This window comes from Peromyscus eremicus, chromosome 19 (genome assembly GCF_949786415.1).
Source record: "Peromyscus eremicus chromosome 19, PerEre_H2_v1, whole genome shotgun sequence".
Classification (NCBI taxonomy): domain Eukaryota; kingdom Metazoa; phylum Chordata; class Mammalia; order Rodentia; family Cricetidae; genus Peromyscus; species Peromyscus eremicus.
The window spans coordinates 5,625,085-5,769,263 of record NC_081435.1 but is presented as its reverse complement, the minus strand read 5'-3'; the positions used below and the strand labels follow the sequence as shown (position 1 = coordinate 5,769,263).

The following is a 144,179-nucleotide window of genomic DNA, read 5'->3' as shown; positions in this document are numbered from 1 at the left end:
GGGATATATAGGGCATGTCGTTCTGCAGGGGTATAACTGAATATGCCTGGGCATCTAGGATGTGCAAGCATTCGGATGACACAAAAGTGTGAAAACAATAGCAGGGGGATGTCAAACCTTGTCACAGCTGATGATTAGAGCCGCCATCTTTGGCTCTGCGCCACAAACGCCAATAATAAAACTGGAAGCTGGTCCACTGAGAGCCTGAGGAGAAAGCCAAGACGATCTTGTCAAGTTCCCAGGCACGCAAACTTCCAGGGAGCATCTTAAAGACTGAGCTCCTAAAGGATGATCAAACATCCAAATAATCACGACAAGGATTCTCCAAGGTCTGCCTAGCTAACCCAGGGCTGAGCAAGCCTTCTCCCAGGACACAGGAGCAGTGAACACTCGCACAAACACAGTATGCAGAGTCTGACCAAAGGGACCCAGAGGAAAGTTAACAAGGTTCTGTGCAGGAGGCCGCTGTGGGTGGGAGCCAGCCCTGCATCTCAGCCAGGTCCCCACGCACACACACGCATGCACGCACACACCGCGCTGCACGTGGCCTTGGGGGATGCAGGCCTTGGCACCGGCTGGACCAGTTCAAGTCTACACGTGTATCCAAGTCACCGCAGCCCCGGCAGAACCTTCCTGGCAGGTTCGTTATGCCCTGCAGTACTTTCGGTTGGGTTTTATGGTCTTTTAAAGCCACCGTGAAAGTCAGTGGGCCTGGAATTCAAACTTCTGACATCTTTCCCCTCCATCGGCAGGACTGGAGTGGCCCAACCTGTTTCTTTTTGCAGCAGGAGCCGTAGAGTTTAAGACAAGATAAACGTGATGGGACAATAGCAGAGGAAGCTGTGGTTTATGTCTCCAGGTGGGCTAATTTCCAAATTACACTGGAGAAAACTGCTCAGGATAATTTCACAGATTTCCTCCCCGGTTCGCAGTAGCTGGGCTGGTGCACCTGCAAAGTTTAATTACACGTTTGTTTTTTTTCCCTGCTGCCAAGATATCACGGTAATTGGAGGTTGCTTGTGTTAGCTGGGCTTGTTTCTTGGGGGAACCTAGGAGAAGCAGTTCCATCCTGAGGTTGAATGACGATGACGCAGGACTGTCTAGTGTAATTATGCTGCAGAATTCAGGTGACTTCACTTTATCTCCAATGAAATCACCAGTTCAGCCATATGAAGAGTTTTGATGTTCCGTGACACTCACCTGTGTCTCCCACTGAGTGGATGACATACTCATGTAACTCTTGAAGCTGTGGGTCTGGAAGCATTGGCACTTGGATGTTTTGGTTAATTTAAAGAATTTTTTTTAATGTATGTGTTTTGCTTGTATGCGTGTATGTGTACCACCAGGGTGCTGGTGCACACAGAGGCCAGAACGAGCATGTCCCTCCGATCCCCTGGAACTGGAGCGACAGGAATTTGTGAGCCCCATGTGGATCCTGGAAACCCAAATTGGGCCCTCTGCAAGAGCAGCAAGTGCTCTTAACTGCTGGGCCATTTCTCCAGGCCTTGATTAATTTAATATCGGTAGCTACTATAAATAGCTTATGTGGACAAGTTGAATTCATTTCAACAGACACATTGAAAAGAGTGCCCTTTATGTATCTCGAGAAGTTCTAAGATAAGGAAAGCCCAGGCCCACAGCACCTGCACTCTGGGGAATGTATGTGTGCCTATATAAACACCAGTGTTGGGTGTGTTTCCTGGGACTGGTTTTGAATGTGCCTTAGTCTCTGTGGCGGGTGCTACGATCCCTGAAGAGTATCAGCGTGGATTCCAGTCACACAGAGCACCAAGGACTCATTTTTTCCAACATCAGTTCATTTGCTGGTCATCTTTTATCAGAGGAGATGGGGGGCTGTTTATTTTAGATTCTCTATTATTTGGTTTTCTGCTAATTATGAAAGCTTATCAAAATTATTTTATTATGTATGATCAATAAAAGAATATAATTATAATCACTAAGAACGGGGAAATTTGGTGGGACAAGAACTCTAAACAGAGCCCGTGAAAAATCGCCTGGTTCCGGATGCAGAGTGCAGACAGCCTATCAGGGGCTCTCAGGAAGGGCCCTGGTGACTATGTGGAGGGCCTTTTGGCAGTCACCATGGCTGCCATGACAGTGGAGTTCTGCTGGTATGTAATGGAAAGGAGCCCCAGCAGGATACATGGTGGGATGCTAAGGATAGTCCCAAATGCCAAAGGCCTGATCCTGTATCTTCTGTGACTTTCAAATGCAACCCGATATGAAGGTTTATTGCCAATGGATCCAGCCTGTTTTGTACACAAACACTCTTTCTGCAAGATTTTAAACAGGACTGAGTTTTCCAAAGACTAAACAACAGTCTACATCCAGAGAGAACCTCCGCTGTTTTATGCAAACTTCTCATGCATCATTTGGCAAACTGGTCCACAATAACCCTGGAAACATACTTTGGCACACCGTGTTTGTAACACTCATATTCATGCTGATCCAACAGCTTCTTGCCACCTCGTTACCTCATTTAACATCATTGTGCCCAAACATTATTGTTTTTGTTTGCTTATTTCAAAAATAACTTGATTTCCCTTTATTTCTCATTTGTATTATGAATAGGACAAGATCATTACATTTTATATAATGTGTTTTTGTCTGTGTGGTGTGGGGTGTGTGTGTGTGTGTATGTCTGTGTGTCTGTGTGTTCCACAGTGAACAAGTGGAGGTCAGAAGATAACTGATGGGAATCAGTTCTCTTCTTCTGCCATGTCTCAGGGATTGAACTCAAGGAGACAGGCTCTTTTACCCTTTGGGCCATCATGCCAGCCTAAGACTATGCCCTTTTGTGATGGTAGCATCACTTAAACATAATGTTTTATAACATATAACATAATATTTACCATCCTAGCCATTTTCAGTGAAGGGGTATTAAACACACTTATGTTGCATATCCATCTATTTATAGCCTCTTTTCAGCTCTCCCAACCAGAAACACCTACATCATATATAATGTTTTCCTCCAAATCTAAGTCATATTGGGCTGGCTGTTGACTACTTGGGCATTCCCAGTGCTGTTCTGGTTCTTACACTAACTAGTTTGGCCATCTTGAAGTTTACTCTGGTCAACAAAAATAGAAACTTGTCACATACATCAAGACTTCTTAAATTCTTTTATACTTGTGACCCTTTGTCACATAAGAATTTTTTACATGATCTCAGGATAGACAGGTCTTTAAGACCGGTATAGAAATCAAATGTTTAATAATGATGAGTCATATAGAAATTTACTTTAAAACAAGTCTCTGATATATAAAACTTTACCCATTTGTTAAAGAGGAAAGCAAATTTGCATACTAATGAGATGAATGCTTGTTTTATTTTTACACAAAGAAGTAAATTTTGACTGGGCACTTGATACTGGGAGTCTTGGAGCAGCTTCAGTGTCCTTTGGAGTTGAATGACATTTTGCTATTATAATCACCAATTCTGGGAATTCTGCTTCACATAAATACATAGCATATGCTGGCAGAAGTATGTCTAGTGCTGTTTCAGAATTTGTTAGGGCCATGCCAGAAATTCTGTCCTCATCCCCAGCCAAAATTCATTTAATGATTTTTTTTTTAATGAGCAACTCAAGAGTTTTAAAAAACAAACATTCTAACACAATATAACTGAAGATATATTGCTGTAATAGTTACATGCTGAGGAATGATAGAAAAATTTTCAAATCTTTGATTTCTATAATTTATTGTGTTTTATAGAGACAGAAAATGTTGTGTATATAGTATATAATTTTTGCAATTCTTACAGCAGTCTCAATTCCTAGTTAGGGTGTTTGGGATAGCTTATTGGTGTGGTTTGGTAGGATGGCATGCACAATGAAAAGTGTGCGTGTTGTGTGTGCAGAACCAAGGCTACAGTCACATTGTGTGGTGCAACACAGGTGAGCACACCCCAAAACAGGAGTCATGTGCATTTGATTTTTGAATTATTTTGGTTTTTGTACATTCACCTTTTACTATTGATTCCCTTTCCTTCAGTAGCATGATTGCACATGAAGTCCTTTCTCAAATTAAGAAACTGGTCCAATTTATTTAGTATCTTGGGAGTATACCACCATGACACCACTCCTGGATAAATAATGGTTGGTTTGTTGAAAGATACATTAATGAGAAGGAGCCTGGTGTGGCTGGGAACCAAGCCATGAGGTTTGGCCACATTCCATTTGATGGTTTCTGCATCTGGAAGGACCCAAGCTTTGCACCCAGAGTCAGAGCACCTCACACTGATCAGTTCTGATGGGTTGGTATAGAGGACCTCACACTGATCAGTTCTGATAGGTTGGTTATAGAGCACCTCACACTGATCAGTTCTGATGGGTTGGTATAGAGCACCTCACACTGATCAGTTCTGATGGGTTGGTATAGAGCACCTCACACTGATCAGTTCTGATGGGTTGGTATAGAGGACCTCACACTGATCAGTTCTGATAGGTTGGTTATAGAGCACCTCACATGGATCAGTTCTGATGGGTTGGTTATAGAGCACCTCACACTGATCAGTTCTGATAGGTTGGTTATAGAGCACCTCACATGGATCAGTTCTGATAGGTTGGTATAGAGCACCTCACACTGATCAGTTCTGATGGGTTGGTATAGAGGACCTCACACTGATCAGTTCTGATAGGTTGGTTATAGAGCACCTCACACTGATCAGTTCTGATGGGTTGGTTATAGAGCACCTCACACTGATCAGTTCTGATGGGTTGGTTATAGAGCACCTCACACTGATCAGTTCTGATAGGTTGGTTATAGAGCACCTCACACTGATCAGTTCTGATGGGTTGGTATAGAGCACCTCACACTGATCAGTTCTGATGGGTTGGTTATAGAGGACCTCACACTGATCAGTTCTGATAGGTTGGTTATAGAGCACCTCACACTGATCAGTTCTGATAGGTTGGTATAGAGGACCTCACACTGATCAGTTCTGATAGGTTGGTATAGAGGACCTCACACTGATCAGTTCTGATGGGTTGGTATAGAGGACCTCACACTGATCAGTTCTGATGGGTTGGTATAGAGCACCTCACACTGATCAGTTCTGATAGGTTGGTTATAGAGCACCTCACACTGATCAGTTCTGATAGGTTGGTATAGAGGACCTCACACTGATCAGTTCTGATGGGTTGGTATAGAGCACCTCACACTGATCAGTTCTGATAGGTTGGTTATAGAGCACCTCACACTGATCAGTTCTGATAGGTTGGTATAGAGGACCTCACACTGATCAGTTCTGATGGGTTGGTCATAGAGCACCTCACACTGATCAGTTCTGATAGGTTGGTTATAGAGCACCTCACACTGATCAGTTCTGATGGGTTGGTATAGAGGACCTCACACTGATCAGTTCTGATGGGTTGGTATAGAGGACCTCACACTGATCAGTTCTGATAGGTTGGTATAGAGGACCTCACACTGATCAGTTCTGATAGGTTGGTTATAGAGCACCTCACACTGATCAGTTCTGATGGGTTGGTTATAGAGCACCTCACACTGATCAGTTCTGATAGGTTGGTTATAGAGCACCTCACACTGATCAGTTCTGATGGGTTGGTTATAGAGCACCTCACACTGATCAGTTCTGATAGGTTGGTTATAGAGCACCTCACACTGATCAGTTCTGATAGGTTGGTTATAGAGCACCTCACACTGATCAGTTCTGATAGGTTGGTTATAGAGCACCTCACACTGATCAGTTCTGATAGGTTGGTATAGAGCACCTCACACTGATCAGTTCTGATGGGTTGGTTATAGAGCACCTCACACTGATCAGTTCTGATAGGTTGGTTATAGAGCACCTCACACTGATCAGTTCTGATGGGTTGGTTATAGAGCACCTCACACTGATCAGTTCTGATAGGTTGGTTATAGAGCACCTCACACTGATCAGTTCTGATAGGTTGGTTATAGAGCACCTCACACTGATCAGTTCTGATAGGTTGGTTATAGAGCACCTCACACTGATCAGTTCTGATGGGTTGGTTATAGAGCACCTCACACTGATCAGTTCTGATGGGTTGGTTATAGAGCACCTCACACTGATCAGTTCTGATAGGTTGGTATAGAGGACCTCACACTGATCAGTTCTGATGGGTTGGTCATAGAGCACCTCACACTGATCAGTTCTGATAGGTTGGTATAGAGGACCTCACACTGATCAGTTCTGATGGGTTGGTCATAGAGCACCTCACATGGATCAGTTCTGATGGGCTGTTATATTGCTGACAGTCATCACAAAGTTCAGATACATTAGCATCGCCCCATCTCTGGTCCCAGCAGAGCCCTCCTAAAGCCAACAAAGAGGATTGAGTAAGGGAATGTATAGGTCGGTTGGTAGAATGCTTGTCTTACACACACAAAAACCTCTGAGTCCAGCATTTGAAAGAGGAGAGGATTGGCAGTTCAAGGTTGTCTTGGATCCATAGCAAGCTCCAGGCTTGGGATACATGAGACCCTGACTCAAAAAAAAAAAAAAAGTGCCGGTGGACACCATCTGACCCATGACCCATGTGTTGCTGAGCACCAAGCCTGTGATGGTTAGTTTACTTCCCTTGAATTATCTGAAATGGTTTTCTTACACTGAGAGAAATCTTATTTGTCATCCCATAGCAGTGCAGGCTATGAATAAAAAAATCTTACAACTAGCATGAGGCTGATTAAAAAAAATGGATCTGAATTAATGTCATCGGTACTTTTCATCCTCACTGAACAAATTCACCTGGTTCTGTTTGCTCCTCTGCGGCTTCTCCTAAGGACGTTGATCTGAAATGGGACTGTTGGGCAACATGGACAGTTGTCACACATGAGTCCAAAATGCCTGTAAATAGTCAGATGTGGGCATATTTTAAAACTGCAATTATGCAGTGTTCTTAATTAGTTCTCATCTTTTCTTTATTGTTCTTAGGATTGTGTCACTTTTCCAAAGAGAACCAAAGTGCAGCCAACCTCTACTTCCTGACCCATCTACCCATTCCCTGGCATGGAGTGTCCAGTAAGAAACAGTCCTGACTCCAGCTTACACAATAATGGATGGAGACTCAGTTCTGGTCCTCCAGCTAGTGAGAACACTTTCCCACACTTGATGGTTACTTGGAAATGTATTAGTAAGCCCTTAGAGTCTCTAAACAAAAGCGGAGGGAGTTTAGATGTAATGGCTATGTACCAGCAAAACTATTTTATAATTAGTGGTAACAATAGAAGTGAGGGGTTTGGAAATGTGTGTGTAAATATGTCCTTAGAATGCCTAGAACGAACCCAGAGAGTGACTGGATTAGACGTCTTTGCAGAGAGACGACACTATCTACGACCTGGGCTTTCTTGGGGGAGCAATGGAGTTCTCTTCAGAGTACACAAGGAGGGTGTTCAGCAAAAGAATTATAATGATAGAAAAACTGGAACATTCCAGGACAGATATTGAGTTGTGTTTAGTGTATGACTTGACCATCCTTGGACATTATGGAGTCATAAATCTCTGAAGATTATCTTCATATTAAATTTCTTTATTATTTCAGTCAACTGAAGCATGATTTCTCTGTCCCTAAATTTTGAATTATGGAACTCATAGAATTCTTTAATATTCAAGAAAGAAGGCAACTTGGTTGTCTTCAGAAGATGAGGCTGAAATCTAGAAAGATAATCAGCCTGAAGTCTTAAGTCTCATCAGGAAAGTGCTCAGACAGAGGCCAAGTCCTCTAAGGAGGATCTGCACTGGATTCCGGGAAAGTGCTCAGACAGAGGCCAAGTCCTCTAAGGAGGATCTGCACTGGATTCCGGGAAAGTGCTCAGACAGAGCCCAAGTCCTCTAAGGAGGATCTGCACTGGATTCCGGGAAAGTGCTCAGACAGAGCCCAAGTCCTCTAAGGAGGATCTGCACTGGATTCCGGGAAAGTGCTCAGACAGAACCCAAGTCCTCTAAGGAGGATCTGCACTGGATTCCGGGAAAGTGCTCAGACAGAGCCCAAGTCCTCTAAGGAGGATCTGCACTGGATTCCGGGAAAGTGCTCAGACAGAGCCCAAGTCCTCTAAGGAGGATCTGCACTGGATTCCGGGAAAGTGCTCAGACAGAGCCCAAGTCCTCTAAGGAGGATCTGCACTGGATTCCGGGAAAGTGCTCAGACAGAGCCCAAGTCCTCTAAGGAGGATTTGCACTGGATTCTGAGCCAACCACATATTGTAGAAGAGGCTTGTTACAGTGGCCCTTCGGTTAGGCCTGTCTTCAACCCCACTCCAGCTCGGCATCCTTCTCTGAATATCCCTGCATGCTCAAAACATAAACAGTCTCAGAACACAGCTCTCTCTGTGTCTTCAGTATCTCCTGGACTTGATACAGACAGTGGCCTAACCAGTGCTGCAGAAGACCCCCTCCTAGATCCACAAAGCACCTGCGCGTTATTCCAGTTATTCAGTTCTCCCTGTTTGGAAATTGGTTGTCTTACTTAGAGTGTGATTGACAGCATAATTATGCTGGGTTTTAAAGTCTTTGCTCAATATTGAAGCCAAGGATCTTCAGTGACAACCAAGTTCCAAACCAATTGGTTGTTCAACTGGTGAACTTGCCCTTCACTTCCCATGTGACCTTGGTCTGCGGGTGGCGTAGATGAGCCTTGGTGCCCACTTTAGGTGTCTTTTAACTAACAGGCTGTTGCTGTCTAATTTACTTAGACTCTTGGAGTATGTGCGTTATTGTTATACACTTTATGTGCTGTGTGCCTTTCTATCTAAAATAAATTTCCAGGAGATGGTGTTCTGTTTGAAGGGAGAGGGTGAAGATGGAGTTTTTAAAACGTCTTTCTGACCCTAGGTAAACTTGAAGCTACATGTTCTTTAAGAATAACCCTCACCCTGCTTCCCCCTCAACAATTAATCTAACAGCTCAGTCGCTGTCACTGTCATAAAAATCCAGGCAACGTGTGCCTCCCTCCTCCCATATGAGTCCCAAATGCTTTCTGCAAGAAGAATCTGACAGCCTTGAATAGGAGAGTGTTGCTGAGGGTGGGAGGAAGGCAGAGGAGAGGGAGGAAGTGTTTCTTTTCCCTGACATTTGAGCTGGGAGTTGTCAGGAAGGGAGGGCTCTGAGTGGGCTTTCATTCCATACTTAGTGAGGCTCTGCGCAGAGCAACGCGGGCAGTGAGCTGATCCAGCCTCCTGCAGCACTTCTGTGGAGCGTGGCCACCACCATGGCACGGGGATGGGGCACAGCGTCGGGGATCCGAAGCCAGGGCTAAGTTTCACCCTGCACATTAAAAACAAACCAACAACCACCTTCATATTACATTTGTTAATGTTGTCATGTGCAAGGCGGGGTGCGTGCACAGGCCACGATGCGTGTGGAGAGGTCTGAGGACAGCTGCTGAGAACTGATTCTCTTCTCCACCACGCCTGTTCTGGGGATAGAACTCTGGTTGTGAGACCTGACGGAAGCACCTCCACCCACTGAGCCGCCTTGCCAGCTTCCTCACCCTGCATAAGACCTGGGTCTTTGGTAGCACGTCGCTAATGTGCCTCAGTTCTCATCAAGTCAAGGCTAACAGAACTTCCTCACTGTGCGTTGTGAAGTGTAGTTAAGTAATACGTGGAAAGCGCTTTCTAAACTGTAACCCACCACACAAAACTCAATTCCACGTTAGTATTTGAGGTGTTTTTCGCTCAATCCTGTGTTAAATATTACTTCGGCAATGGAGATGGAGTCGGTTAACAGGCCAAGCGTCTTTAAAAATATTCAGGAGTAACTCCTATCTGTTCCCTCCAATTCAAGTCAAATATTTATACCAAAAATTGAAAAAGAAGAGAAGGTGGGCAGTGGGGGGGGGGAGTGAATGGTTTCTTTTTCACAAGGAAAATATATGTGAATGCAGCTTTAGAATTGTTTATTTTAAAACAGGGTCTCTCGTAGCCCATGCTGCCCTCAAACTCATTATGTTTATGTAGCCAAGGATGACCCCTCCCTCTGCTTTCTAAGTGGCTGGGATTACAGGCGGGCACTCACCTCTATGTCTGGTGTCCTGGTGGTTTTTTCCCCAGAGCTGAATTAGAGCCCAGGGCTTTAAGCATGCTAGTCAAGCGTTCTCCCAGCTAAGCTACATTTCTTTTTCTTATAATATTTTAAGATTAAATACAATATTTTAAGGTGTTTTACTGCATTCTGTCTATGTACTGGTTTTGTGCCTGGCACCCTCAGAGGCCAGAAGTGGGCATCAGGTCCCCGTGGTTGTGAGCTGCCATGTGGGTGTTGGGAATCAAACCTGGGTCGTCTAGAAGGGCAACCATTGCTTTTAACCACACAGACATCTCCCCAACCCCTCAATCCTTAATAGTACCGACCTACAAAGGTCTTTAGCATAAGGCAGCATTGGTGCAGAATGGGGACCAGCAGCGTTTCCTTCCTGTCTTCAGAGCTGGGTACCAAAAGTCTACCAGTAGAGGGTCAGCTACAAATCAGCTGGGAACAGAATGTCAGCCCTGAATGAGCTCGAAATGGATCATGCTAATTTGATCTTTTTTTTTTTTTAACTTGTATTATTCTAGGGTATAATCAGTAGCTGCAAGGTGATGTAAAAGACTGTCTTCACACCCTATCACAGGTTGTTTTGGGTTTGTTCTTTGTTGTTGTTTTAATGTCAAAAGTAAAAAGTATTTAAGTGTGATGACTGAACCAGCCGCCTAAGGTTAGCTTAGCACGTGGGAAGCCACAGAAAGAGACGGATGCAGCCTGAGCCGGTGGGTCCACCACTGTCTGCTACTTAGTCCGTCTTCCACTGTGATGATTTACTTCTTCCTTTTGCCGTACGTGGGCTTTCTTTAACATCACCTTCTGGAATATCGCCACTATGCTTCATTAAGCTCATAGAAAACAAAGTCTCTGTTGCCTGTAGAAGAAAAGGACCTCAAACATTCTAACTTAAAATCCCGCAAATGTTTAAGAAAACAGGCCTTTGATCATCTTGGTTTGGACTGCATAGACAATATTCCTCTGAAAATGTATCATTCTACCGCGGTTTCCTGCTGACAGAGAGGCGGTTCTAGGTGGAAAAGCTGCCTAGGGAGGGCTGGAGAGGCTTTGAAAGGAATTGAAGGGAAATCTCAGGCACCAGCTTCAAAGCTTGTGTCTATTTCTTGTTCTGATCACCAAGTCCCAGGCCTCGTGTTTCTGCATGAAAACAGGCCCTGGAATTCCAGGCTCCCCTCAGACAGGGTCCTCCTCCGGAGCTACAGAGATGAATGTATCCTTACTCTGAAGAAGTCACAAGTAGATGCCACAGCCATTGTTACATAATTTTTATGTAAGTAACTTTTCGCTGAATTGCTAGCACATTGCCTGACGCTCTGAGACATGCCTGGGGTTTCTTATCCCAACATAAGGATTATCAGAAGCCTTGCAATCCCCTGTTCTGGGGGAAAATACTAAAAGTAGACTTGAGTGGCGTTTGCCTGGATGTGTTGGCAATATGATTTATGGCAGATTAGGTAGCTAGTATCAAAGGAAGGATGATGGGGATGTGAATTCCAGGAGGAGGTGAACTTGACCCTCTAAATTATTTCCTCTCATTCCTTCCCTACCAGAGTCTCCTGCGGCCAGGGAAAATGTGTCCTGCTCTTGGGTCAGTGAGCGGCCCCAAGTGGCATTGACCTCCATGCTGATACCTCCACCAGCCTGGGGGTACCAGAGACAATTCTGGAGTAAAAAATAACAATTAGATAATCCCTTCCCTTTCTTCTTTAAGATCCCACTCCCCAGACAGAGTTTTGGGGACCGTAGCCTAAGGTTCTGGGAACCAGCAGAGAAAATGCCTGTTGTGTGGGCTGTGACTTCGGAATGAGACCACAGGGCCTGTAGAGTCAAGTTGAACTTCCAGTGCCAGACTCTGGGTTCTCATGGCACACAGGCTGCTCCACATACTGTTCCAGCAGATGCTCCGTGAACAACCACCCTCCCAGGCTGCAAGTTCAGACTCCCTGTCAAGTTGGAAAAGACTCATGGAGTCCCATCACCACCCTTGATGGGCAGAGACACACTCTCTGTGAATTGTTAACTAGCTCAGAGATCCTGGTGGTGTGGTGGGAGGGGCAAGTTCTAGCAGTTTGTTTGGGGACTGAAAGAGCTTGATGGAACTGGCCGGGTGCCTCTGAGGTGCAGGTGTGAGGCCAGCAGTGTAGGAGGCACAGCCAGGGAAAACACAAGGCGGAAGGCTGGGCAGACATCACTGTCCTTGTGGAACCCAGCCTCCTACCCCCTCCATGCCGGGGTCACAGATAAAGAACCCAGGGGCCTTGGGCAGATCATGAAACTTAGAAAAGTCAAATCCCTGGGCCCAGGAAGTAATTCAATGGTAGGACACATGCCTGGCATGTTTAATACCCAGAAGAGAAGGAGAGGAGGGAGAGAAAATGAGCAGGAGTGGAGGAAGGAGGAGAGGAGGAAGAGGAGGAGAAGAAATAGTAATAGTAGTAGTTAATAATAATAATAATAATAATAATAATAATAATAATAATAATAATAATGGTTTAAAATGCCCAAATCTTGCTTGAAATAGTTTAGAAGAAAACAAGATTTAATTACAGCATTGAAATGGCAAGCCATTGGATTTAATACAGTTCACAAAATGGTTCTTGACCATTATGCATTTGGCTCTGTGTGAGGCACTAGGTATAAAATGAGACAACAGAACAAACCACAGGACTCACACTGGACCGGACACAATGAACAAACCACAGGACTCACACTGGACCAGACAACAGAACAAATCACAGGACTCACACTGGACCAGACACAATGAACAAACCACAGGACTCACACTGGACCAGACACAACAGAACAAACCACAGGACTCACACTGGACCAGACACAATGAACAAACCACAGGACTCACACTGGATCGGACACAACAGAACAAACCACAGGACTCACACTGGACCAGACACAACAGAACAAACCACAGGACTCACACTGGACCAGACACAACAGAACAAACCACAGGACTCACACTGGACTGGACACAACAGAACAAACCACAGGACTCACACTGGACCAGACACAACAGAACAAACCACAGGACTCACACTGGACTGGACACAACAGAACAAACCACAGGACTCACACTGGACCAGACACAGGTATTATCTTGGGTAAGAAATGTAAAGAATACTTGTGAAGAAAAATTTTTTTCTTTTCCTTAAGGGAAACTTAACATCATAAATCCAGAAAGAACATGATCCAAGCATAAGAACGTCTCTGAATGGGTCGTTCCCCAACAATAATAATGAAAAATAGCAATGATGCATGTACTTAGCACAGATTTTTCCCCCTTTCATCTAATGATTTCAAAGATTTTAGCAGACACTTCTGTGTTAATCCTCTGGTACTAATGCTGACTCTCCCATGCTTCTTTAAAAGAACAAAAGAATTGGCATGCGAATATCCACATCCCACAGGGAAGAAAGTTCTGGAGACAATGTGTGCTTACCCTATATGAGAAGCATCCAGCAAATTTAAGGGTCCTATTAATTCATCCAGAAAAGCCAGGTGGGACTCAAAAAAATCAACCCCAGTGCCCACAATTTTGTGCAAGCTACTCAGAAGGGAGGTGGGTGGTGGGTAGGAAGCTATTTTTAATGCACCTTTGGGCATTCTGATGTTTTTTTTTCAGAGCTAGGCCTTGAACTCAGGGCCTTCCACATGCTATGCAAGTATTCTGCCACTAAGCTGCATCCTCAGCTCCCTTAGGCACTCTTGCTGGGCCTTCCATATGCCTCAGAGACTTGAAGTAAGTCCCAGGTACTTTCTGGGCAGGCTTGTTTTCAGAAATAGAAAGAAGTGTGCTGGGGATTTAGCTCTCTGGATAGAGTGCTTGCCATACAACTGTGAGGACCTAAGTTTGGACTCTCAGCACCAATGTAAAAGCCAGGCATGGTGACCTGTGTCTGCATCCCCAGCGGAGTGTGGAGACAGAAGCCCACTAGCCAGCCAGTCTAGCTGAAACTCGATCTCCATGCAGGTCACTTTCTCAAAAACTTAGATAGAGAAACAATTGATGAAAACAACCTGGCCTCCAAACACACCTGCATGGGCAAGAGCAGCTCTGTATGCACGTGCATACCATACACCCCCAGCCACACACACACACACACACACACATACACACACACACACACACACACACACACACACACACACACGAAGGGAAAATCAAGATTTCATTTCCACAGTATGACAGGTAAAGACAATAAGACAGTTTGGTGGCTGACTCCATCCAAGCCCTTTGGTGGATCCCCTCGGGAACATAGCCATATGAAGAGGAAAATTACAAATGCAGGAATTAAAGAGTTTGCAGAATTAAAGTGACCAGGGTCCCTAATTATGTAGCAACCATACCTCCTTAGCATTCTCGCCCACATTCTCCATCTTCAAAATCTCTTTCTCACCGATAATGGGATGCTGCACCTCCTTCCCTTTCCTCTTCTCCTGGTCAGCTGTGATTCAAAGGAAAGTCGGTTGAACTCTTCAGCTTGACTCACGCAGTCCTGTCATCCGGGGAAACAGTCACAAGCAGCTGCTGGCTGTCGGTGCTCTGGGGGGGTCTCCTTGTGCCTGGTTCTCAAGAAGTAGTGTATCATCCATGGCCCTGCAAAATTCCTTTGAATACTCCCTCTCCCTCCACAACTTCTCTGCGGAGGTACAATTATAAAATAATACAGAAGCATTGCCATTGGACATAGAGTAGAGATGAGGACTGGTGATGTAGGTCAGTTGGGGGAATGCTTGCCTAGGGGCTCAAAGCCCTGGATTCCATCTCCAGCATGGCACACAGCGGCTAGGTGGCCAAGACCTGCAATGCCAGCAAAAGACAAGAGGATTACTAGTTCAGGCTTATTCTTAACTGTGTATCAAGTGTGAAGTTAGCCTGGTTTAGACCCAGCCTCAAAAACAGAACAACAAAGACAAGTATTAGAGATGGTTTTGTGAAGCCATCGGGGTCTTCACAGATAATTAAGAACATGTCAACTATTTCAGAAAGTAAAGCATCCAAGGCAGAGTGAGAACACTTGAACAAAGGTTCCTGACATTAGCAGACACAGATGGCCCAGTTCATAAGGTCCCTGCAATGAGACTAGAGCCCAGTCTGGGTGTGTCAGTGGAGTTCCTTGAATTGAGACTAGAAACGTGACTTGAAGGTTACACAGCCAAGAAGTAGCAGTGATTAATTTCAGCAAGGCTGTTGGCTCTGGGTCCCAGTAACTTGCTAGCCCTCTGTCTCTCCTTGTACAGAGAGAAAGATAGACACAGGAGCTCGTGGGCTAATGGGTAACATGAACAAGTTAAGGTCACAGCCTCACACATGCATATAATCTGTTGAGTATTTTCACTATGCCAGGCAAGCTCAGCACCAATACAAAATAACAGCTCAGGCAAAGGACACCAAGGTATCCAGGGCCATCCAAAGACAAGAAGTCGAACAAAGCCGGACGCAATGGGAAGCAGTGCACTCTCCTGGGGAGGGCACTGTTCTGCTCTTTGTGTTTCCTCTGCCCCTGGATCAGTGACAGACATGCTATTGGAACAGGAGAGCATGAAGTGAACGGGACAGATTGGCGTGGATGCAATAGGACAAAGAAGAAAACTTCCAGGTTCCTGGCTTGGAGGCATGTGAAGCAGGGAGTATAGGAGGAGAAGGGGGGACTTAAGTAAGCACCCCATCCCAACCAATTTGTACCTTGGGAGTGACGACCCCCAGTGTGACTCTGTTTAGGTATACAGTCTTTAAGAAAGTAACTATGATAAAATAAGGTCTTGAAGGTAGGACCCTAGTCTGGTAGGGCTGGGGTCTTTGGAACAAGAAAGACAGAAAAACACTAGCGAGCTCTCCACACCCTTTCAACCAGAGAAGAGTCAGCCAGCCCCTATTGGCACTTTTATTTTGGACTTTTAGCCTTCAGAAGGATGAGAAAATAAATGTCTGTCATTTAAGCCATCCGGTCTCAAGTATTTTGTGATGGCAGTTAAAGTGGATAGACACAATGGGAATGACAGTTAATTCACTTATTGATAAAGGCCCACTATGGATTGAAAGCAAGCCATGGGTTAGGCAGGGCTTGGAACTCCTGTGCAGGTTAGAGGCTGAGAAGGACCAGGCAGAGGAGCAAGGGTTGTTTAAAACCTTAGACAGATGAATTATGGTAGCTTTCCTGGAATCTGAGATGCAGCCCCGACCTGGGCTGAAGGTAAAGCAAGAATTAGCATTTCTTAGTTGTAAGCAAGAGGAATTCAAGTCAGGAGCAATTCACAGTACAGGTGTCATGGATCTATAATGGAAGTAGAGAATCACTGAAACCCGAGGTCAGAGTTCTAGAGTGTATCATCTTAAAGGACAGCCTTCAAAAAGTTTCCGACCCAGAATGTCCCCAGCACTGTCAGCTGGAGGCACATCACAGGCAGCATGGCTGGACTCCTTCCTGGCTCCACTGTCCTTCCTTCTCTCTATTCTTAAGAGACAGGCTCAAGTTTCTGGCTGTCCTAGGGACTGGTTGTCCCAGACACCCATTCTTGGCCATGTGACAGACCCTGCCCCATCACCAATGGCTGTGAGCGAGGTGTGGTGTTGACGGGCTCTTTCACAGAAGCATTTCAGGTGGAGAGTAGGACACTAAGATCATTATTTGGGGTTTTAGGCTTGCTTGATTTAAAGGATGTTTAGTTGAAAACACAGGACTTTGGGAAAAATCCAGCAAGTATTTGAAGATGCGGACTACTCAGCTGAGCAGGGAAAGCCATAGAGACAGGTTCAGGGGTGATAGATAAACACCCATCTCCAATTAATGAAGCAAGAAGGGACCACATTTCTAGGATACAAAATTAATACAATACCAAGGCATAGTTTCTGGGAAATTAAAGTCTTTCGGTATGTATTGAAAAGGAAGTCATGCCCCACCCCAATCGGTACAGCACATACTCAGCGCCAAATTCTTAGCACAAAGGAGACTTATTACTCTGGGGGGGGGAAGTAAGGGGGTGAAGAAGAGGCTGCAAAGGCAGCAGCAGCAAGCAAGAAAGAGGAGAGAGAGAGAGAGAGAGAGACAGACAGACAGACAGACAGAGGCAGAGAGGGGGGGTTCTGCAGGAGTGGGTTTTAAGGAGGAAAGGGGAAGTCTGGGCTAGGGTGAGCTGGTAAATCCTGATTGGACATGCTCACCAAATAATGGATGTTGATTGTTGAACCTTGGTGTTTTGTCTCAGGAATGAGTCTGTGCCCAAATAAGGGAGTAGACCTTGGGAGCTAGCTTTAGGAATGGAACAGTTTTTAGCAAGGGAGAAGAAAGGGGGTAAAAGGGAAGACCTGTCTGCAGTGTTTGCCATGCTTGGGCCTGCTAGAGCATCTCCCACAGTCACCACTGTAAATGGTCACACGATTTACACACACACACACACACACACATACACACACACACACACACACTCACGTTTACATCTGCAAAATTTGTCCGTAACCTTTTAGTTCAGTTTTTTTCATCAAAATTCTTAGAGGCAGGTGCACTCAATACCTACAAACCTATGTTATTCCATCTGCAGTTGGCATTCTGTTGAATGGATCAGACATTATTTATTCACTATCCACTTCCAAAATTAGATTCAGTCCAGCGATTCTGAATTAGAAGCTGTGCTTCAACGGCATTCTGGAACATGTCTGAATACGGCCCAGATTCTTAGAAATGAGTTGCTGGGTTGAAAGAGTTACACATTTTGCCCACTGGCTTCACCTGCCTTCCATCCTCTATAACAGTGGTTCTCCACCTTCCTAATGCTGCGATCCTCAAGCTGTGGTGACCCCCAACCATAAAATTATTTTCGTAATTTTGCTACTTCATAACTGTAATTTTACTACTGTTATGAATCATAATGTAAATATCTGATATGCAGGATCAGATGATATGTGATCCCTGTGAAAGGGTCATTTGATCCCCAAAAGGGTCATGACCCACAGGTTGAGAACCACTGCTCTATACGGTGGTACCAATATACACTGCTAGCAATAAAGGATGATGTATAGTTATTACCCCACATCTGGACTGCTTAACTTATTTTGGGTCATGGACTCCTTTAAAATTTTGTGGATCTCTGTTCTAGGAAAATATGCAGATATATCACATACATGCTGCAAATAGTTTCTGTGGGTTTTAACCACCTGGGAGCCTGCCCCCTTGTATGAAATAACTCTGAATACACACGTGTGAATGGGTCTCCATCTTTAACTGCTCACAAGAATCACCTGCAGAGCTTGGACAAGCTCCCCAGGCCAGACCACTACCCAGAGCAGATCCATCAGGCTTCCTAGGATGGAGCTCATGGTCAGCAGCTTCTGCAGTCTGTACATGTGGTTTTAACTCACAACCAGACTCAAAAGCTTCTGTCATAGAGGAGAGGCCTGAGGGAACTAAAGAACTAAGTAGGACCCAGTGCCGTGGCTCAGCAGGTGAATGCCCTTGCTGCTGAGCCCGGCAGCCTGCATTCTAGACAGTCTGCATTCTATCCTTGAGACCTGCATGGTGGAAAAGGAACTGGCCCTACAAGTTCTTCTTTTGACCTCCGTACGTATACCCTGGCGTGCATTCACATGACCCATCCCCCAACACTAAGTAAACACAATTAAAACAATTTTTTTTTTTAAGAATGAAGACAGGGCTGAGGAGATGGCTCAGCAAGTCAGGAACACTGGCTGCTCTTCCAAAGGACCCAGGTTCAATTCCCAGCACTCCCATGGCAGTTCACAACTCTCTGTAACTCCAGTTCCAGGGGCCCCAACACCCTCTTCTGGCCTCCATGAACCCTAGGCACTCATATGGTACACAGACATACATACAAGCAGAACACCCACACACATAAAATAAAATGATAATAAAAATGTAAAAGTAAATCAATAAAAGAGCAAAGGCAATGTGGATCAGCAGAGGAGAAATGAGAAAAAACAAAAAACAAAACTGGTGTTTTAGGGAAGGGCCAACTCAGATTTCGGCATCCTCCCAGCTTCTCCCACACTGGCTGAGCCATGGACGTGGCATGAAAGACACTGTACCATAGTCCTGCCGTGCCAACCCGAGGAGGCTTTGCGCCCTTGACCTTTACCCCATTGTCCCTCCTTTGCTGAGTCATTCTTTTGGGTGTTGTCTCAGCCCATTATCTGCTGCAGTTACAAAATACCTTCAAGAAGATGACTTCAAGGAGAGACATTTATTTTGGCTCATGACCCTGTAGGCTGGGAACCCCACAAACAGGGTGATGGCATGAGCCTACTTCAACTCAGGACAGAGAGCAGAAAGGCAAGCAGGTTGGTACAGAAGGGACACACACACACACACACACACACACACACACAGTGGCCTCACTGTGTAACAACCCAATCTTGGAGAAACTAATGTAGTCCCTGGAGAAAGGTATTAATGTCCCCTCTGGTTCACAGTGCTGGAGAGCAAACATGGGCTCATGTAAGATAAGCACTTACTACCGAGTTACATCCCCAGACCTTATGGCAATCCCTCCGGATGATCAGTCATCAAGGTTCCACCTTCCAACACCATTACAACAACAGTCAGATATCCACCAGTGCTTCAGAGGGGACACATGACACTCACACCAGAGCAGCTATGGGTATCCACCTTCTCCTTGGCCTGTGGTTCTCAAGAATGAAGTGGGGAGCCAACAGCAGTCCCTGGGAATGTGAACCCCCTTGCCCTACCTGGATCTGGCTCCATCAAACACCTGGAGAAGGCCCGGCACTCCCAGTTCCAATCGGCCTCCTGGGCCATTTGGAGGTCCAGGCAAGTGTCAGGATCAGTTGGAACTGCCAGCCATGAGTTGGCCAAGTATGTGGACTTTCTAGCCTTTTTTCTTTGGAGTTCTCTTACACGGGGGAGACGAGTGTCAGGGAAATCCCACAGAGGATGCCGAGTGACTAGACTAGGGCTAAATCCTGGAGAAGTTAGGCTCGGAGTTAAAGAAAAGAAACACGCTAACGTTGGGGACAGGAGAAGACATGTACTACAGGGCTGTTGAAAATCAGGGCTTAGGCAGCCTTGACCCCAGCCCTTCCCACTTCCCTTAAATGATTGACAGGTCACATTGGTTCAGCATGTGGATCTTCTAAGGAAGAGGTTTCATAATTTTCATCCCATTTTCCAGGGGATTCACAGTTCCAATGTGGTTAGTTACCATTGTTGGAAAGGAAATTGCTTTCTGGTTTAATAAATTATATTAGCTTTAGAAGCAGTGTTTCTTGTGGTGGGGTCAGACTGGCATTAAAATTGTCTGTGCTGAGTGTGGCGTGCCCGTCCCTGAGCCACATTCCTGACCTCTGGAGCTGACACCTGAGAATCTGCATTTTCAAACAAGTTCTCCAGGGGAATGGGAGATTCTGATGCTGCCTTAGGCTCCAACTCTAAAAGCCAGCAACGCCGGGGCTGGGGGACAGCTCAGTTGGCAGAGCGCTTGTCTTGCAAGTTCAGTTCCCAGAACCCAAAGAAAAAAGACAGATGAGGTGTAGCCTGCTTATAGCTAATTCTAGCAGTGAAGAGGCAGAACCCCGTGGATACCTGGGATGCCCCAACCGGTCACCTAGCCTACTCTGTGATTTCCTAGCCAGTGAGACACCCCTTTTCAAAAAACAAAGTGAACAGGACCTGATGAATGACACCTAAATCTGACCTCTGGCCTGAGTACACACACACACACACACACACACACACACACACACACACACACACACAGAGAGAGAGAGAGTTCTAAGAAAGCTAAATAAACTATGAATTTAGAATACATATTAGTCACCAAAAACATGGTGCTAAGGTCTAAAAAGCCAATCCCCTAAATGTACCAAACTGGGAGTGACTCCAGGCTCCTCCTTCCTAGTCCCCTCTCTCCACGGTCGTCCCCTTAAATGTTGTCTCCTGTATGTCACCATACGGCTGCAGAAGGAGCCTGGCTTGGATATTGTCTTCAAACCCCAGTAACTCAAAACAGCTTTCCAGGATGGGAGACCTTCAGAGGCACGCTGAAAGAGGATAGCCAGAAGAAAGGCCTAAGAAAAACTATTAATAAACACACCAGCCTACCTAAGCCACATCCTCTCTAGTGCCAGGTGATGTGTGTTTCCTGGAACACGTCCCCTTCCTATGTGCTTGGTACATTTTACCAAAAATCCATCATCATAGTTCGTTTTCTCTCACGGAACCTCACAGAACAGGCCACTGACGAAGGATCGAGGTTTATTTCTTGCAGTTCTAGAAGCTGGGAAGTTTAAGAGCAGTGAGAAGCTTTTAGCTGGTAAGGACGATGCAGAAGCCTGAAGCAGCCCAGGGTGTCTGATGCAAGAGAGGGTAACTGTGCCAGAGAGAACAGGCTTTATGACCAAGCCACTCCCTCCATTACCCATTAAGCCATTAATCCCTGAGTGAATTAACAGGTCCATGAGGGCCAAGCCCTCGTGACCCAGTCCTCTCCTAAAGGTCTCACCTCTCAAGTGTCATTAACATATCACTTTAGGGATTAAGTCTCTAGCACATAAAATTTGGAAGATTCATTCAAACCATAGCATCCACTGATGGCATATTGTGACTTCTGAAAGTTTAAATATTTAATACTTAGAACTTAAACAGTAAACTCTGTGCAGTTGAATCTGTGGGAATATACTGGAATACACACACACACACACACACACACACACACACACACACACACACACCCCGTAAAAAAACAGAAAAAGGATGAAAAGAGACTGGCCTAGAGAATTGTTTAGAAAGTGTGTGTGCTCTGGAGTTGGACTAACTGCCTAGGAAGATGTGGGAGGAGTTATTTAAGCCCTTCAGCTTTCCACTCATGTGTAACACAGGGACCAGCTTCACGTGTATTTGTAAGAAAGAAATCCGTGCTCCAAGCCGAGACCCTCAGCAAACACTCCCTAAGTATGAACCAGAAATCACACACACACACACACACACACACACACACACACACACACACACACCCCTACCCAGGCTAGATTCCTATGGAATTGTTCATTTTATCTTCTAGCCAGAGAAGAATGATAAACCCCAGTCCTGCTTTGTGCTTTTTAACTTCAGGGAAGGGCCGAAAACAGAAATGATAGCAAAGTGGATGCCATCAATACTAGAGGGTCTGGGTCTGTTCGGAGAGTCACATGCGATCCTGGGATGGGTCAGTCAGAAGACAGACTGTAGAAAGAGTAACCGTGAAGAGCTAAGACTCTTCCTCCGTAGTAACGCTGCCCCATCTCTGCACATGTGGCTCACAGGACAGAGAGGCTGGACACAGTGTTTCTGGTTTCCTGCCTCTCTCTCTACTGCAGTCCTCTCTGGCAGGTGTCAAGCATCCCCAGCATCAAGTTGAAGAAATGGAACAAACTCATCCCAGGGCTTCTTTAAATATTCAGATAGACCCACGTGCCCCTGTTGGTTAAATTAAGCTTTTCTAAGAAAAAAGTAAGTCAATTAGTTCAAAATGTGGGTTAGTGCTTCTGGGTATTTAAAAGAGGATTTTTTTTTCTTTTTTAGTTCATTAGAAACACAGCCACAGGGCAGGTACATACCAACTCCTCCTCACATCCTGTGAGGTGCCACCAAACACCTTGATACCAGTTTCTGCTCTCTAGAGCTTCAAATGCCGGACCTTAAATGGGCTCAGAGCTTTGAACGTAACATTAATATTTAGCCCTTTTATTTAATATCTTTTTTTTTTGTTTTTTTTTTTTTTGTTTTTCGAGACAGGGTTTCTCTGTGTAGCTTTGCGCCTTTCCTGGGACTCACTTGGTAGCCCAGGCTGGCCTAGAACTCACAGAGATCCGCCTGCCTCTGCCTCCCGAGTGCTGGGATTAAAGGCGTGCACCACCACCGCCCGGCTATTTAATATCTTTTTATCTTCAGTTTTATTATCAATAGTCACCAAGAGGTGCCTGACAAGGCTACTGCGAAAGTATGTTTCCTTCTTCATTTAGGAATACTTTTTGAACTGTTGTCGAAGAAGCCAGGCCTCTGAGACATCATGGAAAAACACTGTGGAATACACTTTGAACATAAACTTCAGAACCGGTTAGTCCAAAAGGCCTAGACACAATAAACCAAATGAAACTAGATAGAAATAAAACAAGATATTTCTTAAGAAAATGGCCTTCTGGAAGTGATTTCTTGGCCAAAGACTAAGAACATTTTCAAGACTTGCGGTCATTTTTCTTAAGAGGCTGTCCTACCTCGATGATAATGACAAAAAACATGAAAAAATTTATATCAACATATTGTTTTTAATTTTGTTCATTTTGTTTTGATCACCCTAGTTCAATAAGCTATTTGAACATAGCAAATAGCTTCAGAAATAATTTATATACTGAAACCATTATAAAGAACCCCATTACTCAAGAACATTTATTACATGACATTAATGAAATCATTAGCTCTTCTTCCACTTTCATTAGTATTGTGATGAAATGAAAATACATATTACTTAACAGCAGTACTGGCGGATGCTTCAGTGGACTCTGCAGAGGCACAGCTGGAAGATAAGGAAGTGGCACACCTTGTTAATAGTAGGTTTGACTATCTTTACGTTTGAATGCTTTATTGGCCAAGTGACATTTTATTGCCAGGATATTATAACAAAGGGAGACAGCACATTTTCAGATTTCACAAACACACAATTTGCTTATGGAAAACCACACTCCTCTTGTACATTATTCATTTAAAAAACACCCGGGGAAACTGGTAGATATGTACTTAGCTGGAAAGGTCCAGAGCTACAGTCACCTGGTAGTAATTAGAATCTAAACATTCTACTCCTGTCAATCACTGTGTTGAGTTTACTGTGACCTGTTTTTCTGGCACAGAATCAAAGACAAAAATATGCAATATTCTACCTTGCCCCCCAAAGATGCACACAGAAGAGCCCGGGACTTGGTGGTTTTGCAGGCTAATCTGGTTGGGTGAGGGAGCATTCCTTTTGTCTCCAAATTCCTCTAAAACATCAATGTGTCTTTACTTCCAATAAGCTAGGAAAATAGAACCACTGTCTGGCAAAGATTATGCTGTGCTTAGACTGTTTCTACAGTACTTGAAGTCCAGGACCTCAGCCTAGCGGTATCCTGCCTCCCCAAATCCCTAAGTCACAGGCACAGGGGCAGGGAATCGTTTCCTTAAGAGTGAGTGGTGTGTGTGTGTGTGTGTGTGTGTGTGTGTGTGTGTGTGTGTGTGAGAGAGAGAGAGAGAGAGAGAGAGAGAGAGAGAGAGAGAGAGAGAGAGAGAGTAGAAGAGACACTGTGTGTGAGAGTGTGTGGTGGGTCGGAGAGAGATTGTGTGTGTGTGTGTGTGTGTGTGTGAGAGAGAGAGAGAGAGAGAGAGAGAGAGAGAGAGAGAGAGAGAGAGAGAGAGAGAGAGAGAGAGAGATATTATTCTTTGTTTCCTTAGAGGCTGAAAGTGGTCAAGAAGTTTGGTCATGTGCTATGGAACCAGTTTGTCTATGCTAGTGAAGTCTGGAAGACCTGGGCCACATGGTTTAACTTTTTAACTTTTATTTTCAATGTTTCTGCATTGCTGGGGATCAAATTGAGGGCCTCTTGCCTGCCAAGCTGGTGTTCCTTCACTAACTACATACCACAGCCTTGGTTTTTCTTGTGTTTAAAGAAATTTGGAAAAATATTGGAGTTTTAATAGCTAATAAATAGCCTTGTGCAGTTCAGCATGTCTGGCATTCCAGCACTTGGGAGGCTGAGGCAGAAGGATCTTGAGTTTGGGGCCAATCTGAGCTACAGCACGAGTCCCTGTCTCAAAACTCAAAACAACAACAAAAATAAAACAAAACAAAATGAGCCAATGGTTAAATGTTTACTAATGTTTCAGATACCATGTTAAATGCTTGGATGCATACTAACTTATTTAAATTTCAAAACAACCAAATGTTGTGTCCCAGAACATAGAATAAGGAGACTGAGGCATTAAAAAAAAAGCAGCTGGAAGGTAAAATGCACCCCACCACAACCTGGGTTCAGACAGAGGCTTTCAGCGTTCTGCTCCACAGTCTGCAATCAGCATCTCTCTCCCTACACGTGAGCACGTGCACAATTGTTGTGTTTACTATATGGCAGCCATCTTGCTAAAACATTTGGGGAAAATAAATGGGGTTACAGTCACAAGACATATTTTTGTCCTTTCAGAGTTATTTCTCTGCCACTTTGTAGAGTTAGATTACATGAGTTCAAACTTCATCTGAATTCAAAAAACATTACTCAAGATGATCTTCAATTGAATGCAACAGAATTAATAGTGAAATTGAAAAGAAAGACATGTCAAAATAGCTTCGATTTGAATTCATATTTAGCCTCAAAATCACTTTATGAATCCTTAAGTAATCAAATCAAGAGAGCATGGTTTTCTCTTTTGATTTGTTTCTTTAAAGTGATTAACTAAATGCTTTTTCTGGCCTCTGCCCAAGAGCCTACAAAATCCTGTGGGTTTACCAGGGTAAATCCCCTCAACTCACCTCTCACAACACACAGACACCTCCATTCCCTAGCCCTCTCTTTAAAGAGTCCATAACAACTGACTCCACTGGGTTGGGGGAGGTGGTCCCTTCCTCTACTGCTGAAATCATTTTCTACAAAACGTTCCACCAGAGAAAAAAATCTGATGATGGACATATTAACCCAAAGCAGTCACTGAATTCTCTTTAACTCCCAGGAACTGGTGGTGTCTAATCATTCTTCTTTGTCCTGCTTTTGAATTGTAGAATATCATTCATTAGCTTTTTCAAGTTAAAAAATTCCAGTAAATATAGGATTGAACTAAATGCTACCCTGATTGTTCACGTGTTCATTCATTTGTAATAAATGGCTGGAGAGCTCATCCTGCTCTGGGCAGCGTGCTGAGACACTCAGGTATATTGGGTTAGTAGAGGAAGCATGGCACTAAAGGCACTTAGACAGAGTTCCTAGTAGATGAGCCTGAGAAGGCTGGAAGCGATAGCTCAGTCGGAGTGTGAACGTTTTGATGGCTTTTGGAAGAGTTTGCCGGGTGGTTTTCCTAATTGATATTGACAACAAAAATATGAGAATCTGGAATGGGAATCCATGGTTGTTTATAAAGCAGGTGTGTGAGGGGTGCTGGGATGATCTCCTCCCCAAATCACCTTGTCTCTACTTTCTGAGACAGGGAAACAGATACATGAGTGGTCTTTTCTGATGATGTTGGTAGAGACAGCTCATGTGGACAAAGCATCTTGTGGAAGCTGCTCAGATCTTCAGGTGGCTTATGGTGAAGAATCTAAAAGTTGATGGTTGCAGCAAAAGTTCCACACTGAACTGGATTGCTTTTTGTAATACAGAAACCACATCTCTCACACAGTTTAAGTGGTGAGCAGAATAGACTGCACGATGTGAAGGACTTAGAAAACAGAGAGGCTAAACAAATGATATTGTCTCTACAAAAATAATAAGAGGACATTTAAAAAATTTCGATTTCAAATTGAGTATATGTAAAAGATCATTTAATAAACCTGGAACTGAACTCTTTTATGAGTTCAACTGCAATTTTATGTTACTGGATTTTAACAATTAAGCAACCTTTCCTCCTTATCTTTCTTTCATTTGATGGGAGCAGTGGAGAAAGAGCACATATTTCTCGTTGTGTTTGTTTGGTTTTGTTTGGCAGTTCTGCCTGGTAACCATGTTGGTTACTAGCCTGACGAGGTCTTTTCAGTATTTGATGAAGTATCCTTACAGGTATAAAATTTTGGTTGCGGGGAGGAAGCCGATGCGATGCTAGGAGGTGGATAAACAGTCCTGCGACAATCAGACCAATTCATACTTTCCAAGGTGTGTTTTTCATCCCTAGTTTAAGTTCGGGTCCTGCCCGTTGTTCCAAAAACGTCGAGGCAGTTTCTGAAACTGCTGTTTCTCCAAGTCCGTTAAAAAGTGATTCGTGCCTGGGTGGCATTTCCCCCTCTTCAGCCCTGCCATTCCCACCTCCACCGCCTGGCTTTTGCCAGTAGGGACTTGCCCTGGGGGGTATTTTGTCCTGGGAACACAAAACTATTTTCTTTTCTGGAAATACGTTGACGTCAACTGGGAGCTGTTTCTGGTTGCTTTGCTTCCCTGGAGCGTCCAATCCAGCATACTGCCTCCGGCAAACTGCGAGCAATTGGAAGCAGCTCCCCCAGAGGGGAGTGGAGCCGGTGTCTGCGTGGGAGCGGGTTGGGGAGTGGTTGTACCCGGTCTGCTGCAAAAAGGGGAGATCTGGAAAGCTACTCCCTTGTGGGCCCAAGCGTGGAGCTGGAACCCCTGGCAAAGTCTGAGGCGCAGCCCCCCGAGCTAGGGTGAAGGACCCTTGGTTCATGGCAAGTCTAGAGATCAAAGCCACTGGTAGTAAGGTGACTTGCCCCGGACCCAACTGAGGTCTCAGCACCCGAGTAATTCTCAGAGATTACAAAATCTGACAGCATCCCGGGATCAAAGGTCCGCTCTCCAGAAGAGGCGGTGTGCGACTAGCATGTGCAGGCTCATGAGCTGAGCTCCGGGCCATGTGTGTCCGCTTAGCCGCCCACTGCTCCCAGGTCTAGGAAGGTAGTGCATCTCACAACATGTTTCCAGGGGCCAAGACGGCGAACAGAACGCTGTGGCAAATCCGACCACCTCTCTAGTAGGACCTGGGAAAGTAGTCCCTAGAAGTCCAACCCCAAAGACCCTCTCCTCCTCCTCGGATGGATGTAGTTTGTCTGTGATGAGAGGGAGCGTGGGCGTCTGTGCGTCTGTGCGTCTCTCTCTCTCTCTCTCTCTCTCTCTCTCTCTCTCTCTCTCTCTCTCTCTCTCTCTCTCTCTCTCTCTCTCTGTGTGTGTGTGTGTGTGTGTGTGTGTGTGTGTGTTTCCCCGAGGAGCTTGAGGAAACCTGAGAGGCAGGGACTTGTTACAACTTGTTTCACACCTGGCATGGCTTCCCCAGCGCTCTGTGGTGTCCAGGGCTGAGGAGGCTCTCTCAGAGGGCGACGAAAGATGGCCCCTGTCATCTCCCTCTCAGATGCCCACGCTGCCCGGACTGAGCTTTTCTTTCTTCTTACTTAACATTCCTTGTAAATTACAATGTGATGGCTGCTTTCTATTGAGGCACAAAATGATAAACGCCCTGAAAAAAAAAAAAAAAAACAAAACAAGATAGGCAACAGGGAAAGAGGGAACAAATACTTGAGACAGAACTCCCCACAGCCACATTGAGACTTAGAGGCAAATTCCAATGACGAACGCAAGGACCCTGTGAGGCTGCCTCCAGGGAGGCCCGCCCTGGCACATGGGTACACTGCTGAGATCTGGCTCCATTGGTTTTCCATGGCCTTGAGTCTCAGACCTCGCTGGAGAGCCTGGGGACAGTTGGGCATCCTGAGGAGCTGGAGAAAGTTAGGATGCAGCTCATCTCTGGAGACCGCCCTGGCTATTGCCACCAAAGAACAGTTAAGGTCCGGTGGGCACTAGGGCACTGCCCCCCAGGGCCGGGAGAGAACGGGAGGTGGTGACGCGAAGACGTGCCCAGAGCCTGGGCGCGCCAAGGGCGGGGGTTTGGCTGGAAGTGGGACAGTATCTCCTATGGGAAAGCGGGACCCAGCGAGCTCTTTGGCTGTCTTTCCAGTTTCCGAGGTGCCCGCCCCCACGCGCCGGAGGCAGCGCAGCCCCGAGGGCGAATGCAGGGCAGTTGGCAAACTTAAAAGTGAGAGCGCGCTCGAGATCCAAATTGCCGGAATTGTGGCTAGAGCGGGGGCGACCCAAGCCCAACTTCACTTTTTCCAACAGCCGGCTCTCCGGCTTGTCCTTTAGGGATCCGCGCTGCTTTGGTGCCAACCTAGGCATTCCTTGCCCCGGGGTGTTGTGTCATTTTGCTCTGGGGCAGGGAGGACGGCGGCCCGAGTGGGTGGCGAGTGGGTCCCTGGGGTCCCGGAAAGCTGCTCTTCCCACGTCTCCCCTCCCACCAACCCCTCCCAGTGTTTCTCTCTTGCACTTTCCCGGGGCTGGCTAGACCGGCGCGGACTTGCCCCAGACCTTTGGGGAGCGCCCCAGGTCTTTAATGACAGCTTAAAAGTGGCAGTTGGAAAAGTCTAAACAGATGAGGCTGACGAGGGGCGTGTTCCGCTCCTTAGCAAGAGTCGGGATGGGAGCTGGGAGCCGCGCTGCTGGCCCCAGGCCCCCGCGCCTCGCCGCCAGCAAGTAGGTGGGGGAGCCGCCGCTGCCGCCAGCCCCATCCCGCTCCCAAGCCTCGCCCGCTGCGCCCTGGCCGCGGGCGCAGAGAGGGTGCAGGGCCTCGCGGAGCCTCCTCCACCCAGCTCATTAACCTGCCTGCTCCGGGCGGTCCGGGACACCGGCTCCTCGCAGCAGCACCCGCGGCCCGCACACTGCAGCAGCCGCCCGGATCCCCCGGCTCCGGGGGGCAATGAGGGGGCGGTGGAGGGGGCACTGCTCCTCCGGCATTACCTAGAGAAGCGACACCGCCCCGCCCTCCCGCCGGCCCTCCCTCGCGCCCGCCCGGGCCCGCGCGCCGGCTCCGCTGGAGGGTAAGTTGGGAGTGTTTCGCCCCCACCGACAGCTCTCCCTCCCCTTCCTATTTTTTTTTTCCCCCAAAGTTTTCCTAGAAGTGGGGATCGGGCTGGGGGGGAGGACGAAGGTCCCGCTGGGCTCCCTCTTTTACCCTCTCCAGGCCACAGTTACCCCCCACTTCCCCTCCCTGGCATCCCCTCGCCCCTCCCGAGTGGCGCTCGGGAATGACAATTGGAGCGCGGCTCCTTTAAGAGCCCGGCTTTGCCTCCCGGTAGCTGAAGGTCATTAAACACAAAAGCTCTCAGCGCTGCGGTCCAATATAGCGCATGCGCCCTGCCCGAGGACTGGCAGGGAGACGGCAATATGGCGAGAATGCCTGGCAGCGGGGACTGTAACACCAGCGCGGGCGGCAGCGCCGCCGCAGCGGCGGAGAACAATGGGGAGCGGGGCGAGGGCGAGCGCGGGGCCGGGGGCCGCGGACGCCGCCACGGCCGCCCGCACTACTGCAGCGCGGGCGAGGAGGAGGAGGAGGAGGAAGAGGAGGAGGAGGACGAGATCCAGGAGGTGCAGATAACGGGGGACGAGGAGGAGGAGGACGGAGGTGGGGGGCTGGAGGACGAGGAGGAGGAGGAAGAGGAGGAGATGGGGATGGACTGGGAAGAGCCCCTGGAGCCGGAGGACTCGGCCGGGGAGGAGCTGGAGCCCGAGCCGGTCCATATGATCCATATGGACCAGAGCGCCGCGCTGGAGCCCGAGGCGCCGCCGCGTCTGCTAGCTCCCCGGGCCCGCGCCGGGCCGCCGGGGGACAGCGCGGAGCTGGACCCCGACGTGCTGCAGCGCCCCGAGCGGGCCCGGCTGAGCGAGAACACCCGGCTGGCTACCCGCTACGCCGTGCGCATCTTCCGGGAGTACCTGAGCGAAAAGGCTCAGAGCCCGGACTTCGAGACCATGGACAAGGGGGCGCTGTGCCGCGTGCTGCGCTCCTTCTACGCCGAGGCCCGCTCCAAGAGCGGCCAGCTCTACAGCAAGTCCTCGCTCATCAGCATCCGCAGCTCCCTCAACCGCTACCTCAACGAGCCCCCGTACTGTCGCACGCTCGACCTCACCAAGGACCCCGAGCTGCGCAGCGCCAACCTGACGCTAGCCGCAGTCATCCGCAAGCTCGAGGAACAGGGCGCGGGGCCCGTGGTGCAGAAGCAAGCCATCACGCGCGCCGACCTGCGCAAGCTGTACACCTCCAGCGTCTTCAGCACCAACACGCCCTTTGGGCTGCTCAACAAGGTCTGGTTCGAGACCTGCATGTACTTCTGCACGCGCGGCCGCGAGAACCAGCGCGAGCTGGAGGAGGACTCCTTCGGGCTGGCCATGGACGAGGACGGTCGCAAGTTCGTCTACTTCAAGTCGCTCGGGCCTTACCACAAGTCGCGTTCCTCGTCCTGGAGTAAGAAGCGGGCGGAAAGCAGCGACGAAGAGAACTTGCCGCGCATGTACGAGACGGGCACTGAGTTCTGTCCCTATGCCAGCTTTGTCAAGTACCTGTCGAAGCGCAATCCCCTCTGTAAGGCGTTCTTCCAGCGGCCCCGGGACCACTGCAGCGAGGGCGATGTGACCTGGTACGAGAACAAAGCCATAGGCAAGAACTTGCTGGGCACCAGGATGCAGATGCTCTCCAAGGCAGCCAAACTATCCAAGACCTACACTAACCACTGCATCGGCGCGGTGTCCATCGCCACGCTCAACAGCATCGCGGGCATCGGGACCAAGCTAGGTTCCCCGGCCCCGCAGGGCTGCTATACCGAGGCTCTGAACGGGTCAGCTCGTCACCACTCCCACCATCCCCCGACCCATCCTTCCCACCACCACCGCCCCCAGCCGCCCTCACTGGGGAACACGTACATCCTCCCCAAAGACAGCCAGGTCGGGCCCGACGTGAAATCCGAGGCTGCGCCCAAGCGCGCACTGTACGAGTCAGTGTTCGGGTCCGGGGAAATCTGCGGCCCTTCTTCCCCCAAAAGACTTTGTATCCGTCCTTCCTCGGAACCTGTGGATGCGGTGGTGGTGGTTTCCGTGAAACACGACCCCCTGCCTCTTCTTCCAGAAGTCAATGGGCACCGAAGCTCCAATTCTCCCACCATAGTCTCACCTGGTATTGTTTCCCCCACCCAGGTAACCAAACCAACGTCTATGCATGAAATATTTGTTGGTACCGCTTCGGGGCTAACTTCTGTGTTCCTGTCGGTCGGGGTTGGGGTGCGTGGGGATTTTTTGTTTTTAAATAAGTAGTTGTTATACCGCACCGGATTTGATACAGTTCCTAGAAATGTAACTCTTCGTGCTTTGGCGGAAACTCTACCCTAACCTTAAAAGAAGCCAGGGATCCTTAGCTTCCAAGTCTTTGCAGCGAAGTAGCGCTAGAAACCTCGAGGTTGTCAGAACAGAAGGTTTAAGCTCGCTCTTGAAGTGCCTCTCCATGATGCCTGAGTTTTATAAGGCAAGGATTGCTAGGGCGCTGAATAGAGGTAGTTATCTTAAAGAAATTAGAATGAAGTTACTTTTAAAATGCTTCATTACGTACTCGCCACAACTTCTGAAGGTAGAAAAAATGCGCTCCTAAATTACTAAAAAGAAAACATGCCAATTCCACTTCCTGTAGATTGCTTTTTTTGTTGTTAAAGAGAAGGGGCGGAGACTGCCGCGTCAGGCAATGGAGTGCCAGTTTATTCTTTTAACATGCAGCCGTGTAACGTGACCTTTGGGGGTGTCATTCCCATTAGTGTTTGTTAACATTACTCAGATGAGAAAGTGATGTCTGAGCTACGGACATGATATACAGATGATGTGCTGCTGTGACGTGCCAAGCTGGCTGTGGGCACTGAAACAGGTTTATTCATCCCTAGCCCAGTTGAGGCTCACTATCTGGGCCCCAAACAAGGAAGAGAAAGAAAGTGGGGGGAGGCATCACTCCAGAGTAAGTAAACAGCCACACGAGGATCGAACTTGGACAAATCAGTTCACCTGTCTGGACTTTAGGTATGTCGTTAAATCTGAAAGAAACCCAACGAAATTATCAGTGACGGTAGTGACCACGCAGAGACTAGGGCCTGAAGTGTTGGAGGCTCTTTTCCCTGCTGCGTTCCCCGGAGGATCCTGTTCACCAGCACTGTTGAGGTTATGTCCCTGCCCTGGATGCTTCTCCAGAAGGCAGACGTAGGAGGTCTCTTATGGCCCCGTTTTGCTGGCAAGAGCCACAGGAAATTTTTACCATCTTGACCCCTCCCCGCCCCACTCCCCCCATCAGCAGAAATAGGAATTCTGCCCCAAGTCTGGAGAAATAGTGAAGGCCCATCATTACCTCTGTGCTCTTTCTCCAAAGTGGAAATTCCAGTTTGGGACAAGCTGACCCTTTCAGAGGCTTACTAGCTAATGGGCATGCCTCAAGGCTGCCAGGAAGGGCTGTGAATGGCAGTATAAACACCACTGGCTTCTAAACCCACAGAGCCTGCAGGCTGTGTCCTGTGCTTCTCTCTGTATGTGGTTCGTTCTGTCAGGGGTTGTTTAAAAGAATTTTAAGGGTGGAGAGTCGGGTTTGCTTTCTTTGAAAGCAAAGCAAAAATGTTCACAGTCTTCTAATAAATACCCTTAAAATGCCCTGGGTTAGAGGCACACCCGATTAAGAGCTTTAGCACCTAAGAATGTATATTAAATATGTATGTTCGCTGGATAATAATGAAACGTCAGTTCTGGATATCGGTGTCATATAGACGTGCGACTGAAGAGTCCATAACAGTTTTTTTGTTGTTGTTGTTTTTCTCCTTCTTTCTGGACTTTTGTTTTCTGATTGCACTCCCCCACCCCATCATGGTGTTTCACTTACCCTAGTGAGCTAAATCAGCCTATAAAACGTTATACTGACACTTTTATTATTCTCAAGTCATTGTCAGGCAACTCCCAAGTTAAATGTGGATCTGGGTATATTTTGCTTATGTGATTACTAACTGTGGCTGTCCAATAACATTTTAGCTGTTCCACTCTTTTAGCTACAACTACAGAAAAGGCATTCTATTTGCGCTTCTTGGAGGGGGGGTCCTAAAGATCAAGCCCTGTGCATGATGGGCAGGTGCTGTACTATTCATTGAACTCCACCCCCAGCCGTTTGCATGTACTTAATAGTCAACTTGTCAGTTAGAATATAGTAGAAAACATTTCTTTCTTAAGAAGCCAGTGGTCTTAACAGTTTAAAACACATTTGCTTTAAGTAAGAAGATCCACTAAACTTTTAACTTTGGCATATATTAAAATCCCTGTCTTTGCAGATCAATCACGGTCGAGGTTAGTGGTCAGTGGCAACATGAGAGGCATCCATTCTTCCCATCGCCTCAACCCCCTGGAGGTGCCTGGAGACTTGAACTCCAGCTGTGTTTTTTTAATGCCACCCTCCCACATAGCACTGAACCAGGGGTATGCCCTGATGTTTTCCCTAGACATACACACCTGTCATAAAGTTTGATTTAAGTATCAGGCACAATAAGAGGTGGACAGTAGTATCTTCTGATAAAAATGGAACAAGTACAATATCCTACAAGACACCTTACCTGATGCTTATGACTTATTTATTTCTGGAATTTTCCATTTGATATTTTTAGACCATAGTTGACCCTGGAAAGGAGAACTCTGGGTAAAGGATGAATAGTCTCTTTCTGAGGATGTTAACTAGTGTCTTCATCTATGGGGAAGGTAGGAAAATGAATAGGAGTATGGAGTCTGTGAGTTTCAGTGTGGAGTGTCTGTCTGCTTTGGGAGGGCGATGGTAGTGCTATCTGGTAACTCTGATTCTCATCAGTGGTGTTAGTAGTCAGAAGTGCTTTATGTCCCTCCCCCGCCAGTGTCATGATGACCAAGTTTTGGTAGTAATCACTCTTTCCATTTTACTTGGTTATTTATTTCAGTGTCTGGGAACTGAACCCAGGGTTTTGCCTATGTTGAAGACATACTTGCTGTGCTCAGTTTAAAAAATGTTAACACCGCCGGGCGGTGGTGGCGCACGCCTTTAATCCCAGCACTCGGGAGGCAGAGCCAGGCGGATCTCTGTGAGTTCAAGGTCAGCCTGGACTACCAAGTGAGTCCCAGGAAAGGCGCAAAGCTACACAGAGAAACCCTGTCTCGAAAAACCAAAAAAAAAAAAAAAATGTTAACACCATCAAGCATGGTGGCACACACTGTAATCCCATCACTGGGTAGGTTGAGGCTAGCCTGCGCTCTATAGTGCAACCCTACCTCAAAAATAAATTTTAAAAAATATTAAATTGGAAAAATAGGTTTAATACTATATCCTACATCTTTATAGCTATTCTCTTTGCATGAAAATACAGCATTTTACCTATTTCAGTAGATGGTAGAGATTTGTAATCCATTTGTTGTGCTGTGATTGAACACAAGTCTTCAGTATGTTCAGTAGGCCCTAACACTGAGCTGTACCTGGAATTTTATTCTTCATAACCCAAAGGAAGAAGTATTAATAATTTTACGTTCTACTTGCCATAGTTTTTTGTCGATGTGTTTGTAGATTACTTGTGCCTCTAATGCGAAATAAAAATGGGCAAGTTAGTGCACTGTAAAACATGCTTGGGGCTGGAGATGTAGCTCAGTGTTAGAGCTTATAGTTTACATGCACAGAGCCCCAGGCAACACCTCTCTCTCTCTCTCTCTCTCTCTCTCTCTCTCTCTCTCTCTCTCTCTCTCTCTCTCAAGTGTGTATGTGTCCCTCCCCCAAACATCCGGAGTACTTGCAACTTGTGACCAAGGTGTCTGGTTACGCTTGCTTGACCCTAGCCCAGATTCATTCTGGAAATACTTTCAAGGAATTCTGTAAGTAGAAGTTGAGTAGCATAAAGGTTCAGGTGGGGTTCTGTGTGACCTGCCTTACAGTGTTCTTGAGTTGGCTCTTACAATATACAAGCTAGACACAGGAGCAGCCACCTAGTTATCACACACACACACACACACACACACACACACACACACACACACACACATTCACCTTCAGGAAGAAGTCAGAGGCTAACATCACTGTTGCTTTTTTGGGGGTGCAGTGGTGTGGAGAGAAGGTTGTGCCGTGTAGACCAAGCTGGCCTAGAATTGCTGGTCGTCCAGCTTTGCCTCCTAAGTGCGGGATTACAGGCGGCTCCAGGGGCCCTTCTCTCACTCAGGTGCTGTAGTGCTGGAGGAGCTGCAGTGTGCTGCGTATGTATTTGATGGAAAGAATGTGCATTTGCTGTACTGGAACAGTCTCCAAGGCTGTATGATGGGTTGGAAGACGAGGCAGGAGAAATGCCGTGTCCTAAAGGTGAGCGTTCGTGCAGGCGGGAAGGTCAGTGGAGGCAAGGCTGCTTGCACTGACTGCTTGGCAGTACTAGGCTTCCTAGGCTTCCTTGCCTCGCTCACGATGGGTGTTTTCCCGTGTTTTAGTGTTGGTTTGTGGCTACACTCCTTTTCTACAGTAAGAGGTTTGCTCTTTTAGGGAAACTTCAAACTGGCAGAGGAACTACATGTCTGGTGCATAAGTATGTAACTGGTTGTTGTTTTTTTTTCCGTTCAGGGAGTAGTTACTGAGTGTTGACTGTTTCAGCTTTGTGCCAGGAATTTATAAATTGATCAGTTTTCTACTTGGCAAGTCTTGTTGGCAAGATTTCGGCCTCATTTCGTATTAAAACCAGATTAAAATTTTAAAAAGTTAAAAGGAATTGTCTGGGATGGGCTATAAGGCCTCACGTAGCCCAGGCTAGCCTTCAACTCCTAATCCTTCTGTTTCTATTTCCTAAACTCTAAGTTACAGGTGTCAGCTGCCTGGCTGATAAACTCAATGTTTTGCAGCTGTTACTGGAAGAAAGTAATTAGTTTTATATCCTCCTTATGTACTCTTACATATTAATATTACTATCAGTATGGGGGGATATTATTATTTTGTTTTCATTACTACTGGTAAAATAGCATCTCACTGTGTTACACAGGCTGGTCTTCATTTTCCTGTCTCAGCCATTTGAGCAGTTAGAATTATAGGGGCACATCACCACACCCAGAAGTTTATTATTTCAAACGTATATAAATCAACACCAGGGGCCAGTTCGCTGTGCATTGAAGCAGATATATGGAATAGGAAAAGAAGTACCTGCTGAGAAACAAAGGCTTGGGTGTCATCTATGTAAAATTGGAATGTCCAGCCTTTGGGGCTTCTTGAGCCTCGTGGTCATCCACCCAGTTCATGGTTATCCCTCCCAACCTCTAAATCTCATAATACCTTAAGTAAGTTTATGCTGGACTACATTCACAGGTATCCTGGGCCATAGGCTGGATACTCCGGATGTTAAAATTTAAATATTTTTATCACTGATTTGAAATCAGGTACCCCTAGACACCCACTTGTTATGATCAAAGTAGATTTTGGACAGAGAGAAGCTCCATATCCCTTTTGATTTTCTGAGACAGGCCTCATGTAGCCCAAGCTGGCCTTGAGTTCATTCTGAAGCCAAGAGTAAACTTGAGGCTCCTGAGTTGGGATTACAAGGATACACTGCTCCACCCAGTTTATGTGACACTGGGGATCGAACCTACAGCTTGATGCGTTCGAGGCAAGCGCTCTACCAACGGAGCTACATCTCTAGCCTGAGAAACTCTTTTCAGAACTGCTAGTTGGACTGGAGGTCAGTTGGGGTTCTGGAGGCGACGTAGGCCATTCAGAAAGCCACTTGAGTTCTGAAGTTCTTGGTTTCAGGTTATCTTTGGTGTGGTACTGCCATTTCAGAAGGTGACTGATGTTTGAGTTCCTGGGTCTACACTACAGCTCTTAGAGCAGCTGTGGAAGCCAGCACTCCGGTCCGAGCCAGGCTTCTTGTTCCAGTCAGCTGTGTGAGCTCTCTCTCCAGCTATAGTCCACTGCGTTGTGCTGACTGGTGAAGTAGTGGTTTGAAGACTTCTTTGGAGAGTATACCTAAGGGATGGTGCAATTAAATTCATTCTTCCAGACGGAATATTGATTGATATTAATAAACTAAAGTGTATAACACAACAAAACAAAATACAGTTTTAGGTCTTTGAAGTGGCCCACCATGTGGGTGTGTTTGTGTGTGTATATGTGTTTGTGTATGGTGTGTGTGTGTGTGTGTGTGTGTGTGTGTTAGGCCACAGGTTGACTTTGTCTTCCTTGCTTGCTCTCCATCTTAATTTTTGAAATCAGGTCTCTCACTGACCTGAAGTTCATTGATTTGGCTAGCTGGCCCTCCAGTGACGTCTAGGGGTCCTCTTGCGACTCCCTCCTCCCCTCCAGTGCTGATGTAGACACACCTGTCCTGGGCCTGGCTTTTCTGGGGGCTCTGATCCTCATGCTCATGGCACACACTTCTCCAAGCCATCCCTACAGCTGAAGTGCCCCGGTTTTATGTAACACTTTTATGTTCTGTGGTGCTGAATTCACTTCGGTCGTTGTTAACTGAGCGTCTTGCCGTGTGCCGAGACGGTTCTCTGTCTGGTTGCAAACACAGTAGAGATGGGTAGACTCCTCAAGCCTGGCCTCTGGAAACTTCTTTTGGACTTTCATGCTTAGGTAGCTTTCTCTCGGCCTGCTCTTTCCAGAGAGAGGTCAGACTGAGCGGTGTGAAGTGGATTCTGTGTGGTCTGTAAGGACATGAGCAGTGACGCCCTGTGAGATGCCTCAGGACAGCACAGGCCATCACAGACTCCACACAGATCCGTGGAGGGATCTGCTCATGCCCGTGTCTGTCACTGGGTAGGAAAGCTTGCTGCAGTGAGCTACAGAAGGCCAGACCCCATGAGGGGCTCTGAAGGTTTTCAGTAATTCTCCCAGTCCCTCCGACCCACATTCTTGTCAGGCTACCTTTCCATACCTGTCCAACCTGAGAGGGATCTCTCTGTATTTAACAGTTAACTTAGTGACTTTTTTTTCTTCTGTCATAGCTTAAATGTTGCTCAAGTCCTAGGTAATGGCTTTTGTTGTTGTTGTTGTTGTCGTAATTGTAAAAGTTGGAGTGGAGGGTGGCAGCGTTGATTAACCTTGATTAACCCATGGACTGCTTGCAGGCACGTGTCTGTGTTTGCGCGGGGCTGTCCACGTGGTTAGTCCCAGGGGACGGTTCTTTTCCTGGAGACCCTCTACGTTCTGAGGTGTGTAATTTGAGCTCCTACTCTCTGCTGGGCCGTGAGACTTTGGTTGTTTTTAATCCTCTGAGGCACAGGACAGTGAGGATGGTGGCAGTCTCTCCTGGTGAACCCTTTAGAGACACCCCAAGAACTGAGAGAACTTGAGTGACCTTGAAAGGAGAAAAGGAGGACAGGCTAGAAGAGCTGATTCGTTCCTGCTCCCCAAGGCCTTTCAGCTCCACCTCCAGCTCCCAGCCCATTCCCCTGGGATACTGAGCAGGGCTGGTGCTCTTAGAAACCCCCTTTGCGGGGCAAACCTTGTCTGGGAGCCTCACTCACACCAGGAACTGCTGCCTTCCGCTGGCTGGCGGTGACCTCTGGCAGACTTGTTGTGATTGGGTCTGAGAGGAGGGGCGCAAGAATGTGCCACAGGAAGGGGCCGACAGATTTAAGATGGCATATGGGACTGAGAAAACTACGCAGCAGCCTGACCCAGGATGTCACTTCCTTTATGAGGTGTTCAGTTACCAAATTAAGATGTCAGGACAGTTTGGGAAGCTTGTAATTGTCAATTTTTAGTTTTACTTCGTGCCTGTTGTCGAAGTTAATGTAGCTAGTTCGGTGTCTCCCATTTGGTTCTTTCTGGACACACGGAAAGGGAGTCACTATTGATAGCACAGTTCCCCTTTGGAGCCTTTCCGCTCTGTACCAAGCTAGGAGGCTACATTAAAATGTGTATATTTATCTATTTAGCACATTAAATATAATAAACATTTAAAATCTTGTATTATCTGTAGATTTGTCTACCTTATTCTTTTATAAAAATGATCATTGTCTTTACACACTTGCACACAAATAAATTTGGTTGTGTGTGTGTTTGTGACAGGATGTATAATCCCAAGCTGGCCTGGATCTCCCTGCTATGTAGCTCAGAGTAGCCTCAAACTTGTGGCTATTCCTGCCTCAGCTTCCTGAGTGCTGGATACAAGTGTGCATCACCACACCCAGCTTGCATTTGATACTTTAAAAGAACAATCCTTCACTGTGTTGTAGTCTGGGAAGTAATTACTTAGGGCAAGCTTCCTGAACATGATTAATTCCGATACCCTTGCTTGCTCCCGTTTTCAACATGTAGTTTTAAGGGCTGTAATGTAGGCATGTGAACTGTTTCCACGTTCGCAGCTGTCATGGGTCACAGAGTGGACTAGCCAGCCGACCAGATCTCGGCAGGAGGGAAAATGGGTTCTTGTTTCATTGGGCTGTAGGCTGCAGAGACGAACGGGGCTCCACACTGCCGTGTCCTGGTGTAAGTGCTCACAGCCTCTCACTGAGCACTCAGTCAGCAGTGACCTCTCAGTCAGCAGTGACCAGGCCTCCACCAGGCAGCATGGAGACACCGTTCAGGAGCTTGTTGGAAATGCAGTGTATTGGTCAGGCTTCAGGGGGTGTGACAGAATACCTGAGAAAATAAGGGGAGAAGGACCTCCTCAGCCCGTGGTTTCAAGCCCTGGTCTCCATGGTGTGCAAAGCATCCTGGTGAGGAGCATGCCCTAGCGTGCAGTTGCTCACCTCATGGCAGCTGGGAAGCAGAGAAGACGGACAGGAAGGGGTGGGGTAAGAGGTAGCCCCAAGGCCATTTTCCCAGTGACTTACCGGTGCAGCCCTACCTCCTGAAATCCCAGCACCTCTGAAAACCAGGCTAAGCATCTGAAGATAAAGCCTTCAGCTGGTGGAGTTGGGAGGGAGGCAGGCATTTCATATCCAGACCATACAGTGTGGATTGTCACCATGCCGGCCTGGTCAGCGTCTTCAACTCGACAGGAGCCCTAACTGGTTTACGATCACTCGGGGTTTTTCTGAGTACTGAGCTGGTCTCTCATCTGAAGCTCACGGCCCTGAGTCATGGCCCTGCTTCACAGTTTACTGCGGGGACAAGGCTAGTAGATGCTGATTTACCTGGTGACTTTCAGGTAACTAAGCTGGGATTTGAACTCATAGATTTGAATATATGGTCTATTGGTACCAAATTTCTTATCAACTGTTCAAATAAAATAATCTGAAAGAAAAGACAACGGCACATCAAATCCCATCTCAGGCTTAGGGGGTTTCCCTTGACAGCTTGATTTTATATAGCACTAAAGAAATAACTACGTACAAATGTAGAGAATACAAATATTGTTTCCTATGGTCAGCATGCTCACGTAGCCCTGTGGGACCTCAGCCTTTGCTGGATTTGGGGACTGGAACAAACCCTTGAGAGACCAAATCACAGAGTAGTTAGGAACAGTCCCCACAGTTAGACCCTGACCAGCCCTCAGCTCTGCCTCCCACTCCCTGGGGATCATCTCCCTCATTAAGCAAATGGGATGCCCATCAGTATTAAATTAGTTACTGTCTGAAAAGTTCTCTATTAGGTTAGGGATATGTCTCTGTTGGTAGGATGCTTGCTTAGCATGTGTGAAGCCCTGGGTTCAATTCCTAGCAATTAAGTGCGATGGCACATGTTTTATAAACCCAGCACTTGAGAGATGGAGGCAAGAAGATCAGGGGTTCAAAGTCACCGTCAGCCATGTAGTGAGTTCAAGGCCAGTCTGGGCTTGGTCCTTTCCCAAAAACAAAACAAAACACCAAAAGAAAGAAAAAAGGGGGAAAAAAGGAAAGAAAGGAGAAAAGATTGAAGATTGATCTCAAGACAACTGTTCTAGAAAGAGTTACTGTCATTTTGTAAGCCCAAAGTACTACATGTGGTGGGGAAATGCAGCTTTTGAGTGAGCCTGGCTGTTCCAGGGGCTGGGTAGGGGCTGGAATGGTTTCCTCTCTATGGACTGGACAGGGGTCACTGGAGACCGTGGGCCTCCTGGTAGATGGTGGCGTTTTGTTGTAGCCTGTGACTCTCTGGTCCTCTCCGACCTCTGCTCTGTTACCTCACAGAGCCCATCCTTTAGCCAGCTTGATTCCCAAACTCCATGTGGAGATTCACTCTGCACCTTCAGGGCTTGCTCTGAAGGACTTTCCTGTTTCTCTTTATAGGATTGTGGGGGGTTTTAAGGCTGAGGGGGTTAGGGAACCACGGATGGATGTAACCGCTGCCCAAACTCCAATGATTCAGCAACATTGGCTTAGACAAAGGCTTTTCATAAGAGAGAACATTTTATGTTCTTTATGGCTTGGGGCTTAGAGGTTCATCACACTGGGAGTCTTTAATACTTTTTTTTTTACATTTGTGTGTGAGTGTGCCTGTGTGTGTGTGTGTGTGTGTGTGTGTGTGTGTGTGTGTGCAGTTCAGAAGATAACTTGCAGGAATCTGTTCTTTCCTTCTGCCTTGTGGATTCTGAGGCCTGAACTCTAGTTGCTCGGCTTGGCAACAAGTGCCTTTCTTCACGGGTGTTCTTAAAACATGAAAATTGTTAAAGCAATCACTTCCATGAATCTTCTACTTTCAGTACTCTAGAAGTGGGGTTTCTGTTGGTCTAGATCTCACGTTCTATGGCTTGCATTTCTCAAATGCATAAATGGACTACAGTTTTCTAATTGACAATTAGAACTGAAACCACATTCCAAGCCTGGATACAATGTAAACGAGGAAGTTGCAGTTGATGTTTGCGGTGCCCCAGGAGTGTCCTGAATAGACTTCAGGATCAGGGTGATGGGGTTTAATGGAACACTGCCAACCAATTCGTGACCTCTTGTGACTTATGTTTAGTGTGACCAAGTGTGCTTATAAAATAGAAATGATTGATGTGACAGTGCAGGGATTTATTGCCTTCAGTTTGCCCTTCAAAAGTCCGTGAAACTCAGCCAGTGCAGTCCTTGTCGGATACGTTTGTGGGCTTCCAGGTATTAAGTTTTATTAGGAAGATAGCTCATCTAGAATATTAGCGTCTAGTTTTTGCCATCCTTTCTGATAAAACTTATCTTAATAGGTTTTCGATATTTTAGGCATTTTCTTCCATCTTGAACAAAGATCTTATTGTGGGTTTTTTTCTTCCTCTAGGAGAGAGGGAGGGATGGAGGGTTAGAAGGAAGGAGAGAGAGATAAGAGAAATGGAGAGAGAGAGAAAGGGGGGCAGAACATTTATTTTTTTCAGTGGAGTGAGATAGCAATTCAAAAACATGTTGCTGTGGAAACAGACCAAAATAAAAGCCTCGCAGGAACTTTAGAAAACTGACTATGATCATATCATTTTCTCTTCCCACTCCTGGTGTCTGTTCACATGTGAAAATTAATGGCAGGCCATCTATAGAACTGTGGATTTCTCTCTCGGAGACTTTTTCAGACTGCAGATGACAAAGTTTCAGGAATTTTTCTTACGTCTCTGTTGTTTTAATGTTTTTGGTGTGTGTGTATGTGTGTGTGTACATGCACATGTGCCAGTGTGCATGTTACAACACACATGCAGAGGTTGAAGAACAGCCTGTGGGAATCAGTCCGCTCCTCCTACCGTGTGGGCTCTGGCGACTGAACGCAGGTCCTCAGGTCTGGCAGTGAGTGCCTTTGCCACTGAGCTACCTCCCTGGCCTTTTTCAAAGAGTGGAATTGTGAATCCCATCCTGGCCTCGCCGTCTGTTTCTGCTGACATTTTTTTTTTTAAATGAGAGCTATTACTGCAGAATAGAGAAGTAAGTGATGGAGACTCTTACTCAGGAAAGTTCTGAAAAGTTGATTTATTATTTTAACATAGGGTCCCAAGTAGTCCAAGCTAGCCTGGAGTTTCCTATGTAGCAAAGGATAGCCCTGAACTTCCAATCCTCGTGGCTCCACCTCCTAACCACTGGGATTGCAGGCAAGAGCAACACCCAGTTTTATTTAGTGTTAGAGATGGAACTGAGGACTTCATGCTCGCCAGACAGGCACCCTTCCAGCTAAACTACACCCGCGACACCTGGATTAGTTTACAAATGTGTTTGTTGAACATTTACCAGCTTGGTCAGGGTTTCCGTTGCTGTGACAAAGCACCATGACCAAAAAGCAGCCTGAGGAGGAGAGGGTTTACTAGGCTTACACTCTGTATCGCTGCTCATCATCAAAGGAAGTCAGGACAGGAACCCAGAGGCAGGAGCTAATGGAGAGGCCATGGAATGGAGCTTTTTACTGTTTAGCCTGCTACCTTATAAAACCCAGGTCGACCAACCCAGGGATGGCCTCACCACAATGGACTCCCCCATCAGTCACTAATTAAGAAAATGCCTCATAGCAGGATCTTATGGAGATGTTTTCTCAATTAGGCTCTCTCCTTTCAGACAACTCTAGCTTGTATGTCATAAGATCAGTTGACATAAGACCAGGCAGCACACTTACTTTGTGCAAGGGTTGGAGGAGCTTGGAGGAGAAGAATTTAGATGTGCTTAAGAGAAGGCACTGGAGCCACAGTGTGCACTTGGATGAGCCCAGTAGGCTGGTGGGGAGGAAGGCCATGACTGATCACAAGCCCTAGAGTAGAGAGCAAATGGTTGGTTTGTGCTAGTCTCCAAGAAACTCGACTGAAGACGCCTGACAGAGCTGAAAGATTTTGCCCTTAGTTTGTATAGTGTGTGGAAACTCAGGAAAAAAAATAAAATATTTGTAACATCAAGCCTTTTCTTTGCGATAACACTTTAGCTTAGTACAGCCTGGGTGTCCTTTATCCAAGAAGTTTAGGATGAGAAATATTTCCAGTTTCAGATTTTCATTTTGGCATTTTTAGAGTATTTTCATATACATAATAGGATCTCTTGGGGGCATAGGACTCAAATATATACGTGGAATTCCCTTATGTCCCCTATGTTCCTTATACATACAGCCTAGAGCTGATTTCTATAATACTGTTTCACGCCAGTCTTCAGACTGTGATCCAGCACATGAGGTAAGGTGTGGAATTTTCCACTTCGGTGGAAGGTGGCACTCAGAACAATTTGGACATTCAGATAAAGGATGCTCAACCAATATGTGCACTAGAATTGAAATGCTCCGACTCAGAGTAAACTGCCACATTTCACAGTATACCAGTCACTCTACGTGTTCACCATGTTGTCAATCTGTATGTTGTATGGTTGAAAGAAAAATGAAATCCTCTTTGGAGGACTTAGTCATGTATATCCTGGGGAGTAGAAACATAACCAGAGTGGTAAGTCCTGACAGTGTGATAAGCCTGTGGTATTTTGTGAGAGGGAGAAGCACACTGAGGGAGAGGGTAGACATCATGATCAGACCCATTCAGCAGGTGGAAAGATCTGACTTTGAAGAGTTCAACTTCTCAGCTTCCCCAGCCTGCAAAAAAGCAAGGGGAAAGTTCTAGTTCCTGGTTGAGGTCTAGGCCTCTTATACATTGGCACTCTTTTTTTTTTTTTTTTCTTTGGGTTTTCCAAGACAGGGTTTCTCCGTGTAGTTTTAGTGCCTGTCCTGGATCTCACTCTGTAGCCCAGGCTGGCCTCAGACTCATAGAGATCCTCTGGCTCTGCCTCCCGAGTGCTGGGATTAAAGGTGTGCGCCACACTGCCCAGCAACAGTGGCACTTTTTTAAAAGCGTGATAACTAACATTCTAAACATGGTACAAGTAGACATGAAGGTGGAGGGAGCTAGGCCTGGTAGTGCAGGCCTGTGATCCCAGCTCCTCTAGAGGCTGAGGCAGGAGGGTCACAAAGCTCAAGGCTAGCCTGGGCAAATTAGTTAGCTCCTGTCTTAAAATTAAAAGTTGAAAAGGAAAAGTAAAGGCTGTCTATAGCTCAGAGGTAGAGTGCTTGCCAGGCATGTTTGAGAAATGGTTTCATTCTCTAGTACCAAAAATAATGGCAGAAGTGGGGAGGGGAAAGAAGAAAGGAGGGGGAGGAGGAAAAGGATGGACCTCAGGACACGCTGGACATGTCTTTGGAAAGCAATTGGATTTTGGAGATTATAGAAAACAAACATTATGGATTAGGATGGAATGGCCTGGTCACACTTCAGCTGTCAGTGACCGGAAACTACCATCCTAGGTTGACTGGGGGATTTTTGTTTATACAAAGATGAGCACACACACCCCAAACCCCACCTATTCAGCAGTGGTGGGGTGCTCACTGGATATTCACTGGGAGTCAGACACTCCTGGTGACCAGGCCAGTTCTCTGTTGGGCAGCTGAGGACTCACTCCCCAAATCCTTCCATCTTTTCCACCTAACTCAGAGCATTTAATTAAAAGAAGGAAAAAAAACCACAAAAAACCACACAGTTCTGATGCAGAGTTGTAACTAGTAAAAGCACCAATAAAAATGACCATAAAGTGCCTGACAAATAGAAAATGTTTAATAATACCACAGCACTTTATGGGCAAGAATTTGCCTCCTGGCATGGGATGACAGGCCCTCCCCACCAAGGCCTTCCTCTTGCGGGCTCTTGGCAGGCAGTACTCGCCCTGCAGGAACAGGCTAGTGAAGGGATTCAGCCCTCTTGGAGTCACCTGACTTGTTCTGCTGCAAGAACATCTCTGGGAAGTGACAACCACAGACATGTAGACCTTTCTGTTGTGATGACTATACATACGGAATAAAGGCCAGGTTGGTGACCCATCTTGCTAAAGAAAAGAGAAACCCTGGGGTTTTTTCCTAGTTATTAGCAAAGGGTTTCTAACCATCATTTTCCCATCAGGCTGTTTGAGACTAGCCCATGGAGTCAGTCTTCTCCTCGTGTGCAAAGTTCGGCATTGAGAACGCCATCGTGACTCATCCAGGCCTCTCTCGTCCTAGACAGGCCTATCATGCCACTCAAAAAACTAAACGAGTCACTTGGGGGGTGGGGGGTGGGGGTGGGGGACATCTTTCTCTCTCAGGTGCTTCTTCCTCAAATGCTGCTTCTCTCTCTCAGACTCCCATGAAGGAGAGCATCTGAGGTGTACCTGTGGGATCAGCAGCTGGCACCATAGGGCTACGTTCCTACTAAATGCTGACTCATAGTGGAGTCATGGGGTTAGATTCTGAGAAGGAGAGATTAGCCAGGAAGGATGCTAAGTTCCATCATGCCCTGCCAGGCCGTCAGATGACCACCAACCAGGTAGGAAGCACTGACCAGGCCCATAGGATCAAGAAATGGTATCTGGCCAGGCGATACACATAGAATCTCTCCCTTCCCTGAAAACCTATGATTCTGTCTTGGCAAAATATCTGCAAATAAAATGTTTGCAGATTAGGTCAAAACAAATACATGGAAGGAAATTATTTTTTTTAAAGCTCCGATTCGGTGCTCACTTTGGCAGCTCATATACAAAAGCTCCGATTTGTCTGTCCCTGGTATGAATTTCAGTATTAGCTCTTTAATGCCAAATGTATTTGTGTGTACTCTATGACATGATATCTATTGCTATTACTAGTTGCCATTTGTATGTTGAGAGAAGGGTTTTTTTTTCTTTTGTTTTGTTTTGTTTTGTTTTGTTAAGGTTTTTCTAGACAGGGTTTCTCTGTGTAGTTTTGGTGCCTGTCCTGGATCTCGCTCTGTAGACCAGGCTGGCCTCGAACTCACAGAGATCCACCTGGTTCTGCCTCCTGAGTGCTGAGATTAAAGGCGTGCGCTACCACCACCCAGCGAGAAGAGGTCTTTTTTATAATATACTTTATATGCATTGAACTTAACATATTTGAACCAATGGTTGAAATTTTCTAATTATTTTTAATTTGATGTATGCAGAATAATCCTTCAAAGAAAAGTGGTCAATGAGCTGGTCTGGTGGTATAGGCCTGTCATCCCAGCTACTTAGGTGGCTGAGACAGGAGGATCATAACTTTGAGGTCCACATGGGCTATAGATTCAGCTCCAGACCACCTGGGCAATTTAGTGAAACCCCATCTCGAAAGAAAAAGTAAAATGAGGGCCGGGGGTATAATTAGTGATGAAGTGCCTGCCTAGCATGCACGAGGCTCTGGGTTCAGCCCCATGTACCACGAAAAGGTTGAATAGTTTTAAGTATCATTTAACACGAATTCATTGTCTCTGCCCATCCCCGAGCTGAAAGCTAAAAGGTCTCCCCTAAATGTTCCGTCCTATGAAAATATGAAAACTAGTTCCTTGATTGTGAAGCTTAGAAATAAGAAGCTTTTCTAATAGCACAAAAAAATATTGTTCCTTAAGCACGTGTTGCATACTCCCAGGGTGCCTGGCACAGCTGTCCTCTGCTGGACCGAGGTGAAGACAGATCCTGAGATTTGTCACGTTCAATATTGCATACGTTCTGATTTCATTTGTTCTCCTCTTAGTTCTTAATGCGTAACAGAAATCCCATAGAGCCCAGACAAAGCGCATGTGAGTGCTCTCCTGGTTAGAGGGCGGCTGGTCGGCAGGTTGGCAGGTTGAATCTGTGGCTAAACGAAAGCCAGCTGAGATGGATTTGCCCAGAGTCACCAGGACTTCCAGTCTCACGGGTGGTTTTTTTCTGTATAGAGTCTTTTCATCTCTCTAGACCTCACACTTTTCCCTTCCTGTTCTGTTCCCATAGCCCCCATTTCTCCGCCATCCTTTGCTTAACTGCAACTCATAGCAATACAACCAAGAAGAACTTTTTCACAAAAGTAACCGTTTTGTCTCACTCAGTCATCCAATGTGTAGGATTTTCTCTAAGGATAGGCACACAGAGGTACTGGGAATTTTTTAGGGAGCCTCTACAACTTCAGGTGGGTCCCCGTTATGATTCGGGTGTGGGAAACACAGCTGTAAGAATTCTATACATGGCTTTAGAATACCAAGGGAGTAAGTATCCATGAATCCATTTTTTTATCGTTCGTAACTACAGAAATTAAAATCGGTATTCTGAAGGCGATTTAATATTTGGAAATTTGTGCTTTGTTCTAGTGTAGGTACAACCTTGGGGAGTCACCTCCCCCACCGTGTGTGTGTGTGTGTGTGTGTGTGTGTGTGTGTACAGGTGATTGTGTGTTTATGGAGGCCTGAGGACATCAGTGTCATCCTTGAACACCACACACCTCCTTTTGAGGCAGTGTCTCTCATTGGCCTGGAGCTCACTAATTAGGCTAGCCTGGCTGGCTAGCAAGCCCCGGATACCCCCTGTTGCCATCGCCCAAATGCTGGTATTACCAGTCTGTGTGTGTAGCCACTCCCATGTATCCACTCAATTTTTGTATGGATTCTGGGGATCAAATTCAAGTCCCCAAACTCGTAAGGCAAGTGCTTTATGGACTGAACCATCCCCCAGTTCTGACCTTTCCTTTTCATGTAAAGAATGACATCTGAGCCATGCGGATGCGCAAGCTTGTGATCTCAGCACTAGGGAGGCGGAGGCAGGAGGATCAGTTCAAAGTCATCCTCAGCTACATAGGGACTTTGAGACCAGCTTGGGATGCATGAAAGTGTATCACAGTTCCCCTCCTCTGTATATAATAAATGATGCTTTCTATTAATATGATATTTAATGGCATTTAAATATATCTACCATTTATTATATTGCCAACACATTACACTTCTTTTTCTTTTTGACATACTCTGTTTTCACTTCTGAATGTTCAGAGAGAGAAAAGGCAGGAAAAGGGATCTTGAACCAAGAGTAAAGGGCGTCACAAAAGAAAGAGCATGAACATTCCAGAATACTCCAGAACAGAGGGCTCTGATCTCGGAACACAGAGACTGATGGGGAAGTGGTGAGAGAGAGAGAGCCGAGAGGGTTGGAGAAGGGTCCCATCCTATGTCAAGGTCATGATGAAGACGTTCAGGCGGCACAGAAGGCAGAGGCCAAGGAGAGCAACTCGCTCCTCTCCTGGCGGCTTGTGTTTTACAAGTTCCGTCTCACTGGCATATCACTGAGTTGCAGAGAGGTCAGGTCAAGGGCCCGGGTTAGGCTGGCAGAGATGGAGAGAAGTCGGCAGACCTTAGGCGGATATTGAGGGTTGAAGGGGTGCAGAGTCACAGGTCTCGGGCACACGAGGCAGGCAGAACAGGAGTCACTTCTAGGAACTGAGCTGTGTCTGGGATACCCACGTGGGCACATCGCTAAGTGTGTGGCATCAGGTCTGGGGAGGCTGGGCTCGGTGGTCGGATCTGGAGGCCCCCAGGATGGTTATGAAGCCATCAGCGTGGATTGTCCTGCTTGATTAATGATAGGAGGGGAAGAGAGATCAGAGCAACTGGCGGTTCAGGAGCCAGGGCCAGACGGGAAAGGAGGAACTTGACCCAGAGCTACAACAAGGCCGTGTTGGAAGCGAAGCAAGGGGCCGGTTGCTGAGTGCAGCCAGCGTTGTGGGAGGGTGAGGCACACAGTGTGTCTGGGATTTTCTCAGGGAGGGCTGTAGTCAGCCATCTGCAAGGGAGTTTTGAGGAGGGATAGGTGTGTGAAATAGGGGCTGCTGCAGGGGGAGCCATAGTGTAGTCCAGGGAGGTGAAGCAATATGGGAGGGTTCTGTACCTTTAAGAAGAGGAACTGAAAAACTGAATGAGAAATCTGGAGTCAGGACCCAACTGGATTCTGAGGGTGGGTAGATTGACTGGCTTTGGAGTGTCCTACTAACTCTTTAATGTACTTTTCAAAAGTGACAGGCAGAAAAGATTAGCCCAGGCTAGACCTGTACTGCACACAGCCCCTCCACTAGGCCAGAGGGGACCCTGCCCAGCAGGACTTGTATTCTCGAGGTTGGTGGAGGAGGCAGGGGAAGAGTGGAGTTCTGTCAGTAAAGGATCCTGGCTCCCTATTTGTTAAAGAAAGTTCCCGATCAGCGTGAATTCAACAGGAATTTGAAATGAACCAGAGCCAAAGCTGAGGGTCCAGTTCTCCATTGAAAACAAAGCTCAATGAAATGGGACCAGTGAAGCTGGGCACGATGCCTGTTACCCTGCTACCTAGAAGCTGAGGCAGGAAGACAGCTGAGAGTTCAAGGCCAGCCTGGGCTACTCAGTGAGACCCTGTTGCTGACCCAAATATGTAAATAAACACATAAATACATAATTGTTGGAAAATGTTGCTGAAATAGAGAAAGCCATAGCTGCATTCTGGGCAGCACACTGGCCCCGGGCTTTCTCAGAATTAAGATCGGCTTTTGGTCACATTAACTGATTTTAAGGAAGATGCCTATGTGCAAAACTGTCTATGTTTCAGGCTGAGCTGGGCATGTGTAAACTTGACATATAAAGGGAAAAAGACAAGCCTCTAATTACTCCTCAACCTTTTCTTTTTCTGGGAAAAAAATTACTATGATTTACAACAACTGTAGTTTTTTATTTATTTATTTGTTTGTTTATTTATTTATTTTATTGGCTTTTTGAGACAGGGTCTCTGTGTAGCTCTAGCTGTCCTAGAACTCACTCTATAGTTCAGGCTGGCCTCAACCTCAGAGATCCTCCTTCCTCAACCTCATGAGTGCTGGGGTTAAAGGTGTGCACCACCACTGCCCGGATTATTTGTTTTCTTAATAAACCCTTTTAAGAGCAGTTTTGGATTCACAGAAAACCAATGGAGAATTAGAGCTTCCATGGATCTCCTGTCTCTATGCAAGAAGATCCCCCCCTCAAGCTGGGTTTGGGGGCCCATGTCCCAGTATTTAAGAGGCAGAAGCATGAAGCTTGAGGATTCAAGGCTAGGTTGGGCTGCATACAGAGTTTTCAGGCCAGCCTGGGCTACATAAGAGCATCCTGTCTCCAAAAATAAGATAGAAAACGAAGAGAGAAGGAACAAGAAGAGAACCCACCAATCTCCATTTCTGGAGCTGTACACTGGCTTCAGCTGAGACAGCAGCACAGCTATCACAGTGTCCACAGCTTCCATGAGCGCTCACGCCTCTGCGTTCTTTAAGTTTGGATGAACGTGTCCACCGGTAGGGTCACACTGAATAGCGGCTCTATTTCAGAAGCCCTCTAGTTCCTCCTGTGCAGCCCTCCCCCTCCCATTCACTAATTCATTCATCATCTGCTGTAGCCCTCTTCCATGTAAACATAACAATTTGTTTTCCCATCTCACCGTTCCGGAAGATCCTGTGGTGCAACCTTATTAATAGGTTTGTTTTGGTTTGAGTACACAAAAGAAAAATTTAGTCACTGACCTGGAATTAATGACTTTAAAGCAGCAAGTCCCTTAATTTGTGTAATTGTCCTTATCTAATGCCAGCTTTGTTCTCTGTCATTATTCCCACTCCCTTTGCAAAGCTCTCTGTAGTTAACATTTCAGCAGAAACTTCTTTCTCCTTCTTTGGCCAGGAAGGAAAAAAAAACTGCCCTTGGCCTGCCCCTCCCTAATGGCTGTAGGCTGGGCACTCCCCCCCCCACCTACCCCCCCCTCCTCACCCACCCCGCACCCCCACCAACTCCCCGTCTAGGAAGAGCCCTTCGGCTTTTTGAGATTTCTACTAGACCCAGGGGCAGGGACAGCAACATTAAAGGGTTAGCAGAAAGGCAGTGTGTGGGGACAGAGGCGTGAAGGCCTGCTCTTCACTGTGCTTACTGGCTCCTCGCTGTGCACACACCGGGGCATTGCTTTAGAGCCAGGGGAAATGGCATCGTGTCACTGGGTACTTGGGAAGTCCCTGGGGGAGGAAACTCAAAATGTGCAAGAACTGAACTGAGATACCAGTTCGTCAGGGAAAGGTCCCCTCTCTTAAGCTGCTTCGTCCATGAAGCTATGAAATGGAGCCTCTCCTAGGCCACCTTCTCCACACCTTGAAGCGAAGATGGAGAACGGGGAAACCAGTTCTGGGACCCCAGGAGCACCTCTGGCCTGGCTTTTGCTTTTTCCCATTTTACCACTTGCCTTTCTAGGGAGTATCTCCTTTCTGGTAAGCAATATTAGCAGTTTGGTGTGATGTTTAGATTTTCCAGGGCCCCTGAAAACCATGCACAACTATTTGGAAACAGTTGGACAGCTGTCCACACTTGTCCTCCCTGAAGCGTTACTGGCTGTGAGTGCTCCCTGGGGCCACCCACCTACATCACAACCTCAGGTGGAAAGGACATGGAAGAGCTTAATTTTATGAATTTGTTGGGAGCCCAGGTAGCTCCTTGTGTGGGTGATGTGGTCTCCTCAAGTTGCTCCAGGGTCCCCAGGAATGAATAACCAGCGTGTTTCGTCAAGACTGGGCTGGTTTCTAGCTGGTCCCTTTTCTCACATGTAACTGTCACAATTTCACACAGATTGTCATTTCTGTCTGTACCTGGCCTCCTGCCTCAGCAGTATAGGATATGTATTCCAGGGCAGCGAGAGCCCGGGGCTGTGGTAACTCAGATCAATAATTGGCACGTTGCTCTCTGCTCCTTATTGAACACCCTCTGTGGGGGCCGGAAATGATAGCTGGCAGCTCGTGACAAGATCCCTGCCCTCTTGGCGCTTAGACTCCGAAGAATTAGATGGAAACAAGGGAGAGCTAGGCAGCAATAAGGAAATACGACAAGGCAGTAAGTGTTCTATAGAAAATGAAGAAAGGGACCATGACAGGTGGCCGGCAGAGGAGAGGGCCGTGGAGAGCCTGTTAGGTGAGGAGTCCCACAGTGATGTAGCGTCTGGAGGATGGTCCAGCCAGACAGTGGAAACGGCTTGTGGAGGCTAGCCTGAGCCCTCTTTCCCGAAGACTGGGAAGGGTAGGAAAAAGAAAGCGGCACATGAGAAGAAAGGTTTCCAGAGCTGGGGTAATTCAACTCGCTGCCACTGTCAAAGGAGGTCTTTGAAGGCTAGCCGCTGGGATTGGTGTCTAAAAGACAGGGAGTTCTGTTGCTATTGTTATTTTGGGGGGAAATGAACTTTGGTGTTCAGCCTCTTTGTGGGCCCCCTCCCTTTTAAATGCAGCTCACCTGAGCAGGCCGCAGGTACAATAAGAACAAGTTGGGTTTTGTTTTTGTTTTCAGAGGAAAAATGCCCTTCGCAGCTCTTAACAGCTTAGCGGTGGTTTGTGTCTTGAATTGTTCAAAAATGAAAAGAGCCTTGAGCTTAACACACATGCATGTTAAAATGTCAAAGTATACCATGGCAAATGAGCCTGCCTCTGGGCTCTGCCTGCCAGCTCCCCGTTTTCTTCCCTAGAGACAAGCACGGTTAGTTTCCCATGGACTCTTCACAGATCATTCCCATCGCACATGGTCTCTGAAAGGTAGATTTTATCAGAAGCTAGGGTGTGAGGCCCCTGCTTACAGGTTCAGACCAAATAGAGCGCTGTAGAACACGCTGGAATTGTGCGTACAGTGAGTTTGGACGTTCATGTAAACCAAAACCACAAACAAAGCATGATATGGAATAAAATGGAAATAAATGTAGTGTGAAATCGAGCTAATTCTGTCTGCAGAGACAGAATGTTTGGAAATAAAATGAGACCTTGAGTTTTCCCGTCTTATATGCATGAGAGGAATCATTTGGAGTCCTTTCTTCCTTTTCATGAAGACTGGAAAGTCGTGGGGGCGCCTTCACTCAGGCATGTACACACCCAGCAGAGAAATAAAAGCCCAGGCAGCAGCTGCCCCCAGTGCCAGGAAGGCAGGCAAGGCCTCTGTCCCAGGTTAGACCCTGACCTGGCTGTTGTGGTGAACACTTCAGAGATGCTCCAGCGTCTACCTCCTCAACCCTCCATGGGATGCCCTAGTGGGTGATTGGGGGGTGTTTGCATTAGATGTCACCAAGTAGCAGCCCAAGTGTCCCCTTCCTGCCCTGTTTTCTCCAGGGCCACTGCTGTGAGCGTCCCAAGTCCTGCTCAGGTGAAAGGGTTCCACAGAACTGTAGGTTCTAGTTTGGTTTGTTCCATGTAAAAGCCACGTTGGCCACAGTGAGCATGCTCAGACCCCAGAGCCCAGGGGTCCGTTGGAACAGTACCCACAGGAGTCCGATGGCTTATGCCTTCAGGGTGTCCCACGTACTGTGTGACACTGCTGGCGGATTTTCCTACTTCACAGGAGAGGAAACAGGAACAGGTTATAGAAGGCTACCCACCAATTGATGAGTTTTTTCCCCCCTCACAGTACCACACACAGCTTTTTCAGATTTTCATGTCTTCACACGCCAACCCTGGAAGATAACAGGGGAGAGGTGCTATTATTTTCTTTATATTGATGCAAAAAATTGAGACTCAAAATAGTCAAGCCCTGTGACAGTTTCATTGTCTGTGATAGTTCATCCTTGGTTAGAGGAGACACTAGCTCTACTATATGTATGAATTATTTAAGCAGGATTTCAAGGTCAGGTAGGTTTGGGGAATGGTGCTGTCCACTTGGATACCCAATATCCATTGTACACCGTGCACACTTGTAGTCCCAGAGCTTGTTAGGTAGGGCAGGATGACCAGGAGTTTGAGGTTGCATAATGAGTTTAAGGCTAGCCTGGACTACATGAGACCCTGTCTGGGAACAAACAAACAAAACAATCGAAGAAATAGTCAACAAAACAGAGACACCTCTTTGACTTGTTGGTAATGGAGTGTGGTCAGGTGGTACAGTGTGTGCTTAGCATGCACAAGCCCTGTAGTCAGGTGGCACAGTGTGTGCTTAGCATGCACAAGCCCTGTAGTCAGGTGGCACAGTGTGTGCTTAGCATGCACAAGCCCTGTAGTCAAGTGGTACAGTGTGTGCTTAGCATGTACAAGCCATGTGGTCAGGTGGTACAGTGTGTGCTTAGCATGCACAAACCCTGTGGTCAGGTAGTACAGTGTGTGCTTAGCATGCACAAGCCCTGGCCTCAATCCCTGGCAGCAACCAAGAAGGACACCTGTTTAACTGAGTGCTTTTCAGATTTGTTCAGTTTTTAACCCTCCCTTGCTCCCACTTGGCAATTCATAGAATCACAACTTCTAACACTGCGAGAAACCCATTATCACAGGGAACATGTAACTTTTCACAAACTTTCAAAGAGTTCTTTAAATTTGTACTGCTTAAAATAATTACAGTAATAATACAGAAATTCTAAAAGTTCATAAGGCTGCTTATGAATTTTTTGATTTGGCTGCATTACTTAGTCTACATAAACTTCTTTTGAAAATGGTATAGTATTGGTTCATGATCCTGGAAAGACAGTCATGGCTTAAGAGCACTGGCTGCTCCTCCAGAGGACCCAAGTTCAATTCCCCACCTCCACATGGGAACTCATGACCTCTGTGACTCTGCTCCCAGGGGTCTGACACCCTGTCTGGCCTCCATTGGTGCACAGACACCCCCCCCCCCAAATAAACCCATACATATAAAAATAAATTCTTTTTAAATTTGAGAAATGACGTAGTGTTAATTCACACATCATGCTCATTGACTAGGTTAGATGGGCCAACTTGCACAAAGCCCTTGACCCTGTGTCTGACACAGGAAGTACTCAGAAAACGCCAGCGTGAATGATGCAATTCGTGAACTCTGAGCAGACTGGTGCTTCAGGAGACTCTGATCTAAGACTCTGTCTTGAAGACGGCAATGGAAAAGTCTGGAAAGAGATCCTTTAAGCTCTGATTAAGTTTGAGAAAATGAGTAAAAGTATCTCATCCTTTGTAGCTGGAGAAAAAAAAGAATCTACCTGACTATATTAGTTTCTGGGCTTTTACAGCAAAGTGCAGCTCTGAGTGGTGTCTATAGCCAGAATTTCTTGTCTCACATGTCTGGGGGCTGAAAGCTAGAGACTGAGGTGTTGGCAGGGTGTCTCCTTCTGAGGGTGGTGAGGGTGAATAGCTCTCGTCTGTCTTTTTTTTTTTTTTTTTTTTTTTTTCAAAGAGATGTGGTCTTATTAAGTGTTGTCCAGACTGGTCCCAGGATGGCAATTTCGCAGTCTCAGCCTCCCAAGTAGCTGAAGCTACAGACATGCATCACAGCACCTGGCTACACCAGTGGCCTTCTGGTATATGTCTTAATTATACATTCTTTGTACCATCTATATCCAGATCTTCATTTTTTAATAAACTTTATTAGGCCAGGCGGTGGTGGTGCATGCCTTTAATTCCAGCACTCGGGAGGCAGAGCCAGGTGGATCTCTGTGAGTTCGAGGCCAGCCTGGTCTACAGAGTGAGATCCAGGACAGCCACCAAAACTACACAGAGAAACCCTGTCTCGAAAACCCAAAAATAAATAAATAAATAAATAAATAAATAAATAAATAAACTTTATTAGTTTATAACTAGTTAGTTTATAAACTACTAAACTTTCTCAACTCTGTGAGCAAAGACCTGGCAAGAATCAACTTAAAAGAGAAAGGGTTTATTTGGTTCCTACTGTGAGGGCATGCACTCAGTCATGGCAGGGAAGGTGCGGTGGTGGGTGGCTGCATGTGCTGGAGACAGGAAGCAGAGACCGCTGGGTGGGACCTGGAAGGGCTAGAACTCTCAAGCCCTGTTCCAGTAGACTATGTATTTGGTCCCACATCCAAGGCATTCTCACAACCTTCTAAAATAGTGCCACCAACTAGGTCCCAATTGTTTAAACACTTGAGTCTGAGGAATACATGTCATATTCAAACTGTAGCATAAGCTGCTGAGTTAGTCTTTAAAAATATGTTTGTGTGTATGTGTATATGCATGTGTGTGTATGTATATGTGTATGTAGTGTATGTTTGTATGCATGTGTGTGTATGTATGTATATGTGTATGCATGTGTGTATGCATGCATGTATGTATGTATTTGTGTGTATGGGTGAAGGTGTGGGTGCAAGAGTCCCACAGTGCACACATGGAGGTCAGGGAACAGCTTGCTGGAGTGAGTTTTTGCTTTTTACCGTTTTGAGGCCGTCTCTTGTGTTTCTGTCACTGGCTGGCCTGAGAGCCTTGGTGTCACCACAGGAGTGCTGGGGTTACAGATGTATTCCACCACATCCAGCCTTTCCTGTGGGCTCCCTCCGTGGGGCTTGGGTCCCTGGACTTGCATGGCGAGTTCTTTTACCAGCTGAGCTGTCTCTCCGGCCTACCCTACACTTACATGACCGCATCGGAACATTCACAATCACTGTGACTGTTTCCAAAGGTCCCACTCTGAGGTTAGGACTTCAGTGGACGAATATCTGAGAGATGTGATGTAAACATCAGTGTATACGCTGGTCCTAGAAAGAACGTGCAAGAGAAGAGGGGTTTAGTGGAGGCTGAGTCGTACTTCTTTAAGCTTGTTTTTTTCCTCTTCAAACCCAGCTCTTTCAATCACTCTTATTAAGGTGTATGCTAGTTAAAATGGACCAGTTTCAAATAAATGCACCAAGTATACAGTTCAGTGGATTTTTAAAAATATATGGCCCCGTCTCTCCACTGCCTGTTCCCTCCCTCACCCAAGGGCCAGCCCAGCACCTGTTGCTGACCTATGTCCTGCCATAGGTGAACTGAAGCTGCGCCATCCCCAGAGTTTCATACAGACAAAATTATACCACGTATATTTATTGTTCTGCCTTTTTTGTTTATGTCTGCTCTGTGTGCATGTGTGTACGGGTGCATAAGCTTTTCTGGGTACAAGTGCACATGTTTGCAATATGCGTGTGGAGGCCAGAGGACAGCATCATTTGTTCCACAGATGCTGTCTACCTTGTTTTTTTTAATGGCCTAGAGCTCACCAAGTAGGCTAGGCTGGCTGACCAGGGGGTCTCAGGTATCCAGTTGGCTCTGCCTTCCCAGATCTGGAATTACAAGCAGGTACCACCATTTACTTATTTGTTTATTCGTTTATTTATTTATTCTCTTATTCATTTCTTTATATTGTTTTGTTTTAATCATGACTTCTTAGAGACCAAACTCCAATCCATGTGCTCATGAAAGGAGCAGCATTTGCTTGCTTATTTTGTTTCTGAGACAGAGTCTGAACCCCAGACTGGCCTTGAATTTGTGATCCTCCTGCCTCAGCTCCCAAGTGTAGGGGTTATAGACATGTACTTTACAGCTGGCTAACAAGTCAGTTTCTTAAAACATTTAACAGTAAAAGCTCTGATCACTTCTACCTGGAAAATGAGTTTAAGTGAGGGAAATTCAGTTCTTTGTCAACATTAGCCTCTTGAGGTATTAGAGTATGCCTGAGGTTATATTTTTAGTGTGGTGTCACAAGGTCATTGTAGTGATTAAATGAGATATCACATGGTAAGGGCTGAACTTGGACATAGTACCTCCCAAACACTTCCTATCATAACTGCCACCAGTGAACTCACAGGATGTCACCGTGGAGGCCCTGGTGATGTTCTCTTCAGGATGTCACTGTGGAGCCCCGGTGATGCTCTCTTCAGGATGTCACTGTGGAGGCCCTGGTGATGTTCTCTTCAGGATGTCACTGTGGAGCCCCGGTGATGCTCTCTCCCAGAGTTCTTCAGCTGTTAGAATTCTGACATCCTATCCAGCTCCAGGGACAGATGGTACTGTCTGCCCTAACTTCATTCCTTATTGGCTATTAAAATAGTACTTTTCCCTTAAAAAGAAGGTCTCAGAAGCTGGGCACATAGCTCAGCAGGAAGAGTGCTTGCCCAATGTTCACGAAGCCTGAGTTTGCCTCCCAGAACCACACAAATTGGTGCGATGGCACTTGCCTGTATCCCAGCACTCAAGAGGAAGAGACAGGAGGACCAAAAGTTGAAGACTTAGTCTGAGGCCAGTTTAGGATCTGTGAGTCACTGTCTCAGAGAACAAACTAACAAACAAACAAGCGAAGACCGAGAAGGTTCCACAGTGAGCCCACGTGGCCAGTGTGCCACCAAGCTTCCTGTCCTGATGGGCAGAGCAGTGGGCTGGGCAGCAAGTGTCTTCAGCAGCCCTTGAATCTGGCTCCCAGACGATGGCCAGCCCAGCACTGAGATAGTCCATGCCATGCTAATTTAAACAGGGGCTGGCTTACAAGCTCAGCTCTCCAGAACCTGCCAAGCCTGAGCAAACTTTCCAGAAGACACAAACTAAAGGCTGGCCATTTTAGTCTGGTGTTTGGGACATATTAAACAATTTAGAACAAATGTGTGGAACTGCCTGGCACCATCTTTTTAGTAGTTATTTTTAGGGTGATATTTTAAAAAATTCTCATTTGTTACAACTTTTCCATCTTTTTTCCTTCATATCATTTTAGAAATACGTGTGAATTAAGGTCAATTAGCTTGTGTGTCGACATCCACCTCGAACTAAATCTCTAAATTATCTTCGTATCAATCGTGAAGAGGTAGTAATTTCAGCTTAAGTGGCAATTAAAAAGTAGGAATTAAACTTAATAACCTCCACGGGGGTATCTGAGGTCTTCTGCTCTCAAGCCTTAGCAAATCTTCTCAGTCAGTACTGTGGGTGGGTGTCATCTCCCTCCCATGAGGGTTGACAAGGTTCCACGGGCTCCTCTGCACCGCACAACGGCAGAAAGAAAACACCCGGCATGTGAGGCATTGAAGCCCAGCACCCCACTTGCCAGGCACTTCTCAGCTGAACTTCTTGAACCTCAGTTTCCCTCTTTTTTTTTAAAGATCTCAAACCTCTCTTTTCCAGCCTCATCCTCACCAGCTATTCATTATCAAAATGTTAATATGCAAATTCTGTGTCGGAGCTGCTAACTCAAATATGGTTCTGTGTTAGGAGCTGAACACGAATGTCGTTAAGTGTATTGTCAGACTTGACGTTGAGGACATACTCATGCTAATTAGAACAGGTACAGTGAATAGACTCCTGCTCAAGCTGTCTCATTAAAACTGAGCAGAATTGATTTTGATGCTTTCTTACAGATTTTTAAATTAAGAGTAACAAATGGCAGCGATTGGCTCTGAATACATAGGCTTTTACCTAGGGCAGCCACATCCCTTTCCACAATTACTTTTTACATTTCGAGTATGTTAATGTCCTACCTCCTCCTCCTCCTATCTCTCTCTCTTTATTATCATCCAGCCAAATTATATTAGAGCAACTGAATATAGCTTCACAAAGAGACACGGCCATCACTGCTTAATTTGTTTAACATTTTAATAGCTGTACATCAAGTACATGAATCAGGATAGCAAGTATATTATTAAAACTATTCCAGTGACAGAATTAGAGTCTTGGTTTATATAAGTAGTAGACTGAATATTAAATCTTGGGCCATCTTCTCCAAATGGTGAAGAACAGACAGAAAATTACAGCCATTATTATTAACTTGATTTGATTACCTTTTAGCTAGAGACAATTAGAGGGCCATTGCATTTTCAAATATGGAGATTGAGAATATTTAAAAATTGGTCTCAGTAACCCCTTTTCCAGAAGTAACAGAGTGATATGTAAGCAAACAATTTTAGCATCACTGGAGCCTCAGGTTAACTTATTTGGGTATATAGTACATAGCAAGGAGACAGGTATTTAATGCATAGAAAAGAATAGGTATTCCAGTTCATGCCAATAATCACAGCTGGTAGAAGCAGGAGCCTGGAGGATCGTGAGTTTGAGGCCAGCACGGGCTATATGGCAAATGTCTAATTTCAAAAAGATAAGTATACCAAGGAATTATGTTCTATATTTCTGCGATCATTTCTATTTAAATGAGAATTCCTCATACAGAGATTCTCTAAGGCCGTCATTGTTAAGAGTTTTCTGAATACAGACTAAAAACAATACTTAGGAGATTTAAACATGATTCTGGTTTTTAGAGGTGTGTGTGTGTGTGTGTGTGTGTGTGTGTGTGTGTGTGTGTTTCTGAGTATGTACACATGAGCCCTCGTTGTCAGTGGAGGCCAGAAGTAGCTTAGATTCCCTGGAGCTGGAGGTACAGGTGGTTGTGAACTTGGGTCCTGCGAAAGAACAGTGTGTGGTCTTAACTGCCAAGCCATCTGTGCTGGGTAGTTTTATGTCAACTTGACACAGCTGTAGTCATCCAAGGGGAGGAAACCTCAATTGAGGAAATGACTCCTTAAGATCTGACTGTAGGCAAGTCTATAGGGCATTTTCTTAGTTAATGAAGGGGGAGGACCCAACCCATTGTGGGTGGTACCACTCCTGAGCTGGTGGTTCGGGGTTCTATAAGAGAGCAGACTGAGCAAGCCATGAGGAACAAGGCCGTATGCAGCACTCCTCCGTGGCCTCTGCATCAGGTCCTGTCTTCAGGTTCCTGCCTTGTTTGAGTTCCCACCTTGTCTTCCCTCAGTGGAATGTGATTCTGACTATGTAAGCCAAGTAAATCTTTTCCTCCCCAAATTGCTTTTAGTCCTGGTGTCTCATCACAGCAATAATAATGCTAAGACACCATCTCCTGTTAATTGATATAGAAGTTGTATTTAAACAGCTTTGAGAATGAACTAGAAGCCAGAGAAATAATTCCTTCACTCCATATATATTTATGTAGGTTTTTGAGACAGGGTCTCACTGTGTAGTACTGAGTAACCTGGAATTTGCCATCTAGCTCAGGTTGGCCTGAAATTTCTGGGATGACAGGCGTGTTCCCCCATATCTGGCTGTCCTTGTTTTTCTCGATGATTAACACTATCAGATGCTCACTGGTACACACTCTGCATCAGCTACAGAGTAGGGAGCTTTCCAGGTGTTTGGGTCACAACTGCATTTTATGCAGAACAGAAAATGCTGGGATCGCACAGCTTAGCACCCCCCAAAACAAAAAGAATAAGGAAGCAACATATGTGAGATTGAAATTTTATACCTCTTAAAAGCTGTCATTAATTTAAAAAAATAATGATCATTTGCAAAATTTTGAAAACCAGTTTTCAAAGTGACAAGTTTTGTTTTGTTTTGTTTGAGCTATATTCTAGGCACTAAACAAGGGTTTTCCATGACTTGTTACTATTGTCCATGAGGTGTTTTTTTTTTTTTTTAAATAGTAATCATAAAAGACATGCTGATTACTATTGCCACGGTGGGGAAACTGAGGTACAGGGCATGTGCTGCACCCAGGGTGAAAGAGCAACAGCGTGTCCCCAGGGCCAGCACTGTCCACTCGGCCTCCTCTCCGCGCTGCTCAAGTGCTGCCAACGGTTTTCCAGATAGAGAATTTGAAGCGTGGCTGCCAGTTCGCAGTATTATACCCGAAAATAGTTCACTCCATCGTAAGATGTCACTGCTTATCACGGAGTCCACCCCGGTTCCCTGTGGTCATTCTCCTAGTCTGGGTGTTTAAATATCATAAGCCTATATATATATATATATATATATATATATTGCTGCATTCTGTTTCTTGAGGTTTTGCTCTCTTCCATCCCGGGGTTCATCTTGTGGTTCCCCTCTCTTCCTCTGTTCTCTGTATTGAAGTGGTTCTGGCTCTGTGTGGTTGTTGAAGAGATAAAACAACCTCTGGGAAGAAAGGTGAATGACGTGGTGCCACGATGCAGCATCCTTTTAATTCCCGCCTGAAATCCCACATTAGGTTATTGCATTCCACAAATGCTTATTGTGTGCCTACTAAACCCAGCTTTGTGGTACAGAGGGTCCAGCAAGCAAAACTCACAGCTCCCCTGCTGGATGAACCCCCATCGTGGTTGATTTCTAAGCCTGATTTTGGATAGTACATTTCATTAGTGAAGACATCCTGGGTGAGAACTGGGATGAAGTTTGGCTGTCTTGGTCTGTCTGTCTGTCTGTCTGTCTGTCTCTCTGCTGTAGGGGTGCAGAGTCATCCCCGGTTTGGCAACCTCCTTGTCATTTTTTTAAACCAATGCAAAACTCAGTTTCCTAATAGTCTGCTCTGTCACCACGTCACCCTGGGTGATTCTCGGGGTAGGGCAGGCTCCTTGTGACAACATTGTTTTTGTGCTGGGAGGTATTACTATCCTAACTTATTTCCACAGAATCCGAACTCTCATTACTGTTGACGGTTTCGCTAATTGACCTGCACACCATGTGACATGGGAACACCATGTGACACGGGAACACCGTGTGACATGGAACACCATGTGACATGGGAACACCATGTGACGTGCATGTGACGTGGGAACACTGTGTGACACGGGAACACCATGTGATGTGGGAACACCGTGAGACTGTGAAGCTAGTCTTTTTGTTTTGATGGGTGAGATGGGGGTGGAAGAAATCAGAAGCCATTGAGGGCCACTACTCTAAAGGACCAAACGCTGTGGTCATGTTCTGGAAGAAGGTCAGAACACTCAATCTCCGAGACTCTGGACGGGTCCTATCACCGTCACTTGTTCATTTTCTACTGTGCACAAAAAGGACAGAAGTGTGTCCTGAAGTTCTGTGCAGGGCGTACTGGAAGTGAGGGGTGCTCACTCCACGGCTTCACCACAGTTGTTCCTGGGCTTCTAACGGGCTTTTCTATGTGTCAGCATTTGTCCACGAGCCTCTGCATTGGCAAACTCCCCACTAGGGCCAAGACTATGTCTACTTGATTTTTTAAAAACTTAGGCTTTACCCTATGGTCTTGAGAAGGGTCATTCAGATTTATTAGCAGATGCTAATGGAACCTGCTCTCCAACTAACGGGGGAATTGCCCACAGCAAAAGGGCAGCAGACACTACCTTCCAAAAGCACTGTGTGGTTGTTTAGTGGTCAGAGATGCAGCTTAGCTGATAGAGAACCTGCCTAGCGTGGAGCCCTGACTTTGATCCCATGCCACGTAAATTGGGAATATGATGCATGCCTATAGCATTTTGGAAGTGAAGGCAAGGGAATCAGAAGTTTAAGGTCACAGGTTAGGGAGGTGGCTCTAGTAACATGTTCACTGTGTAAGCATGAAGACCTGGGCTGAAATCCTACCACCTACATGAAAGCAACCCCAGGGCAGGAAGGCAGAGACGGGGGGACCTGGGGGCTCGCTGGCCACCGAGTCCAGACAGATCTGTGAGCCCCAGATTCACTGAGGGACCCTTCTCAATAAAAATAATAAAACAAAAACAAAAAAACCGTGAAGGACAATAGAGGAACACACCCCACGGTGACCTCTAGCCTCTGCCTCTGCATACATGGGTATATTCACACACACACATACATTGTTGTCTTAAGATTTTATTCTGTGAAGAGACACCATGATCACAACCATTCTTATAAAGGAAAAACATTTAATTGGGGCTGACTTACAGTTCAGAAGTTTAGTCCATTATCATGGCAGGAAGCATGGTAGCGTGCAGGCAGACTTGGTGCTGGAGAAGGAGCTGAGAGTTCTACATCTGGATCCACAGGCAGCAGGAAGAGAGAGTGAGCCACTAGGCCTGGCTTGAGCTTCTGAAACCGCAAAGCCCTCCCCTGCCCCCCAGTAACACACTTCCTCCAACAAGGCTACACCTCTTAGTAGTGCCCGTTCCTCTGGGCCTATGGGGGCCATTTTTATTCAAACCAGCACAATTATACATAAACATCAAGAAGTTCAAGTCATCCTCAGCTACATAGCAAGTTCAAGACCAGCCTGGGATATGTGAGACTGTTTCTCATGAAGACACAAAACATAAACCAGGTCTATCCCAGCACACCCTGTTCCTCGTGTCCTAGCTTCTTTTCCTTTTCCTCAGTTTCCCTTCCCGTCTTCCGCCCACTCTCGGTCTTTGCTCACTTCCTGCCTCTCTTCCTTTGCTTCTCATTTCCCCTTGCTCTCTTTTCTTAGGCTCTTCTGGCCTTTCCCATTTCTCTGGCCATGGTTCTTTTTATTTAACATATCACATCTAACCACCGCACTGTCCCACCAACTTGACATTTTTTACTGGCTTGTGATTAAATAACCGGGTCAGAAAACATAGCTGGAGCTTTCACAAGCGGCTAGGGAAGACTTCACGTTCTGTTACCCTGAGTGGCAAGGCTCCCTAGCACACACAAACAGGAGCGCAGTCCAGGTCTTGGTGGGCAGGATACTACCGCCTCAACCCACAGAGACACCGTGTCTGGGACGGGAGGATATGAGCTTCCATCCCAGAGTCCTTGCTACTGCTGGCCTCCAGCCGCCGACCTACAGACGGCTGCCTTGCTGTTCCTTTTCTGTAAAAGACAATGACCGACCTTGTCTTCCCCCCTCTCTACCCTCTAATGACATAAAGGTCATGGTTATTCATAGTCTTTGGGGTTCTTGGATCTCATAAACAACTACTCTGTCTGATAAGTCAGTGTGTAAATAGAAGGCATGGTATTTTCATTCTCATAGTGATTTTTTTCTTCCCAATCAGGTTGATCTTTAAAAACATTTTTGCAGGAGGGTGGCACATGCCTGTAGACCCAGTGCTTAGTGAGTAAAGGCAAGCAGAGTCTAGAGTTTAAGATCATAATCGGTTACATAGTAAGTGAGGACAGCCTGGGCTCCATGAGACCTTGCCTCCAAAAAAAGTTTTTAAAAGTTGGTTCATTTTTCAATCCTTTTGGTGTTTATTTTAAGCAATGTCTTCTAGAACACAGATGTCTCCTGTTCAGTGTGAAACTCGTAAAGAATAGCTTGTAAAGCGCTGAGGGCCAGGATGACGTCACTGTGTCCCTTTTCCTAATCTCTCCTTGCATTCAATGCTCTCTCCTAAGCCAGATGTCCCAGAGACCTCTGTCCTCTCCAAATGAGCCCTAGAAATGTGTCCCCTCTACTGACACAGGGCCAGCAGTTTTGTTGTAAGCACTGGCCTGGCAGTCACACTTGGCTGCTGGCAAACCTGTGCCTACCACACCGTAAGAAGATAGCCAGAGGAGCCCATTCCATTACCACCACATTTATTGCTGGGTGCCAGGTCCCATTTGGAGATGAGCCACTAAGAATCAGGATGACCCAAGCAAGCAGGAGAAAATAAGCCCATGTCTCCTGAGAGCAAAGGTCCCAGGAAGCATCAGATGTCTCCTGTGAGAAGAATTTTGGCAAAGCACAAGGATTCAGGTATGCCTCCCCACAGGGACACATGGCCCATTGGATCTAGTGTGTAAGCATTAACACATCCCTCCAATGCCAGCGTTCCCTGTTTTTCTCACATGCTAGGTAGCTTGGAAAGATAAACACTGACTCTGCTTATAAAGGATGCTTACTTTATTCTACAAAATGCACTTCATATTACTAAAGCAGATTTCTTGCATTCTGTTGAAGAATTTCAGACAAGTTCCTTAAAACTGCCCTGGGCCTGGGGAGATGGCTCACTCAGAAAAGTGCTTGTCACAGGAGCATGAGGACCAGACCATAAGAGCTGGGCATGGTGGCAAGCATCTCTAACCTCAGCACCAGGGAGTCACAGACAGGAGGATTCCTGCCTGGGACACAGTGCAGTCAGATTAGCCAAAGGTCTCCAACTCTGAGGCAGGAAACAATTAATGAAGACACTTGACATCACTCTAGCTTCGACACCTGAACACACACACACACACACACACACACACACACACACACACACATACATGCACTGCAAACACACACGTGCACATATGCATACACTGCAAACAGAAGCGTACAGATTGTCCCATGTTTTATTTATTTGAGACAGGTTTTTACTATGTGGCCCAGCTTGGTCTCTCAACTCATAATCCTCCTGCCTCAGCTTCTCAAGTAGTGGAATCTCATACACAGCCTGAGATTTTTAGAGCAATACATGCTATAAATAAACCACACTGCACTACAAGGCTACTCAGAAAAGACTTTCCAAAGTAGGCACATTGCAGTCGAAAGCCAGGTTTATTAGCTGTTCCTGTAAGTGAGAGCAAATCCAAAGCATAGGGTGATTAAACTTTAATCCTCCCATCAGCTGGAGAAGATAGTATGGTTGCTGAGAACGCCTTCTGGGCTGGCTTCCTTTTCTGCCTGGGCTGTTTTGGGCGCCTTTCATTTGATTGCCAGTTCTTCATTCCTGCAGAGGGATTTTGAGCTCTCATACTGACCTCCTGAAATGCAAGCTTTCTTAAGATGTTTGAGTCTCCAAGTTTTGTACTTTTTAAGATCATGGAGTAGTGAAAATTCAGAACTAGAAAGAGCATCCTAGACCATCTGCTCCAACTGCATATATGTGTTATAAAGGGGAAAGTGAAGTAAGAGATGGAATCACTGTCCAAGGCTACATGGAGCATTGGTGACATGGCTTAGGCCCAAACGTAGCTGCTTCTTCACCGTGTCCTTGGAAAAACAGGTCTGAGTAGGAATCTTTATTGATATCTGCACGTTGGGCACCAACTGAACTTCCTCTTTCCAAGGTAACTGGGGCTGAGGAGATGGCTCAGCAGTTGGTCAAGTGTTTGTCTTTCAAGCATGAAGACCTGAGTTCAATCCCCAGAACACACATAAAAAGGTTTGGGCATGGTTGCACATGCTTGTCATCTAAGAACTGGAGAATCCATGACAGACCTTGTCTCAAAGGAGGTGGATGGCATTCCTTCAGGTGATGACACCCAAAGTTGCCTTCTGACACACACACACACACACACACACACACACACACACACACGCCTGCATACCTGCATACTCATGTGCACACACATACCTGCATGCTCATGCACACACACACACACACACACACACACACACACACACACACACACTCTCACACGTACTCACACACCCAAAAAACAAAACATAATAACCAAAAAAGTAATTGGGTCAAAGTTAGAAGACTTGTGATATGTAAATACTAAATATAGGTATGCTGTATTTTAAAATGATATGCCCTAGATTTATGAAACCAAGAGAAGTACGCTCTTCTCTGTACCGAAGTATTGTTTCTTTCAAAGGGACTCAGGTAAGGGCACCTAGAAGTAGTCCTCATAGCAGGCATGTCCAACTGTGGGCCATGGCCACATGCATCCCAGCATGGATAGGAATATGGCCAGACATTTGGTGATGACAATGCTGTGTCAAAATGTCAAAAGGCTGGGCATCCCTGACTTAAAGCATGACACTTAAAAAGGCTTTTATATTCATAGGCATCTCTTGTCACCAAGAATTGCTGAGCATGTAGCCAATTGTTCAAGTAATCTCTTAACTCCCTGGAAGTTGACGGCCACAGTGCCTTGGCCTGGTTCCAAATACAGTAGCCAGTGAACATTTTCTAAATGAATGAGTCAGTGAGCTTTTAATGAATACATAAATTTGCATATCTTAATTTGTATTCTTTGAATTCAGATAGGGCAAGCAACTGAACATTTAAAATTCTAGCAGGGGTAGGAGGTACCTAGAGACTCGGTTAGGGTTTAAGGAAACATATTTAGCTTTTGATTCTCTACTGGGCAAGGGGTGGTGGTAATGATGATGATGGTGGTGGTGGTGATGATGATGATGATGATGGTGGTGATGATGACGGTGGTGGTGGTGGTGGTGATGATGGTGGTGGTGATGATGATGATGGTGGTGGTGGTGGTGGTGGTGGTGATGATGATGATGGTGGTGGTGGTGGTGGTGGTGGTGGTGTGTGTGTGTGTGTAGCTCAGAGGGCAATTGTGGGTGTCATCCTCAGGAATGCCATCCACCTTCTTTGAGATGTGTGTGCCAGGGAAGACCTATTTGGGTGCCATTCCTTGGTATTATCTGCCAACTGGCTTGGAATTCACCTGGTAGTGAAGGTGGCTGGCCAGTGAGGGATCTGTCTGCCTATTTCTTCTCAGTGCTGGTTTTGCAAGCACTCACTGCGAGCCCAGACATGTGTGTGGGCTCTAAGGGATAGCTCATGGGTCCCCATGCTTTCAAGGCAAGCGCTTTGTCAACTGAGCCATCTTCTAGTCCCTGGACAAGGAACTTTTATTGGTACATATAAGCAGTCAATAGGCAGTAATACCAGTGTCTATTTAGAGGTCGATGTGGCCCATAGATCTATGAATTGGGGGTAAATAGAATGCCACTTTCCTGTGATGGGGAATACAGAGTCCGTGGAAGACTCTGGCAGGGGGTGTCTACTGCCTGGACAGCCGCCTCCTCCCTCCTCTGTGACCAGTCCCGACCCTTTTACTTGCTATAGCCCTCCCTAGACAGAGCAATGGAAGGAATGTGGATGGTACAAATGGCAAACCCACCCCTTCTGGGAAAAGCCAATGCACATGGGTAACAGGAGAGTGGCAACCTTATCTCGCTACACAAAGGCCAGCGTGTAAAATATCACAGTAAATTCATTACTAGGTAATTATAGGCTAAGCCACTTGACCTCAGAGTCAACTTGCTTCTCTATAAAAGGGCGATAATGCTTAACATCTCACAGAGGTTTCTGGTTTCAGCCTAGAAAGCCTGGGTGTTGGACACCATGTCACAGCCAAACCCTGGATGCCACTCACAGCTTCCCCTGGAGGCCCCAGAGCCCTGACCTGCAGGAGCGTGGGAGATTGGGTCTCACTGTAGGTCTGAATCATTCGCCCTTCCGGGGTCTTAGAGCCTGGAAGGCAGGCTTCTGGGAAGGGGGACCAGACAGCCAGATTGGCCCCAAGATTGTAGGCACCATGGACTTTTGCCTCTAGCCTCCAGGATCAAACTAAATAGGCCCTGTGTTTGCTGGATATGAGCTTACTGTGACCTGAGGCTGTTTCATTTTCTGTTCCGCACATTTCCTGTCTGGCGAGAAAATAAAGGGGAGGAAGCAGTTTCCCGACGTTGGTTCCATCTCTGAATTTCGTCTTCCAGTTCCTTCTATGTTGTTAAAAATCTCTGTTGTGGAGACAGGCTACAGTGTGCACAACAGCCTTCCCAACTGATGTCACGGAGCAGGAGCATCCTGATTTTTCTCCCCTTTAAAAATAGGATTTTAAAAAATATTCCAAAAGTGATAGCTGTCCATTTCTTACAGTATTATTATTATTATTTTTTAACGAGGCCAGCAAATGGCTCAGTCAATAAAGTGAGTGCCTTCCAAGCGTGAGCCCTGAATTCGATCCGTGGAGCCTTGGTTTAGAAATCTAAGGACGTTGTTCGTTTGTGACCTCATTGTTAGGGAGGTGGAAAAGGCAGACTCACTGGCCAGTTGGTCCAGCTTACTTGGTGGGTTTTAGGCCTATGAAAAACTGTCTGAAAAAAACAAACCAGTCAGGATGCCTTGGGAAGGATGCCTGAGGTCTCTGACCTCCATATACATGTGCATACATGGACCTGTGCACTCACACATGCCTCTACATTCATGAACACATACATGCATACATATACACGTAACGCTTACTTGTAACATTATCACCTATTCCCAAACTCCTAATATTTTGATGCAAGAATTCCCGGGGCTTTGTTGTTCATATCCTTTAAAAAGCAAACAAACAAACAGCCTTTTCCCTAAAACTGTTATCCCTGGGCCCACTCTCTGCTTTAGTGCTGCTACATTTGTATTTGTAAAATAATAATATACAGGTGAAGCTGTACATTTAAAAAACATTGTATCTTAAGTATATTACAAATATCTAACAATATAATTTTAAAAACACTTAACAAAATTCCATCAGTATTTTGTTTTTCTCAAGTTCATTTTCCTTTTGGAAAAAAAAAGAGAAAGAGAAATATTGACGACTGGGCATGCTTTTCATGGCTCCAGTGTGGTAATCTAATAATGGAGCTTTCAGATGCATATTTCACTATTCCAAAGAAAGAAGAAAGGCACACAGAGGGCGTTTAGTCCATGTCTGCTGGACACCCTGTGCCCTGCAGCATGTAAACAGCATCGGCCCTCTTCCTGGCCACTGCAAGAGCCACATGCATGGCTTCAGCTTAGGAAAGAGCTGCACATTCGTGGAATGGGGTAGAGGTCACTTCAAAACAACTTTGAAGCACACGCCATATTTTCGTTTATTTCTTACAGTGAAATTAAGATTTTTATCTGAAAAGAAAAAAATGCAGCGGCACGGTCATTTCACTCCAGGAGCTGCTGTGCTGACTCCGGTCTCCCCACACGCTGCACTTTGCCCAGTGTGTGGTTAGTAGCATCTTGGTATGCTCTGTCCCATGTCCTCTTCCTCTACAGTCGGAAGCACCACACTCAGGGCTGCAGTCCTTTCCCTGGACTCTGCCTCACAGACACTAACAAGTTCCCTGTACTTTTTGCTAGATCTGCAGAAAGCTTCGGGCATCTGGGCCTCATGGTTACTGGTTTGCAATAGTCTGTGTGTGTGTGTGTGTGTGTGTGTGTGTGTGTGTGTGTGTGTGTGTGTGTAAGGAAAGAAAGACAGAATCCCTCCACCTTGGAGGGCTCCTCTCATGTAAAATGATAGTGTCTTCATGGAACCTGTACACCTCTTACAGACTTTAAATTACTTATTACCCCTAATACAAGGTAAGCACTATGTAACTAGTTGTACATTATTGTAAGGGACGATGGTGAGAAAAACATCTGTCTGTGCCCAGTGTGGACTTTAGACAGTGCCTGTCACCTTCCTTTCGCTCTTTGGGTGCGTCACCGCAGACACTGAAGGTGCTGTACCTGACGTTTGTCCCTTCTCTATGCAAAGTGCCCGCTGTGCCTCTTCAGCAGCGCGATCTCATCTTCCATCATATTTTTCAGTTTTTTGAGACATGATCTCATGTAGCCCAGTGTGGCCTCTAACTCACTATGTGGCTGATGATGCATGACCTTGAACTCCAGATCCTCCTGCCTCCGGCTTCTGAGAGCTGGGTTACAGGTGTGTGCCACCACACCTGCTTCTGCATGGATAGGGAGGGACGCAAGGCTTTATATGTGTTAGGAAGCTCTGAACTGCATCCCCAGCTCACTCTGTCTCTGTCTCTGTCTCTGTCTCTGTCTCTGTCTCTGTCTCTCTCTCTCTCTCTCTCTCTCTCTCTCACACACACACACACACACACACACACAGAGCAAAAGAGGAAGTGGGGAGGGTTCATTCAAGCCTGGCCTAGAGCTCGCTATGTACCCTAGATGAGTCTTGAACTTGTGGCAATCCTCCTGCTTCAGCCTTCCCAGTGCTGGATTACAGCATGGGCTCCTATGTCCAGCTTCTCCTGCTGTCTTTACCTGTCAAAAGGTTGGAAGGGTCATCCCTGTCTGACCTCAGAGAGGAAGCCGGAATCATATGGTTTGGATTTCTCCAGGATCGTGCCAAGCACGGGGCTGAGCCTAACCCAGGTCCTCAGGCTCCAGATACATAGGTTCTCTCTCTTCACACTAAATATACCCTATTCACAGAGCTTTGCCAGATATATAAAGATGGCCTTTACTTAAAAATAAAGTGATTCAGTGCAATTTGGGCATGGAAATGTGTTTAAACCAGTCTGGGCTTTGATTTTCAAGTGGTTCTGATAATGAGCTACAAAAGCAATACAGAGATTCTTTTTACTCCCACCCCCTACCTCCACCCCCCACCTCCACCCCCCACCCCCACCCCCAGAGACGGGTTTCCCTGTGTAGTGTTGTTTGTTCTGGATCTCGCTCTGTAGACCAGACTGACCTCAAATTCACAGAGATCCACCTGCCTCTGCCTCCTGAGTGCTGGGATTAAAGGTGTGAACCACCACCACCCGGCCTGAGATTCTTACAGTGTGTAAACCCCAGAGTCAGTAGACTCAACAAAGCACTGTAGAGATTGGCACATGCATATGTGGTGTGTGTGTGTGTGTGTGTGTGTGTGTGTGTGGCGCGTGCGCGTGTGTGCGCAGACTTGTGTGTATGTGTGCACACACAATTAAAAATAAAAATAAAATCTTAAAAATATAATAAAATGGGCCCTAGGAATTTGAAGAAGGAGCCCATGAGTTGAGTAAGTGGAAGTTTTGACATGAAATATGGATACTCAGAAGAGTTTTTGGGGGCTAATTCCTCACTGTCTTCCAGATGGTTGAGACTGATGGAAATTGTCCTCTAAGTAAATTATGAATACAATAATCATCAAATTTGAAGCACTCTGGTGCTTGCTGACCTTTTTTAAAAACCTGTGTAATGATCAGGAATGAATGTTTTTGTTTCTCTCCCCGGGTTCAGGTTCATTCTGTTGTGGATTTAGAGTCAGTAGAAAGCAGAGTTAGTGCCTGGGAAAGGCCTGGTAAACAGTGCTGGAGAGAAAGGGAGCAGGACTCCCTTCAGTACTGGACTGTTTGAGAAGCTTGGGACGGGCAGAAGGGACAGTGGCTGGCAGAGTGGTGCTTTTAACAAGAATCACGAGAGTCCAACAGAATTGTGTCATTCCTCAATAACATGCCCGAGTCAACCACAGACTGCCATCACAGGGAGCGGGTCCTTGCCCGTGAGACTCTGATTATAGTTTGCTTGCTACAAACAGCTGTCAGGGTATCTGAAAGAGTGAGTCAGAATGCTGCTTTCCCTGGGTGTGCCATACCTAGTGTATAAATGTTAGCAGGGTGTGTGTGTGTGTGTGTGTGAGAGAGAGAGAGAGAGAGAGAGAGAGAGAGAGAGAGAGAGAGAGAGAGAGAGAGAGAGAGAGACTGGATCATACACCTTAGTTGAAACTGTGTGTGTGTGTGTGTGTGTGTGTGTGTGTGTGTGTCTGTGTGTGTGTGTGTGTCTGTGTGTCTGTGTGTCTGTGTCTGTGTGTCTGTGTGTCTGTGTCTGTGTGTCTGTGTGTGTGTGTCTGTGTGTGAGTGAGAGAGAGAGACAGAGACTGGATCATACACCTTAGTTGAAACTGGGTGTGTGTGTGTCTGTGTCTGTGTGTGAGTGAGAGAGAGAGAGACAGACAGAGACGGAGACAGAGACTAGATCATACACCTTAGTTGAAACCGGGGAAAGGTTCTAATCTACGCCAGATTCCTTCCCTACTCTGTTGTACACTGTAAATTAAAGCATAAAATAATGCAATAATTTCCCCTGCATATACCTTTCTGGAGGTGTCACTGGGAAGCCTGCCCGCCCCCCAAAGACCTCAGAGAGTCCAGCTCGAAAGTGAGAGCGACATAAGGCAGAGGCCGCATTCCTAACAGATAAAGTCATTCAGACTTTCAGCTTAACTTCGGTCATTTGTTTGAGGCCGTGCCCCAGGGGCTCCTGCTTGAACAGCACACAGCCAGGTTAGACTGAAGAGACGGAATTTTTCATTAGCTTCTCTGGGAAGCTGCCTCAAGTGAAATCCCTTGAAGGATTCGACTTCCCCCAAACCATTGCTGGGTAGGTGAGATGGATGATTACGCTACCGCCAGGCAGCCAACTGGAGCAGCTGGGAGATGCTAATGTAGAGATAAACCAATTGACATGCCTGGGAAATCTGGGGGGCAGATATGGGCAAGGGGGAAATTAGAAATAAAGTCCTAGAGGGTTGCTTCATGCCAGAGTGTTTCAGTTAGATTTAGCAAGTTCTGTGAAAGGAACTAATAAACGCCTTTTTACCTCTCCCTGTCCCACCCCGCTGTTAGGAGTGGACCCCAGGGCCTCTCCCATGGTAGACAAGTGCTCTACCACCGAGCTGCATCTCCAGCCCTTGCTGGTTTGGTTTTTCTTTTGTTCTGTTTTTAGGCAGCATTGCACTGAAAGTTAAGAATTTGATCAAGAGAGTGTTCTGACTAGAGTAGGTTTCTTTAAAGATTTTATTTTTGGTTAAATTTGCTGCATTTAACTGGGATAAAGAGAAAAATCTTGAGTATGTATATGTCTTAGGAGTACCTGTGCAACACCCAGATTAGACAGAATTTCCTAGCCCTCTGGAGGCCTTCCTCTCCATTCCCAGTGAATGGCCTCCAGAGATTGCCAGCGTCCTGACCTCTGTCGTCACAGATGCCTCCTGTTTGTCTGCCTGTCACTCCCCATGGACAGACACACAGCATGGGCACTTGTCTGTCTGATGACCGTCTGTCCCCTCCAGAAGGCCTCATTCTTTCCTCCTTTTCCTTCACTATGTGGTTTTTCTTTTTCTTTTTTCTTTTTGCCATAAGGCCGATAAAAGAAGGCAGAGATGCTATTGGAAAGAACAGGAGAAATGGGTGGATGGGAGGGCCCTGCACTCCCGGGGGGAAGATCTTGAGTTCCAGGCCCACACTGAGTTACATATTAGGACCTTGTCTCAAGAGCAGAAGACAAAGAAAAGCCAACCAAGCCAAACACAACAAACAAACAACAAGCCACAAAACACCCTTGCTTCCCTAGCCCAAGGACGATACCTTTAGATTTATCGTGAGCTGCCCTCCCCAAATAATAAGAAAATGTCAAGCATACTTTATTCTGTTACCCAAGGTGATAGCCAGTGTCTGCAGGGGTTATTTAAGTTAAAATTCAAATGAATTCAAATTCATGAGAATTAAAAACTCAGAAGCAGAGCTTGGTGATGCATACCTGTATTCCCACAGCACTCAGGAGCCTGAGGCTGGAAGATCAGGAGTTCAAGGCCAGATGTTGCTTTTTAGTGAATTTAAGGCCAGCCTGGGATACATGAGATCCAATCTCTGCAAAAACCAAAAAATATCTGTTTCCTCCATGGCACTGGACACGCTTCAGATGCCTAGCTGTGACCGTCAGGTACCACAGTGTAGCAAACTATTAGCTCCCTGTCTCTTCCTCCACATTTACAGCTGTAAGAATGCTTTATTGAGCTTTTTTTGAGGACTTACACCTCTGCTGTTCTGGAATGATAACTTCTAGGACATGCCCTTCCCCCTTTGGGACCTTAGCGAAGCTCTGTGGAGCCCTCCGGCTCTCCTACTTGTCAATCTCATATCCACTGGGTCTCAGCTTAGACTGTCCCTCCCCAGCCCACACCAGGAGCTCAGACTTTCTCCCAGACCTCCTATCATCCCTCCTGAGCCCTGCCAGGGTTAAGTGATCCTCCGTGAAGCTGCCATGTCATCTAGCCTTCTTGTTCCCTAATCATAGTCATCTGATCTCTCCCAGGGACCCCCACCCAGGGGCTAGCCTTTCTCCTTCACTGTGTGGTCCAGCACCTGGTACCATTCCTGACACTTAGGAGATGTTAATTAATACCAAGGAAGGAAGGAGCTGTAGGCCACAGGAGGACAGATCAGTAACTGCCTAGCTTAGAGTGAGGGCAGACTCTCTTATCTTGGGGTGGAGGCAGCCCCAAGAAAGATGTTTTTGGAAACAGTTCTCTGTGTGACCAGCTTTCAGAACATGCTTCCGTGCCCTGAGCTGATTCTTCAGTAGAGCTGCTGCACATCTAAGTCCTCTGCTCTCATTCTGGTTTGAGTTTGTGGTTTTCCTGTCTGGAGAAGTCATGCTGACAGACACAGACTATGGGGCTGGCAGGTGAGTGATTCCACAGAAACACAGATGGAAAACAGCACCGAAGAAGGGTGCTAGAGAATTCTGCTGCATCTGTGGCAGGAAGCTGTTCTTAGCATGACAGGCCAAATCTCCAGGGCCAACCTGACTCGAAAGGAGGTCTTCTACCAGGACAGGTGAGAGAAATTACGACTCACGCAGAAATTCACTCACCTGAGTAACATGCAATCCAGAGACAAGCTCAGTGTGGCAGATTCCAGGCCTCGGTTTGCGCCCCTGGACCCTGGCTTCATCTCTAGGCTTTGAGAGAGACAGCAGGTAGCAATAGTTCCAAGTATTCAGTGTCTACATGAAGGGAAGGGAGCATCCACTCTGTCACGGACCGCCTCTGCCTTGGATCGTATTGGGGACTGGGGGGGTGGTGGTGGGCGGTTCAGCTGGTGAAGAAGTTACCTTGCAAGCCTGAGGACCTGTGTTTCAGTCCCCAGAACAGACATGACAAAAAAAGCCCGCTGTGGTGGAGGCACACATTTGTAAACCAGCACCAGGGACGCTAGGCAGGTGGAGCCCTGGGGCTCGCTTCCTCGTCAGCACAGCCCACCCGGCAAGTTCCACAGGCATGAGAGATCTTGTCTCAAAAACTAAAATGGAAGATGTCCAGGGAATGGCACCTCACAGTGATGTCTGGCTTCTACGTGTATCACGCACACTGATACAAAAAGCTGGAAACTGCATTAGGATGGGGCAAGAGTCTAGAAGGAAACTCAGGAAGGTTCAGGAGACCAATTCTAGTCCTTACCCTTAAGGGCTAAGCCCTGCCCCCTCCCCAGGTCCAGCCGAAGAAATGCTGGTTTCATTTTAAATTTAGCAGTAGCCATCCGTTTATGATTTACAATGTAAATGGTAGCGATCTGGAGAAGTAAATGTAGCTATCTGGAATCCTCAACCAATCAGTTATGCTTTGAATTTTTGCTCTTTCTATGCAGACCTGGCAGTGTTGGAGCTGCGCTGAATGAGGTCACAGACTAACTACAGTATTAACCCTGCAAATCTGTTCATTTCCGCCCGAGCACCCTGCGGCAGGATATAGAATGTGTCCAATTGAAAAGTATTACAGACTGCAGTGCAGTGATGGGCTGAATTGTAACCGGGGTGTGTGTGTGTGTGTGTGTGTGTGTGTGTGTGTGTGCACGTGCACATACAGCCAGGAAATCATTCAGGAAGCCACGTAATAGGTATTTCTTTTTAACATAATTTCTTTATTGATTCTTGGGGAATTTCACGTTATGCTCACCCCCCAGTCTCCCCATATCCTCCCCTCATCCCTGCAGGGCCCCACCAAAAGAAAATTTAAAAATTCAAAACAAGCAAACAAACAAAGAGAAAACCTCTTTGATCCTCTGTCTTTTCCACCTCTCCAACACCTCTCCATTCACCGTGGTGGCATTGGGAGCCGCAGTTGTGTTTCACAGTATACATACTCTTTTGTCCAGTCAGCTTTTCTAGCAGATGTTCATTGCCATGAGTCACTGGTCTGGTTCCAGGCCTCTGGTTTCTGGTACACTGTCATCACTGGATCCTCACTGGAACTCTTCTCAGATGTCCTGTGGCTGCCTCAAGTCACAGAGATCCTTAGGTATCATTCCACAGGATCGGTTCCTTCATCATCTCCAGCAGGTCCTAGAGGGGTAGATGTTAGGGTGCACCAAGCCCAGGCCCAGCTGTGTGCCTGGGTGGTGGCTGAGCTGGTCAGGCCGGGCACTGGGGCCACCCGCCTCAGGTGAGGGGATGAAGCCAGCTCCCGTAAGCCATGCCATCAGGGTCAGTTCTCCCTCAGTCGTGGTGAGGAGTGGGACCATCTCTCTTGAGTGTCGTCGTCGGGGCCGGCTGTCTTGCTGCAGTGTCCAGTGAGGGACAGTGCCAGTGAGGGGCGGGGCTGGCTCAGCATGGCCCTCTGATTTCGTCATGTGTGGTTCCTATGGCCCCCCTGAGGCGACACAGGCCACCACATCAACACAGACCCCCGACTGCAGCTGGACCGTGGACCCAGGCAGGGCCCTCAGCAGCAGCTCGGGCCCAGTAGGTATTTGTTAAAAGTGGTTTCTTATTGCTCTGTGAGTGTGTGGGTGTGATATGTATGTGTGTGGATATGATGTGTGTGTGTGTGTGTGTGTGTGTGTGTCTGTGAATGTGTGCACACATAAGTCACAACATACGTGTGGAAGTCAGAGGGCAGCGTAGGGAGTTGGTCCTCTGCCTCCAGCCTTGTTTGAGGAAGGCCCCTGTGCTGGGGAGTTTTATGTAAGCTTGACACAGGCTATAGTACTCGTAAAGGAGGGAGCCTCAATTGAGAAAATGCCTCCCTAAGATTAGGCTGCAGACAAGCCTACATGGCATTTTCTTAATTAGTGATTGATGTGTGAGGGTCCAGCCATTGTAGGTGGGGCCACCCCTGGGCTGGTAGTCCTGGGTTCTATAAGAAAGCACCTCTCCATGGTCTCTGTATCATTTCCTGCTTCCAAGTTCCTGCCCTGACTTCCTTCAGTGATGACCACGATGTGCAAATAGAAGGCACATACACCCTCTCCTCCCCGACTTGCTTTTGGTCATGATGTTTCATCATAGCAATAGGAACCCTAACTGAGACAGAAATTGGTACCAGGATAATGGGTATTGCTGTAACAGACTTGACTATGTTGCCTTGGAGAGGATTGTGGAAAGACTTTGGAACTTTGGGCTAGAAAAGTCATTGAGTGTTGAGAGCTCAGTGGACTGTTCTGTAGGAGCTTGGAAGATAACTATGTCGAGAGCAGTGCAGACCTTGGAGGCCTGGCTTGTGAGTTTTCAGAGGGAAACAAAGACTCTACCAAGCCATTTGTGTGAAGAATCTGTGGCTCTGGTCAGCTGGAACTGAAGAATTCGCTGCGATTAACAAGAGACCAGAACCACTAAAGTGAAACCTTTGCTTTGCTGGGACAATAGATGCTGGTCAGCTGGGACTGAAGAATCAGCTGTGATTAAGAAGAGGCCAGCATCATTTTGGTGAAATCTTCTGGGAATTGTTTCATCAGGATCAGCACACAGAAGCTGTGTTCCAGAGGCAGCTGAGGTTGTACCTTGTCATGGCAGCTGAACTTGGTAGTGTAAGCATCACCCAGGTGGTACTGGTTTTGAAGGCATGCAGGGGTCGTGGAGAGCAGCCGAGGCTTGGACACTGTGGGGTAGGCTGGGATCCCTGAAGAGAGCCCAGGAGAGGCTATTGGTGGAAGTACAGCTCAGTTGCAGCAAGAGACCCCAGCATTTTGGAGATACCAGTATGGTGAGATGGACCACTATGAACAGCAGCAGCTGTGGAATGGAACCAGCCAGAGTTTAGAAGACAAGTTGTGTGTGCTGCAGAGGGTGGAGCCAGAGAAGCAACCCAGGCCTTTTGGAGGAGCCCAGAAGACCATGAGTGAATCCCAGACATTGGATATTGAATTATTTACACAGTTGGAATTTAGTTTTGCTTTGATTATGACTGTGCCCTGGTTCATTCCTCTTGAAATAAAAAACTATTTAATTTTTTTTTTTTTTTAATTTATAGGAGCCCACAGTTAAAAGACTTTGGACTTTAAAAGAGAATGAATTTTTAAAAGTGAGTTTGTATGACTTGTGGGACTTTTTAAGTTTGAAAATGTTTTACATTGTGACGTCAATATTAACGTGAGATCTTGGGGATGAACAAGAAAGGGAAGGCTGTGGCTTAACAGTGATGTGTTTGTGTATCAGGTTGACAAGGGGTCAGTTGTGCTGGCTAATTTTATGTCAACTTGGCACAATCTCTAGTCATCTGAGAGGAGGGAGCCTCAGTTGAAAAAATGCCTCTAAGACTGGGCTTCAGGGAAGCCTGTAGGCCATTTTCTTAGTGATTGATGGGGGGAGGTGCTCTGGACTTTGTGGGTGGGACCACCCCTGGGCTAGCAGTGGGCAGTTCTACAGGAAGGCAGGCTGAACTAGCCATGGGGAGCAAGCTAGTAAGCAGCACCCTATGGCCTCTGTCAGCACCTGCCTCTAGCTCCCTGCCCTGAGTGAACTCTTGCCCTGCCTACCCTCAATGATGGACTGTGATGTGGAAGTGTAAGCCAAATAAACCTTTCCTCTGCAGCTTGCTTTTGGTCATGATGTTTCATCACAGCCATAGTAATGCTAACAAGGACAATCCCTTTGTTGATGGATTGTAGCTGTGCATACACCAGGCTAGCTGACTTGAAAACTCCCAGGCAGTCTCCTGCTTCTACTTCTCACTGGGCAGTAGGAACACTGGGATTACAGACCCATGCTCCTGGGCCAGGGTGTATATGAATTCTGACTCAATTCCTCACACCCACACTGCTAGCATTTCATTTACTGTACCAGTCCACAGCTCTTGATCACTTTTTAAGGGTAAAGTATGTTTTCTGTCATCCAGAATTGAAAATGCTACTTCTGGCACTTAACATTAATATGTTCTACCATCTGTGACTTTGCTGAGTTATCCCCCCACCCCCACCCCTACTGCCGAATAACCCTTTCGGCTCCTTTTCTTTGTGTGTTCCAGGACCCTTTTGTGTTCTTAATTTCTATTTTGCATTATTGAAAAATACAGTAAAGAATACTCTAGTGAATACCCATGAATTTGCCACCCGATTTAGGAACTGAAAAATGAACTCTCTTCAAGTGACAGTTTCTGGGCTCTGTTTCATGCGCCATGCAGAAGAGCGCCACACAGATGGTAAACATTTTGTGCAAGGCCCCATCACCTCACTGTTCCTAGTGGCTGCCTGGGAAAGCTCGCACAGCCGCAGTCTCTGTTGGACTTGGGCTTAACCTTAAGTAGTCTAACAGTTGAGCTCCAGGTAACTCCTCAAGCTGATCCAGGATCAAGAAACGCATGATGCTTTGCAGATTGATGTTATCACTTGCACTTTAGGCACAAGACTAAGCAACTTTCCTTCTGTAATCTCTATCAGAGGCATTTTTCATGTAACTGATCACTATTTTTGGCACATATGGTGAGTGTGTTTGAAAACAGTCTAAATTACAAATCTGAGAATGGAGTGTGTGTGTGTGTGTGTGTGTGTGTGTGTGTGTGTGTGTGTGTGTGTTTTCAGTCTTACAGAATGTTCTTTCGGTATATTCCTCAATTGCTCATCAGCTGAGTCATCAAATTGATGACTGAATAGCTGACCCTTGTGGAGTGCCAGAAACCCATCGTGACTTGCCTGTGGTTTGGAATCACCCATGGTGTTTAAGCATTTATGCTGTATCCTGGGATGACTGGCGTCTTTTCTGTTCTTGGGAGTGCAGTTCCTTGAACATGTACCTGCTGCTACCGCACACTGCCTTCATTCTGATCTGGTTGCTCATATCACCTCTTCTGCTGCTGGGACTACACATCATAGCAGCAGCACCCGCCTCATCTTCTTCACCTTGGAAACTTGATCTCTTCAGAAGTCAGGCACATGGCACAGATGCTGGTCTGTGGTCTGCAAGCACATGTTCATCACTTGAGGGTTCTGTTGTTTTGAAGCATCCCAGAGCCACAGACTCCCAGGAAGAGGACTGGGGAGCAAGTAACTGGCTTTTGATTTTTTAAAATCTATTGACTGATAAACCCATGGTGTCTCTTTGAACAGCGGATGGCTAGAACTGTGCAACACTCTTTTGTGATTAAAAAAACAAAAAACAAAAACAAAGAAACCAGAACCTTAGGAAACTGTCTTACAGAACACACATGGCTAAGATCTGCTTTAGTCCCTCTGCATAACAATGAGGGAGTTTTCAAAGAGAAGTATAAACCACACATGTTTTGTTTGGGTGCGTATTGTTTTAAGCATTGATTATCTCTTCACTTGAAATGAATAGGATTTCTCCACAAGCCACTTGTCATTTGCATAATATGAAAATTCATTTGTATAATAAGCCCTCAGAGTCATCAGAATTGGATCCTGAGCACATGAAGTTTTCTTTCTCTCTGTGGCAGGGTTTGCTATTCTTATAATCATTAAAACAAAAGTGAGAGAACCTGCTGATTTCCCAGATTTTATTACCAAGTGGTTATCATTGGTACTCACTCCTCATTTCTTATGATCCATGTTTTCTGTTTGCATTAACAACAGAAACCATATCTAAATGTGCTTCTCTCTCTGTAGGACAGTCGGCCCAATATGTCAAGACCCCTGATCACTAGATCCCCTGCATCGCCACTGAACAACCAAGGCATTCCAACTCCAGCGCAGCTCACCAAGTCCAATGCACCCGTCCACATTGACGTGGGCGGCCACATGTACACCAGCAGCCTGGCCACCCTCACCAAATACCCCGAGTCAAGGTAATTGCAGAAGTGGGGATGTTGCTCTCAGAAGTGCATGTGTTTTGATGCTCTTGACTGTTTTTCCTTCGATCAGAAGAACAATGTGGCCTGGCCTGGCCTGGCCAATGCCAAGTGTAGGGCATGACCTGTTAAGGCTATTCAGGGCCATGGTTGTATGGCTTTCACAAGTTGGGGCATGGAGTACATGTCCGAATGTCACTTTCTGAGTGCCATGGTGTATGCCTGTAATTCCAGCATTCAGGAACCCTAGGGAAAAAGAATCATGACTTCAAGGCAAGCTGGTGCTACATAATGAGTTCAAGGCCAGCCAGGACTATAGAGTGAGACCCTATTTCAAAATAAAATGGTGGGGGCAGGTGAAATGGCTCAGAGCAGGACTAATGGCCTCAGTTCAAACCCATGTAAAAGTGGAAGGAGAGAATCCAGAGGGTTGTCCTCTCAGCTCTACATGTGTGCTGTGGCATGCATGGGCACACACGTGTGCACACAGGCATGGAGAGAGAGAAAGAGACAGAGAGATAGAGAAAATTGTTGTTGTTTATTTTTTTTTCTTTTGGGAGACCTGCCACCCAGCTCCCAAATAAATCACTCACAGAGGCTTATTTTTACTTCTGAACATCCAGCCTTAGCTTGACTTGTTTCTAGCCAGCTTTTCTTAACTTAAATTATCCATCTATCTTTTACCTCTAGGCTTTTCCTGTTCTCTCACTTCTGTAAATCTTACTCTTACTCTGTGGCTGGCTGTGTAGCTGGGTGGCTGGCCGCTGGAGTCCTCCTCCTCCTCCTCTCGATCCTAGATCTTTGCCTCCCAGATTTCTCCCTCTATATATTCTCTCTGCCTGCCAGCCCCACCTATCCTTTCTCCTGCCTTGCTATTGGCTGTTCAGTTCTTTATTAGACCATCACTGTTTTACACAGGCACAGTAACGCAGCTTCACAGAGTTAAACAAATGCAACGTAAACAAAAGTAACACACCTTAAAATAATATTCCCCAACAGAGAATAATGTTTATAGCCTAAATAGACAAGATAGAATAAAAATCATAGATACCATAAAAATGATATGAAGACCAGCATTTTAGCTTTTCAGATCTCTCTTGACTACCTAGTACTTTATAAAAGAATTTGAAAATCAGAATAAAAAGGATAGAAAAATTTGTTCTCTTGATTTTCAGCTTTACTTTCCACAAGAAAAATGAAATGGTTAAAATAGAGGTTTATAAGGTGTCCACAAAGCTGTGCATTTTACAACCCCGTCTCTCAGGTGTTAGGGCAGGTATGACTCAAAAATACTAAGAAGGTGCTACAAAAGCCCATGGTCGAAGTGGCTGTAGTTTTCAAGAATATGGCTCTATAAATATTATTATTTTTGAAGTGTACCTATTTGTATTCCTTCCAAGCAGCATTCCCTATGGTTTCTACCTAAGGATCATGCTTGAATTTCTGGCCTTGACTTCCCTCGGTGCTGGATTGTGACCCAGAAACACAAGCTAACTAAACCCTTTCCTCCTCTTTTGGTCAGGGTATTTTATCACAGCAACAGAATGCAGCTGGAACACTAGTATCAGGGAGACAGAGATAGGTGCATCCTTGGGTCTCACTGGCCAACCAGCTAATTATGCAAGCCCTAGGCCAATAAGGGACCCTATCTCCAAAAACATGATGGGCAGCTCCTGAGGGATGATGCCCAAGGTTGACTTTTGGCCTTCATACACACATGCATCCCTCTGAGCCCCACAAATATGCATGAACAGTATGTGCACACACTCGAGTAGATGCCCACGCCAAGGTTCTGGACTTTGGAGCATTTTGGATGTGGGTGTTAGGACCACTGGCCCGTGCCTTAGGCAGCAGGTTGTGTTCTGGTTGCTCACTGCAGCTGCGTGGGTCTTTCCATAGTCTAATGGAGGGTCTAATGCAGTCTGAGGTTCAGTCCTCTGTAGAGCTCTGGATTCACTTAGACCTTGGGCAGTAGAGGCAGATTAAAAGGTTGATCACTCTTCTCCATTCTGTTGCTGTCTCACATAATTTTTCATTCACCTCCTGTTGGTGCTCCATATTTTAGAAACAGACCTCAATTAATGTCTTGTTAGGAGACTCCCCTAGTCTTCCTTTCCGTGAGTGTTCCTCAAGTCCATGTTTTGACCCTCATTGCTCATATCCTGCAACGTGCATCAGCTTCCAAATTCCTTCACCCTCTAGAGCTGTTTGGTCTCCTAGTAACCAGCCACCACATGTAGCTAGTGAGCATGAAGAGAGCGGACATTCCCAATTGAAATCTCCTCTTGCCACACTGAATTTTGAGGCATAGAACCAAAAAAAAAAGTCTAAACTATTCCAATGATTTTTATATTACTTCCTTTTCTTGTTGGAATGATAACATTTTTAGTGACGTAGAAATATATTTCAGACAAGTTTTGTTTCTTTTCACTTTTCCCATGTGTCTACTAGAAAATGTAAAATTGCTTATGTGTCTTCTTTCCTATATGGCAGCACTAAACTAGGAATATACGTTTTTATGAAAAGAATTAAACCTGTCCTTTCCCCATCCTGATACCTGCATATATCAAATATTGAATTTTCCTGTCAACCTAATTAGAAAAGGTGGAATTGTTCAGCTTGCCTTTCTAAGTTTTCTTGTCATTTCCAGTCACCCGTCACCCATAGTATCACAGCAGCAACAACCAATCACTGTTTTCCTTTCTTTTGGTGTTTCAGAGGTCAAACTCAGGGCCTTGTGCATGGTAAGCATGTGCTCCATCACTAAACCTCACCTCCAGCCCAAGCAGAAGTGATTTGACTCGGTAGGTCTGCCATTACCCTGGCAGTTATTTGATAGGTTGGTAGGGTCCAGTGGCCGAACACTTGCCTTCTCTCTTGTAAAGCAGGTACAAATGCGTCTTCTTGCAAAGCTAATCATTAGTGTGATTATAGAAATCACTTCCCAGCCCTGTGTTTGATGCATAGTCGTCTGCCAAGCCCAGCAGCTGTTTCCTTTCAAACTGCCCTCCTAATTCTAAAAGGACCCCACTCCTGCCTTCCCTGCAGCCAGGGGACAGCCTGACATTGGGGTCTCCTTCCTTGTATCTGTACTGTGTCCTCTCTCATATAAGCTTATGTCAAGTTTCAATGAAACTTCTGTTCCCATGCCTTATACCTAAAGCAAACGACACTGGTCAGATAACACAGGCGCAGTGTTCAGTTGGCCACCATGTGCTGCTCTGCTTCTCCTTGCTTCTTGTGACACTTTTGTAAGTAATTAATATTCATCTCAAAGAAAATTCAGAAAGGGACCCACACTCAGATTTTAGCAGTCGAGCATATATAGAAGGACAGATGTTTGTGATATTTCCCATAGGTGTCAAAGGTCCCTTCAATTTCTGTGAAGATCTCCAACTTAGTCAACCCTCTGTCAATAAAGCCCCAACAGACCAATTGGGTTACCCATGACCTTCGAATTATTAGCAACTCTGGTTAGCATATTCTAGGTTCTAGGGGCTTTGAACCCTCCTTTCCCTGAAGGACTCCCCATGCCCTACCCACTTAGAGCCCCTGGTTCTTCTCCAGCTACCTCTTCTGGTGGAGTGGCTCAGAGGGAAGGGAGACTTCTAGGACTACAGGGAAGACTTGTAGTTAAGATTTGTAAGTAGCAGCCTTGAAAGACGTGAGGTGTAGGACATGAGGTGTAGGACAGACGTGAGGTGTAGGGTGTGAGGCATAGGACGTGAGGTATAGGACGTGAGGTGTAGGACGTGAGGCGTAGGACGTAAGGTATAGGATGTGAGGTGTAGGATGTGAGGTGTAGGACAGACGTGAGGTGTAGGACGTAAGGTATAGGATGTGAGGTGTAGGACGTGAGGTGGGTGCACAGTTTGGTGGTACAGCACATGCGCAGGGACCTGAGTTTGACCCAGGCACTGACAGAGGAAGGGTGACTGCTCTAAATCTCCAGCTGGGGCTACTGCTTGGCCTTGCAGTCCATAAGAATACCTGGTTTGGATCTATAATGAGTTTATACCCACGAAGTTTAAAGGAAAAACCAACCCCACAAGCAAACACAAAAACCAGACCAAGAACAGCGTGCACACTATATCTTAGTACTTGGGAGGCTGAAGTAGAGGTATATTGAGCTCAGGGCTAAGCTGGCTTACAGAAAGAGGCACTATGAGAAAAACCAAACCAAACCTGTATAGGGATAGGAGACAGCCATGTCCATGTAAAGATGGGCGGTCAGAGGTCAGCAAACGAGCACTCATGGATCTGCTGCCTGTTTTTACAAATAAAGTTTTACTAGAGACAACAGCAAAGGAAAAGTCAAGAAAAACATGCCACCATCAGATATTTACAGGCCTGTAATCTGAGCTGATCAGGAAACAGAGGCAGGGGGGTTGTGAGTTCAAAGCCAGCCTGGGCAACTTCCCAAGAATGTGTCTCAAAATAGTTTTTTTTTTTTTTTTTAAGAGGGTAGGTGGCTCTTGGAATGTAGCTCAGTGGTAGGATACTTCCCCAACATCCCTGATCAAACCCAGCACCACTTGAAAGGAAATGAATGGACGGATACAGGTCTACTTGCTCGATTTGTAGTTTGAGCATCTGAGGGAGGTGGTTGTAGATGCTTTATTCTTTCTCTGTTCTGGGCATATTTGAAGGGCAGAGCTGATCATGGCTGGCTCAAAAACATGAGTGACACTTTATTAACACAATCGATAATGAAACAGGTAAATATTGCAATAATTTGTTTATTAAGCCCCATGCCAAATTACAGGGCATCCTGAAGATCTGCTCTTGGCATATGTGTATGAAGAACACGCACTCAGTAATCGTTCTAAGAAAGACTTGTCTGAGTTCAAAGTTGGGTCCTTCACATCCATCACTGTCCCTTTTAGCAAAAGTGATTTCAGTAGTGCTATGCTGCTGTTCATTCAGATTTGAACACTTCCCCGCAGGGAAGTGGACTGATACCTCTAATCAATAGGACCTACTGGGTGGTACTAAAGGGAGGGTCTCGGTGGAAAGAGCTCACTGTCAGCCAGGGAGCGCTCAGGCTCCAGTCCCCTGAGCCATCTGAGCTGATGGCTTGACAAAGCTTTTGTATATTTTAAACCTGGTACATGAGTTAACTCCCACGTAAGTAGATTATGCTAAATGGATGTCTCCAAAATAGCTGTGGAGTTACTAAGCACACGGGGATATGTAGGTAACTGCAAAACTCAAGTCCCCCTTTTTGCAGCCATGGGGTTGACGTCCATGACCACCCAAGGGTGTACATTCAGAGCTTCAGGATGGAGGAGCCACGCATGTGTGCCTGGCCAGCAGAGAGCTGTCATCTGGCATGCATCACTCTCTCTCACACACGTTAGACATTATAGGATCATTGCAGCAGAGCTGCACTGAGGGGAAGGCCCATCAGTGTAATAGGAGACCATTCGGGAGGCCAGGATTGTGAGTTCCAGGCCACTCTGTGTTACATGTATACCCTGTCTCGAAACAAAATCACCTAAAATTTGGAGCTGAACAGATGGCTCAGTGGTTAAGAGCACTTCCTACTCTTCCAGAGGACCTGAGTTTGGTTCCCAGCACTCATGTCCATGTTGGGTAGTCCATAACCAGAGGATCCAACACCCTCTTCTCTATTCCAGAATACACCTAAACTCGCATATGAACACACATACACAGAGACACACACACTAACACAGAGACACGTACATATACACATAATTTTAAATACCATAAATATTTTTTTAAACCCTAAAATAAAAAGATCTTTGAAGCCTGTGTTCTGAAGACAATCAAATCCAATGTGTGCATTTCTGTCCACTTGTATCCTGGCCTAGGGAACTTTCTAGACTCCCGTGTTAGACATGGGAATTCTGTGATGTCCCCTTCCTGCCTTTGTGCTTCCAGTTTAATGCTGTCACTCCTAGACATGGGTCCTGCTATGTTATCACATGAGCCCATATTTTAAAGACTGCAAAAACCAAGTGCTGCTAGAATAAATGCATCTGATTTGCCAAATGGTTGCCTGAACTTCTCTTCAGAACTGCTGCATGGAGCCAGGCTCAGTGGCGTATATCTGTAATCTGAGGTCTCAGGAGGCAGAGACAGAAGGATCCCAGATGAAGCTTGTCTGGGCTGCGCAGAGAGAATCTATCTAAAAAGCAAACAGACAAACAAACAAAACCAAAAAGCATAAAGTTACAGCATGCCAGTGACTAAGCCGTTCTGTTATACCCTGCATTTTGATCCATGCATTGGATAATCCAGTGCCCGTGTTAAAGTGTCACGGGGTAGGTCAGCCGTGGAATGTCACCACAAAGGGAGGGGAGATCATACTGCTGCTGTGAGAGGGCACCCACCCAGTGACTGAGGAGCGAGGACTGGCCAAGCCTTAGACTTTGGGAGAGACAAGGCCCTGGGAATGGAGGGTGTGGAGCTTCCCAGGGCCGACGGGAGGGTTCTTCCTTCTCTCTCGCCTCTCTTCACTTTACAGTCCCCACGGTTGCTCCTCTGGGATGCAGGCGAACAACTGAAGAGACCTCTGTGTTTAAACAGGGAAGCTGCTTCTCTGTTTAGTGCTGGGAGAATATCCTTTAGTAACATGGACTGTACAATGCTGGGTTCCTCTGTCACAAGGGAACAAGATGGGCCTTGCTTTCGGTGAGGTTGGACTTGGAGTGTCTTGTCTTAAAGTATAATTTAGAGGAAAGGCCACTACAGTGTCTATGCTTTTCCCCACCACACGCTGACATTCATTGATGGATTATTGTGTTTTCCTTTCCACCAGAGCATGCAATGGCCTGAAGAAGTCCTCACTCTCTTACAACGGCCTCTGTAGCTTATCAGACAGAGGTAGCAGAGAAAAACAGTCAATAAGCAATATTCACTAGACAGTTAATTACTACAAAGAAAGATAATAGCTGGGCATGGTGGGGCACACCTGTAATCCCAGCACGTGGGAGGTGGAGGAGGAGGAACAGAAGTCTATGGCCATGTCTGTTACACTATGAGTTTGAGCTAGCCTGGGCTATATGAGACACTGTCTTAAGAAAAAAGTACTGCACAAGATAAATAGGCCCTTTAGGGAATTAACTTGCCCACTGTAGTAAATCTAAGATGATTTTATTTTCACATAGTTAATTCTCTCCCCAGGAAACATCTTCAGTTTTCTGAGAGTAAAATTAAGCCAAAAGTCCAGTTAGCATTTTAATTTACACTTGGAAGCAGAATTTTGCTACTGTGGCATGCTAAGTCTCACCCGATCCGTCTGTCTCCTGTGTCCTTTGATGCATCCAGCAGAGGATACATGGGGAATTGCTGCATCAGCCCTTTGTGCCAGTGGTCAGGAACAGACAGGATGTCTGTGCTGCAGGCCTGGGCATAGGACAGCTCCCTCACTGCTCCGTCACCCACAATGCCCTCTGTGACCAGCACTGTCTTTCACTTTTACATGAGAAGTTGTTTGGTTTTGACTGAAGTAGTGAATTAAAAGCTGTTGAAATAAATGTGTGTAGAAGCTTCGTGGAAGCCAATAATGCTTTAGCTTACTCCTCATTCTTCCGGGTTAGACCTGGAAGGAGGCATGGACCCCTTACATGTATGCACCTGCTGGTACCCTCATGTTAGAGTCACTTGGGAATAACAGAGAAAAACGGTTACAGGCAGAGCTGTGGGTCATATTGTGTATGTTAATTATGTCCTAATTTGTCAATCACCCAGCTTCCCATTGGACATCTTTCTGTTACCCTACAAAGCTCTGCTTACGTTCCGCCCCATGTCCTTGGGGCCCAGCACGTCATAGTGAGGACTGACAGCCACCTTCCTTCAAGGCACAAACCAGAGAGGAGTTTTGGTGGTGTGTGGTTTTTTGTTTTAAGCTTACTTTCTTCAGAGGAAAAGTTGGAACCAGAAGAATAGAAGGGTGACCCCAGACTTCCTCTAATTGAGCCTCCCTAATCCTCCATCTCAAGAAATGTAGATTTGTGTGGGGGGGGGTGGTACACACACACACACACACACACACACACACACACACACACACACACACACACACATCAGAGGTGGACACTGGATATCTTTTTGTATTGCTTTCTACATTAATACTATTTTTATTTATGATTTCATACAATATATTGATCATATTGTTTCTCCTCCCCCACATCCTCAGGTCCTCCCCCAACCACCTACCTATCCAACTTCATGTTCTATCTCTCTCTTAAAAAAACAAAACAAACAACCATGGAGACCACTTTTTGCCGGCTGATTACTCTGGGTGTGGTGCCCACTCTGGAGCATGGGAAATTTGGTAACTGTCTCTTCATTGAACTGACTTCCCCTTATCCGGCAGCGATCAAATGCGCCTTGGTGGGGGGCAGGACTTCCTGCCTACTTCCCATTCTCAGTGCTGTGATGTTGTCTGGGCTGCGCTTACGCAGGTCTTCCATGTGCTGCCATGGCCTCTGCATCTGTCGACGGTGTCTGCAAAAGTTCCCTCGGAGTCATCCACCACTTGTGGCTCTTACAGTCTCTCTGCCTCCTCTTCCACATTGATCCCTGAGCCTTTCAGAGACAGCTATGATGGAGACATCCCAGTTAGGGCTAACCATTCTAAAGTGACTTCCTCTTTGGGTCTCTTAAATTACCATTACTGCAAGAAGAAACTTCTCTGTAAGGCTGAGTGGTACCCTGAGGCGTATAGCAATGTCATTAAGAGTCATTTTGTTGCTATGTTTATCTAGGAGAGTAATGGTAGTAGGTTTTCCCACAGGGCCCACGACCTGTCTGGCCTCAGGTTCTTTGAGACAGGGTCTCTCACTGAAGCTGAAGCTGGCTGATTTGGCTCAACTGGCTGGCCAGCAAGCCCCTTAGATCTTCGCATCTCTTTGAATCCCAGCGCTGGAACTGCAGACATGTGTGCAGTGCCCAGTTTGAGGTGGGCTCTGGAGATGAAACTTAGGTTCTTCTGCTTGCAAGTCCCATGGTTATCAGCTAAGCCATCTCCTCAGCACCCAAACTCTCCAGCCGTAGTAAATGCCCCTGGATCCTCATGGATCTCAGAGTTTGGGCACCTGATGTACAATGACAGGTACAAGTGTCCACAGGCTGTTCGATGCATGCTCTGGTGTGGCCACGTACAGTCTGTAAATCAGGCTTTTCTTACTAATAATGCCATGCATCATATGGGTTGGGACAACAGTTTTCAGGGGTTTTTTTTTTTTTTTGTCTTGATGAATAATGTCACGGAGAATGCCAAGATTATTTTTACTGTTTTCAGTATCTTCATGTTTCTTCTCATCATACAAGAAAATAACAAATGCCTGATCTATTCATCTGTTTAAAAAATTAATCCATTTGGGTAGTTTCTTACAAGGTTAATAGTGAAAACCATGCTCCATCTCACTGTGTTCATGAGAGCAATTCCGTTAGAGGAGCTTCAGTTTTTAAATGGTTCCTTCATGCAGCTCAGCCCACAGATTTTGGACATTGCTTTTCAGGGACCGACTGTTGTTCATACAAACCCTGTCATTTCTGCCAGCCACACACGTGGTTTTGGGGAGGGTTTGTGGTTCATTTTGTTTTTGTTCTTTAAAGGCCACTATGAAAGGATTTAGAACCAGTGAGGTCATGAGGACCTGAGTTCAATGCCCAGAACCGGCGATGAAGGAGAGAGCTGACTCCCAAATGTGTCCTCTCTAGCTGCTGGCAGCTGGTAGCTTCTGAGGGAGGGAGAACCAGTCTTTCCTGAGGATGTGGCTGCTGATAGGACTACCCTGTTCCAATGCCCATGCACATATGGGCAGCACTGACTGGACTTGGTGGGTTATAGGTATGTGTGTCCATGTGTATATACATATATGTACACACACATACATATTCATATTCTATATACAAATATATTTTACATATACATGTCTATAGTTGTTATATAATATATGTAAAAATATATGATAAAGTTGAGGAGGGGACATGTTGGGAAGATGAGGGGGAATTGGAGGAGAGAAATGGGGTATATATTTCATTGTATACATATATGAAATTCTTAAATAAAGAAAAACCATTTTAAGCTGTCCTCTGACCTCCACATGCATTCTGTGACATGGATGTACTTATTCCACTCTCACACACATCATCACATACACACGTAACAGTAACTAAAATAATGAATATTTATATGGATTTCCCAAACCCAACTTTCCCATCGGAGCTTGGAACGTAAGACTTATCATACCCACAGCCTTGTTTTTGTGTCTTCTGGTAGTCCTGATGTCATCTTCCCAGGCCACCACAGTCACACAGGGGACCTCTGTGGATGAGCAAGCACACCGTCAGACAGCACCTGTGTCGTGTCTTCATGGCGAGTTTGTCTCACATTCATGCAGAAAACAAATATTTCTTAACAGAAGCACTTATTCACATCCTAGCATAACTTAAACTTCATTGAAAATTTGAGTTTCTTAGCCAGGCATGGGGTTGACGCCTGTGGCTCCAGCTTCTGTTGAGGCTGAGATGGCCCAGATACTCATAACCAGCCTTTGCAACACAGTGAGCCTAGTCTCATGAAAATAAGCACATTCATTAATTAATTAGATTACTTTCAAAAGGAAATCTCCCATAGGTGGTATCAAATAGTGAGATTGAAAGGCATCTCAGGGTCCCCTGAGTGTGTCAGTGTTCTCTGCAGGGTGTATACTGTAGGTGTACACTTGCAGACGAGTATATGTTTTCTACCATTGTGCTTTCTGGATTTTATATACATAAAATCTTGTCTGTGTGTATGATAGAAAAGTAAAGACAAACCTTTACCCTTGAGGAGCACAGGGTACTAACAGGAGGGTGAGTGTGGGGAAGGCAAGTGTGTGGAGTAGTGAGAATACGTTCAACAAGGATATAGCATAGCCTTGTGGACAGTGTTCTTATGTAATATTGTACCATGCAAAATTGGTATATACAATAGAATTTTTAGAAAGGACTAAAGAAAAAGACAAGACCAGGCACATGCAGGCTGTGAGTGAACTAGAGAAAACGAAGCATGCTACCCACTACACCAGCCATATAGGTGTCTGTTATGTATGTCACCTGTTAAAATCCATTTCACTAAGAATTTAGAATGCATTGCCTTGATTGGATGTATTATCAGTGCTCTGCTTTTGAGAAATTAATTGCAAGATGCTTGCAAAGTGGCAGCACTTTGTGCCAGCAGCTAGCAGAAGTGGGTACACATTGCCCTCCGTGCCCCTGGTGGGAGCCCTGAGAGAATGGGAAATCAGGCATGCTCTTACAAGGTGTCTTAGTTAGGGTTTCTGCTGCTGTGAAGACACCATGACCACAGCAACTCTTAAAAAGGAAAATATTTAACTGGGGCTGGCTTACAGTTCAGAGGTTCAGTCCATTCTCATCAGGACAGGGAGCGTGGTATCAGGCAGGCAGACGTGGTACTAGAGGAATAGCTGAGAATCCTACATCTTGCAGGCAACAGGAAGTCAACTAAGACACTGGGCGGTATCCTGAGCACAGGAAACCTCAAAGCCCGCCCCCACAGTGACACACTTCCTCTAACAAGGCCACACCCACTCCAACAAAGCCACACCTCCTAGTAGTGCCACTTCCTGTGAGATTATGGGGCCAACTACATTCAAACTGCCACATCACATGTTTTCCATGAACCTTCATGCCAAGTGAGATTCCCAAAAGCGTATCAGTGAGTTGTTGAATATAACCAGGAGAGCACACTGGGGCCTGGGGAGAGGGATCTGTGGGTAAAATGCTTTCTGTGAGAGCGTAAAGACTTGAGTGTGAGTCCCCAGAACTCATATTTAAACACGTGGTAGTTTGTGTCTTAATCCCAGTGCTTCTCCTGGGAGAGGCAGAGCAGACACGGGGATCCAGGGGCTGTCCAGCCAGCCAGCCTGGTGGACGTAGCAGCAGATAACCCAAAGAGACCCCATCTCAAATAGGGTGGGCTTGAGCACTAACGCCCAAGGCTGCCTCTGGCCGCCAGTGCACACTCACACTCCACATGCACACTGAAACAAAACAAAAACAACTCCATGTCCCTGGAAGTGACATGGGCTCTGAACAGTGGCTTCACGTTGCTAATGAACGCCAGTGTCAGGCGGCTTAGAAATGGCAGTGTACCTTATCGCTTTTGATTCTTTGTATTGAGGGGCTCAGTTGAGTGCCTCATGAGTGAACACTTGTACACTTTGCTTTTTAACAATGCAAAGCGTGCAGGCTGGAGAGCTTTACCACAGAAAGGTAAACTCAAGCTCACTCCATCTTGTTTCTTTGATTTGAACTCAGTGAGCTCTAGGATCCACCCCCAACCTCATTAAGCTCACCATGCCCCCTGCCCCCCTCAAAAAAAATCATCTTTGAAAAACAACCTAGAAGGCCCTGAAGACTTCTGAGCTGGCCTCAAATCTGAAAACTCCCCTGGCCTCAAAACAGCTCAATCCATAGAAAAGGAAAGAGAAGCCGGGCGGTGGTGGCGCACGCCTTTAATCCCAGCACTCGGGAGGCAGAGCCAGGCGGATCTCTGTAAATTCGGGGCCAGCCTGGGCTACCAAGTGAGTTCCAGGAAAGGCACAAAACTACACAGAGAAACCCTGTCTCGAAAAACCAAAAAAAAAAAAAAAAAAAAAGAAAAGGAAAGAGAAAGGTCCTCTCCAACTCCTCTCTCCTCCAGATCTCAGGCAAACCGGGCTGTGTAGCCTAGGATACCCCCAGCCCAATCTTCCCACCTCTGTGTGAGTGTTGGGATTACAGGTGTGTATCACATACTCAGCCTAGGGCTGGGATTGAACCTAAGCCCTTGGGAATGCTAGGCAAGCACTCTACCAACTGAGTTATATGCCTAGATGACCCCCCTTTCTTTCCTCTAGTTCTGTCTTTAAGACTGGCCCATTCGTCTATAATCTTAAGTGCTTTAAGGAAGAGGCCTCACCAAAACCCCAGCGTGTTGCTCATATATCATGTAAGGAGTGAACTGGCATGCAGGAGAATGAAGAAAGAGAATCATTAGATACATTGAATTATTCGACTAAAGGGCATAACAACCAGGCTAACTCATGAAACTTTGTCTGAATGAAGCATGTTCCTTTCTTCCCACCATGAGGTGTCTGCAATCGTCAGAAAGCTAGACAGAAGAGCGGTGGATTGTCTCTCCAAGAACAAGGTGTGCTGGGGGGAGGGGGGCTCCTGAGGAGCTCATCTGCCTCAGAGATTCCCAGGTTGGCAAAAGTACTTCCTCCTTCCTTAGGACTTCTGCAGAGGGAGGTGTGAGAACAAGTCAGGGATGCTGTCATGTCAACGGACTAGCTCTGTCAGCTCCTCTATGTGCCCACCCGAAGCAGGAATGGAATAGTGACATGTCCTTGTTCCCAGCTGGGAGTGTTTACTTCTTTAGCAGGTCGGGGCCTGGTTCTGTTTTTTTGTTGGAGAGCGTTGGGAGAAACATCTAGAGATGCATCTGTTGTTTTCAGTGTGCTGAAGGCCTGCATGGCACCTCTGGCGGAATTCTGGAACTATGTAAACTAAGCATGAGCCGGCAGGGAGGGCCTGATTGCCTAAGACAGACACCTCCAGAGTGACTGTTGTTGGCCCTGCAGCGGTCAAGGGCGAAAGAGCTGTCAGCAGCCTTCTTGGGAGTTCCCCAAGCACACAACAGCAAGGGTGGTCTTTAAATCATGAACAGGTCGGAACTTTTTGTGAGCCAGGCGGTTCACTCAAGGTCTTAGTAGCCAACACCAGTAGAAGTTGCTGTGTACCTCCCAACTGCTGAGCGTCCAGGCCTGGGGCACCATGCCTGGCTCTCCAGGTCACGCTGTTCGTGTGACACGCTCAGTTGGTGACTACTAAGCACAGACGAGCATAATCTAGAAATAGGAGGCTTCGGAGAGCATGTAGCCAAACAGGCACATCCCACAGTGATCCAAAGAAACAGACACTCTGAGAAGGCTGTTGGGTGACAGAGATGTCCAGTGTGCCCTTCAACGTGCCCATGTGCTACGGACTCTGTGGAATGAATTTCAGTGTTCAGCTTTTCTCTCTTCTTTTAAGGAGGCACAACTCACAGTCCTGAGGTGGTGTCCTTGGAGAGCCTGGATGTATTTTTAAATGTCATCACTCTGCAGTCATAGTCCCAGGATGAATTTATTTCCGTTCATTCAACCACTTTTTGATGCTCTCAGTACCTGAATGCGACTGTTGCTGTATAAACTCTTGAGAACGATGGTCGTAAATGAAGTTTGGTGTGTGTATATTTGTGTGTGAGCGCTGCTAGCTTTATGTCAACCTGACACAAGCTAGGGTCATATGAAAGAAGGGAACCTTCTTGAGAAAATGCCTCCAAAAGATGCAGCTGTAGGGCATTTTCTTATTTAGTGATTGGTATGAGAGGGCCCAGCCCATGGTAGGTGGCACCATCCTTGGCTGGTGGTCCTGGGTTCTGTAGAGAACCTGGCTGAGCAAGCAGCATCCTCCATGGCCTGTGCATCAGCTCCTGCCTTCAGGTTCCTGCCCTGTTAGAGTTCCTGTCCTGACTTCCTCTGATGATGAACTGCAAACCAAATAAACCCTTTCCTCCCCAATTTGCGTGGGTCATGGTGTTTTATCACAGCAATTTTGACCCTGACTAAGACAGTGTGCCTGTGTGTGTGTGTGTGTATACACTTGTCTATATGTGTGAATTTGTATATGTGTGTGGCATATATGCATGTGTGTATGTGCATTTGTATATGGCATGTATGCATGTCTTTATACATGCATTTATATAAGTGTGGTGTTTATGCATATGGAGTGTGTGTCTGTGTATGTGCATGTATTTTTGTATGTGTGAAGTGTTTATGCATATGGTGTGTATAAATGTGTATATATTTGTATTGTGTATATGTTTGTGTATGTGTGTGACATGTATGCATTTGTGTACATGTGTGGAAATAATGCATATGGTAGGTGTGTGCATTTGTGTCTCTGAACATGGAGGAGTAAGAAATCAGTACAAATGAGTCAGGGTGGATTCAGTTATTCTGTCCATCTTCCTGAAGATGTTAGAAAAGCGTTGGGCTGGTCTTTTGTAATTTCATGTTCTTTTCATTAAACTGTTAAGCTTCTAGGTTTTTCACTTAAACACACTAAGGAAAGATTTAAACACTTTCATTATAAGCCACTGTTTTGCTGGCATGATCGCAAGTGGGGAAAACTGTGAAGTTGAAAATAGAAAGGCTGGCTTGGCCATCGTCCTCTCGTATGATCAATATAATGCGCGTTTGTGTGAAGCAATGACTGTGGCATATTGTAAGTGATTTCCAACAGTCTGGAACAGTGAGACAACAAAGGAGGCATGAGCATACTCCACTCCCCAGCCTGTCCTCACCGATGGTCACAAAGTATGAGGAGCGAGTGGGCCAGCGGCCACCTGTGAACGGCAGTCCCGGGACAGACCCAAGGGCTTGCTAGACATGGGGGAAGACTCAGAATGCTCTATCACATTCTGTGATCTGACAGTCAGGTTTGTCGTGATGAAGAAGCCCAGGAGTAAGGGTAGAAATCAGGCACAACTCAGATTCACCCAGAACATACTCAGGAGTTTCCTGTCACAGAAATATGAAGGCCTAGGGATGTAGTGTGGTGGTAGAGTTCTTGGCTACCATGCAGTATATGCTGGATTTGAGGATTTGCAGAGAGAAAAGGGAGGGGGAAGAGATGGAGAGTCCAAGAAAGGAAGGAAGGAGGGAGGGAGGAAGGGGAGAAGGGAGGAAAGGAAGGAAGGAAGGAGAAACCACAGCCACAAGATCACAAGATGGCAGGCGGAAAGGGCCGGAGCAGGGCCCTGAGACAGGCTGGGACAGTGCTGTAGGCCTAAGCTTCTGCTCTTTGTCTTTTGTTTGTTTTGTAGTGCTGGGAATTGAACCCTGGTCCTTGCACATGCTGACAAGGACTCAACCATGGATCTTCATCCCTGACTTGACGTTTTAGTGTGCTTGAATGGTTTAGTAGCAGAGGGGCGTGGGACAGTTCAAAGATGGACTGGCCCTCACTCTCAGGAAAGCAGAGCCCGCTTCCTCAGCATCCTCAGCAGGCGACTTGATGGCACCACAACCCAGTTTCTTCACTGCCTCAATCAAAATGTCCCTGTACTAGGCATTTTTATACTTAGTATTACCATAGTGAGAATTCAAGCAGATAATCTGTAAAATTTCCAGCAGAGTGTTGAACACACTCTCAATAAATGTTAGCTATTATAGCATTTTCCCCTTCTGAATAGGGATTATTACTCGAAAATGGAAAACATATTCTAGAGTTCTTAAATCAAGAGAAAAGCCTAAGCAGTGTGTCAAAAATCCCTCTAAATATAGAACCCACTGTTGGGAGGAGGAAGGGGGTGGCTGTGGAGGCAGGCTCGTGTGCACATGTTCATGCTTGCCTGCTCACACGGAAATCAAGACAAAACCCTAAAGAGACTGTGTTCACTGAAAATACCCAGCTGGGCTCCAGGAAAAGGCAGGATGATTTCGTCCTGGGCTTTTCTGAGAAAAATAGCCATTTGTTCTAGAAACCATTTAAAACAGACACTTGCTTGACCCAGGAGTATGCCCAGGTGGTCTTAATTCTTTTTGTCCCGTTCAGCCTGATCCTTTAGATTTGAAGAATTCTGATTGAGGGCACAGCACTTAATTGTCTGAGGATGAACATCTGCCAGCAGTTACTGAGTCTGTGGCAGGAGGGCACGGTGCTTTACAGAGAGAGAAAACAACTCTTGGGTAGTGCAGGAGAAGGTCCAAGCCAGGCCCTGTAGTCCAGCTGCCTATGGGAGTCTTGGCATCATTATTTATCAGCTCGCTGCAGTAGGGGGCCTCATACAGTCGTGTAGACTTGATACCATGTACCCCAAAGAGAACAGTGCATGTTTTCTTGTGTGTCCATGTGTTCCTTTTAAGAATTCACTGATAGGATCCCGTTTCTCTAGTTAAAACAACAACAACAAAATCAAAACTCAAGCTAATGGGCTGGGAGCATGGCTTAGTGGGTAAAACCTGTTGTGCAGACATGAGGACCTGAATTTGGGCCTGGGCACCCACATACCAAACCCAGTGTGGTGGTGCACGCCTGTTTTCCTGGCACTGAAAGGTAAAGACAGGCAGGGGCCTGGAGCCTGCTCCCCAGCCAGCCGAGTCTGTGAACTCAAGGTTCCCTGAGAGACCCTGTCTCAAAAAGTCAGGTGAAGAGCAACTGAGGAAGACTCCTGGCATTGACTTTATACTGTTACCCCCACTTTGCAGGTGAGGACACTTCTGGCACATGCATGTGCATGTGAACACAGACACACGACAACAATACTAAAAGCGTTAAGAACTTCCTGTAGATAAGTAGTGTCTCAGTGGCCTTGGCTTGGCCTGAGCCGTCAGTATCAAGACCGACTGTCCAGACTGAGCTCCTCTATTGGCCCTGCACATACCCTGTTGTTTACATTTGAAATGCTTCTTTCTTTCCCCCCACTGGCTCCAGTTCCATCTATCCCAGAAGATGATGCTGCCTCAGGGAGAGGTGCTGGAGGCACCCCACAGCTCCCCATACGTAGATACAATTCGCTTTGGTTTTTACTTAAGAAATTATTTTCTTTCTTCCTTTAAATTACTTCTATCCATTTCTATAACAAGCTCTAAATCAATTTTTATCTGTAGTCATGAAACATGAAATTTCCCAAGACTGGAAACATTAAAGAATTATCCCAGAACCCAGAGTGGTCATAAACAACATTCTGTTTGCTTGAGATTAGATGTTCTTTATGATCATTCAGGATTTTTTTTTCTTCTTCCTTATTTTTGTTCACAGTTTCGGGAAATATAGACCATCATGGCAGAGAAGGTATCATGGAGTCCCTCGATCAATCTAATGTAACATTTCAAACATATTCATTATTAATTATAGTTTCTCTTCATTCACTCCTTTTCCTTCCTCTGTAATCTCAGCAGAAAAGACAGGAAGGAATCCTTTGATGACAGGTTGTCTGTGCCCATCTGTGCTTATCTCTCTGATGCTCTGAGGCCAGATAACATCTGTGGTGACAGTTCTCCCTATACCTGTAAAACACACACACACACACACACACACACACACACACACACACACACACACAGAGCTGTGCATGGACACACAAGTGTCCTTATCCACCCCTCTACCCTGTTTGCCATCTGCCTTAGACTTCAAATATTCGGGAAGAAATGTGGTTGGGAAGCCCAAACAGAAGACATAAAGAATAATAAAGCTGCATTACCTGGTGCTCCCAGCCTCACTTGCCTGATACAGAATGCCTGACCAAATCTTCTAGGATAAAAGGCTTATTTTGGCTTACAGTAGCTGACTTCTTTGTTTATAGGCTGAGGAGAGGCACAGAGTCATAGCAAGGATCATGTGAAGGAACAAAACTGGTCACCTCATGGTACCCAGGGGGGCAGAGAAAGCAGAGGAAAGACCCAGGGACACATTTACCACTTCAAAGCCACATCCCCAGTGATCTGTTCCCTCCAACAGGTCCCACCTCTAATAGCCCATTTAGCTGTGAACTCATTAATATGTTGATGAAGTCGCAGCCCATCCATCCTGTTACTTCTCAATGGTATATCACCAGCTGGGGACCACGCCTTCAACACATGCACTTTTGGTGGGATATGGGGGGAGGGGGGAGGGAGTACTTTTCATATCCAAAGTGAGATTTTTTTGTTTTGTTTTGTTTTTCGAGACTGGGTTTCTCTGTATAGCTTTGCGCCTTTCCTGGATCTCGCTCTGTAGACCAGGCTGGCCTCGAACTCACAAAGTTCTGCCTGGCTCTGCCTCCCGAGTGCTGAGATTGAAGGCATGCGCCACCACTGCCCGGCTGAAGTGAGATTTTTTTTTAATGCCCCATTAGATGGTAGACTCATGACAGATTTTCTTTTTTTTTTTTTTTCTCGAGACAGGGTTTCTCTGTGTAGCTTTGCGCCTTTCCTGGAACTCGCTTTGGAGACCAGGCTGGCCTCGAACTCACAGAGATCCGCCTGCCTCTGCCTCCCAAGTGATGGGACTAAAGGCGTGCGCCACCACTGCCCGGCTCATGACAGATTTTCTGTTCAGCTACATTTCTACCCTCTATACCTCCCAGATTTTCAACTGATAGGTACCACTCAGAACTTTAAAATATCCCCCAGTGCTAACGAGATCATTTGGGAGTTGCCCCTGAATCTGGTAGCCAGAAAAAAAAAAAAAGAAAGAAAATTGGACCAGAATCTGAATAGAGTCTTTTCCCCAAGCCCACGCCATGTTTACCTTAGAATGGAAAGGTGGGGGTGTTTATTGGTAAAGAGCTCCTGCATGGGTGTAAAGGCCTACCTGGTGTCCTTCCCTCCTGTTCTCCCCCTTGCTTCTTGGTCAGTCTTAGCATTTCATTCCCCAGGGTTTTCTCACCCTCCCTGTTCATGTCTATCCTACAGAAGCTGCCGGTAACCATGCCCTCTAGTTTCCAGGGCACTCGGGCTTAGGAGAGCGGGGAAGGCTATTACATTTGTCCCTAGGTAAACAGAGCGAGTGTCCAGTTCCATGTCTGGAAACAGGATATGACCAGGTGTCTACCAGGCATTGTGGGAAGTAGAGGGTGTAAAGGACTGGAGACAGAAGGTGGCCGGCCGCAGAAGGCATGGGAACACCCCTCCCACCCCCCAACACCCACCCCCCAGCTTGAGTTTCCACAACTGTAAAGCCATAAATCCCAGGAGTGTTCCAGATGCAGTGTAAGGACACAGTGTGTCGGGGATAGTAGTGACAGAGTAGGTGGAGTCATGAGTCAGCTGTGTGCTGTCCCAGGAGTTCTCACCGCTCCGCACATCCTCAGTTCCCATCCTTCGTGTACTCCTTCACGGTTCTGCCAGCTGTACTGACGGTAACCTCAGAAGTCTCGGTGTTTCCGTTTGGTTTGGGTTGACTCGGTGGTGGTGGCTTCACAGCACATCATTTCCTTCACTGACCTTGACTGGAAGCCCCAGATCCTCTGCTTTTTCTCTCTTGCTATCAAGTAAATGATTTCCCTACACAATAATTACTAGATAACATATTATCTTGTACTATCAAGCTTTATCAAACTGTAACAATTGTACATAAAAGCTGTTGGCTTTTTTTTTTTTTTTTGAGCATAAATGAAGAGGCAGTCTCTCTAATAATCAAGAAAAGCTTTTAAGCCGGGCGTTGGTGGCGCATGCCTTTAATCCCAGCACTTGGGAGGCAGAGCCAGGCGGATCTCTGTGAGTTCGAGGCCAGCCTGGGCTACCAAGTGAGTTCCAGGAAAGGCACAAAGCTACACAGAGAAACCCTGTCTCAAAAAACCAAAAAAAAAAAAAAAAAAAAAAAAAGAAAAGCTTTTAAGTCAGACTAAGGTTGTCATCTGAGCTCCATCATTTAAATACGGCCCCTTCGGCCAAGTGACTTAACATGTGAGTCTACTCCTTACCTGCAAGATGAGAAGCTAAGGCCACCTGTGGGGATCTGGCTCTTAAGACACTAGGTCATTGAGGGAGGGGACCCACTCCTAGTCACTAGGCTCAATTGTCCTCTGAGGGCTGGATGTGCTGTCTCTGCTGGCTACCACAGGGCAGCAAGACGAGATTTAGAGAATCTCTGTTTAGCCAACTGTGTCTCTAGAAGGGCATATTTATGATTATTGTCACATTTATAAAAACAAGAGGTTGAATTATGTCAAGTCTTTCATTTCTAAAAGTGTGGTTGGCTGTTTGAGTGAGGGCTGCCACTGTTCAACCACGTGACTAAGTGAAACACGGCGGGTGGGTTGACTCACTCTCTAGTCTCGTTGCCCCTCCCCCCCCCTTACACTAATTCTCAGCTCGCTGAGACCCTCTGTGGTGTGCACACGTGTAATCCTAGCATTCGGGAGATGGAAGGACGTTCAAAGGTTCAGGATTGCCCAGTGTGGTTGTGGTGGTGCACACCTGTAATCCCAGCCCTTGGGAGGGGAGGCCCGTGAGGCAGATCTCTGTGTGTTCAAGGCCAGCTTGGGCTACATAGTGAGATCCTGTCTCCCAAACAAATGGTCACACAAACTTGGAAAGCTTTTTTAAACTACAGCTGTTTAGGCCTTATTCCTAACTGCATCAGAATAACTGGGGGACCCTGAGATCAGTATTTTTTAAAGGCTCACCAGGGATTTCCATTATCAGCCAGGGCTGAGAACCACCTCACTGTGCACAGGAAATGGTGAAGAGCCCAGGAGACCGGGTTTGGATGAGCCGTGGCTGTGAGGAGATGTGACTTCAAATATGGTGTCTCACTTTTGTCTCATTTCTAAATCTGCTTTCTCTTAAGATTCCCAAGAGAACAATCTGCCCTCAGTTCTCATCACCCTCCAAACCAGTCTACGCTCCATTACCTCATGGACCAGGCTCTTCCCAGTTTTCAGTCAGCCTGACTCAGCACAGCATGGGAAGCCTTTTCCCGCCCAAGCTCCTGAATCTCCTGGGCCCTCTCCTGCCCTGACCACCCACCCCTGTGCTCAGCTACTTCCTCTCCTTCACTCCAGTGAGCCTTTCTTTCTTCCCTGATAACCCACAGTTGAGTTTAATGTGTTGGGTGTACCTCCTTTGTATCTCTACTGTCTGCTCCACACAAAATGATTCACTCTGTCATGCTACAGTTGACCTGTGCTTCTAGCCACATAGACTATTAAATTCCACAAAAGCAAGGACTGTGTCTTTTTCACATGCTCACACCTGTTACTGGTGTAGTCGGGCTCAGTGGATATTGAATGAATAACTAAATGATTACACAAGAATGAAGGAAAGGGAAATTCTTAACAAACCGACTCAGTAAATTCCAGAAACCAGGGCTTATAGATGAATGAAGACAGAAGAAAACAGTGTTAAGGACTGACTCAGACAGAGCCGGGTAAATCAGATTTTAGCCCTTTCGTATTCATGTGCACACTGTTTCTAAGACAGAAGAAAACAGTGTTAAGGACTGACTCAGACAGAGCCGGGTAAATCAGATTTTAGCCCTTTCATATCCATGTACACACTGTTTCTAGCACACTGTGCCAGGTAAAAGGGGAGTCCATTGTAACAGAAAACCAGACCAACTTTTCACCCAAAAGAGCCTGATTTCCACAGCAGGTTCTGCCCTGAGCAGTAAGCAAGAGCAATCAACAATGTTCATGTCAAAAAGCACCAAAGAAGAGTAATATTCAACATACTTACTTCAGATTTTAGCAGACTTTTCTAAGGCTAGTAATTAGTTACATAGTCAGATAAAATGATGTGCTGTGTGAAATTTCTTTCAAAACTCCCAGTAAGGGGCAGTAAGGCATGAAGGTGCACATGGAACAAGACTAGTAAAAAACTCATAGATTTTGACACGGGGGTGACAGTGTCTTCACTTAAGAGATTCCTTTCATTACTTGTCAGCTTTGGTGTGAGATTGAAATTATCCAAAATAAGTTGATTTTAAGGAAGACATAAGATATTAGTTAGAATAGTTATTAGCCTTTGAAACATCGTGGAAGTCTTTCTCAGCATTCCCCTTTGATTCAGTGAAGATACATTTGTAAAAGGGAGAGAAAGAAAACCTCAGCCATACATCATCTGGAGCCAGCTCGGTCTTGGTCAGTTGGAAACCAGGAATGTTCTCCAAGGTCTGTACACTGTAATCAGTCCACATAGTTTCCAGGCAGCAGCGTTTACACGTCACTGCAGTGTGATTTGTAGCGCCCCATTCATGTGTCCACGAGAAATAGAGCCTCGTTGATCTCTCCCATTATTTGTTTAGCCAAACAATACCTTCCCACAGCACAACCTAGCCCATCGCCAACCCCACCAGGAGACAACACTAATGGTTGCTGGCACCCCTTCCCTCCCCTTCTGCTCGGTTTTCACGGGCCTCTTCCTTCAAGGCTGGCAGAAAGAGGACCATTGCAACCTCTTTTTACTTGTAACATTTGCTGCTCAGATAGGGAACTTCCTGCCTCTCATGAGGCCTTTCACTTGATTGGGACTGTGTATCCATGCCCTCGGCCCCTTTCCAGGCCTCTCCCGTTCTCTCCACAGCCCTGACCCTCTCTCTGCAGCCCTTTCCACCCTAAGCAGCCCAGGCTTTCCATTACCTTCCTCCACCCAGGAGTTCATGCCTTTCTTTGCCCCCAGACTCCTGGGAACGCATCCATCAGCCTGGCCTTTGCTAGTTCCTATTCCTTGGGGTCACCCCTGTCCTACCTAGTCCTTCCTATTCCCTTTGGGTTCTGATTGCCCAGTGCCCCTCCACGGTCATAGGTCATATGTAGTGGTATTTGCTCTGCCCATGACCTTGGGCTCTAAGACCCAAAGGAGGCGGTGATTCCTGCCACTGACCTCTTATAAGGAATTGGAGAAGGGTCACATGCCCCTTCTCCCTGCTCCTGCCTGCGAGGTGAATTTGCTCCCAGATCAGATCAGAGGACGACTTCTGCTGTCTACTCCGTTCTGTACTCGTGACTGTATTTCCTCAATTTATATCTTAATAAATTCTGTTACCCATTTAATAGACTCATGTGGATTGATCATAATAGTGGTGTCCGACCATTCTCCAACTCCTTATAAGAAGTCATGGACAATGGCAGGAAGCACCTTCTCCTTTGGGCCATATAGCCCAAGGTCATGGGCGGAGCTAATACCACTACAGTCCTAGGGCTGGATAAAGGTTCCAAGCCAGCAGCATCAGGGGACTTGACCATTGCTGGAGGTTTCATTCAGGATGAGAGCCTTAGTGCTGGACTTGGGGCTTTTCCTTGGCCCTTGCAGCCCTGGCTGGGTTTCCTCTCCTGCCCTGGTGGTCAGCCCCTCCTGTTCTCCCTGGAGACTCTCTCTCTCTGCCCATGCCTTGCCTCAGGCCCAGCTGCCTTCCGAGTCTGCAGCACCTGACTGGAGTCCCCCATCTCTCTGTAATGTCTCATGTTCCTCGGATACCTTTTGTGAATACTTGCCACATTTTCCATTTTGCTTTTTACACCATAAAAAGTATTTCAGTGACACCTTTTTCCTAATTTGGAGAGTTCAAAAGCCAACAATGTCTTCAACTGAGCTTAATAAATTAACAGAAATTTATGTTGGCTCCCCTGGAATATCTCTATTCCTGTGCACCTTTTGAGCTTAGAATGACTTGGGTTTTGCTCGTCAACTGTGAGGGGAAGAAAAGCTTATTTTAGAAAATAAACGAGACAGTTTTATAAAAACGAAATGGAGCTACAAGGAAGGCATGCTTCCAGAGTACAGGCAGTAACTGGCCGGGCCGCGTTGCTCTGCCTCTCTTCTCGTACAGGAGCGAGCAGTTCCTTTATGCCTCTGCTCACACGTATGCACTAGTGGCTCCTCCTGTGACCTTGCCCTGTGACCTTGCCCTGCACTGGTGGCTCACCCTGTGACCTTGCCTTGCACTGGTGGCTCCTCCTGTGACCTTGCCCTGTGACCTTGCCCTGTGACCTTGCCCTGCACTGGTGGCTCCTCCTGTGACCTTGTCCTGTGACCTTGCCCTGCACTGGTGGCTCCTCCTGTGACCTTGCCCTGCACTGGTGGCTCCTCCTGTGACCTTGCCCTGCACTGGTGGCTCCTCCTGTGACCTTGCCCTGCACTGGTGAATCCTCCTGTGACCTTGCCCTGCACTGGTGACTCCTCCTGTGACCTTGCCCTGCACTGGTGACTCACCCTGTGACCCCTTCCTGTGACCTTGCCCTGCACTGGTGACTCACCCAGTGACCTTGCCCTGCACTGGTGACTCACCCAATGACCTTGCACTGCTAGGTGTAAGCTTGCAAGTGAGTACTCAATGATTCTGGAGCATAGGACTTAATTAAAAATAAAATGCTTTTCATCTCTGTATAATAGAGTGATAAAAGGCATTGACACTGGTTTGTTTCAGGCCCCTAAATCAATCAGTATCGGGCTTGGATTTCATTATATAGTTCTCGTTTAACCAATACAGTTAAAAACAGCCCTAAACCGAACACTCTCGTTGCACAATGGCAATTCTTTTCATTCCCATGAGGGTAGGGAGGCCCCTTTCCAGTCAGTCAAATCCCTGTTGCTACTTAACTAGTTGGGCCAGTTCCTCATATTTTCAAGTAAATTTCTTCATCACTAAGATGAGGGTGATGGACTTGTTACATGAAGAACGTGCTGAGGACGGTGAGATGCCCGGAAAGCACTTCATTCATACAGCCTCCACTCTTTCCCTGCCAACCAAGCGTTTATCGGGTTATTAAGCGAAGAGTAAAATGGTTCAGTCAGACGCAGACAAGTCTCGTTCCTTCCCATCCTGCAGCAGGCTGTCCTGGAAAGACTACACGTAAGTGACGCAGTGGATTTGTCTGATTGATGTGTCAGGGAGAAAGGAACGAGAAGTAACACACAGTGAAGGAATCCTGGGGTGATTGTAATCTGCACCCTAAATAATCACGTTTAGTTCATGGAAAGTTCAACAGAAAACTTGCTGAGCTTGAGAAATGCAACTCCACCGTGGCTTTCTTTGACCCACCTCTGGGTAGGGTGAGTTTTAGAATTATCTTTAAAATATTTTTGTTGAAACAAAAATTCACAGGACTGATTCCAGAGGAGAGGAAAATATGACTTGTCATGTTTAAGGGTAGAATACTTGATTTTCTGTGACCTTTGTCACATTTCAACATAGTATTAGACAGTGCATTATTTCAAAATAATCATTAAAGCAATAAATAGCATTCCAAAGCCAAGACAGGCAAGTTATGAGATCAGTTTAAAAACTTGTATTTAAAAACTGGGGTGATCCATCCACCCATACCATTAACAAGAAGGCAGGTGAGCCTCTGGTCAAGGAAGGAAGTTTCCTGGTGCCTCTTGTCACTTGCTAGCCCTCACTGGCTCGGAGTTAGACGTTAGCACTCTACTGCCATCCTGTTAGAACCCTGGCATTCAGGAGTGGGGAAACTGCTGAAACACCTTTCTCAGAAACAGAACCCCTTTTTCAGTAGAAGAGGTTTAGAAGACACGTGGGAGAAGGAACCCTTTGCAAGTAGCAGAGGGCAAGGACACTGGGGGAAAGGCAAGGTCTCCCGTCACAGTGACGCCCTCGCCCTGATCCTTTGCAGGTGACAGATAGGGAATGCGGGCATGTGCCTTAACCGACCGAGACTATTCTGAGTTTTCTCACCCTAAGATGTTAATCAGGTAAGGAGCAGCACTTCTCAGACCCGTCACTGCTGAGTAGATATTTTTGCAGCTATCTGGAAGCATGCAGGACAGTGACAGAGCTGGAGATGTGAGTCTCAGTGGCCAAACAACTAATTGTCTTCACTCTTCCCTCTTTTTTTTTTTTATCACAGAATCGGAAGACTGTTTGATGGTACAGAACCCATTGTTTTGGACAGTCTCAAACAGCACTATTTCATTGACAGAGATGGACAGATGTTCAGATATATCTTGAATTTTCTACGAACATCAAAACTCCTCATTCCTGATGATTTCAAGGTGAGGGAATCCATGTTAACAGTAAATTTGTGATTTGTTTTGATGTGCTCCAAAAAACTGTTTCTAATTCCCTGCCCTGCCACGCATGCCATCTCCAACGGCATCAGCCCCCCCCCCCCCCCCGACCCCAACAGGGCTATCCTGTCTTTGTGAAGCAGAGCACATGGGCACTTAAGTTTTATAGGACCAGGAAGCATTCACCTTTTATTTAAATAGTTGAATTATACTTCCTTTTAGGAAACTGAAAAGAAGTTTGTTAAATTCAAATTTAATTTCTGCTATGTCTTAGCCAGCTAGATAGTAAAAGAACTTCTTAACTCAATGAAAATTTGTCTCCCAGAAATCTAAGGTTAATATTAGCAATATGTTTTTAGAATTGTTCCTTTTGAACGGAGTAGCAAGTATTGGCATCAACCACAGGAAGGGAATCTCGGTAGGCAATAGAATTTATTAAAAGGGAATACATGGAAATAGAATTTTTATGGCTGGTAATGTCTCTCTAAATAGAAGATTTCTAAAACTACTAATTCTGAATACTATTAGAACTAATAGAGAACTAACTAAAACATCTGAATTCAGAACCAATGCTCAACAATCAATGTGTTGCCTGTGGAATAGCAAGAATCAGTCATAGCATCTAACAGAAAAAAGAAGAGCAGAAATTGTAATGTCCAGGTAGCAGTAAACCTAATGAGATGTGTGCAGAGTGTATTTAAAAAGGGAATTTCTATTTTGAGGCAGAAAGGGTATATTTAAGACTTTTATACACAGGAATTTTTAAAAAGATCCATGTGAAGCAAAAAAGATCGTATTCAAATAGAAGATGTCTTAGTAGAAGAAATATTTGCAACAAAAGATTAATATCCATCATAAAAGAGTTCCTCCAAATCTATAAAAGTATATAAACAATCTAGGGGAAATTTTTAACTATAAAAAAGATTTTCCCAAAGGGAGAAAAAGATTTTGTCAGTAAATATTTAAAGTGGTATTCATTCTCCCTCTAGTATCAAAGGTACAAAAATAAAATGATATAATCCTTTTTATAAATTCGTTTGACACCGTGCTGGGGGAGTGTACGTTGTGGTCGAGAGGGAAAGTGACTAAACCTTCTTGGAGGACAATTCAGCAATAAATTTATTAAAATTTCAAACATGCATGCTATCTAGCAATTCCGTGCTTATGAATCTATCTTCTCTAAATGTTCACAAGAGCATGTAAACATGTGTGTACATAGGATGTCTGGTACTTGTGTTTATAATAGGAAAACTTAACATACCTAAAAGGAGTTCAAAAACAGCAGATGGTAGGAAATAATATAGACTATCCATATAATGGAATAATTTTAAAGAGTATGGTTCGCGTATATCTGTTGATACATGGGGCAAAAACCGAATTTTTATTATTTGGTGACAATAGCAAGTTATAAAATGATATGCAATGTGTTTCTATTTATGTAAAATATCATGCATGTTGTGAATATTTGAAACAGCATCTTCTCAATACACAGATGTAATTCACTTACACTTCAGAGCTGCGGTGTATTCACCAAGTCTTTACAGTCTGGAGTGTAAAGTGAGGTGTGCACCTTGGGAGACCCACAGAACTTATTGCTGGCCCATGAGCAGCAGGCTCATGGATCCTCCTCACGTTCACTGCAGAGGTGCAGGGACTTGCACATCCCAACAGCGGCCATTACTCTCCTATGTTCTTATAAAGGGGCATTGTTTTTCATCTAAACCAAACATGCCCTGGTGTAACTCCTCTGTACTCTATTCCGTTTGACTAGTAATCCTTGGCACATGCACACTGTTTCATGTTCAGGAGAGAGAGGATGATGGAGAGGCCCCCGAGCCCTTATTGACTTGGGATCTGCTGGTTTACAGCAGTTGACCTAAAAGTTGGTCACGTGGGTTGGGGAGGTGGCTTGCTGTGCAAGTGTGAGGACCTGAGTTCGGATCCCCGGTTTCCACATAAACGCCAGGCCCAGAGGGGGCCAGAGAGAGGTGAATGGTGGGGCCGCAATGGCCAGCTGGTCTAGCTACCATGGTGAGTAGTTCCAGGTTCAGTGAAAGACCCTGTCTCAAAAACTAACAACAATAATAATGTAGAGATTGATAAAAGACAACTATCATTGCCTTCAGACTTCCATGTATACACCTCCACACGCACACCCTCATGTGTACACTCCCACACAAGCAGTAGGTAAATCAATAAATTCCAGCCATATAACCCTCTGAGCCTGATCCTAAACTTGCCGCATGGTAATATTCTTACAGACAGAGACACGTGTTTTCCTAAAGGATATTATATGCTGTGCCCATGACAGTTGCTTATTCAGTGACAACAGCCACAGGAGGCCAGATGCTGAGTGTCTCTTAAAATCATGTAGGACTAACCTGAAAACAGAAAGCTTGCATCTTTATAATGTCATCGTGTATAACTCCCATTTCTAACAGGGATGTGACTCCAGGGAACCATAAGATAGTAAATTGGGAATTACTGTTAGAAAATAAATATAGCCGTTTATTTTTAATGACAGCATATTTCAAGAAAGGATCTTGGTATTTTAAACACATACTTTGGCTTAACCCTCAGTCACAAACTTCATGGGAGGCTCTGTTCTGTCTCTAAGCGCATTCAGATTAGATGCTGATATGGCCAGTTCCAGAGGCCATGCCCTGGGGACTCACCAGGTCACCTAGGACTGGGCCATTTGCCTCACCACACCTTTGGGGTGTCCCCTGAAGATTCCTGAACCCCAAATATCTGTTGTTCATCAACTCTAAGTACAGAACACAACCTTGAGTTGATCATAGCCCAAAACAATTGTCAAAAGAGACTCACATATCCTGGGGCCTTAAAATGCTTCCTTTGGAGCCGCTGGGAGATGGGTTGTACATCACAGTGTTCGGGGACTTAGAGTGAGCATCAGGAAGAAGGGTGGAAGCTGAGATGGCCATTCAGCTCTGTGGCCTTGATGGAATTAAACCATGAAGAGCAGTTCAGTTCTCAGGGACCACACATGCCCATGTGAGCTGTCAGAATGCCAGAGTTTTCCTTCTGACCCTGGCAATGGGACACAGCCTTGTCACGTGGAAAGAATTGCTTTACAGGTTTGCTAGGGAGAATGATTATTGATTGCTTCCTCTGGCTCCAGCCATTTAATGGTGAGCAGACATGGGTGTGAAATCTTACAATTAACATCCACTAACATCCAATTCCACAAACACATTGGCTGTGCTAAAAACCCACTTAACAATTATGATAATCTCATATTTCAGAAGCTTGTGTCCTGGCTTCCACGGAAAGCCAGTTGTCAGTGTACATGATTGCATAACTTCTCTGAGTGTTTGTATGTGGATTTAACTACCCTTCCTGTCTGATTCCGTCCTCAATTATGATGATTTGCTCATTTCTACTCCAGTCCCCACATACAAACACAAATGTATGTTTGCAGTTCTCAATACTCCAGAAGCCTGACACTTTGCTTTGACTCCTCTTAAGGACCCATAAGAGTCTCTCCCTCCAGCTTGTTATTTTTAACATCTTTGATAACAGCCCCGCTGTGATCGCTCTCTGTGAATATCCACCCTTCCTAGATTTACACAAATCCACTACCAGGCAGCCTAGCTTATCAATCTTCACTGTATCCAAAACTCTAATACTTTTTAATATTATAGAAGTATGCGTTTACTGTAGAAAAACTGCAAATATAAAAAGCAAAGAACATTGATGCACTGTATTCCCTCTGCTCAGATAGCCAGAGTTAAAACCTGCCCTAGGTTGCTTCTCTGCTGCTGTGATAAACCCATGAGCAAGAGCAATTTGGAGAGGAAAAGGTTTACTTGGCTTACACGTTACAATCCATCATGAAGGCAAGCCAAGACAGGAAGTCAAGGAAGGAAGCTGGATACAGGAACTGAAGCAGAGACCATGGAGGGATGCTGCTTACAGGCTTTCCTCCTCTAGGTTGCTCAGCTTATACACCCCCAGGACCATCCACCCAGGGATGGCACTGTTATGGTAGGGTGGGCCCTCTTGCATCAGTTAGCAATTAAGAAAATTCTCCCAGCCCAAAGGCCTGTCTGATGGAGGCAGTTCCTCATGTGAAGCTCCCTCTTTCCAGGTATGTCAAGTGGGCTACCAAAGAGAACTCTGACAGACCCTTACATAGCCCCTTGGAACTTTAACAACTTTCTACCATCCCTTTTAAGTAAACAGTATTTCGTGTAATACCATAACCACACTGAAGTTCACTTGGTTGGTCCCCAAATGTCCTGTACAAGTAGTGTTTCTGGGATACTGGCTGGCCACATATTGAGTGAGAATTTACAGCTCATCGCTCTCTGAACTGTATAGTAAGGCTCCTGCTTACTTAGCAATGAGGCTGGGCCAGCTGCCCCACAGAATGGTATGTCATCTAGATTTGCCTGTTTGCCGTTCCAACAGTTTAGCTCATTCAGTCTTCTCCTGATTTCATTTGACCTGGAGGTTGTATCTGAAGGCCTTGTAGGTTCAACATCTCACCAAGAGCACATGCCCTGTGATAATGTGTGCTTCGTGTTGCCCCACATGAACAAGCTTGTGGCCAGCCTATGATGCTAGGATTGAACTTTGCCAGCTACTGAGGCATATGCCCTTGGGCCACCGGAGAAATGAGCTCTGTGAAGCCTACTTTTCAACCTCTGCTTGGCCAACATTTGCGGCCAAGTGATTCTCTGGGGTTGGGCTGTCCTGTACAATGTAAGACTTTGATCAGTTTTCCTGGCCTCTCCCCACCAAGAGCCAACAGTGCCCCCCCACCCCCCCCACCCCCGTTATAGCAACAAAGAAGTCTCTAAGCGCTGCCGAATGCCCTCAAGCAGTAGAGTCGGCCCAGCTGAGAACCAGCAGTCTAGCTTATGGAAAGAGTGTTTATGGGGTGGGGTAGAGACTTGTGCTACTTTATCTCATGGAATTATGGAAGCCTTCTGTCATGGGTAGAAACAGTGGGACAGCTGTGAGGACCACAGCTGTTAGGATTTTCTGAGTTCTCCTACATCACTGTCACTGCCCGGGATCCACCCAGCAGTGACCAGAGTCTCTCCTCGCATCCAGTTCCATTGAGAGACTCTTCAGTCAACTCCAGCACCACAAGCATAGCTTCTGGTTATTCAGTTTTTAGAGCTGCCTCAGAGCTGAGGGACCTCGCTCCCACTCAGGGTACCCGTGCCAGGCCACTCAGCTGCTGCCACTTTGCACGCTGCTTCCCGTTCCAGAGACCGTGTTCCTCTTGCCCATGCCTACCTCTTTCCTCACAAGGAGGCTCCCTCAGAGGCAGGAAACTAGCTGCAGCAACCTAGGAGGACAAAGAGGAGCAGGCAGCAAGTCCCAGGCTCAGCCCTCTCGAGACAGGGCCCGGAGCCCCTCCCTTCACCAAATCCTCAGTCAGGCCTGACTCCTCCAGCGCCATGTCCATGTGACTTGCCAGCCTGATGGTGTCTCTGCCTTCAGGGCTGTCATCAAGCATCCGGTCACTGTTAGCTGGATTTGGTCTAGTCTTTTCTGCAGGGTGTACAGGGGGTGGGGACCCCAGCAAAGCACAGAAGGGACACATTGCTGTCTCCATTTCCTTTATTAGCCGGCAAAGATAAACACAAAGCTGGGTGCCATTGCTCCCCAAACCCAAGAGCCGTCAGGAGAAGCTGGGAGTCCCCTTCCACTGGTGAGGGGAGAGGACTTCTGGTAAGAAGCCGTGGGTCAGAGCAGGAGAACGGGAACAGATGAGCAACTGCCCAGGCTCCGAGAACAGAGAAAGCAAGCCCAGGGCTGGAGAGACGGCTCCGTAAGATGCTAACATGTTGGTCACGCATGCACCAAGACCTGAGTTCCATCCCACATGAAGAAGCCGAGCATGCACTTGCAATGTCAGCACTGTGGAGATAGAGTCATACAGATTCCAGGGGCTCACGGGCCAGCCAGCCTAGCCTTCCTGGCTTAGGCTAATAAGAGATCCTTGAAAAACAAGTGTAGAGCAACTGAGGAATGATACCCGTGGTTGCACATGCATGCATGTGCACTCACGTGTGTACACACACACACACACACACACACACACACACACACACACACGGAGAATAAAACACCAGAATGCCAGCATAAGAAAGAGTTGCAAAATGAGGACAATGATTAACTTTATGGGTCCAAACACTGCAAAACCATGGTGGCCACCCCACCCCTGGTAGGGAGAAAGTCCTTAAAACTAAATGAAGGTAAGTCCTGCAGAGGTCTGTCACTTCTGATGGCTGTACAGGGCACTGTTTTAAAGCAAAGAATGGTGCCCTCTGTGACATCCCTGTGATGCCCTGCTGTTGAGAACTAGCATTCCCCAGGGTCCCGGGGATCCAATCCCACTGTCCTGAGGACTGACTGTATTCCCTGTGGACGGTCTCCTGTGCTGCTGGGGCCCTGTGCGATGTTTGGCACAGACACGGATTTTAAGGTGAATAAGTGAGTGGTTCAGTTGCCCTGTAAGCAGAAGGATGTGTCAACCACTGTAAAACATCAAGTGCGTCAGGAGCCAAACAAGACTTTGAGGGCTTCTGAGGAGACAGAGACTGTGCAGAGCTGAGTCCTGGGGCCCAGGTCCAGTGAACATGCTGCCTCTGTGCCAGGCGGGACTTTGCAGAGGAGGTTAGGTTACAGGGTTAGAAGAGATTTTTTGGAGAACCCAGGTGGGTCCTTAGGACCTTATAAAAGGGGACAAGAGGCTCAAAGGTAGATTGTGACTGAACGGAGTGCTATGATGGCTGGCCCCCGGGAAACAGCTGCCCCGACCATCTGCAGGAGAGGGGTCCTGTTGACCCTTGGCCGCAGCCCAGTGACCTCCATTTCTAACTTCCGACCTCACAAGAGAATGAGTCTCTTGGTTTAGGTCACAAGTTTGCAGTCATCTCTTGTAGCAGCAGTAAGAAACTAGTGCACTGTGGACTTACCCACCCCTGCAACGTGTAATTGACAAACACATTTTTCTCAGATTTATTTTTATTTCTGTGTGTGTGTGTGTGTGTGTGTGTGTGTGTGTGTGTAAGCCACGTGCACATGTACAAGCGAGTGCCTGCTCTGTGTATGTGCAATACCTATAGAGGCCAGAAGAGGGCATTGGATCTCCTGGAGCTAGAGCTACAGGCAGTAGTAAGCCTCCCACATAGGTGCCGGGAACTGAACTTGGGTCTTCTTGAAGAGCAGCAAGTGCTCTTCACCACTGAGCCATCTCTCTAGCCCAAGAAATAAATTTTTTAAATCTGATTTATTTGCATTTTGGCATCCATCCATGTTTACATGTTCTCCTGTGTGCTTGTCTTCAGGTCTTAGGGAAGCTTACCTATAAAGTGAGGTTTCCCTCTTTCTATCTCAAAAACTTATTATAAATCTCAAAAAATTAAATGCATATTCTCAGAAGCTCAAATCACTGAAACATGCAAAGTCTGTGAAAAACTGTTGCCCTTTGCCAGTGAGGAAGTGGGCGTTGGGGCCCTGGGCTCTTGCTGCTGCGTCAGCCTTCACCATTCCCCAGTCGCTGTACTGAAAGCTTCTCACTCACAGGTGAGGAAAAGCAGATGATGTGGGCTCATCTTCCCCAGAGGAGCAGGAGCCCAGCCCGCTGTGACTCTGACATCTTCTCAGAGGAGCTGGATCCCAGCCCGCTGTGACTCTGACATCTTCCCCAGAGGAGCTGGATCCCAGCCCGCTGTGACTCTGACATCTTCTCAGAGGGGCAGGATCCCAGCCCGCTGTGACTCTGACATCTTCTCAGAGGAGCAGGAGCCCAGCCCGCTGTGACTCTGACATCTTCTCAGAGGAGCTGGATCCCAGCCCGCTGTGACTCTGACATCTTCTCAGAGGAGCAGGAGCCCAGCCCGCTGTGACTCTGACATCTTCTCAGAGAAGCTGGATCCCAGCCCGCTGTGACTCTGACATCTTCTCAGAGGAGCAGGAGCCCAGCCCGCTGTGACTCTGACATCTTCTCAGAGGAGCTGGATCCCAGCCCGCTGTGACTCTGACATCTTCTCAGAGGAGCAGGATCCCAGCCCGCTGTGACTCTGACATCTTCTCAGAGGGGCAGGATCCCAGCCCGCTGTGACTCTGACATCTTCTCAGAGGGGCAGGAGCCCAGCCCGCTGTGACTCTGACATTTTCTGCCTGTTTCCACCAAGTGTCTTGAGATGAAGAGAGAAGTGATTTAGAGTCTGTACAAGGCAAAGAAAGGACATTGTCAAATCAGAAAAGGGTCCTAAGGAATATTTCAAAAGACCTAGAGGCAACAGGGGGATGACCCTGGGACCAGGGAACCCCAAAGTGGCCGTACAAAATTCTCAAAGCAGGAAGTTGAAATCACGGAATTAAACAGGCCCGCTAAAGGATGGCGCCAAGTTTTCTAAAGAAAAAGCCAACAGGACCAGCTCCACATTATAGGGAGTTCTCTGGTGCGCCAAAACTAGAACTGTGTGCTAGGAAGTACAGAAAGACAAACAAACAAACAACAAGAGCTTGCTGAGAAAATGAATGGCCAGAGTAACCCTAACCACACAGAAAATGGTGGCATAGTGAGAGGACCTGTGCGGTGATCAGGCTGGTCAATGCCCAGAGGCATGCTGGCACGATGAGCCATCGATGTGCTCAGCTCGTCTCCAGGGGTACCCTTCGTCTCCACGCAGCACAGAGAGCTCATCTTCCCTAGGAACCAGACAGAGCGGTGGGGTACAGGAAAGCACAGCCAGGGTCGGTAAGAGGGAGAGAGATAGCTTGGCACAGTTCAGTGCGAGGCCCACAGGATGCCATCTAGGGCTCCAGGTGAAGGGGTAGAGGACATCCTACACCTTCATTAGCAACAGAAGTTACCAGGAAAGGCTCAAAGTCTCAAAACAGCCGTTGTTTCTCTAACATTCCAAGAGAAGATGATAATGATGAATTAATTCAAGCATTAGAACAGGAGATGTGCTGTCTGTCCATGGAGATGCGTGGTCCATCCATGGCCAGGCTGCAGAGTCATTTAAAAATATGTGACTTGTGTATTATTTAGAGAGGGCTCAGTGATTAAGGAGGGACTCTAACCCCAAGTCCTTCTAGCCTTGTTACCTTTGATTTTACTTATGTGTGCATTTATTGATTATTTACAGTGCTGGGTGTTGAACCCAAGGTCACATCCTGCCAAACACCATCAGCTTTATCACCTTTGGGTTATAAGATCTCTATCCTATCACAGTTTTGCTGTAGATGCAGCGTTTTAGGGTGGGAAGAAGCTGTAATATAATTTGTTTCCCTCAGTTTTCAGACAGAGGCTGAGGTCTGAACGGTGAAGGAGAAGCCTGGGGCAATGTGGAGACGTGACCCCATTCTAGAATGCCATCTGTCCCCTCAAAACCCTACTTTAAACTGTAGCCTTCCCACAAGACCCCTACCAAATGCCCTTACTGTAAGCTCAAGATCTTAGAATGACGGCTTCCCAAGTGCTGGACAGCCGAAGTCCAGCCTTGATCTATTGCCAGAACCCCACAAAGCACTGCATCTAGCCCTGCTGTCTGGATATTTTGCACAGTGATTCACAAGGAACAGACTGCTCAGTTCAGAGTGACACAGGGTGTTGGATGAGTTTTCAGTTAGAAAGAATTAAAGCCCTGCAGCATGGAAGTTAGGGTGGGGTAAATTATGGAGACTCTCAGAACACTCCAGACACCAAATGCGGACCTAGACCACAGCAGCCTTTGTGAAGGAGGCTCAGAGAACCCTCTACAAGCAGAAGGCAAACAGAGAGATGGGGTGCCCAGAGGATGACCTTTGCACTGGGGGGCGGGGGGAGGGGCAGAACAGCAGCATTGACTGCCAAGTCCTAACTCCTGTACATGGCAAAGAAGAACTTTCCAGTTTGATTAAGCTAGGCACTTGAGTTGGGGAGTTGACCCATATTACCTGGGTGTGCTGTGTTACAGGGGTTCTTAAAAATATAAGAGGAGGTAGGAAAGTCAGAGTCAGGAAAAGATGTGTGGCAATAAAGGCAGGGGATGGAGTGACTGTGAGGCCACCAGCCAGCCTGTGGGCAGCCTCTGGAAGCTGGCAAGGGGGAAGAAATTGGTTTCTGCCAGAGCCTCTGGAAAGACTCACCTTCATAAGCCATTGTGGATTCCAGCGTAGCCTTTGACCAGGACTATGAGAATTACTTGCTTACAATGTTTGTTATTTTTGTTAAGGAAGTGTTCTAGCTCACGGGTGTAGAAGGCTGCATCCAATGTGGTGGAGAATGCATGGTCCCGTTCCCATCATGCAGCTGGGAAGCGGAGAAAGGGGACACTGCCAGCCGCCTGGGTCTTTCCTTTCACCTCTTCCTTTCCGGCCAGCAGTGACCGGAAACACGGTGGCCTTAATAGTGGCAGAGCCTCTCGCTGAGCAGAGGCTGTCCTGTGTGTTCCTGAGTGACACCTTCAGTGTGCTGCACATTGGGGTGTTAGGAGCACATCAACAACGTCAAGTCCAAGTGGCCGATGGAGCCCCTTGGAGCCACACAAATGAAAGAGTGAGGGTTAATTTCAGCCTGTGTGGCGCAAGGCTGCAGTGTTAGAAGGGAGGTCAGCAGAAGGTAAAATCACAGTAGCTCGGACCCCTCAGGGTGCGGAACCCTTTTCCTACTTTTCTGGACGGTTGGTTTTCTGTTTTTCAGAACTATGTACTCGGTTCATTGGCCCATTTGTTGATTTGGATTTGGGGTATTTAATTTTTGTCATTTTTTTAAACCAATTCTAGGTATTAATCCCCTGTCAGATGTATAGTTGGCAAAGGTTTTCTCCCACTCTATGGCTGCCCCTGCTGTCTTCTGGGCTGTACAGAAGCCTTTGGCTTCGTGCATTCCTATTGGTCAGTTCAGAAAGTTCTCCCTGTGCATATCTTGAAGGTTCTTACCTGTGTTTTCCTCTAGCAATTTTAGAGTTCCAGGTCTTACAGTCAGATTTCATGCATTTTAATGAATTTTTACAAGATACAAGAGAAAAGATATTCTTTTTGAAATCCTGTTCAACATCCTGAGCTGTCAGGGAAATATAGTTAAAAATTGCTTTACAGTTTCAACTCACTCCTGTCAGAATGCAGGTCAATAAGAAAACTAATGACAACAAATATTGGTGAGAATGTGGGGAGAGAGGAGCCCTTATATACTGCTGAAGGCACACTGGTGTGACCACTATGGAAATCACTGTGTGAAGGCACACTGGTGTGACCACTATGGAAATCACTGTGTGAAGGCACACTGGTGTGACCACTATGGAAATCACTGTGTGAAGGCACACTGGTGTGACCACTATGGAGATCACTGTGTGGGTGCCTAAAAAAAAAAGAAAAGAAAAATACAAGCACCGGACTTGCATAAGCAGCCAAAGGAATCTAAGTCAGCTTACCACAGATACTTGCTCATCCATGTTTAATGCTTCACGGTTGCCAAGATACACAGCCGGCCCAGATGCCCATCACAGAACTGATAAAGCTCCATCCTCAAACCCACTGACTCCACAAAAATTGTCCTCTGATCCCCACACACATCATGGCACACATTGGCCCATATACATACATAATACACACACAATAATAAATAATTAATTTTTTTAAAAGAAAGCGTAGTGTGCAGACACAATGGAATTTGATTCAGCTGTAAAGAGACACAAAATCATGTAAGTAGCAGCAGAACAGATGGAAATAGGGGTTATCATGTTAAGGAAATTAAGCACAAATATCACATTTTTTTTTATGCAGGCTCTAGGGCTGTGTGTATGAGAGAGAGAGAGAGAGAGAGAGAGAGAGAGAGAGAGAGAGAGAGAGAGAGAGAGAGAAGAGGGACTTTGGGAGAGGAAGGTGGTCTGAATGGAGTGGAGGGACTGTGAGGGAAGTGGAAGGGAGGGGCACCCCGCTTGTCAGGGAGGAACATGCAGCATGCAGAGGGTAATTCGGGAATGCAGGGGCCTAGGAAAGGCCCAGCGCACTGAAACATCTTCATGGAGGTGTCACAGTGAAGCCCATGACTTTTTCTTTTCATTTACTATTTACTTATTTATTTTGGTTTTTCAAGACAGGGTTTCTCCCGGGGTCAGGCCTGGCTGTCCTGGAACTTGTTTTGTAGACCAGGCTGGCCTCAAACTCACAGAGATCCCTCTGCCTCCACCTTCTGAGTACTGGGATTAAAGGTGTGAGCCACCACTGCCCAGACCACTATTTATTAAACTAAAACATTTTCTTTAATCATCATAACTCCAGAGAGAATTAGAAAAAAAATGAGTTGGTAGCATGGGAAAATTCAGGTCTTTCTAATGCCGCCCTTTATAACAGTCAAAGCTGCCAACACCTGTAAGTGCTGTGACTTACTAGAGTCTACTTCCTGTGGCTGGAAGCATTCAGCCAGAGGCCCAGCGGTGTGGGACAGATTTCTCCCGGGGTCAGGCTGGGCAAGCAGGCTGTTCCCAGCAGCTTCACTTGGATGGAAGGCATGATGGCTCTAGGAAGCCCATGTGCATTAATAGATCCTCTCTCAAGCAAACCACACTCCCCTGTAATTGTACAGCTCTCGTGTGTGTGTGTGTGTGTGTGTGTGTGTGTGTGTGTGTGTGTGTGTGTTGCAATGCTAGGGCTTGAACCCAAAGCCTTACACACGTTAGGCACTACTTTGCTACTTAGTTTCATCCCTACTCCTTAAGTTTTCCTTTTTTTTTTTTTTTTTTTTTTAAGGCAGGATCTAATTGAGTTGCCTAGGCTGGCCTTGAACTTTCAATCCTCCTTCTCAACCTCCTAAGTTGCTACTATTATTGATTCTGGGTTTTGTTTTGGGGGCGTGTACATGCGTTCATGTGTGTGCATGCCCAGGAATACATGTATACCACTTGGAGGCCGGAGGTCAGCCTCGGGTGTTTTTCCTCAGGAATCCATCCACTTTTTGTCATCGAGACAGGGATCTTACTTCCTGAAATTTGCTGACATTAGGCTGGCTGGCCAGTGAGCCTCAGGGATCCACCTGTCTCCACATGCCCTGAGCTTGGATGACAACACTGCCCAGCTTATTTACTTGGGCCCCGGGAATGAACTCGGGTCCTCACACTTACCCAACCATTCCGTCCCTGCCTGGCCATCTCCCCAGCCCTCAGCTCTGTTTTTAAATCTCTTTGAGAATGTTCATCTTAATAAGTTATTTTAGGTCAGTATCTTGCAGTCATTAGAATTTAAAAATGACAGAGCTCCAGAGTGGAGAGCCTGGGTAGCCAGGCAGAGAGCCAGGTCTCCTGTCTCCTGCCCTGAAGGCCTGGCATGGGGGCCGAGGTTTTGTTCATTATTGTTCATTTGTTCTTGTTTGTTTGTTCGTTGTGGTTGGTTGGGTTTTTTCGAGACAGGATTTCTTTGTTGTAGCCTTGGCTGTCCTGGAACTTGCTTTGTAGACCAGGCTGGCCTTGAACTCAGAGAGCCTCCTGCCTCTGCCTCCCAAATGCTGGGATTAAAGGTGTGTTCCCCACACCCACCCTGTTCTTTTGTTCTTATGTCTTGACACAGAGTCTCATGTGGCCTAGGCTGGCTTTGAACTCCTGATCCTCCTGCTTCCACCTCAAAGATCCTGTGATTATAGGCGTGTAAACTTACCCAGCTTGATTCTGCCCTGTTTTGAGAGTGGACACATCTCAGCTACTTCTCATTATCTTAAAACCAAACTGTGTCCCCAGAGTCAGGAGGCCATGAGAAACACATGCAGGAGGATTATCAGAGGCATGGCTCCCTTTGCTGGGGAGGTGAAAGGCAGAGTAAAGAAGCATCAGATTCTGCGAGATGAACGTCCCTGACAGCATCTTACCCCTGGCCCTTGTTTCCCACTATGGAAAGTGGACTGTCCAATGAGAGGCCCGCTGGTACCGACCATTGTACCATTCCCCTGGTCTCTCAGGAAGACATGAATGAAGCTGCTGCCATGGTTACTGCTTCTTGGAGAGAAAGAACTGCCCATGTAGTTCTGGGCCATCCTCTGCTTCTGGGCTGTCCCTTGCTCTTAGAGACACAAGGCCATGTATTTACAGAGCTGGCTCTCATGTGAATGGCAAGCACCACCCATCAGCTCACGGAAGGAAGGCAGAAGTGACTTTGTCAGTTGATTAAAGTGTTCTCAATTGACATGTCTGGACAAGTACCCACTTATCTCACACCCAGGGATGATTGTGACCATAGCTACGCTGAGACATAATATTGACCTGCTTGTCAACATGACTGCGTCTCCATCCCGTCCTTGGTCCCATTCTCTGTCTTCTCTTTCAGTCACTCCCGTGTCTACTCTAGTACCTGTTCCGTAGAGTTGGCCATCTGTGTGCGGCTTGAGGAAATGATAGGTCCCCTTTCTCACCCAGTTCACGGGAGTCAGAGCTGCACGTTGTTGACATCTGTGCTTTGAGACACCACTGACAGGTGGCCAGGGGCAGGGTGAGAACCTCCCAAATCTCTGTCAGCCTCGCCTAAACCATTGCATACCAACACCCAAGTTTAAGTCAAAGCCACATGCCCACCTTCTAGACACCCACTCAAGCCTGTCCCCAGGCTGTGTTGCTTCCTACACCTTCCCACGATGAGTTCTGGAGGTGGCAAGGACTAAAGGCTCCCGTGAGTGTATCTGCAGCTGAGCCTAACCTCATGTGTGTTCCATCAGAGAAGATTAAATTTGGATTCCCACCAACACCATCCAGCTTGAAATGCCCAGGTGTATTTTGTAACTGAACGAAGAAAGTGAATCCTTTTACATTTCAGTTTTTCATTTGTGAAATGGGAATAATCATGGTGACTGATTTCATAGGTGATTTGAGGACTTAATTCATGAAAAGCTCTTAAAGAGGCCTATCTTAATCCCCTGTATCATTAACAAAATGAATGAAAGCCTTGTTTAAGGTTTCTACTGCTGTAATGAAACACCAGAACCAACGCAACTTGGGGAAGAAAGGGTTTATTCGGCTTACACTTCCGTATCCTTCTTCATCACCAAAGGAGGTCAGGACAGGAACTCAAGCAGGGCAGGGACCTGGAGGCAGGAGCTCATGCAGAGACCATGGAGGGGAGCTGCTTACTGGCTTGCTCTCTATAACTTGCTCAGCCTGCTTTCTTATAGAACCCAGGACCATCAGCCCAGGGATGGCACCACTCACAATGGGCTGGGCCCTCCTGCATTGATCACTAATTGAGAAAACACTCTGTAGGCTGGCCCACAGTCCAGTCTTATAGAGGCATTTTCTCAAATGGGGTTCCCTCCTCTCAGATGATTATAGTTTGTGACAAGTTGACATAAATCTAGCCAGCACAGTGAATGAATGAATGAGTGAGTGAATGAGAGAGTGCAAACTGAGTCTTTACAAATGTGTTGTAAGTGAAGTGTTTGCATTTAGATTTGATTATTGAAATACCACAGAAGTGAGCAAACATCAATTTTTTTAATATAACATTTAAAATTAGTTATTTGATAATTTCATACATGCATACAAGATGGTACATTGATTCCCACTCCTTCCCCAGCTCCTCATAAATCCACCTCCTACCCGCTACTTCAATTTCATGTCCTCTTGTTTTAATAACCCACTGAGTGCAGTCTGTGTTATCCATACGCTCAGGAACGTGGAGCCGTAACTACTGTCCAGCTGACCTTCCATGGGGCGGGGTCAGCCTACGGGGCCACCCTTAAGGAAACAGACTCTCCTTGCGGTCATCAGTTGTCCCAGCCCCTCAGCTGGGGGGCGGGAGGCTCGGGAGGCCGTCTCCCTCCTCGCTAGAATGTGCAGACAGCCACAGCTGCTGGGAGTTCAAGACTACAGTGTCTGTCATGTCCAGAAGTATGACACACACCTGTAGTCCCAAAACTTGCAGGGGGTGGGGTGGGGAGGTGGGGGTAGAGGGGTGGAGGACCATGAGTTCAAAGCCACACACCTATAGTCCCAACACTTGGGCGGGGAGGGGATGAGGTAGAGGACCATGAGTTCAAGGGCAACCTAGGCTACCTAGGAAGATGCTAAGCAAAACAAAGCAAGCATGGCTGTTCGGGGCACCGTATATGTGTGTTTTCCACCGTGAAATGCCTTTTTATTCCCCCCAGGACTACACTTTGTTATATGAAGAGGCAAAATATTTTCAACTTCAGCCAATGTTGTTGGAGATGGAACGATGGAAACAGGACAGAGAAAGTGGCCGCTTTTCACGGCCCTGTGAGTGCCTCGTGGTGCGTGTGGCCCCGGACCTTGGAGAGAGGATCACACTCAGTGGGGACAAGTCCTTGATAGAAGAAGTATTTCCGGAGATTGGCGACGTGATGTGCAACTCTGTCAACGCAGGCTGGAATCACGACTCAACGCACGTCATCAGGTTTCCACTAAACGGCTACTGTCACCTCAACTCAGTCCAGGTATGTCAGCCTCTGCCGCATGGCACCGATGCCGTTCTCCGTGCTGTCGCCTAAGCTCGGCTCCTCCAGGGAGCGGAGGAACTGTCGTGTGCAATGCTTCCATTGGGTAGGTGGTTTCTCAGCTTCCACAGCATCCATCCCATAAATCCACGAGTCGTTGTTGAGCGCCTACTATGTGCTCAATACTCTGTATACCTACTATGAGTACGGGTGACAGAGAAGAAAACAAGACAGCAGTTCTGTGTTCATGGAGTTTGTGTCTCAGAAGTGGGGTGGGGGCAGACATTAACCAACGTAAATGTAAATGCTTTACTGCCCAAATAGTGGTAAGAGGACATCTGAGGCACAGTGTTGGTGTTAGTGTTTGTCTCGATTGACTGTGGCTCCTGGTCTCGGGGTGATCACTTGGCCCCACTGTTTCCTGGGCTGTGGTGAGGTAGAACATCATGACCGGCAGGTGCGGCAGAGCAAATGGCTCACCTTATGGTGGCCAGAAAAAAAAAAAAAAAAGAGGACAACAAAGAGGAAGTGGCCCAGGCGAGATGTACCCCTCAGAAGTACACCCCCAAGTGAGCTACTTTCTGTAACCAGGCCCCACCTCTGACAGCCATTCATCAGGAAGTGCTCAGGGAATCACGGAGTCTATTCAGTTAGTGTCAGCGATGGCCAAGTCCCCCGGCTGGAGGACAGGCTTTCTATACCCAAGCCCCGTGGGGCGCACTGCATACCCTGCCCCTAGGGGTCTTCAGGAGGAACGATCAAGCTGTAAAGAGCCCACAGTGGCAGTGTCTTCAGTATGTTGAGTGCTCTCGGGAACGCCACCTGAAGAGAAGAAATCAGAGGGAGGGAGTCTGTGCCAGGGCACGAGGTCGGGGATGATGGAGACAGGTCCTGGAGAGCCTCACAGAGAGTGGTCAGCACTCGGCTTTTCCTGACTAGTGGGGATTTTGGGGAGAAATGTTGTTGGGTTTGGCGTTAGGTTCATTTGCCTGTGTGAGACCAAGTGGAAGGAAGTGGAGGATTTTGAACAGAAGAGGAAGCTGCTGTAACTTTGTTCTAAAATAAATACTCCAGGGTCCAAGAATATAGATCAGTTGATAGAGGGCTTACCCAGCATGCAATGGGCACTGGTGCATACCTATAATTCTAGCACTTTGGAGGTAGAGGCAAGAGGATCAGAAACTCAAGGTCAGGGTTGGAGAGATGGCTCAGTGGTTAGGACCCGCTGGGTTCAGTGCCAGCATCCACATTGGTTGGCTCACAACTGCCTGCAGCTCCGGCTCTGGGGCTCTTCTCTCCTGGCCTCCTCAGACAACTGTATACACGTGATGCGCAATCTGACAAGCAGACATGCAAATGCAAATAAATACAAATAAATAAAATGAAATAAAGAAATCCAAGGTCATCTTCAGCAAATTAGCAAGTCCAAGGCCAGCTTTGTCTACAGGAGACCTTGTCTTTAAAAAACAAAAAACTGAACAGTGGATGATAACGGAAATGAGGAGCAGGTTACAGAGCGGGTGGTCTCTGTCTGCGTGTCTTAACTGCTGCTCTCACAAGCTTTTCTGACTGTGGCTGGGGGTTCCCAGAAGCCCAACAGGATTTTGACAGAACTGGAGTGGAACTGTCCTGTTCTGAGGTGGAAACATCTTTGGGAGAAGAAAACACTGGGGTGGGACTGGGGATTTGGTTTAGAGCATGTGAGGTGCTGTATGCTCAGATGCTGGTGGGTGCTGTTTGATCTTACCTCAGTGTGCTGAACACCTACCTGTTCTGCCCTCCCCTGGGCTGTGGCCAGTGGGTCACTGTCCTCTGACAACAGCTCTAGCAGGCAAGCTCTGCCAGTGCGCCTGCCTTGCTGTGAGAAGGCAGAGGCACGCCTGAGTTCCCCCAGAGCCCTGCCACACTGAACTCTGTCAGAAGGCAGCAGGCTGAGAGGGCCCCTAGCCCTCTGTATTGGAACTGGCCCATGACTTTGTTCACTACTTAGACGTAGGTCAGTGGCAAAGTACTTACCTAGCAAATGCAACCCCATCCATGTTCCGTCTCCAGCGCTCTCCAAGAGTTCAAAGGCTAAAAACACTCACAGGATCATGCTGCCTCAGGGAAATTGTTACACACTGTTTATAAGTGTTCAAATGTGTGAGCAGTTGTCCCAGAGCAGAACAGCAGGAAACACAGAAAAATGAACCCTGCCAGCACCAAGAGAAAGGCACCCGTTCTCACTAGGGTTCAAGAGGGCAACAGGTGCATTCTCACCTTTGTGGATAGCACCCCCTAGAGGTGTGAGGTGGTCATACAAGGCTACACACAAACACACACACACACACACACACACACACACACACACACACACACACACACACACGGCTGTGTTGCCTCTAAATGCTTGTGAAGCCTCAAAGCCTTTTTCCTCCCACTCAGCCTGTGAGGTAGCTCAGCTGGTGGAGGTGGGACTGGGTGCTTAACGTGCCAGGTGCCCGTAGAGCCTACCACAGCATCCAAAGCCAGAGTAAGAAGGTCTCAGCCTTGGCCAGTGAGCACCTGCCGTATGCCTGATGCATTGACCAAATCAGCTGTGGAAATTTCACCTGTATCACCTCCATCACTCACACGGCCCCAACCCATTCTTGCTTCCCACTCCACCCATCACCAAGAGGTAGACACCTGTCTGTCAGTACGTAGAGACTTAGGGACAGGGCATCAGATACCTGCAGATCCACTCAAGTCATGTAAACATTCCTAAAAGGTTTCTAAACCCAAGGAACTTTGTTATGGACTTGGTGCTTAACCAGCCTGAGGTAGCTCAGCTGGTAGAGGTGCTTGCCTTCAATCCAGATGACTTGAGTTCAGTTGCTGGGACCCATGTGGTAGAAGGAGAGAGGCAACTCTCTGTCTGTCTGTCTGTCTGTCTGTCTGTCTCTCTCTCTCTCTCTCTCTCTCTCTCTCTCTCACACACACACACACACACACACACACACACATACACACACACACACACACGCACACGCACAGAATACATATGTAAATAAATAAAGGAAAACAGAAAAAAAGCAATGACTTCCTAAGCTGTTTACACGGCATTCACACATGCAAGCCGGCACTGGGTCATACCGGATACTTGTCATGGTGTGGTCACCTCTGGGCAGGAGGACAAGCAGTGTCCATAACACCCCTGGGGGAAATAAGCATCAGACTACAGTTTGTTGCTCTCCATGGTTCCTCCTGCTCATATGTCCTCTCCTAGTGGGGCAGAAGATTGAAGCACACCGAGGCAGCTCTCCCTGGCAGGTTCCCTTCCTTCCTCTGCTAGAGAGTTCTGCTCAGAGAGCTGTCTTCACCACTGTCCTCACCAGGGCTTAGGGAAGGGTCCGTCACCCTGTCATTAGGCCGACGAGCACTGATGTGCACGGTGAGTTCACCTGTGGAGACAGCTGGCCACTGTTCTCGGTCTGGGCTTCGTATTTTTGGAGTACATACTCTTGTTCCGGTCTCTTCTAGTACATTATTTTGCTTCTATATTCCGTATAAAAGTTGGTGATAAGAAATGATAATTAAGAAGCCAGAGGAGATGTAGTTCAGTGGCAGAGTGCTTGCCTAGCATGCACAAGACCCTGGGTTTAACCCTCAGCACTATACTTAGTTAACCAGTTAATTATAATTAGGATTGCCCTGCTTAGTTATATTTAGGGCTTTGCTTGCTTATTTTCAGCCAGGCTGGCACTGTGTAGCCCAGGCTGGTCCCACACTCTTGATCCTCCTGCCTCTGCCTCCCAAGTGTTGAGTGTGACACCACACATGATCCACTTTATTATTGACAGTTTGAGAGTTATTTAGCAGCATTTCACTCCACACACAAAAATAAATAAATAAATAAATAAATAAATAAATAAATAAATAAATTTTAAAAAAGGTTGAAGCGAGCTTATTTTTAAAGTTATGGTTTATGGTGTCCCTTTCCTTTAGAGATGTATGGGATTTGGTTCTATCCAGTGAACTATCTGTTGGATTGCCAACGAAACAGAGTGCTCTCAGTTAGCATCCTGTCTCCCTGTCTCAAAGTCAGTCACAGGGGTGGCTTCCTGTGTCGAAGTGTCCAACATAGCAAATGCAAGGATCTGGCTAGCATTTGACTTCGGAATTCAGCAACATTTAATTAAACAACATTTAGGCTACACCAGACCTTTCCAGTGTCTTCTTGCTTGTTTGTGGCAAGAGGTCAAAGCCAGGGCCTTGTGCATGCTAGCCAATAACTCTACAACCGAGTGGCAGCCCCAGCTCAAGCTAAGCTTAATTCGGGGTATGCTTTCTAATGGAACCCCTTCCTTTCACTCTTGAATGTACGTGACTTGAGCTTTGGAACACATCTTTGGTGGGCTTATGTGGCCGATGGACTCGCCCTGCCCCTAAGTAAACAGCCGTCTTGTGTTTTCGAAGGTCCTCGGTGGGTTCATGTGGCCGATGGACTCGCCCCACCCCCAAGTAAACACCTGTCTTGTGTTTTCGCAGGTCCTTGAGCGGTTGCAGCAAAGAGGATTTGAAATTGTGGGTTCCTGTGGGGGAGGAGTGGACTCGTCCCAGTTCAGTGAATATGTCCTCCGACGGGAACTGAGGCGGACACCCCGAGTACCCTCGGTCATCCGGATAAAACAGGAGCCACTGGACTAAACGGACATATTTCTTATGCAAAAAGAAAACACACACAACCAATAACAATATGCGAAAAGGAACATTTGTGTGCAGCTGGGACAGTAAACCAAGCTCTGAACCTAAAATTGAATAAAAGACATTTATATCCACTAGAAATCACACCTGTATTCATATGGGAACAATTGGAATCATGATATCCTCAAGATGTAAAAAAAATATATATAAATATATAAATATATATGTCAAAAGGTAGGAAATGCAAAAAGAGAGCGAGCTAGGGTGGATGCTGTGAAGGCCAGAGTGTCCTGGCCTCTGAGGTCTCTGTCCAGTACATAAGCCATGAGCAGGGAGGGCAGTCTCCTAATACTGTCCATTGCCAGCAGCCAGCCATTGTTCCTTTTTCTTTTATCTTTCTTCCCTTTTTCTTTTCTTTTCTTTTTTTTTTTTTAACAAACAAAACACCTTGGCCGGTGTTTTCTTTGCAAGTGGAGATTTCATGTCTCATCAGGTAGGGACCAGGAGGGAATTCAGAGGACCACTCAAGAGCACACTGCATCGGATGTATGTAGACAGGCCGTTCGAACTGTAGTTTGTACAGGAGTGACCTTTCCTTTGTTTTTCCGCTGACCGTTGACCGTTTGACAGAGGGGCCAGAGCTATTTCTTGCTAGAGATCTCCAGTTTCAGTCTGCTGCTTTCCTACAATTTTTTCAGATTTTATAATGTATTAAATACAATAAACGCTGTTTAAAAAAATGGTTCTGTGTAGAACACACATGTTGGGATAAGGATGAATTAAAATGAAAGTTTTCCTTTTTTTTCCTTTCTGTGTTGAGTGCCAGCTTTAAAGGCAAAGCCCAGGAAAAGATAAGGATGTGGGTCTGTCCCGACAGCTCTCTCCCAACTCACAATGCTGCCTGCTGCCTGTGCTCTGTTATTCTGCCTGTTGAATAAGATAAATCACTTTGTTTCTTCTTGATGAGGAGGGTGAAGATAGAAACCGGGGCCTCATTCAAGCTAAGTGTGAATTCTAAAGCTGGTGCTTCCCAGGCCAGGCTCTGTGCCCCTCCCCACCGTCCTCCCTCCCCACAGTCCTCCCTCCCCACAGTCCTCCCTCCCCACAGTCCTCCCTCCCCACCGTCCTCCCTCCCCACAGTCCTCCCTCCCTACCCTTCTCCCTCCTTACAGCCCTCCCTCTCCGCAGCCCTCCCTCCCTACAGTCCTTCCTCCCTACACCTCTCCTTACACAACCCTCCCTCTCTACAACCCTCCCTACCTACACCTCTCTTTATACAATCCTCCTTCCCTACGGTCCTCCCTCCCTATAGCTCTCCCTCCCCACAGCCCTCCCTCCCTACACCTCTCCCTGCATGGCCCTCCCTCCCTACAGCCTTCCCTGAGTCTCATGTAGCCCATGCAGGGCTCAGAATCCCTGAGTCCCCATCAAGGTCCTGACTTCTATCTTCTTGCCTTCCCCTCCCACTCTGGGATTCCAGGGTTGCACACCATGCCTGGAGGACTCTCTTCCCCTCCCACTCTGGGATTCCAGATTTACACACCATCCCTGGACTCCAGTCTTTATTCCTACAGACTTTTCAGTGACACTTAGATTATCTTGCTGCAGAAGGAACCAGACCAATATTATGTGGCTTAACAATATTCTAGCTTGTGTTTCTGGGATCCTCAAGTGCACACTGGCCTTGGCTGGTCTGCTCCTGTTCTATGATGCCATCCAGGGGACAGCAGGGCTGTGATGTCCACAGCAGCTTCCCCAGGTGGCTGCCAATCACATGGCTATCAGCGTCCCTGTGGCTAAGACCCCTTCAGCAAGGTGCCACTGTAAGTGCCCTGAGAGGCCACCAGTAGAAAGTACAGTCCTGTGAGAGGCCACCAGTGGCAAGTGCAGTCCTGTGAGACAGAGGCCACACCCCAGCCTGTGCTGTGGCTCTGTTCTGTTTTCTGAACAGACATAACCAGTTCAGACGGAGGAGAAGTTCATAAAACCCACCTGACCAGGACAATAACAACAAATTCGTGGCCAACTTAAATCCACTATAGTATCAGCCAAAAGATCTTCAAAGAGATGGTATAACTTTTTACAACTAATAAGGGAAATGTTGGTGCCAAAACAATCACTTTCTTACCAGTCAGAAAGGTATGAAACCTGAGGTGTCCATCTTACTTTAGAACTAAGTCCTCAGCTTTTTCAGGGCCCTGGTGACTCGGGTCCCCCTTTCCCCATGCCTTCCTTCCATCCTTCCAGACACCCCCAAACTACCCGGCACGCTGCTGAGATTGGCAGGTAAGGTGCAATGTATGTGTGGTGCAGCGATGCTCCTGTGGTTTCCATCCTGAACTTACCTTCGTGTTTTAAATTAAAAGTCTGTGCCTGAGGACACCAGTAATGAAAATATCATTGCTGCTGGAACTAAAAGTAAGCCGTTAATGTCTGCTGCCCGTCTCTGAAACACAGAGGCAGCCCGAACGCTTCATTTCGTTAGTGACTGCCAGCCAGGCTGCACATCCTGCCATAATGTCCCCTTCCAGGAGACGAATAAAGCACAGAATTCGGTGCAGACAGCCAGGGCTGCCCATGCCAGCTGCAGAGTCACCCCCGTCCACCAAAAGAAGAAATTTGCCACGGTTTTTACTAGCCATCGGTTTTCATTAGACAAGATATCCCTGGATCAGTACAGCAAGGACCCTACTCTGGGATTCCACCGGTTACAATCAAGTTCACATTTAGTGCTGGGGAGATGGCTCAGTCAGGAAAGTGTGCCTTGCAAACATGAGTATGGTTTTGAGCCCCAGAACCCATACAAAAAGCTAGGCCAGTGAGTCTCGTCTACGCAGCGAAGTTCCAGGCTATGGAGCCGCTCTCAAATCAAAGGCAGAAGGTGCCTGAGAAATGACACACCACACGTGAACACGAGAGTTGATATTTACCCAGCACCCCCTTTGTGCTGTCCCCCAAAAGTATGCATATCCCACAGAATTGTGTGCCCCGACTGCAACTATTTTGATCAGCTCAGTGGAACAAAGATTCCTTTTGTAAAAATCTCCATGTTCAGACACTAAAGGACTTCAGAAACAGTGTGTCAATCAAAACGCAAGTGGGCCACAGCCTCGACTTCTTACTGCCTTGTCACTATCCAATATATAGTTCATATATAGTTCATATGCAAATATGACCAGCTGTGCTTATAGCAACCTGGACAGCTGTGCTCCTTCCCTCTGAGGATCTGATCAAGGATTACACATGATAGTTATCCATAACATCTCTTCAGAGTCCTTCCAGGAAGTTTTCCTTTGAGAGGAGGGTGCCCCCATCTGGACTCATCTACAGAGTCTAGCTCACTTGTTTTGTAACACAGCACAAAGGCCTAACTGGCCCCTTGTTGGTAGAGTCACAGGAGGTGATTTTCTGTTTCTGCAGGAACACTGTGTAAATAACTCATGTTGGGTCCTTACTGCCTCACTTCATGAGAGTTGACTTGGTCCGTGTTAATGATGACAATTTGTTGTTGTTGTTCTTGTTATAGTTTGAGACAAGGCCTCACTATGTAGCCCTTGATGGCCTGGAACTCACTATGTAGAGCCTGCCTCTGGCTCTTGAGTACTGGGAATAAAGACATGTGCCACCATGGCTGGCCAGTTTTTCACCTTTTACATAAAGTGACTTCCACCAAATGCAAAACTTGATTTTTCTCCTTATAATTGTTAATTAATCCATAGGGTGATAATACAAGACTCCTTTTCTTCCACATACATATTTGATGGTTTTACCATTCATTGGCAGTGTTTTCCTCAATTTTTACCTTGTTGGTTACAATATAAAAATCTTAAAAGTATTCTTCTTTAAATGGCTAGACTATTCATTCTTGAAATAACTTTTTTTTTAAAGAAAAATACATTTGTTTAGCCTGGGGCAGACAAGCCACCATCTCTGACCTGCTCTTTCTTAAGAAATACTTTGGAAAAACAGAGCAAGCCTAAACCGGTTTCCAAATCGTGGGTGAGTTTCCACATAGGAATAAGAGCCATGCCCTGAGCAGGCACTGTGTACCAGGAATGTGCTGAGCCTTTTAACTCCAGTGGTTCATTTCATCTTCATGAGCACGCAGGTGTTACATTGTTCCTCAAGTAACTAAGATGCTGAGAAATCAAGTAAGCAGCAAAGTGGAAGTTAATGTTCCCTTAAGCTTTTACAGGAAGGTGGAAATTACCACACTATTGAGGAAAAATGAGTCTCAAGTTATAACAGCAAAGAAGTACAAACGGATTCTTTTAAAAAAATTACTATGTGTATTTATTTGTATGTAGTTGTGCCATGCTGTGTGGAGGTTGGTGGAGAAATTGTGGGAGCCAGTGGACCTGGGTTGTCAGGCTTGGTGGCAAGTGCCTTTGTCTGTTGATCCGACTCTCTGATCTCAAAGTAGATTCCTTAAGAGTTAGTGTGTGTGTGTGTGTGTGTGTGTGTGTGTGTGTGTGTGTGTGTGTGCATGTGTGGAGGTGCTCTGAAAGGCCAAAGAGTCCTTGAAGCTGGAGTTATAAGTAGTTGTAAACCACACAACATAGGTGTTAGAAACCAAACTCTACTTTTTTGCAAGAGCAGAAAGCACCCTTAACCACTGACCCATCTCTCCAGGCCCTGAAGTAGATTATCAATACATCCACTCCTTAGATTGGAAATGAGTTCCTAGAGACAAATACTTCAAGCATCCCACTGGTCCCTTGGTTTAGTCAGACTTTGATGACTATGACATGGTTACCCTGGGTTACTGCGGTGTGATGAGCAGGGTTCTCATATCCAATGGCAGATATTTACATATCTAACCATAGTCCAAAGCACACTGAGATGTGCATAATTTCTTTTTTACAAACCATGGACTAGAAGAGTGCCAAATTATCAGGGGTCATATCTAGGAGAAAAAAGTCAGAGAAAACATCCTCAGGGAGGTGGCACTCGGGAAGTGTATGCCAGCAGGATTTGCCAAGGGCGTGGACGAGAGCTGTCTCTGAGCTTGGGATAAAACACTGTGGGGTACAGCTCGGCTGTACTGCAGACAAAACACATATGCTAGAAAAGATAAGTCCAATCCACGGGGAGAGGTGGAGTTGAACTTGAGCCCAAACCCCACCTGCTGGAGAGTCCCTGAAGGTGTCTCTACAGATATTCCTCTAGGGGCTCCACAGGCCTAATTGGCTAGAAAGTCTGTTGATGGGAAGGACATTTAGGTGGTTGCCTTCTCCATCCATTCTCCTAGAATCTACAAAATGGACTAAGAGCTGGCAACTGTTAAGATACAGGAGAAAAGAAATAATTACCTTGAACGTCAGGACGACACTCGGATGCCTACAGGGGCCAGGCAAACCACATCAACTATTAAACCCGCAGCATGTACCCTCATTCGGAGAGTCAGAACCTCCCCAACTCCAGGAAGCCATGGCTATAGGAAAACTGGGGGTGCACTTCAAACTGCCTTTCTGTAAAACCTAGAAATCAGGCTGGAGAGACTGCTCAGTAGTTAAGAGCACTGACTGCTCTTGCAGAAGACCCAAGTTTGATTCCCAGCACTCACACGACGGCTCACAACAGTCTGTAACTCCAGTTCCAGGGGACCTGACGCCCTCTTCTGGCCTCCATGGGAACTGCACACACATGGTACACAGACAAACCTGCAGGCAAAACACCCACAACTCATAAAATAAAAATAATATTAAAATCCCCCAAAATACTTCTTAAAACCAAGAAATCTATTTTGTGTGAAAATTTCTCCTTTAAAATATACAGGCCAAGCAAGACATCTGCAGACTACCAGTTTGTAACTCAGAGTTATGAAATAAAAAAATTTAGACATTCTATAAAAATTCCATTTCAGTGGAACTGCATGGTGATAGCATAAGAACTAACTTGTCTAAAGGCATAAGTTTCATAAAAAGATGAAAATTTGATGCTAACGTTTTATCATGCTGCATAATCATAAAGATTTGAATCCTGTCCTACTATGACAGCAATAATAATCTGCCACCCTATTAGATGTTGTGTGCCATGAAAGGCCTGTCTAGGGGATCTGCACATTTGTGCTCCTTCAGTCTTCCTAGGAATCCCATGAACTTTAGCTTTATTATTTCAATTTTATACATGAGAACATTAGTATGTAAAAAATTGCCAGAGTTCACAAGAAACTTGGAACAATACTTAAACATACTCACACATACAGACACACACATACACACACACACACACACACACACACACACACACACACACACACACCTTTTGAGTAGCACCCTGGGCTTAACTTTGGTTTCCCGAATTGTGCAGAGGTGATTTTTCTCCTTTGCTGGCAATTCTGGTGTATGCCGCGGTATGACACTAGACAAAAGTGTCTGAATAAGAATGACATCCTTCACCAATAAATGTGAACCTGGAATGAAAACTTGGAAAAGACTTGGCATGGACTTTGTCAAGCAGCTATATTTGGTGGTTTACAAAAGGTATATGAGTGTTCCAAAGTGATATGTCTAAGACATGGAGAGTTCTAGGTTCCAGCCGGGCACTACCAGCACCCCAGCTCATGGGTTCCTGAATCCCAGCCTCAAAGCAGGCAGAGATTCTCTTAACCACCAAGCATGGTGATGCTTGGATCAGGCAAGTGTGGGAGGAACTGGAGAGCAGCACTGTGCTGGAGTGGTAGCTGTTCCAGCTTTGACCTGGAAGTACTATCCCCATTGCGGCTTCTGTCACGCCTACAAGGTGGGCCAAGAGAGGACCCCTGAAGACCCAAGATCAGGATGTGCTGGCTCTCTTGGTTCCTGAATCCTGGACGCTGGAGGTAGACCGAGCAGAGTTCTCCAGAGAACACAGCCGGACTGTGCTTCACCTTTCCCAGACCCTGCAACCTATCCCTTCACTTGTAAGTTACCCCACAAAATAAACCTCCCTTTTAACCACGTGGAGTTGCCTTAATACAACAACCAATATTGTGCCCCTTTAGAGTATGGAGAGTCTGTGAGGATCTTCTCGGGTACTTTTGTGATGTGCCCTTTTCCTGACAATACTTGGTGCACTGGCTTTTTGTGCCTGTAACAAAGTACCTGAGACAATCCACTGTAACGAAGTACCCGAAACAATCCACTGTAACGAAGTACCCGAGACAATCCGCTGTAACGAAGTACCCGAGACAATCCACTGTAAGGAAGTACCTGAGATAATCCACTGTAACAAAGTTCCTGAACAATCCGCTGTAACGAAGTTCCTGAGACAAGTAAAAGAAACGACTTACTTTGTGTCACAGTTGAGAGATGTTAGCTCATAGCGCTTGGCCCTGCTGCTCTGGACATCATAGAGGGAGCTCATCATCTGATAGCAGGCAAGAAGCAAAAACAAAGAAGAGTCTGTGTCCCCACACCTCAGTCAAGTGTACTCCTCCAGTGACCCCCTTCTTCCCACCAGACTCTAACTCTTAGTCTGTGTCCCCACACCTCAGTCAAGTGCACTCCTCCAGTGACCCCCTTCTTCCCACCAGACTCTAACTCTTAGTCTGTGTCCCAACACCTCAGTCAAGTGCACTCCTCCAGTGACCCCCTTCTTCCCACCAGACTCTAACTCTTAGTCTGTGTCCCAACACCTCAGTCAAGTGTATTCCTCCAGTGACCCACTTCTTACCACCAGGCTCTAACTCTTAAATGCCCCCACCATCTCTCAACAGTCCACAGACTGGTGACTGGTCAGCAGCACATGGCCTTTGGGGAACACTCAAGTCACCTGGTCTCTTTCATTCTTTTGAAGGCCATATTGAATTGAGTGTTTCCAAGGGGGATTTGGTAGGGGGGCGTGATTTGGAGAGTACTCAACCAAAATTTAACCCAAAAGCCTTCATCTTTTCCAAACTAGGAAGACAGCAGACTGATCATGAGGTGATAGCCTCTTTGCAGCATTACTCTACCTGCTTGGAAAACAGCATAGAAAGGACTCCCAAATGCCTCTACCACCTGACAGTAGGTAAGCAGGGATCTGCCTAGTGCCAGCTATTTGGGTTTCTTTGAAATTTATATATTACATCAAACTTTTAGAGTTTGTAGGGGTATAGAAATCTATAATCCTAAACTTTTACCACAGACTCCTTTGCTGTGCTTTCATGCACATTGGAATGAGAGTGCTCCACCCCCTCATCTCACACAGGTCCACCTTCACTCTGTCTCAGCCTCTCCATTCCCCATAACTCTGAGCGTGATTCACACAGCAATTTGTCATGATTCCCAATACACTTGTCAAGAGAAAGAACAGAGTGTGAGGAACTAAATCACACTGTTGACTAATAGAACTGAAAAGGCTAGAGAAAAACCGAAGTACATTCTGTTGTAAACCTGGGAACACAACAGGGAAAGCAGGTCCTAGAAGCCAAAGATCAAATCCTTGTCACGGAAGAATTGAAATAGTTGGATGAGATGTAAGACCAGTAGGGACAGTTGACTCCATCGAGTGTGAAGAGGAATTAAAGACTCATCAAAGGTTGGAAACTCGGCCAACACAGCAAGAGTCATTATTAGTCAGCAGTGATGAGTAGCTGCTTAGAGAAAATGGTAGGATGCAGTGGATCAGGAACATATATTACATAAAAATGTAGTATGTTTTAACTATTGCTGATTTTTATTAAAAAAAGTTTCAATATTTAAGATAGTGTTCTGGCTTGGCATGGTGGTACACACCTTTAATTCCAGCACTCCTGAGGCAGAGACTGTCAGATCTCTATGAATTTGAGGCCAGCTTGGTGTACATAGTGATACTCATCACACACAGAAAAAAAAAGACATTGTTCTGTAAGTCATATCCTCAACTGTTTGGCCTCTTTAGGATGTACATACAGAGAATTTGAAATTTTAAGTTGGCTGCATATTCATGAAAACAACTCAGTTATGGCTTTTACTTTAAGCAGAGTACACTTGATCTATAACAGAATGTTGACCTGCATAACTTTTCTCTACTGCCATTATAATGTCAAAATCAGGGTGATTTTCTCATAGTTCTAGGTGGGAGGGAAAACACTGGAAACATACATACACACACATACATATGTGTACACACACGAGCTCATGCACACATACACACATGGATACACACAGGTACACACACATACACACACACCCTGAATCCTCCCAGTAGCCATCTGTTTCTGTCCAGAGTGTAATAAACCAATCTCTACAACCCAGCAAAGCAGCAAGGGTGAGATTTCCTCAGCCCATGTAGACCAACATGAGAACATGAGGCCACAGGCTCACTCACTTCTCAAACTCTTCCTCCAGTGTGAATGTCTTTTCTTGATCTCAAAGCCTATCCCCCTCTCCCTCCCTGGGTGATCTCCTGCATCTATGACCTCCCATCTCCTGTGCTTTGGCCAAACTGTCCCCAGAGCTTCAGGCATGGTACCCATCCTGACGATACAGAGATGAGATTTACGCAGCCTTGACACTCGACTTTGAGGCAGGCAAGAGGATAAAGCATGCAACTGCACCACTGCATCCTCTTGTGTCATGAGCAACGGCACAGGTAGAGTTTGCCAAGCATTTCCATGAAGTACCCAGAACCCCCGGTCTTCCCTGGCTGTTCTCAGATCTCTAGTCTCAGTTCATAGCGCCCTCCTTCCACATTGGGGACCATTTCCTGCACTTGGTTCAGTCGCCAGCTCTGGTGGTCTGAGTGAGAAGGACCCCCATTGGCTCATAGGTTTGACACTTGGCCCCCAGTTGGTGGAAGTGTTTGGGAAGGATTAGGAGGTGTGGGCTTGGAGAAGGTGTGTCACTTGGGCTTCTCTTTTCCATCTCTCTCTGCCTCCACCTTGCGGATAAGCTCCTAGCAGCACCATGCCTGCCTCTGTGCTCCCCACCACGACTGTCATGGAGTCACACTCTGACACTGAAAGCAAGGCCCTGATTAAATGTTTTCTGTTCTAAGGTGTCTTGGTTATGCTGTCCCTGCATAGCAATTGTAGCCCTAACTAAGGCACTAGCTCCTGAAGAAAGCGTCTGCTAAACACCTCTCCAGCCTTCGTCCCTCTGTCCCGACTAGCACGTTCAACGACATCACATCCACGCCATTCTTCCTCCACAGGCCGTTTCTGTGCTTTCTCCATTCATTTGTTTGGTGAGAGGTGGAGTGCTGCCCCTAACGTCTTCCCCTGCTTTTCAGCCCAGCCATGTAGATGTCAAGTTGTTTCTCCCTGGCTTTCAGGATCGTCTCATGGCCTTAGTTATATACACCCAACCTAACTAACTACGCAGACCCTCCCGCTCTTCTCTGACTGCTGGTGACCACGTGAACACTGATGTTTCACACAGTGTCCCACGTGTGCCTGAGTGTTTTGGAACACAGTTATCCTCTCGTTTGCCTGATCACCTGCCAGCCATCCCTAAAGACCCCCTTTGCCTGTCACCAGATCTCCACTTCCTTTTAGCAAAATGACCAAAGCATTCTGTTTATGTTATATATTTACTAATCTAACAGCCACCCTTAAGATCTTCAGTGGGAGAAATCTGGCTTACCTTCAGTACCTGACATGTGTTAAAGAAATATGTTTTTGTTAGCTTGTTTGTTTTGTTTTTGCTTTTACTTCACAATTCTGCAGTAGAGTTCAAATCCCAGACTATTTCACCTTCCCTTCCTTCTCCCCGTCTGTGATGCCAAGGCATGTGGGTTTCTACTCCGCCAAACTTCAAACTTCACATTAGCCCTGCTTTTCTAGATCTTGACTGGCACAGCATCATGCTGCCCAGTTGTGGGCAGAAAATCCTCAATTTCTTCAAATTTTGAGGAACAGGAACAAGATGTTCAGAGAGAGTGTGGATACGCACAGGAAGTGAGGGCTGAAGGAAGTAGAAAGGCCTGCAAAGGTTTTTGTTGGTGAACTGATGAAACAAGAGATGTTATTTCCAGGCCTGGGTAGAGTGTGGGAGTCACGTTTTTCTCTCCATTACTTGAAGAGTTGTTCACACTCCTTTGTTTGTTTGTTTGTTTGTTTGAGGACAGGATTGCTCTGTGTAGTTCTGGCTGTCCTGGAACTCATTATGTAGCCCAGACTGGCCTCAAACTGACAAAGATCCTCCTGCCTCTGCCTCCTGAGTGCCGGGATTAAAGGTGTGCGCAACTAAGCCCGGCTTGATTGTTCATATCCTTAAGCACTAAATAAGTAAGAATAAATTGGGGGGCTGGAGAGAAGGCTCGGTGATTAGGGGCACTTGTTGCTTTTGCAGAGAACCTGGGATCTATCCCAGCACGCAGCTGGGAGTTTGCAGCTATCCATAGCTCTAGTTCCAGGATCTGACCCCCCTTCTGACCTCTGCAGGCACCAGGCAAAACGCTCACACACATAAAACAAAATAAATAAATCTAAAAAAAAAAAACCAACAAAAACTGTTTAAGTAAGAATAAACTTAAAACAAGAGGCACACAATAGGGAATCCATCTATTAGTGATAGTAAATCTTTCTTACACTTTGGGACTTTTAATTACTTTGGATTTTGCCAATTAAAAGTCAGAGAAGTTGGGGCTGGAGAGATGGCTCAGGAGTTAAGACCACTGGCTGCCCTTCCAGAGGACCTGAGTTCAATTCCCAGTACCCACATCACAGCTCACAACTGTCTGTAACTCCAGTTCCAGGGGATCCAACACTCTCACACAGACATGCATGCAGGCAAAACACCAATGCACATTTTAAAAAAAAGTCAGAGAGGTCTCCCATATTTAAGTAACATTGAATAACAGACTTCCCATTCCATCTGAAATAACTAGGAACCCGGCAAAATACACCAGTTAGTGGTTTTCAAGACCTTGGATATAAGACACTGAAGGAGAGCAGACAACAGATATGGGGAGCCCTCAGTTGCCCTGGCCAACTGCACCGTAGGACGTGTCCACTCATGGTGCAGAGAGGGATAAGCCAGGCAGAGATTCCCTACAGGGCAGAGTCAAAGCTGTGATTCTAGAGAGACCAAGGCAGCTTGAGTTCACAGGACAGATGTATTGGTTACTTCTCTCATTGCTGTGACAGTTTGAAGAGGCCTCACGTCCCAGCAGGAGGCCATGGCAGTGGGAACCACCCTTTGTGGCAGCATGAACGTGAGTTGTTCACGCACATCTGGGCGGACCAGGAAACAGAGCCGTTAACACTGACAAGATGGAGCGCACCCTGGAACCATGAGCCAAACAAACCTTCCCCATTAGCTCTGTCTTACCAGGCATTTGGTCCCAGCAATGAGAAAAGTGCCAAAACCTGGGAAGGAGAAGTGGACCTGTTGCTGTGATGGCCTGGCCCTGTGGTTGGAGGCTTTGGCCCCGGATGTGGGATGCAGTGATCCACTGGAATGCAGGCTGTCTGACACCTGGGCTGACTCCCTGCTCCGTTTGTTTCCTCCAGACAGGCTTCACCTCCTAAAGGTTCTAAACCTTCCAAGGCAGCACCACGAGCTGGTGACCCAGTGCCCAGGAATATGAACCGGGGGGGGGGGGGGGGGGGGGGAGGATCCAAACCCTAACAGCTGTGCAGTGGAAAGTGGAGAACCACACAGGAACACAGGAAAGGGGAGACGAAAGGATTGAACAGCATCTCCCAGGAGCCTCCAGTGAATACTGACCCAGTCAGGGAACGGCCCAAGGTTAAGCAAACAACTATGTAGAAAAATGAGGGACAGTGACACCCATATTGGTCTCGTTCCCACTGGGCTAAGTGAAAAAGTTCACAATTCGCAGTCACTGGCTAGAGGACTCAGAATGCCACAGTGGCGGGGAAAATTAACCTGGACTATACACAGCTCTGGGTTCACCTAAACAAAACTTTATTCCAAAAGACAGTGGGAGGATACTTATAGGAACACACACATCCAGCACCCAACGTGGTAAAATGTGCAGCAGCTGATATCTCACGGGCGGCGGTAGCCTACGCCTGTAATCTCAGCACTTGGGCAGTCAAGGCAGGGGGAACGTGTGTTCAAGACCATCCATGATACATAGCATGTCTGAGGACAGCCTGGGCTATCAGTTCCTTTTCCCACTGCTGTGATCAAATAAATACCTGATGTGAAGGAACTTAAGAAAAAATACCTACTTTGTCTTACAGTTCAGAAGGATCCTGCCCGTCCTGGTGAGGAGGACGCGGAGGCAGGAACACAGCATAGCTGGTCAACTTGCATTTGCAGGAAGTGGAGAGAGAACAGGAAGTGGGGCTGGGCTGTAGCTTAGTTTTCCTGCCTGGCCCACGGTCAGGGCAAATCTCTCTCACCCACCAGTCCCACAGCCACTCAGACCCGACCAAGTAAACACAGAGACTTATATTGGTTACAAACTGTATGGCCATGGCAGGCTTCTTGCTAACTGTTCTTACAGCTTAAATTAATCCATTTCTATTAATCTATACTTTGCCACGTGGCTCGTGGCTTACCGGCATCTTCACATGCGGCTTGTCATGGTGGCAGCTGGCAGTATCTCTCTGACTCAGCCTTCCACTTCCCAGAATTCTCTTCTCTGCTTGTCCCGCCTATCCTTCCTGCCTGGCTACTGGCCAATCAGTGTTTTATTTACTAACCAATCAGAGCAACACATTTGACATACAGAACATCCCACAGCACTGGGCTAAGTAACCCTAAACCCCACCTCCCCCCCCCCCTCGCATCCGGGGAACAAAGTATTCCAACACATGAGCCTATGAAGAACATTTCACATCTAAACTTCAACACTTAAGATACACAGCAAGAT

General features: G+C 46.4%; 1 protein-coding gene across 2 annotated transcripts; it reads left to right on the top strand.

Annotated features, from left to right (window-relative positions):
- Window positions 1-29,353: 29,353 nt before the first annotated feature.
- Window positions 29,354-130,836, top strand: Kctd1 (potassium channel tetramerization domain containing 1). Of its 2 annotated transcripts, none has more exons than XM_059246352.1 (5): window positions 29,354-29,604; window positions 82,675-82,853; window positions 109,213-109,357; window positions 125,475-125,780; window positions 130,290-130,836. In XM_059246352.1, the coding sequence occupies exons 2-5, from the start codon at window positions 82,690-82,692 to the stop codon at window positions 130,446-130,448; spliced, it is 774 nt and encodes a 257-aa protein (XP_059102335.1). In that variant the 5' UTR covers window positions 29,354-29,604; window positions 82,675-82,689; the 3' UTR covers window positions 130,449-130,836. The 2 variants fall into 2 exon arrangements, with proteins under 2 accessions (XP_059102335.1, XP_059102334.1); XM_059246351.1 differs by lacking the exon at window positions 29,354-29,604 and adding an exon at window positions 29,951-31,753.
- Window positions 130,837-144,179: the final 13,343 nt, after the last annotated feature.

Excerpts from the sequence above, each read along its gene's own strand:
- Kctd1 (XM_059246351.1), top strand. The coding sequence starts at position 29,951 with ATGGCGAGAATGCCTGGCAGCGGGGACTGTAACACCAGCGCGGGCGGC. Across the intron at positions 31,754-82,674 it reads GTATTGTTTCCCCCACCCAG|GACAGTCGGCCCAATATGTC; the intron begins GTAACCAAACCA and ends CTCTCTCTGTAG. Across the intron at positions 82,854-109,212 it reads ACCAAATACCCCGAGTCAAG|AATCGGAAGACTGTTTGATG; the intron begins GTAATTGCAGAA and ends TTTTTATCACAG.